The sequence below is a fragment of the Callospermophilus lateralis genome, chromosome 3, assembly GCF_048772815.1.
Source record: "Callospermophilus lateralis isolate mCalLat2 chromosome 3, mCalLat2.hap1, whole genome shotgun sequence".
Classification (NCBI taxonomy): Eukaryota; Metazoa; Chordata; class Mammalia; order Rodentia; family Sciuridae; genus Callospermophilus; species Callospermophilus lateralis.
Window position 1 is genome coordinate 162,230,304 of NC_135307.1, and position 144,179 is coordinate 162,374,482.

A 144,179-nucleotide genomic window follows, 5' to 3' on the forward strand; every position below is an offset into this window, starting at 1 on the left:
TAATTTTTTGAAGCTATTGTAAATGAGGTAGTTTTCCTCATTTCAATTTCTGAGGATTTATCATCAACATATAGAAATGCCTTTGATTTATGGGTGTTGATTTTTATATCCTGCTACTTTTGTGAATTCACTTGTTAGTTCTAGAAGTTTTCTGGTGGAACTTTTAGGGTCTTCTAGGTGTGGAATCACATCATCAGCAAATAGTGCCAATTTGACTTCTTCTCTTCCTATGTGTATCCCTTTAATTTCTTTTGTCTACCTAATTGCCCTGACCAGTGTTTAAAGAACTATGTTAAATAGAAGTAGTGAAAGAGGGCATCCCAACTTGTTCCAGTTTTTGAGGGAATGCCCTTATTTTTTCAGCATTTACAATGATGTTGGCCTGGGGCTTAGCATAGATAGTCTTTATAATGTTGAGTATGTTCCTGTTATCCCTAGTTTTTCTAGTGTTTTCAACATAAAGGGGTGCTGTATTTTGTCAAATGCTTTTCTACATTTATTGAGATAATCATATTAATTCTTATCTTCACGTCTATTGATATGATGAGTTACATTTATTGATTTCTGAATGTTGAACCAACCTTTCATCCCTGGGGCTAATCCCACTTGATTAGCCCGTGGTACATGATCTTTTTGATATGTTTCTGTATTTGATTTGCCAGAATTTTATTGAGAATTTTTTCATCTATGTTCATTAGAGATAATGGTCTGAAGTTTTCTTTTTTTTTTTTTTAATGTGTCTTTTCCTGGTTTTGGAATCAGGGTGATATTGGCCTCTCAGAATGAGTTTGGGAGTGCTCCCTCTTTTTCTATTTTCTCAAATAAATTGAAGAGTATTGGTATTAGTTCTTCTTTAAATGTCTTGTAGAACTCAGCTGTGCATCCATCCAGTCCTGGGCTTTTCTTGGCTGGTACACTTTTGATGGTGTCTTACTTCCAAAAACACTATACAGATTTAATGCAATTCCCATCAAAATACCAATGGCATTCCACATAGAAATATTAAAAGCAACATGAAATTCATCTGGAAAAATAAGAGACCCAGAATAACTAAAGTAATCCTTAGCAGGAGGAGTGAAGCAGGTGGCATCACTATATCAGACCTCAAACTGTACTACAGAGTAATAGTAACAAAAACAGCATGGTATTAGCACCAAAACAGACTGGTAGACTAATGGTACAGAATAAAGGACACAGAGACTAACCTACAAAATTACAATTATATTATATTAGACAAAGGTACCAAAAACATGCATTGGAGAAAAGATAGCCTCTTCAACAAATGGTGCTGGGAAAACTGGAAATCCATATGCAACAAAATGAAACTAACCCCCATCTCTCACGATTCACAAAACTCAACTCAAAATGGATAAAGTACTTAGGAATAAAACCAGAGACACTGCATCTAATAGAAGAAAAAGTAGATTCTAATCTCCCTCATGTGGGATTATGTCCCAACTTTCTTAATAAGACTCCTGTGGCACAAGAATTAAAATCAAGAATCAATGTATGAAATGGACTCAAACTAAAAAGTTTCTTGTCAGCAAAAGAAACGATCTGTGAGGTGAATAGAGAGCCTACATCTTGAGAGCAAATCTTTACCCCTCACAATCAGATAGAGCATTAATCTCTAGGGTATATAAAGAACTCAAAAAGCTAAGTACCAAAAAAAAAAAAAAAGAAAGAAAAACCATAATAACCCAGTCAATAAAGGGGGCCAAGGACCTAAACAGACACTTCTCAGAAGAGAATATACAATCAATCAACAAATATACGAAAAAGGTTCATTGTCACTAGCAATTACAGAAATGCAAATCAAAACCACTCCAGTCATCTCAATCCAGTCATAATGGCAGCTATTATGGAGACAAACAAAAATAAGTGTTTGTGAGGATGTGGGAAAAAGGTACACTCATGCATTGCTGGTGGGACTGCAAATTGGTGCAGCCAATATGGAAAGCAGTATGGAGATTTCTTGCAAAATTGGGAATGGAACCACCATTTGACCCAGCTATTCTCTTCGGTCTACACTCAAATGACTTAAAAACAGCATACTACAGGAACAGAGCCATTTCGATGTTTATAGCAGCACAATTCACAATAACTAAACTGTGGAGCCAACCTAAATGCCCTTCAATAGATGAATGAATTAAAAAATGTCGCATATATACACAATGGAATATTACTCAGCAATAAAAGAGAATAAAATCATGGCATTTGTAGGTAAATAGATAGAGTTAGAGAAGATAATGCTAAATGAAGTTAGCCAATTCCCCCAAAACAAATGCTGAATGTTTTCTCTGATATAAGGAGGCTGATTCATAGTGGGGTAGGGAGAGGGAACATGGGACGAATAGACAAATTCTAGATAGGACAGAGGGGTTGGAGGGGAAGGGAGGGGGTCTGGGGTTAGAAATAATAGTGGAATGTGATGATCATTATTATCCAAAGTACATGTATAAAGACACAAATTGGTGTGAGTATACTATGTATATAACCAGAGATATAAAAAAATTGTGCTCTATATGTGTAATAAGAATTGTAATGCATTCTGCTGTCATATATAAATTTAAAAAATTAATTAAAAAAAGAATGAAAAAGAAATTGCTCAAGATATACTATACTTACTATAAAGCTATTTCTCATTAGGTTGGCAGCTCAAATTTGTACTCTCTATGATGTTTTTAAAAAATCAAGCTGAGAATTTACTTTAAACTGATCCAAAGTGGCGGTGCTCCCTCGACAAATAAAATCCATATCTTGTGGATGAATATACTTCATGCCAGCCTTCAAACAAATATCACTGATAAAACTTCAAAGACTCTGATTCATAGTGAGACTATGACCACACTCAAAGAAATAAATCAGTATGCTTCAGTAACAGTTTAAAACACCACCTCCCACACCTCCCCACACACATACATGTACATTACTTTTCATATCTATGCAACCATCTATATGTAATTTATATATATCTATCTATTTATCTATTCAGAAAAATGATATTGTGGTTTAGATGTGAGGTATCCCCCAAAAGCTCAGGTGTAGGGCAATGCAAGAATGTTCAAAAGTGGAATGATTAACTTATGGGAGCAGTAACCTAATTGGTGGATTAATCCACTGACATGGTGACAACTACAGGCAGGCAGAGTGTGGGTGAAGGAAGCAGGTCACTGGGGGCATGTCTTCGGTATTTTTATTTTGTCCAAGGTGAGTAGAGCTTTCTCTCTCTGCTTCTTGGTTGCTGCATCCTGAGGTGCTTCCCTCTCCACTCCTTTTGGCCATGACCTTCTGCCTCACCTCAGGCCTAGAGCTATAGAGCTGGATGACTATGGACTGAGCCTTCAAAACTGTGAGCCAAAATGAACATTTTCCTCTAAGTTTTCTTTTCAGGTATTTTGGTCACAGTGATGCAAAGCTGACTAGAACAAATGGGTACACATACAAAAGGAAAAGGAGACTTATGTAAAATGGCCAAGTAGTTTGAAAAAAACAAACCAAATATATGAAGACAAAAAGCAAAACATAATAACTGAAAGCTAAAGCCTGAGAGCAGATTAAGCAAGAAGTTTCCAAAAGTTTTCACTTTCTGTTGCTTTTGGTGTCTCAGTAATGTTTTTCAAGATCTTCCTATGCCAAATCTTACTATGAGGTAATCAAAGATTACCTCAATTAAGAAGGGGGTTAGTTTCAAATACTTAATAAGTGTTTATCATAAGAGTTTAGCAGCCAGTGGAACCAACCTACATGCCCATCAACAGATGAATGGTTAAAGAAAATATATATATATATATATATATATATATATATATATATATATATATATATATAATATGTAAATATATCTATATAATACATAAATATATGTATGTGTATATATATACACACACAGTTGAATATTAATCAGCCATAAAAAAGAATGACTTCATGATATTTGCTGGTAAATGGATAGATCTGGAGACTATCATGCTTAAGTAAGCCAATGCCCCCAAAACAAATGTTCTCTCTGATATGTGGATGCTAACCCACAACTAAGGGTGAGGGAGAATAGAAGTTCTGAGGATTAGACAAAAGGGATTGAAGGGAAGGGAAGGGGGATAGGAGTAGGAAACACAGTGAAATGACATAACTTTTCTTTTTTTTTTAAAGAGAGAGAGAGAATTTTTAATATTTATTTTTTTATTTTTAGGTGCATACAACATCTTTATTTTATTTTACCATTAAAGTACTCCAAGGAATTTGCGTTTTTTAAGAACCCAGCACCCCGTGCATGCCAGGTGAGTGCACTACCGCTTGAGTCACATCCCCAGCCCAGGCATAACTTTTCTATGTACAAATACACCGCAGTGAATCTCAACATCACATACATTCACAGGATATTAATTAGAGTAAGATATATTCCATGCTTGTGTAAATATATTAAAATAGATTCTACCTTCATATATAACTAAAAAAGAGCAAAAGAGAAGTTTAATAGACAATTGAAAATTTAAAATACTGAATAAAAATATTATCATCTTACTAAATTACCATTGTAAACCAACTATATTTGTGCCCCTATTGGGTATTCTAAAACGTTTTAAATTGTGAATTAAGGTTGGATGCAATCAGCCCTTTCACCAGTTTCATATTGATTTTGTGTGATATTTGCTTTTGATAACAAAATCTGTGAAGACATAACTTCATCAAAAGGAATTTTGAAACCGAATGTGTAATCTAACTGTAGTCGGCCCTCTTTATCAGCAGATTCTGCATTCACAAATTCAATCAGTCCTGGATCCAAAACATAGTTTGAATTAATATAAGTATGAGTGTCATAAAATAGAAGAAGCACAGTGAATCTCCAGTAACTTGAGTATTTATAATAAATAAATGTCGTTACACAGGCCTGTAACATTAAAATTGCAGGACCCAAAAGGAAAAAAAAAAATGGGAATACAGATAAAAGAGAAGTTATAAAAAATATATTGGCACCTGATTGTACAATATTAACAGGGGGAGCCAGAGACAATGAATAATGCTATTTTAAAGATACTGAGAGAAAAATAAGCATCAATTGGATTTCTATAAACAGTCATATGATCTTGTGTAAATGAAAGCAAAAAGAACCTTTAGAAGAAACAAAAACCCAAGGTGTTACTACAAAACTTCTGTTAAGGAATCTTCTAAAAGATTACCTTTAGATAGAAGGAAAATGCAAGAAGAAATGATGAGTAAATATATCCTTCCAGTTGTGGACAAATGTAACTGAAATGTGTGTCAAAACACCAACTCAAGATCTTAAGCTGTGAGGACACAATAAAAATGGTCTGTATCCAGGATTTAATTCTAACAGTAGCATATAAATGCTAATGGGAGCTATTACCATTGAAGTACTCCAAGGAATTTGCATTTTTGAAGAAATGGGTAAAAATGTTGATTAATTTCAGCTATTATAAAGGTAAGCATATAAATAATAAAATATCTAGGGCGCCTACTAAAGGAATGTAAATAAATACTACACTTTTCACCTAATGGAGAAAATAAACATGAAATGGGCAGAACACTTCCATGCCTATGTGCAAACAGATGCACATAAAATCCTCCAAAAAATTTAAAGAAAAAGGAAGGGTAGAGAGAAGCAACTGATAATCATTTCAATAGACACAAGAAATATGTTCATTAGATTTTTAAACTTGTTCATCATAGAAATCCTTCATTTCTTAATTTCTACAAAAATCAAAACACAAAAATTGTATCACACTTATTAGTTAATACTGAAAATTTAAAGCATTTGGATTGAAAAGACTTGCTCAGAATCATGAGTATGATTTTTGTTATTTAATTTTATTCTTCTGTGCCTCTAGAGATTGAATCCAGGATCTAGCAATACTAGGTGAGTGCACTACCACTGAGCTACACCCATAGTGTCATAATTCTATATTGTTCTGGAGCTTGTGCACAAAGACAAGAAAAAGATGTAATAACTACTGTGGATTGGAAAAGAAGAAACAGAACAATCTTTATCCATGCTTGATATCATTGTGAACTTAGGAAATACAAACAGTACACATATAACTTATTAAAATAATAAGTCAGGTTAGCAAATTCTCTATCAATAAAATTATTATGCAGAAAAACAAAGAAATGTATTTTCACAAGCAGCAATTAAAATTCATAATATTTAAAAGATTCAACTTATAATTACTAGAAAACATAAAGCATCTGGAAATAAATTTAGCAAACTATGCTCTTTATGAAGACAAAACTATACATATTTATATAAAAATATTAAGTTGAACTAATAAATATGACTTATGTTACATTTCTGGAAGTAAAACATTAAAATTATAAAAATTAAATTATTCTCAGAAATGATTCATACCAGTAGTCAATAGCTTTATTAAAAAAACAGATAGCAAATATTTCAATCTTCTTTTGGCCGTAGGATTGCTGTCACATCTATTCAACTCTGCATTTGTGCTTTAAAAAACAGTCATTGACCATATATAAAGTAAGTTGCATTATTGTGTTCCAATAAAACTTTATTTGCAAACTGAATCTAAGCATCAGTGGGCCTGGGCTGGGGACATAGCTCAGTTGGTAGAGTGCTTCCCTTGCATGCACTAGGCCCTGGTTTTAATCCTCAGCACTACCTCCCTCAAAATAATCAGTGGGCCAGATTTATCCTATGGTTGGTTGTCTGACACCTCCTGACCTAATCTATATAACCTAGTTCTAGTGCAATTATAATCAAAATCTGGAGTAAAAGTTGTGTGTGTGTGTGTTCATGCATGTGTGCATAGACACATCTGTGCATGTTTCTGTAACTTAAAAAAAATTAAAAATCCTGTAACTACTGGGCTAATAATGACCAATATATTTCTAGGGAAGAACAAAGTCACTTCTCCTAGAAACAAAGATACTATGGAATAAGAGTTATTAAGACAATACGCCATTGGGAAATAATTGTCAAATAGATGAATGGAACAGGATATAAAGCACAGAACCAGCTGTACGACAGAGGTGACATTGTAGATCACAGCAGAATGGATTGGCCACTCAATATGAGGTGCTGACATAATAATTCATCAATATGGAAAGTGAATGAAATCGTATTTCTACCTTAATACATAGGCTAAATTTGACTCTGAATTATAGGCTTTAAAATTAAAAGTACATTTTTATACCTTTAGAAGAAAATATGAGGATATCTTTCTTATCCAAGAGTAGGGGGAAATTTTTAAGCCAAGTGAAAGTACGAACATTAAAGAAAAATCCTAAAATTATATTAGAATTAAACCACCTGTTCATCAAAAACATCCTGAAAAGAATTGAAAACAAAAACAAAAGCCTGCATGAAATCTTTACACATACAAAATCACAAGGTATTATTATTGGGGGAATATTAACAATTTCTAGTTACCATATAAAGTAAAAAATTTGAATTATTGAAAAATGTCCAAAAAACATGAATGGTTAATTCATAGAATAGATATCATAAATGGAGTATCAACATGGGCTAGATGATCATACCCAATAATTATCTGGGAAATGAAAATTAAATTCACAGGGCAATATTTTACAACTCGCATTTAATCGGGAGTAAAAAAGCACTGTACCAAGAATTGACAGAGATGTGATGCTGTCAAGAGTATAAATGGTTAGATTCACATTAGAATATAATTTGGAATTAACCACTAAAATTGAATGCATTCATCCGCTATGATTCAGAAATGTCATTAAGAAGTACACAGAAATGATTAGGCTTATTTTAGGCACACATTTAAAAATATAATTACTTTACTACTGGTTACAAAAGTAAAATGCTAAAAATTTCCCTCATATAGTATCCATTTCCCAGATGGATAAATTGAAATTTATTCATATAATGAAATAATTAAAAATAGGAATATTGACATGGATGAATGCTAAAACCATTTTATTGAAAAATGGAAGCAAGTCACAGATGAACCAGAAAAGGTACATTTGAGAACGTCTATTTTTAAATGGTCAATGTGCAAAATAAAACAATGGATTTTGAAAGATACGCCAATTTATTTTTAAACTATTTTCAAATAAGCAGTATATTTATGAGACTCAAGGTATTGATTAACTCTGGGTTGGAAGAAAGGAAAATGAGTAAAGACTATTGAAGAGAGTTTAAAAGGTCTTGATAATTTTGTTTCATAAATCGTATGGTAGGCATCTGTGTATTCATTGTTTTATTTTACATGTGCTATGCATGCTTATTTTCTGTATTCATAATAAGAATAAACTAAGATGTAACATGAACCATAGAGAATTAAAGTCCCAAACAAAATAATACCAATGTAAAAATTAAGCAGGAAAAAAAAGAGAAAAAAAATGCATTACTTGCAAGGCATTCATGTTCAACATACTTTAAAAAATTAACTATTTCCAATTTGAAAAGGCATAAGACTTGGAGCCTGTGTTGATAGTTCCTAAAATGTTCCTCTAAAATGCTTTGAAGATTAAGCAAATTACAACTTCATCTAAATATTAGATGACAAAAATCCTATTACCAGAATGTGAAAACATGGCTACTATATTTGGACTGATACAGCAACAATGAGGAAAAAAAATTAGTAGAGTCCCGTGTTTTGCATTATACAATTTAGCAGGCATCAAAGTAAGATGTTCCACACCTGGGGCACACACACTGCACCACTCGATCTGTGCACTGCTTTAAACATGAAATAAAAGAAAACAAAACAGTCCTAATGCTGGATGCCTAGCTCCACCTTAGACAAATAGGGACAGAATCTCTAAAGATGAGTCCCAACTTTTAAAAAAGTTTCTCAGTGACTCTAATGTACAACTAAGGATAAGGACAACTCACTGCCTAGGAGTTCCAGTTTTGGTCTCTTTTAAAGTGGAGAGAGAAGCTCACAACACTTGCAAAGGAAACATGAATGCAAAAGATAAATGTGTATGTATAGTTATAATTTTTAAAAAACTTTTATTAGTTGTCAATGAATCTTTATTAATATGCGGTGTTGAGAATTGAACTCTATGCCTCACACATGTTAGGCAAGCCCTCTACCACTGAGCCCAGCCCTAGATATAATTTTTCTTTTCCAATCTTTTACAGTTTTATCACACATCTCTAAATCAAATTCAACATTTTTTAACAACTTCCTTTTGAGTCTTTCTGAAGCAATCAACTTTGCTCTTGTAGGAAAATAACATTTTTCTTTAATTTGTGTTTCATTTGAAAAACACTTGAGTAACATATGTACCAACTATGACAATAATTTCAGCATCAAATGTGGCTGACAACACCAAGTTTGGGAACAAACACCATTGAGTCTTGGGAAGGATTGGAGAGAAGCTTTGGGCTTCCTCAAGAGTAAGCCACTAACCAGGAATGCTTGGTAGCCTGTGGTGTGGACCTCAGTGTTACTGCAGAAGAAATAGAGAATTTTTAATAAGAGATTATTTAAGAAAGAGTAAGCAACAAGACAAAATATCCAAGTCATTATAGTGTTTCTAATTCATCATTAAGCAGGGTGGAGAAAAAAAATCTGGAAATCCCTTCAATTCTGACTTGAGGAAAATATATCCCTTGTGCTATAGACCTCCATGGTTCACTACCTTGATGGTCTGAGGAACTTGGCAAAACAATCTGTTCTAGAACTGTGCATGGGTAGTTCTCAGCCCCAAGGGGAGAAGAAGCAGAGTTCAGGGCAATTCACACACAATTCTGCTCCTGGGAGGATAAATAAAGATAAATTAAAATTGCATGAATAATGAAAAATAAAACCTCCAGAAACATAGAGGTATAAAACTGCGTAAATAAAAGGGAATAAAAACCATAATAGTCTATGAAACTTAATGGAAAATCAAGAAACAAGAACATCTACCTAAACACTTTAAGGAAGAGGAAATCTCAAACATGCTCTTTTTTAACAAGTGTCCGTGTAGCTCACCCAGCAGTTTTATCTCCCCATGACATGAGGGAGTTGGGGTATTCATCTATCAAATCATCATCTTGACTGAGGGATGTTTCTGGGTCGTAAGTTCTTAAGGTCATACTTAGTTTCCCAGAATTTGTGTCTATTGTGCTCTTGCAGATAGGCAAGAGTCACAGGAGTTCATGCTTAATTGCTTTCGGTGTGTTACAGAGGACCAAGATGGTAAGGAGAGTCCTGATAGCGTTTTTACCATAATCAGCATCTTCTGTTCCATATTATGGTTTCTCACTTATAGAAAGAACTCTGAAGACATCTCTGCATACTTAGTCAGGTGGTGCTTTCATGATGGAGGACTGTGTAGATCTTGGATATGCTCAGGAGTGTTATGTGGCTAAGAAGATATTTGCAGGTGAGTGAATCATAAGATGTTAGGTGGCCCAAAGTTATAAATAGTTATCAAATACCCAAGATAAGCATTAAAACTCTTCTCCTTTTTTTTCATTATGCTTCTACTTGTTACTTATGGGATACTTAATATATTGGTGATAGAAAGATATGTGTGGCTGAACCAGGTTATTGAATGTGCCTTGATCCAATCAGGATTACTCATGTTTCCTATTTTATGATGACAATAGACATCACAATTTTAAAATATTCCCTAAGTGACTTCAAGACACAGGAAAAGATTAAAATTAAAAAGATAAAAAAAGATCAGGATTGAGGACAGAGTATTACCAAGTATTACCTTGGGTGGACAATGTCACCCAATATAAAACATTATAATTGAAACAGAGTAAAAATATAAAATACATAGTTTAAACAAGTCTTTCCTGGTACTATCACAGCTACTTGTCTAAAACATTAAAAAATATTGATATTTCAAGTAAAAATATCAACAAACATAATAAAAGTAAAAAAATTTGGAAAGAAATTGCTGATATCCTAAGAGAAATAATGGATCTCTAAATATTGGCAAGACGGAGAGTCCTTTTATAAAATGCTAAATGACTGAAATAGTGCAATTCGGTCTGCAGTTTTGTGGAGAAAAGTTTGTTATCTAATTCACAGCTACTCTTTATTTAATGCATGCAGGCTACAGAAAAAAAATGTTTTATTTATTGAAGGGTTCGTACACTAAAATGCATCTGTACCCTCTTCAATGAAAGCACAACTTGCCAGTGAGCTCCAAACAGATAAGGTACAAATCAGAATGATCGATTCAAGAATGGGGAAGGAATAGCACCTGTTTCTGTGTGATGCTCATTGAGACATGTTAAAATAAAATTGCTTATAAAATTTACAAGAAAGATGGTCACAAAATTGGATGCCATTGCAAGTTGTTCTTCTTAAATATATTGCTTTAATATGAAAATGTTTTAAAATTATGATTTTCTGGCTCTGAGAATACAGATCATGTAAATAAGTGCCCGAATGATGGGGAATAGGAAGCAAAACAATGTAAAAGCTCCAAACTGCTTCTCTTGAATGGAAAGGAAATCAGAGTTTATTGTTGTGCTCTTAACTTTGTTGCATAAAGAATTGTAAATTGAATAGTTTTGAAAATCTTAAATGTCACCACGGAGGATATCATATAGGAAATGTATATTTTTCAAAGGAAAAGATAAAATCGAATGAAACATAAACCACAGAGCAAATGAAACCACAATGAAGGATGTAAAAATAATAGGTGGAAAGAAAGCTGCCAAACATAATAAGCATATCAACTCTGACGATAAATGCAAATGAGTCAAGCTTCAATACTAAAATTTAGACATTTACAGATGGGTCATAAAGCAAAAGTCCAACTATTTGCTGCCTATAACTGAGAGTTAAAATATAATCACCCAAAAGTTTAAAAAGAAAGTGAAGTGCAAAGATAGCCTCACACAAGTAAAGGCAGACATGACAATATTAATATCAGACAAAGCAAAACTCAAGGTAGAAAGCATAAAATCTGCAAAAAAAATCATCCATAAGAGTTATGATGCTCAGGGGCCTGCATATGCTAAAAACAGAAAGTCAAAATAGATGCAGCTCTAACTGAGAAAACAAGAGGTAGAGATAGAAGCACAATAGATTTGGGAAGATTTATTAAGCTTCTCTATTTTTGACACATCACTAAAAAAAAGTAAGAAAATAGATGATTTGAGTAAAAATAAAATGAGGTTACTTTTCTCTCAAGTATCCATGGATTACTGATAAAAATAAAAATTCTTCACTACTTTGCAAAGGAAGTCAGTGCCAAACTATAGATGATTTAAGACTTCTATGAGCCACACCATCAGCATGTGGGTACTAAGGAAGACATCTTTTACCTGGGGACAACCCAAGAATATATTATTTCTTTCTCCAACTTGTGATTTTGCTCTTATGTGCGCCCTCCTCATAAATATTACTGCAATTCCTCAGGAGTTTCATCATGTGATCTCATCTTCGATCCTCTTAATTGTTGATGGGGAAGGAGTGCATTTCCCCTATGTCTATTGTTTTAAATCAGTAAAAATATCTAGCAGAGTAAATCTATTATTATATCGAGATAATATGATTGAATAACTAGGAAACCTATAAGAATCCACTAAAAAAAGCTACTATCAAAAAATCAAGAATTTAGCGATATATCAGAGTAGAAAATACATGCAAGAAATATAATCCCTTCATATATACAAACAATGTTTAAATATATAATAAAAGATTCCATGTACAATGGCAGCAAGGCAAATTTTAGAAGAAGACAAAGATAATATATCAGCCAAAATAGAGTTATCCATTTCTTTCATTTGAAGATTCCACATCATAGGGAAATGAATTTTATCCAAGTAAATTTATGAATTTAACACGATGGTGATAAAAATATGAACAGCGCCCCCCATGCAGTATTAATCATTCTGATTCTAAGTTTATATAGGAAAAAGAACTAGCAATAGTAGTCAGGAAATCTCTGAATATGAAGAGTAGTAAAAGAAACCATGTCCTACCCAAGGTAAAGATAAACCATAAATCCTCACTAATTAACATAGGACACTATTGGCATATGAATGGAACACAATAGGATATTCAGAAATTATTTTAAATACATGTGTTATTTAGAATATATTTAGGGGAGTATTTCAGTATAGTGGGTAAGGGATGGATTTGTTTTTAACTAATGATACTGGTATAGTTAGGTAGCTATTGGAAAAGGGGGAAGCACTGGTTCCATACTTTCTGTAGTTGAATAAAATTAACTTCAAATAGTGCAAATTTTTGAAAAAATTAAATGAAAATGTATTTATAAACTTGGAGTAGGATAGGACTCAAAACCACAGACTTAAGATTAGTAATACTAATAAATTAAAAAATAAAGTTTTATGTGAAAAAAAGTGGAACATCAAAATAAGATAGTTAAGACCTGCTTTTAAAACTTGTTAACTGGTATAAAAGACAAAAAAAAAAAAAAAAAAAACAAAAAACTTGTACCTGAACACACACAAAGATTCTAAAAATTGATTTTTAAAGACAGCAATCTAGTGATAAATGGGGCAAAGAAATGAGAAGATAAATGACAATACATAGGATAAAAGAAATAATATGGTCCTTAAATCATTTTACATGCTCTTTCTCATGAACAACAAAATGTACATTAAGATCACAGTGAATAAGATATCATTTTTATTCATCTTCTGACAATAATTCACAATTTGGTTAACACAAGGGTCCTCATACATTGCTGGTGAGAAAACAACATAGTATTTAGTAGAAATTTTCTCAAAATTACCAATCTATCTGATGTCTCAGCAAATTTCTCTCTAGGAATATGTGGAATACTATGCAACTATAACAAAGGAGTAGTGGGGCTCCTTTCTACTGTTAACAAAAGACATCTACGCAGTTTTTCTAAGTGAAAAGGAAAAAAATTGTAGGTGACATTTGGATTTTAGTGAAAAAAACAGGTGGTAAGATTTTATATATGTATGTACTTGTAATAACAAATGTGTCAAAGAATATACAAGAAATGATGAACATGATTACCCACAAGAAGGTGGACCATGGAATAGACAGGGGCAGATGTTGAAGTAAGACTTCTTAATTCATAGCATGAACATGCTGTTCCAATATTTAAAATAGATCATGTATTATCTATTCAAAACAAAATAACATAAAATATAAAGAGAAAAGAGACGAAACATGAACTAAAAAAATTGTTTACAGCAAGTGTCATTCTTTAAGGGATGATTTATAAATTCATTAATACAAAAAAAATGTTTGGTTAAATCCATCAGAAAATGCACTTCTTTTCAGAATAAAATGACTAAAGAAAATGAATAAGCATTTGACAAATACAGATACAAGAGGTTTTTAAACATGAAAAATATCTATACTCATGATTAAAGAAATGTTTATTAAGTTAAGATGTGACACTATTTTCTTCCTTTCAGACTATTCCTTTTCAAGTTTGATATCTCAGGAAAACTGGGACACAGAGAGTTCACAAGTCTTTGGCTAGTTGGTAGGTTACTAAATGAGTACAGTGTGAAGAGCAGACAGGGGAAATCTATCAAAAACTTAAATGCTATTTTCCTTAGAATCAGCAATTTTACTGTTAGGCTTTTTTTTTAAGAGAGAGAAAGAGAGAGAGAGAGAAGAGAGAGGAGAGAGAGAGAGAGAGAGAGAGAGAGAGAGAGAGAGAGAGAGAGAGAATTTTTAAATATTTATTGTTTAGTTTTCGGTGGACACAACATCTTTATTTTATTTTTATGTGATGCTGAGGATAGAAACTAGCGCCCTGCGCATGCCAGGTGAGCACACTACCACTTGAGCCACATCCCCAGCCCATAGGCTTTTATTTTTACAAATAGAGACAAACACATATGCAGAGATACTGTCATTGCAGCTTCATCTGGAATAGCCAAAGGAAATAGAGAGGCTGGATGTATCCTGATGACGGTCAACAGTACCAAATTTTTGCAAAAATAGGAAAAAACTATTATGCACGTATCTCTCAAAAGCAAAGGGCATGAAACATATACATAGTGATATAGCTTAAAGAGATTCGTATGTGAATAGTTCTGGAAGATTACACAAAAATAAATATGTATATAGAATCTATTAGTGTTGATTAAATCTAGGAATGAAATTATGTATCTATGATGAGGTCTTACTTTTAAATGTACTCATTTTTATCCTCTGTGAAAATTTTACCATGTTCCTATATTACCTTTCCTGAGAATAAACTAGATAAAAATGCATAATTAAACATAAAAGGAGATCAGGGCAAACAAATCCCATCTCTTAGAATTAATTTTGAGGATGTTAGTCTTACAACAGTTTCACCTGCATCCTGGAAAAACTCAAATGGTCTTGTAGGGACAAATTTTTTTTTGTTAACATTTCTGTTATTTGTTTGTTTGTTTGTTTGATTGTTTGTTTGTTTTTTAGTTGTAGTTGGACACAATTCCTTTATTTTATTTATTTATCTTTATGTGGTGTTGAGGATCAAATCCAGCACCTTGCACATACTAGGCAAGCACTCTATTGCTGAGCCACAACCCCAGCCCAGAACAAAATGTTTTTGATTTTTCTCCACTTTGTTTTGTTTTATAAGGAAGGTTGGTACTGGCAGCTGAGTGCAGTGTCTTTCATAGAATAGAATGGTGTTTCTCAGACCTTAACCTGAATAGGGGTCACCTGAGGATCTTATTAAAAACAGATTTTTGGTTCAGAATATCTTCAGGTGGCCAAAGACTTTGCATTTCAAACCAGCTGATACTCAGATTGCTTATCATTTACCACACTTTGAATAGCAAAATATTATCATCCAGGAAAGTGTAAATAAATTCTTTATTTTTCCAGTGTGCCATGCCTTCAATCTATTTTGCTCTTTCTTCATGGATAAAAATTGGTTGCAATCTCAGATGAGAACAGAACACACTGGATTAGACCTTTTCGAAATTGGGTTTTGGCCTCTATTTCTGTCACATGGCAAGATGGTTTGCAGCTGAATTCTTTATCTTATTCTCTTGATCAAAAGGGCTGGACGGTTATCATTCTCTCTATGTCTGGATAATGACATGCAGCAAACCATTAGTCATTTAAATTGCCAAAGACATGATTGAAGAATGGAGGTCTCTCTACATAGTGTATGAAAAAGAAACAAGAGGAAATGTTTGATTGGAACCTAGCCAGGATAGATTTGGGTTTTAGGGGTGGCTCTGCCCTGCTTTTTGATCAGCTCTGAAAGATGGGAGTGCATGGGGAGACAATGTAGAGATGTAGTCTCTAATTGTCCTGATGGATTGAGGCACAGTAAAAAAGAAGAGCACAATCTACACAGTGCAAATTTCCTGCTCCCAATGTGGGAGGTCTCCAGCAAATCCATTTTCTAGCTGGTTGTAGTAAATCAAAGTGGGATGAAGTTCAAGATTTCTCTATAAGCTTTTTCCAAGACCCATGAGAGTAAGATAAGAAGATTTCATCAGATTCTACTGGGATCCAGAAACAGTCTCAAGTGGATTCTACCCATCTGTACCTAGAGGAAAGTGAATGAATGAACACATTCTACGAATACTGAATTATTAAATTCTTACATCAGCAGAGTACCTATTTGCACCTTGTCAGTGACCTTGGTATATGAAACTTTATAAAATAACAGATCAAATCTGTTGAAAACTTGACAGCTACAAGTGTGTTTACTTCCTTCTTCAATGGTATCCATGGCTCCAGGTCAAAAAATGTACATAATGATTCTAAACAATGGAAGGTGAGATATAAAATTAGAAATAATGTTATAAGACACACAGCAATTTAGTTGTAGAGAAGGTCATTATGAAAATTTTTATTAGAATGAAAAACATGATAATAAAGTAAATGGCCAATAATGGGTCATTGACTAGAAAAATTACAGTACATCAGGAAATGGAGTACCAGGAAATCATTGAAAACCATGGTTCTAAAGGACATTTAGGGGGTTATTTAAAAGTAAAAAAAAACAAAAACAAAAAACTGTATGGCATTTTTTCTTTTCTTTTTTCTTTTTCTATAAGAAATGTGGCAATTTATTCCCAGAGGTCAGAAAATAAACATAAAAAGTGAAAAATAATACCACTAGAATTGGATGAGAAGATGATCACAGTAGGTTGCAGGTAGGTGACCTTGTTTGGACTAGACCCTGGGTTAGATCATCCCCTAAGGGCCCACCAGGGCGATGCTCCTACCTGTGTGCATCTAGGTGAAAATATGGAAATAATGTGACGCTGTGTCAACTCCTGCCATAAGCTATAAAAAAATAATGTATTCCACAAAGACAATAGCCATTACAAACTAATGGTGTACTAAATGCTACTTTTGGAAAGGGGATGATAATTTTGCCCTGGGAGTGAAGCCAATGAACTCAATCCAACTTTATTTATGTTTCTCTGTGTTTAGAATTGTTCCTTCTGCCCCCAGTGTTCCAGAGGCTCTTTGATATTTATGAGCTTTAAATCTCTCTCTCCAAGCTGTTTGGCTGTCGGGTTTGGCAGTCTCAGGCTCCCTTGTTCTTTCTGAAAGCTTTAGGAAGTTGCTGTTCCTGCAGTTTTCCCAGAATCAGAAAGTTCTTTTCTTTCTGGATTGAAAATGTAATAGCAACAAGTTGGTGAGTAGAAATGGACTGGAGTAGAGCCAGGAACACAGGCAGTGGGTAGGAGATATATTCCTAAATCAGTATAAATCTGCCACCGGTGGGACTGTATTGCTCCAAAAGATACGCTGAAGTTACAAATCCTCATCCTTGTCCATGAGACTTTATTTAGAACTGAGGCATTTGCAGATATATTTCAGAGAAGATGAGCTACTTAGCGTAGTTTCCTAATCCAATAGGATGAGCGTCTTTATGATGAAAGATAGCCATGGCAAGGCACAGACTCACAAAAAGAACCCTGTATGGAGACGGAGGCAGAGACCGTGGTGGTGATGCAACTAGGAGCCACCCAAGCAAGGCTAATGATTGACCAACCACCAGATGCTTGAAAGACGCAAGGAAAGATCCTCCCCTACAGATTTCAAAGAGAACATAGCCCTACCAACACCCTGAGAATGGAATTCTAGGCCTGAGTTGTGAATCAATAAATTCCTGTTATTTTAAGCCACCCAGTTTCGAGTAATTTATTATAGCTGCCTGGGGGAAACTAATTACAGAGTTCATGAAATCTGCAAGTACAATGATAAATGTGACCATTTCTTGCCAGGCAATAGAGTGGCATATGCTTATAATTCCAGCTACTCAGGTAGCTGAGGCAGAATTGTAATTTTGAGCCCATACTGGGGAATTTAGTCAGCCTTTGTTTGAAAAAATAAAAATAAGTAAATAAATAGAAAAGGACTGTAATGTTGTTCAGTAGTTGACTACATGCATGACTAACATACATAAGGTCTTGGGTTCAATTCTCCTTGGGTTCAATTCAACTGGTGGTTGGGGCAAGGGGAAAAGACCATATATCGAATGTCTACATATCTCGTATATGTAGTAAGTTCTTTCATATTCTTTTTTAATCTTTACAATGATCCCAAACAGTGGATCAGTGGATGTTATTACATCTATTTATGACTGAGGAAACTGCCGCTCAATTAAATTTAGAGTGTTCCAAGTGTCCCAGTGAATAGGCAGAAATATTTGAGCCAGTTTTGTTTGTTGGTTTGTTTGTTTTAATGGAGAAATGCAGCTTCATTCCGCCTCTCGAAAAGTCATAGGTTGCCACAAATTCTGAAGAAGAGAAAATGGAATCAAATCCATGATGCTTAAAGGAATTTCCATGGGGAAGCATAGGTTCCAGAAAAGGATGCAGTGCTAGAGAGGATTTGAACTGATGGAGACATGGGAGAAGACAGAAAAAGCAAATGAAGAGGAAAAGCAGGAAAGGTGTAGATATGCCTGATTCAGAGAGTTTGTAGAATAAGAGGTAAGTATGTGGCTTATCACCTTTTGCCATCATGTCTCCTCTCTGTTTTCCCCCACTTTATTCTTATCCTAAATTACATTTCTCCAAATTCCCTGCCAAATGAAATCTAGTTGCATGAAGATAATTGGAAGGAGCTTGGAGGGTGTGAGGAGAGGAGCAGTCAGGGCATTTCTCTGCCATTCCCTGATTCAGGCTGGGTTTCTGGGACCAGCTGAGACTTCCTTGTGTGTCTTAAGCTACTACCATAGAATACCACAGACTGGAAAATTTATAAATAATGGAAATGTCTCACCATTGTGGAAGCTAAGAAGTCCAAAATTAAGTACCAGGATCTAATGAGGACTGTTCCTTGTTTCCAAAATGTACCTTGAGCCCTGTGTCCTCCTGAGGGGAGAATTCTATATCCTCTCGTGGCAGAAGGTAGAAGGGAACAAATAGGATCAAATGCTCTCAGTTAAGTCCTTTTATTTTTTTTTAAAAAAAGCATTGCTGTTTTAAATGTGAAGTGTCCCCCAAAAGAGCTATCCTCAAGAATTTTTAAAGGTGAAATTATTTAATTATGAGATGTATAAACTAACCAGTGGATTAATCCACTAATATGGATTAACTGGGTGGTAACTGTGGGCAGGTAGGATGTGGCTACAGGAAGGAAGTCACTGGGGACAGGCCTTTGAGAGTCATATTTTGATCATGGTGAATGGAGCTTACTCCGCTTACCATTTAACACATCTGGAACTGCTTTCCTTCTCCACACCTTTCTGCCATAGTATACTGCCTCACCTTGAGTTATGGACCGAACCATGAACTGAACCTCTGAAACTCTGAGCCGAAATAAACTCTTCTTCCTTTACGTTGTTCTTGTTGGTTCCCTTGGTCACAATGACGAAAGAGCTGATTAAAATCAGCATTAATCCTTTATAACCTAAACATTGCCCCAAAGGCCCTATCTCCTAGTGCCATTGCATGGGGGCTTAAGTTCCCAAAACATGGATTTTGAGAGACACATTTCAACCAGAACCTGGTGGTTCCAGGCAGTCCCTCTTTCTCCCACTCCCCTTCTCACAGAGCAGCTCCCACCTTGGTTTCAGTTCACAACAGATGGACCCTCTTTTCAGATTCCATCACAACTGCTGTCCTTGGCCAGGACTGAAACGGCATCATTTTCTCCCTGTATTTCTAGCCTTTTGGAGAGTGGTAACTTCTGGCCTCCTTGCTTTATTCTTTGCAAGGCCCAGTGCAAAATAAAATGCAGGGCCCTTTGTTTAAGAAGCAGGAAAAAATTCTGTTAAACCTGATTTCATTCTTCTACTGTCTCTCTTTCTTCCTCTCCCTCTCTCTTAAATTTTTAAAAATTGCTATTAAGTGTTTTTCTAAGTAAAATTTTAAAAACTTTAATTTATTAGTATGAACTTTATTATTTATATCATGCAATGAATGTTTTAATTGAAAACACAGCAGGACTTAATTCATTTGGAACGTCACTGAAATACAAAATTTTTGTCTGCAATTCATGAATGCATACACATGCATTGCTGCATTCGTCCTGGACAAACAAATTGGACAACTCTTATTATTTCCTTTCTTGATACACAGAGATTCATTCCATTGGGGGCTCTCTCTCTCTCTCTCTCTCTCTCTCTCTCTCTCTCTCTCTCATTTATATGCAAAGAAAGACTGAATAAAAAAGGATGTATGTCTTTCCCTAACTTTCTCTTTTCTTCTGTTTTCATTTTCAGTGTAAGTAACTGGTTAAAACACAGAAGTTATACTAGTGAAAAAGGGTATGTTAGGGTTCCTAGGTTATTCTGTTTCTTACAAGGATACTGCCTTTTCCTGAGTTCAAAACAAATTCTGGTGATATCACAAAATGTGTGCTTTTTAGGTCATCTCATTTTTTTCTCCTACTCACTTAGCTCCCACTGAACAGCCCCACCTGGTGGGGCCACTAGAATTCTGTCCTCGTGGGACATTGTAAGTGCTACATACAAATGGGGGGGTGACAAGGAGCTCTGGTGACCATACATACCGTGTCTGTCTCCTTAACTCCACTCAGTGCAGTCAGGGCATTTCTCTGTTGCCCTGTGGCATGCTCTGTTGCCCCACTGGACTTCACTTACAAATTTACTAAAGTAAAATCATACAAAATCTCAAGACAATGATAGAAGAACATTAAACTAAGTTTTAAGAACATCAAACTGTGTACTGGGCTAACCACAGTACACAGGTCTCACACCTGTGACACCAACCCTCCCTCAGTCCCCTGGAGATCCCACATTAAATATTCTCTATTAATTACCTGCCATGGGTTCTGTCTTCATGCTTATGCCCTGAATAAGCAATTAGACCTCAAAATGCAGTTAGAGAAAATATTGTGGAGGGCCTTATGGAGAATTATCAGTGAAAGAAAGTTTGTTATTTCATCAAGATATCAGGGAAGGAGAAATGAAAGGAGGGAGCAAACCTGACATGCTGAGGATCACATTAGACATGTTAATATGGAGAAGGAGCCAAATGGTACAAATAAAAATGTTTCTTTAGTTATATGAGTTAATTCTCCATGTGAAATCAAACACTTATCTATAATAACCATTACAATCCTATAGAATATCTGTTTTCTCTGGGCAAGTCACAGTTTCTGCTGCGACTAATGGTAATTATACTGTAAATCTATCCTCATTCTTTTGATCTCAAAGTTGTCAAGTACCCTGACAGAATAAGACACTGAAATTCCCAAGTCACGTTCAAAACAAATCACTTGCAAAAAGATGAGTGGGCTGGGGATGTGGTTCAGTGGTAGAGGGTTTGCCTAGCATTCATGAGGCCCTGGGTTCAATCCCCAGGAGTGTAAAAAAAAAAAAGAAAAGAAAAGTAAAAAGGTCTTAAGAGCTTGAAAGAAAACAAAATTATAACTTCTAAATTTTTGCCAAATGCATACATTTTTGCCAAGTACATTCACCTACCTGATCACATGAAAGTCTAGATTAGGAGGGGTGATTTCTAGAAGTAAAACAATGACCTAACCCTTGTGTTCATATATCCACAAAATTGTTATGGTGGTTCTGTTGTGTGTCAGCTATGAACTACTGGGCTCTTGAGCAGTGCTTGCTCTATGATGTGGAAGAGAAGATGAGCAATAAACAAATAAGTATTTTTGAACTGTGAGTGACAATGTAAAGAGGAAAAGATGGATTTAGAGTAAGGGAAGGGGAGAACGCTGTCATTTCAAATAGGTAATAGGAAAAATCCTTTTTGATTCAGAATTTTTTAAAATTGTGCTACATCCCCAGTTCTTCTTCATTTTTATTTTGAGACAGGGTCTCACTAAATTGCTGAGGCTGGCCTCAAACTTGCAAGCCAGCTGCCTCAGCCTCTGGAAACACTGGGATTAAAAACATGCATCAACAGACTCTGCTCATTTTTTACTTCTTTTAAGTGTGCACTACTCTAATATACAATGCATTAAAAAGATCTTCTTGTAATGTATTCAAAAAAGTACACTTGAAGTCGCTGTTAAATTGTCCAGATTTACCCATGTGTAAATTTTCTCCTTTGTTAGTTGCGGAGCAGGCTGAATGAATGTTAACTGCAGGGTAGCCTGGACACTCTACCCTCACCTGTCTGGTTCCTTATCACTTGTTTGCCTCAAGTCTGGACACTCAACCCCACTCAAGGCTGAACACTCAACCACCATCCATCTGGTGCAAAGGAAACCCACATCTAACCCCTGCGTGGTCTGCCTGAAGGCAGAAGATGACACCCTTAGCAACTACCATATGATCCAATCACTGTATGCCAACAAGGCAGCTTGCAGACCCAGAGACCCCATTATATTTTGGCTATAAAAACTCTCTCCTGCTGGGTTCTCTCTCTCTCTCTCTCTCTCTCTCTCTCTCTCTCTCTCTCTCTCTCTCTCTCTTTCCCTGTTCTCTTTCTCTCTTTCCCTCTCTCTTCTTGTCTTCCTTCCCTGTTAATCAGACACAGCCACAATAAAGATCTCTTGCTAGCTCCAAGTGTCGTGGTCACTTTCCTTTCATCCTTAGTGAACTTAAATCTTGTTTTAAAAAATAACATTCCTTCTCTAGTATTACATAAAAATTTAGAGTTCACTTTTATGAACTCTAGATTATGATCCCCATGTTGAAAAGAAGTACAGTAACTCAGGACTATATGTTTTAGTCATATGAAGCTTGAAGCACATGCAAATACCACAGTTACTTTGGCTCACGGTTTTTGAGGTTCAGTCTATGGTTAGCTGATGCCAAAGCTCAAGATAAAGCAGCAAATCATGGCAGAAGAGTGTGGAGAAGGAAAGCAGCTCAAGACATGCTAACCAGTTTCTTAAATATAATCTGTTTCTTAAATATAATCAATAAATAATACATCCAGCACATTTGATGCAACAACATCAGAAATGATAGTTCAAATTCCAAATATATTGAATACAGAGGAAACCACTCTTTTTTTGGGGGGTGGGGGGGACTAGGGATTGACATAAGGAGCACTCAACCATTGAGCCACATCCCCAGCCCCATTTTGGATTTTATTTAGAGACAAGGTCTCACTGAGTTGTTTAGCGCCTTGCCATTGCTGAGGCTGACTTTAAACTAGTGATCCTTCTGCCTCAGCCTCCAAAATCGCTGAGGAAGCCACTCTTTATGCTTCATTTGTCTTCAGAGAGAGGAGAATGAGGACTGAGGGGTAAGTATCTCTTTCCAGTCCAAGACGGTGGTGTCGTAACTTTGACCAGGATGAATTTCCAAAATGTTTCCTCCTACTTGTCTATAGGAATCATGGAATGTCCCACTTTTACCATCACTTTTAGCCTAAAGCAGACTTTCCTGAAGTTTTAAAGTCTTATCTGATTTTAGCCTCAAATGATAACAAAAACAACACAGAAAGACAAAAACTCAAACAAATCTAAAAATCACCTTATTCAGGAAAAATCTGAACTAAGTATAGTTGATATTATCTTCAGTTCAAATACATCGGGACATTTAATAAGCTCCTGCTCACTGTGACTCTCTGAAAGACAAAGACAATTTGCAACACTGCCCAAAACTATGTGCCTCTCAGGAGAGAGAACCGTTCCTTAGAAGGCATTTCTGTAAATATTTGCCTACTGTTTTCTGAAAAGGCTTAGTAATGAGATTGTTTTCTGCCTGAGGTGAGGCTTAGAATTTCATATCCATTCTGCCTTACGTAACTTACATAACTGCTGTGTTCGGTCTGCCCACTGGTGGGCTTTAGCCAAGGTTCATCCTTTGACAATGGGACATAGCACAGGGAAGACTGGAGACTTAGAATTTAGTTGAGAAAAATAAGATGAAGATATTCAACGCACTGGGGAAGCTAGAGATATACAATTGAAGGTGAGCGGGGGCAATGACCGTGCTGTAAATTTGAAGGGAATACTTTGAATATCAGTGGAGATTGAGGAGAGCCCCAGAGTTTTTTTTAAAAAAAACTTTTTTTTAGCCAAAACCATGTACAAAGGTAACCATGGGATCCATCTTTCTTTTTTCCTTTTCCAATGTGTCTTTAGGATAGTTTGTACTTATGTGTCCCATCTATTCCGCAACATCCAATGCTTCATTTACCAGTCCACAGTATGATTGAACAGAAATTCAGTATTATCTGTTCATGCATTCCCATGAGCTGAGAAATTAACTGGATTTTAGGGGGAATTTTTTTAAATATATTTTTTAATTGTTGATGGACCTTCATTTTTTTTATTTATATGTGCTACTGAGAATTTAACCCAGTGCCTCACACATGCCAGACAAGTGAGCTACCCCTGAGCCACAGCCACAGCCCTTTTTCTTCTTTCTTAGCATTTTTTTCACCCTTTTTTTTTGGTAAAATTTGTTCTATGAAGAACAAATTCTCCCTAAGTCAGTCCATATTGCTTAAGTGCATTTATTGTTTAGATTTTTCCCTTTAAATAGCACTTGAGGGAAGGATTGGCAAAGTTTATTTAGGAGGCAATTCCAGGGCCATGGTTAAGGAGAGGGGATACAGAGATTCAAAAAGAGAAAAGATCTCCAAAAGGTCTATCATAGAGCTGGTTTCCACAGTGAGCAACAGGAACAGAATCCTACTGGGGTATTCTCAGAAACCTTATAGAATGCACTTACTAATTGTCCCTCTGAAAACTGGAAGGTGGGAATAGCTATCTACAAACTCTGCTTGCTGACAATTGTCTCATATGCATCAATCCCATGTGGTTATAGGCTGAAATAAAACTCAAGCTGTAAGAGGTCCCATGACTTTGACTATCTTCTATTTTATTAGAGTATAGGGTTTCAAAATAATTTCTAATTATCTTCTGGATTTCTGAATTGTCTGTTGTGATGTTGTCTTTTTCATCCTGTAAGCTAGTAATTTGGGTTCTCCTCTTCTTCTCTTTGTTAGCGTGGCTAGTGGTCTATCAATCTTATTTATTTTTTCATAGAACCAACTTTTAGTTTTGTCATTTTTTTCGATTGTTTCTTTTGTTTTGATTTCATTGATTTCAGCTCTAATTTTAATTATTTCTTGCCTTCTACTGTATTTGCTGCTGATTTGTTCTTCTTTTTCTAAGGCTTCGAGGTGTAGTGTGAGGTCATTTATTTGTTGGCTTTTCCTTTTTTTAAGGAATGAACTCCATGAAATGAATTTTCCTCTTAGTACTGCTTTCATAGTGTCCCAGAGATTTCGATATGTTGTATCTGAGATTTCATTTACCTCCAAGAATTTTTTAATTTCCTCTTTGATGTCTTCTGTAACCCTTTGTTCATTCAGTAGCATATTGCTTAATCTCCATGTGATGTAGGATTTTTCCTTTCTCATTTTATCATTGATTTCCAATTTCATTCCATTATGATCAGATAACATGCATGGTAGTATCTCTACTCCTTTGTAATTGCTAAGATTTGCCCTGTGACATAATATATGATCTATTTTTGAGAAGGATCCATGTGCTGCTGAGAAGAAAGTGTATCCGCTTGATGTTGGGTGGTATATTCTGTATATATCAATTAAGTCTAAATTATTAATTATATTATTGAGCTCTATGGTCTCTTTATTCACCTTTTTTTTTTTGGAAGATCTGTCCAGTGGTGAGAGAGGTGTGTTAAAATCTCCCATGATTATTGTGTTGTGGTCTATTTGACTCTTGAACTTGAGACGAGTTTGTTTGATGAACATAGCTGCACCATTGTTTGGGGCATATATATTAATGATCGTCAAATCTTTTTGGTGTATGGTTCCCTTGAGCAGTATGTAGTGTCCTTGTTTATCCCTTTTGATTAACTTTGGCTTGAATTCTATTTTATTTGATATAAGTATGGACACCCCTGCTTGCTTCCAGGGTCCGTATGAGTGATATGATTTTTCCCAACCTTTCACCTTCAGTCTGTGTATATCTTTTCCTATCAGATGAGTCTCCTGTAGGCAGCATATTGTTGGATCTTTTTTTTAATCCAATCTACTAGCCTATGTCTTTTGATTGGTGCATTTAAGCCATTAACATTTAGGGTTACTATTGAGATATGGTTTGTATTTCCAGCCATATTTGATTATGTATGTTACTTAACATGATTTGTTTTTCCTCTATGATTAGTTTTTCCTTTAGTGTACTACATCCTGCTCTTGGTTTTCATTGTTATTTTTCATTTCCTCTTCCTGTAATGTTTTGCCAAGGATGTTTCGAAGAGCTGGTTTTCTAGCTGCAAATTCTTTTAACTTTTGTTTATCGTGGAAGATTTTTATTTCATCTTCAATACTGAAGCTTAATTTCGCTGGATACATGATTCTTGGTTGGAACTCTTTTTCTTTCAGCATTTGAAATATGTTGTTCCAGGATCTTCTAGCTTTCAGAGTCTGTTTTGAAAGATCAGCAGTTATCCTGATTGGTTTACCCCTAAATGTAATCTGCTTCCCCTCTCTAGTGGCTTTTAAGATTCTCTCCTTATTCTGTATGTTGGGCATCTTCATTATTATGTGTCTTGGTGTGGATTTCTTATGATTTTGTACATTCGGTGTCATGTAGGCTTCTAGTATTTGGATTTCTTTTTTATTCTTTAATTCTGGGAAGTTTTCCAGTATTATTTCATTGAACAGATTGCTCATTCCCTTGTTTTGGACCTCTATACTCTCTTGTATCCCAATAACTCTTAGGTTTGGTTTCTTTATGTTATCCCATAATTCTTGGATGTTCTGCTCATGATTTTTTAACATTCTCACTGAGCTGTCTATGTTCTTTTCAAGTTGAAAAACTTTGTCTTCGTTGTCTGAAGTTCTATCTTCTAAGTGTTCTACTCTGCTGGTAAGACTCTCATTTGAGTTTTTAATTTTGTTTATTGTTTCCTGCATTTCCAGGACTTCTGTTTGTTTGTTTTTTATATCCTCTATCTCCCTATAGAGTTGATCCTTTGCTTCTTGGATTTGTTTATGTAATTCATTGTCAAAGTGATCTTTCATTGTCTGAATTTGCTGTATAATGTCTTCCTTGAGACTCCAGATCATCTGAAGCATGTATATCCTGAACTCTTTGTCTGACATTCCATCAGTTGCAGATATTACCTCATCTAATGTTGAATTGATCTGTATTGTTTGTGGTCCTTTCTTTCCTTGTCTTTTCATACTGCTCATGATTCTTTCTAGCTTTGTAAAACTGTTGTGTTAATGTTTTCCCCTTATATATTTGTATTGTTCTTGTATATCTCCAAAATCCCTCTTTTGCGGTAAAAGACAATGTTAACAGTTCCCAATATCAACAGTACATTATCTAAGCACAAGTTTTCATTATTAATACATTTATAGTTAGATTCTAAGTCTATAGATATTGGTTTTAATTATTACTTAAGAATATATTCATTAGTTTTATAAAAGGCATACCATATCTGGTGGCATATAGAAAACTTAATTTCAGACGAAGGATGTTATACTTAGAGGGAAAGGAGTGAGGGTATGAGGTTAAACTAACTTAGCACCTTTGGAGAACTCTAACCAACAGACTGGTGATTTATGGAAGAATGTATAGACTCAACCTCCTATCTGTATTTAGATAGTTACCCTACGTATAGATAGCAAAAGTTAGGAGATTGAAAGTGGGATAGAGAGAATACAAATGAAAAAAAAAAGAAAAAAAATAACAAGGAAGAAAAGAGAAATAAGAGAGAAGGAAAAGAAAAGTAAGATAGAAATAGAGGAAAAAATGGGGGAAAAGTGGGGTATATGCAATTCCTCTATATTATGTTACTTTGGTAATTCGGTGGTTCATGCACAGATCTTGGTTTCACATATGTTGAAGTTGTGGAAGAGAGAGAAGAAAAGAGAGGAGGAAAGAGAGAAAAAAAAAGTCTCTCATAAAACTGTTTTCCTTGCTTCCAGTAGGTGGTGTTGTCTATTCCTAGCTTGAGCCTCTGTATTCAGGGTGGTGGGTATAGCCAGTGTGAAAGGAAATGAGCTTCCACCTGTATCTTCCCTACTCTAGTCTCTGAGGTAGAAACCAGGTGCCTGTACAGTTGTTGTTTTGCGTTGATAGCTACAACCCCCAAAAGCTTGTGGGAAATATTTTGAGTTATCGCTGCTAAGGGTGGGGAAGTTGGAAACCGGGTACCTGGATCAGTCACAGAACCTGGCTTGGTGCCGGGCAGCTTCCTCCTCCAGTCTCTCCCATGACTTTGAAAGAACATTTGATGCAGAAAAAAAAAAATGTGGCTGATGTTCAAAGCACTTATTTCCAGGGGTGGGTCCAAATGAATTAACTTAAACATATTGGATATTACATTCCTAAAGACTGTCGTGAAAATTTTGATTGGTTCAAGATGACATATGATTCAATAATAGTCAATAATTGTGAGAGAAATTTTTTTTCAACAGTTAGGGGGAATAAAAAAATCTTTTTGTCCCCCTGGTCATGGAAACATGAAAATGTTAGGTTTGAAATACAGCAATTCATTTGTGGGCATGAGGGAAATACCAACACGAGGAAAATGAGTCTACAGAAAAGGAGAGGTAGAGAGAACCCTCAGGATATCACTTGAACTGATGGAAATCACAGTGCCGCAAGCCAGACTCTTACACACAAATACATCTCTGTGTTAGTATGTTTTGCACTGATGTGACCAAAATACCTGACAAGAACATCTTAGAGGAGGAAAGATTTATTTTGGTTTGCAGTTTCAGAGGGTTTAGTTCATGGTCTGCAGGCCCCGAGGCAGGAACATCATGGCAGAATTGCTCAGTGGAAGAAAACTCCTCAGCTCATGACAGCCAGAAAGCAGACAGAGAAATGGGAAGTATCCAGGAACCGCTTAAGTCCTCAAGGCCACATCCCCATGACCTACTTCTTTTAACCATGCCCCACCTGCCTACAGTTACCACCTCCCGGGAATACTTTCAAATTATCAATCCATCAAATGGATTAATCCACGGATGAAGACAGAGGCCTCATGATCCGATCATTTCACCTTTGAAAATTGCTGCATTACCAAACCATGAGTTTACCAGGGATATTCCAGATACAAACCATAAAATTTTCCTATTCATTAAGCCAGTTTGAGTTGGGTTTCCAGTTGAACATCTTTGACTTTGTGTTCATCAGAGTGTGGTTCCAGACCAGCAATATCAGCATCACCAGGATGTTTGACAGAAATGCAGAATCTCAGACCCTAGTCCAGAGCTACTAATGCAGATTTTATGAGGGTAAAGCTCAGGAATCTGTATTTAAGAAACCTCCAGGGGATGCTTTCCAATGCTAAACTTTAAGTACTTCTAATCTAATGACATATTAGGTTAACCCTTCAGAAATCAACATCATTAATGAAAAAGAATTAAAAAAAGCATAAATATCTAAGACAAAACAAAGCAAACTAATGCAATTTTAAGTATGCTTTGATATTTGGAACAAGTTGCTTTCATGATACACAAAACATGCTCAGAATCCAGAGCAATCACAATAACTTCAAGAATCCCAGGGTGACCTGGAAGGGTACTGCAGAAACAACTCCCATATATTTTTCATTTTATTCTTATTAAATTTTTAGATTTATCTGTACAGCTCTGCCTCATTAGAAGGATTGAAGGCTCAAAAATGAAGACAGGAGCTTTAGATTTATTTCTTTGGCTTTTACTTATTCTGACCCAAACCAGTCACCAGAACAATTACAGTGGATTTTTTTCCTCTCTCATGGCAAGAGTATCTTATGAAATTTCATTTATATCTGTTTAATTCATTGGATCTACTAATGCTACTAAATATGGTCATCTTGCAGACCTTAAATAGTACAAAATAACTACTTTATATTGTCGGTGTCCATGAAAATAATCACTCTGAGGAATTATTGGCAAAAAAGAAGCCCTAAATTTTATAATAAAGCAACATAAGAAAATAAAACTTGGTTTGCTAGCCAAGCTCATGGATATAGTCAAATTCATTAATTTTATAACATTTAGGGAAAGACCCATGTGAAGCACATAAAGGAAAATATGAACTTTTAAAAATAGAAAAATATTACTCCCATGTATAAGTAATAAGTTTTTAAACAAATTGTTCATAAGCAGAAGTCCAACAGAATCTTTTCTTTAAATTCCTAATTAAGAATTGCAGAATAGATGCAATGGAAAAACTGAGTATTCTCCAGTTGAATAAAATAGCTGGTTTTCTGAGATTGCTTAAACAATGTTTCTCTGAAATGCTGTACTATAATTTGCAGGCAAAATTCCTTCTTAGGTCTGGCATGGTGGTACATACCTATAATCTTATGGTAGTTCCAGAAAGGAGGATCACAAGTTCAAGGCCAGTTTTGGTTATTTAGCAAAACCCTGTCTGAAAATAATGGGGGTTGGGGGGTAGACTGGAACGCTAGTGGTAGAGTGCCCTGGGTTTAGTCCCCAGTAATGTAAGGAAAAAAAATATTCTTCTTCATATATCAAGGAAGTTCCTAATTCCCATAGAAGTTGTGTCATAAATATACCACAGTGAAGTTATATTATCAGGTGTTTTAAATTCAATTGTTTAGAGTCTTAGAAGATGTTTTTCAAACATACTATATTACAAAAGGTAATTAGTATCCTGGTTGCTATAGAATGCTGTAAACTAACAAAATTATTTTTCTCTTCCCTCTAAGCACATAGCTAAATTTCCCAAACTTCCTTTAGGTTGGATGAAGCCATTTGATCTGATCTATATAAGGAAGGTAAAGTGTTATGTGTATCCAGACCTGACACTTAATATTATCTTCTACAAAATCCTTATTCTCTACTCTCTTCCTCTATGTACTGAGTAGAGTTCGTGAAAGGTTCCAAGACTCTAGCCAGGAGTCTGCCTCCTACATCCGCTGGTCCCTTGTTTTTATAAATAAAGTTTTATAGCAACATGCTAATTTATGTAGGATTTATGGAGGCTTTTGCACTATAATGATTAGACTTTACAGTGCCAACTGTATAGTTCACAGATGTGAACATATTTAGTAATTGGCCTTTTAAAAATAAAGCTTACTGATCTCTGTCCCAGGAGACTGTGGAACCAATAGATAGAAGAAGCTTAGGTCCCCATATACTGATGAACTAGTCCCCCTTGCTCCTACACTGCATTGGCTTATACTAAAGCAAGAAATAGATTTCTGTTTTCCTTATCATCAAGTCTTGGGGGAATAAGGTCAGGTACAGATATGGGTCTTTGTTATTACAGTGTTTGGGTTGGCCTATTCACATGATATATCTGATTGGTGTCCTCCTTTCCAACATACATACAGATTTAGCTTTCGTGACAAGAGAAGAGTAAATTGACCACCGCATCCTCTCAAGCTCTCACCTCTGTGACTGATATGGAGCCCCTTAGTGATATGTCATAAGGGAATACAGTGAAGATGTTGGCACCCTGGCTGTTCCCACAGAAGCTGTCTCTATGGGATACAGTATCAATATCACAGAGAAAGTTGGAAGATGGGAACAGGTAGAGAAGAATATTGATTATTCTCATTTAGAAATTTTTAAAATTTTGTTTTGTAGTTGTAGATTGACACAATGCCTTTGTTTTATTTATTTATTTTTATATGGTGCTGAGGATTGAACCCAGTGCCTCATATGTGCTAGGCAAGCGCTCTACCACTGAGCCACAACCCCAGCCCTCATACAAAGATTTTTAACAAATTGTATTCATGTGTTGGCATCTGTCTACACTGAGTAAGAAATCTTTAAAGTAAAATCTGATTACAAATACCAAAACTGTGAGTCTTTACGAAATAACATTTTTGGACGTTTGGAAATGTCTCATCTACAGTTTTGGACCCAGAATAACTTACCCTTCATAAAACGGAGACACACATCATTTTCCTGTCCTCAGTAAAAAAGCCCATATTTTTTCCCAAACTCTTTATTTTTCAATTCCCATGGATTCAATTTGCCCCAAGAGCTCTGAAATGGTTAGATTTTATTTTATTATCTTTCCTGCAACACACATTTGCTGCATCTTTCTTGTATTTTGCTGGTATTATAACTCCTTTGGAATGGATCCTAGCATCTCCAATGTTACATTCTGAGACTTGGGAAGCAGGCTAGCCATTTTCTCTACATTAATAGGCAGAAAAGTTCTGTCCTCTGGGTAGCTTTCTGATTGCTGACTATAATAACCAGTGTCACTTACACAATAAAAAGTTTTATGTGAATTTTTTTATTGTCTCCTCCTGGAAAATTATAGTCGTTGCTCATCCAGCAGATGTGTGAGGCCGCAGGCTGAGTGCATCTGTTTCCCCTTCACATGGTCACTCTGGTCCCTACTCCAGCAGAGAGGCAAATTTCCCAAGTCATTGCAAAACAAATATAGAGAACCGGACAGTTTTTACAAATATATCCATAGCTCAGCTTCCTTTTGTTTACATCAACTTCTGTCCGTCATTTGTCATTTTTGGTTGCACGCTTTTCTGAGGTTCACCAGAGGCTGACCTAAACTAAGAATTTCAGTGCAAGTAGTTTTTTTGAGGGACAATCTTGGAAAACATTGGTAGGGTTGTAGGAAAGTGAGACATGGTAAAGAAAGCAACCAACAAAGGGTATGTTATCAACCTCTGTAGACAGATGGGGCTCACTCCCAATGGAGACTTCTAGAAGTCCAGTGTGGAGCATGCCTCAGAATTCTCCTACTCAAAATTCAGGGACCAATTGTCAGCAGTCACTGATCGAGAACTCTTATTGGTAGTGTCAGTGCCTGGAAAATTTCAGCCTGCTACAGAATTGCACAAAGTGGGCATCTTAGCACAGGAAAATGTCCTAAGGCAATGACACGCAGATACCTGGCTTTGAACACTGAGTTGTACAGTGACAGGTAAGGGCATGGAAGTGAGAAAACACTGATAGCATCTATTACACCTGAGCAGAGGAATCCATGTCACCACACGGTTTTTCCTCAGGTCTGAATTAATAAGCAGTACCTTAGATAACACTATCCCTTGGGCAAGGGGGTTTTGAGGACTTTCTTCCCCTTTCATTTCTCCCTCATTCAAGGTGGCTTTCTAGGGCATGTTGGCACCTACATAATGTAACTTAGGGGGACTTGCAAGGGCTCATACGTTCCAGAATCTTTCCCAAGGCCATGATGCCAAAATCCCATAGTGAAGGAGGCCTCTGATTAATCAGCGTTCTCTCCCCAGGGAAATTATAAATTTTCTGGGACTACAGAAAGTTAATGAAAAATATATACCTTGTTCACCTGCAAAATGAATAAGCCCATTGCAATACTCTCCTGAAGTGCTGGATGTCAGAGGGGTAGTGGATAATAGGTATGTGGTGTGAAGGCTCTATGATTTTAGGATGGTTTGTCCCCAAAGGTTCATATGCTAAAAACTTGGTCCCAAATGGAATAACATTTTGTTGTTGTTGTTGCTGTTGTTTGGTGCCAGAGATAGAACCCAGGTGCACTCAACCACTCACTAAGCCACCATCCCTAGCCCTTTTTCATTTTTATTTTAACATCTTGTTAAATTGCTTAGGGCCTTTCTAAATTGCTAAGGCTGGCCTCAAACTTGTGATCCTCCTGCCTCACCCTCCCAATTTGGAATTACAGGTGTACATCACTGTGCCTGGTCCCCATGTAATAGTATTGAGAGGTGGTTGAACCTTTAAGCAGTGGAGCTTAATGGGAGGTCATTGTGTTGCTGGGAACACTATCCTTAGAAGGGATTAATGCCCATTTCAGAAATGGGCTAGGGATCATGGGACTGGATTTGTTACTGTCAAAGTAGGTCATTATTAAGAGAGGTTACTCTGTTTGTCTTCTTCATGAACAGTTTGCTGCTCTCACATGCTCTCCTGCTATGTGACACCATCTGCCATCTTGTGAAAGTGTGAGGCCTTTGCCAGAGGCGGAACAGATAGGGCTGCCCGATCTTGAACTTGCAGCTTCCAAAATTAAATAAATAAATGCCTTGTCTTTACAATAGCACCTAGTCTCAGGTATTTTGTTATCATAACATGAAACAGACTAAAAAAGTATGTGGTATATATTTTGTGTTTATATGTGTGTGTGTGTGTGTGTGTGTGTTAAATGCGTTCACACAAGGACCACGTCCATACAAACTGGTGCATGTTTATGAGTGTTTCACAGAGGGAGGTTCCAAGGACAGCTGCAGCAGCTCTCCAAGGACTCTGCACTTTGCCTGAGGGCCCCTTGAACAGTCTTTCTTCATAGCGCTCCCTCTTCTCCTCCCTTCCATACTACATTGGAACTCCTGCTGGTATCATGTCACCTTCAACTGTAGCTGCAGCTGGCTGGTCTGTGAGGGAGGCTCTGAAGTGCTCTTATAAGCTCAGGTAACTCAGTCGTGGTTTGTTGTCATGGATATCCAGCAACCAGCAGGACAGGCTTAGGTTCTCCATCAGGAGGATGCCCAATCACCATGGATGCTGTCCAATTGAGGGGAAGGATGTGTGAAACATGTCTCTATAAGCAGGAAGGCCAATCTTTCCCAGGAACATAGAGAAAGTGAAAGGGGAGTTCTTTAAATACTCAGAGTAAGCCTGCAAATTACTTATTTCTTCCTCCTATTTTCTTACTTCTAGTAGGCAGGGCTTCCTGTCCCTATAACAGAATGCCTTGATCTTCCAAATTTAGAAACCACTGGTGCCATGAATTCATGGTGCTCAACCCTTATTCCTCATTGGAATCACCTCCAAGCTTTTAAAAACACCAGTGCTTTGATCCACCCAAGAGGTTTTTAAATCCGGTTTGGGAGCATCCTGATCAACTTTTAATCTCCCTAGGCAGTTCTACTGTACTGGCTGAGAGTCACTGCATTAAATTACCTTCTTCATTATCTACACCTTTACCACCTGTTTAAATTCAGAAAAGGGATTCCAGAAAGTATCTTGGCTATTGTTTTTAACATCCAATTATCATTTTTAAAGTTAATATCTCCAAAGCAACATTCATGGATTTCCCCAAAATGTTCAAATCTGCTCTTCATAGAGTCTTCCATTTCCTTAGGAGAGAAAATCTGAGAGACATCTAACTCATATCTCATATTTATGTGTCAGAAAATACTGGAAGCTCTTCATTCTCAATGCATCTGGAAAGTGATCCTTCTTCATCACCTACACCTTTATCACCTGGTTAAAATTTACATTGATTGTTCACCTGTACTATTGCACCGGCCTCCTAATTCACCTTATGCTTTTTTTCACTCAGTCACATCTCATGAAACAGGTGAACCTCATAAATCTTAACAAATCATACTGTTATGATTTGGATGTGAGGTATCCCCCAAAAGCTCAGGTATGAGACAATGCAAAAATGTTAGAGGCGAAATGATTGTGAGAGACTTAATACAATCAGTGAATTAATCCCCTGATATGGATTAACTGAGTGGTAACCAAAGGTGAATGAGGTGCGGCTGGTGGAGGTAGGTCCCTGAAGCGGGGGGATGCCTTTGGTGTATATACTTTGTAAGCTGAGTTTAACTCTCTTCCTCTGCTTTCTGGTGTGATGCCTTGAGCTGCTTCAGCCACGATGTTCTGCCTCACCTCGAGCTCAGAAGAATGGATTCAGCTATCTATGGACTGACACCTTTGAAACCATGAGACCCAAATAAACTTTTCCTCCTCTAAAATTGCTCTTGTCAGGTCTTTTGGTCACAGAAGTGAAAAGGCTGACTAAAGTAATGGCCTTCTATTCCAAACCCTCCTTCCACCAGTTTCTCATCCTACTGCGAGTAAAAGCCTAAGTCTTATAAGTTCCTATATGGTCTACCTTTGGCTACTATGGGTAGAGGGATTCCTTTGTGGAAGCATTTCCTTAGTTAATAAAATATGAAAACTGCAGGGCTAATCAAAATTAATAGGTATTGCAGGACACCTCAAAAACTAACATATGCTAAGAATCATCGTTACATTTCCAAGGAGATGTATGCAGCACCTTCTAAACTCAGAAAGAAAAAAAAAGTAAGATTAACATCATCTCCACTTTCCATTGACAATGATGTTAACCAGCTTTGTCTGCCTGTAGGAAAGGGGGTTGAATAGGACTGACATATCCCATCAATTCGGCAGAAGTGAGAAAGACATTGAAGAAAGTGTCCAGATTCTTCACTTTTTTGTCCCTATCAAGAATATGTGCTGAAAGGTTGAGTTTCTGTTTTCTAGGGAGAAAAAGAAAGAAAAAAGAAATGAAAGAGAACAGAATGAAATAAGATTCTGCATTCTGTTGAGTGTTGGTGAGTTTGGGGGGGGCGCTAAATAAGACAGAACAGTGCATGTGCTTTAATTAGTATGCAATTTTTTATGTAAACATATATGACTCTCAAGGTTAGGAAGCATAATTTGCTAATTGCATGGACTAAAGACATAGTATTTGAATATGCTAAGAGCTTTTAAAAATGAAGGTAGCACTTAAGTTAATTGATATCAATCAAGAGTGTCAACCATGCTGAGTTGACTGATCTCTTGTTTAATGAATGAAAATCAGCTGCTTTAAGAACTTTATTGGTATTGTGCATGTGTGAAACTGACACAATTCAAGGAATCACTGTTTTCCAGAACAAGTTTGAAGATAATATTTTCCATTCCTATAAATATATTTAGGACTTGCACCACTTTGACAGTAGTGACTCTTTGAAACCCAGAAATGGCATTAAAACCATGACATCCAAACTCAGGGAAAGCAGTGTGTTACAATACAGCATCAATGTGGCAACCTATTCTCATGCTTCTAACCCAGCAGCACATATCTCTCAGGCCCTTCCATTATTTTCAGACCTTGCTTTGAAGCCAAGGGAAGCTCAGAGTCTGAGACATAACTTGGCTTAGCTGTCTGCATCAGATAAGCAGATGTCCAAATGATGCTGCTGTTCTCCCCTTCAAAACTCAGCTTCTTTTTCTGTTCCCCAGCTAAGCCCAAAACAAGGCACGGATGATGTAGTTCTACAATCAAAATGTATTGGTTTGGTTGTAAAGACCTAAAGAGATCAATAAGTTAAGCCAAACTTTGCAAGGCCAGAGGCATTGCCATGAGAATGACACTACATTCTCTTGATAAAATACAATGATATTTGCCAAAGATAATAAAGAGAGAACTCACATTTCCCCATTTAACATTTTATAGCCAAAGAGGAAAGTGCAATACTGTGAGGAAAGAACACACTTCTTTGTTTCTTTGAAGCCAGTGGATTTCAGTTAAATGCCTATTAAGAAACATAGGGTTGCTTTATGTTCAATTGTAAATCAACAGAAACAATTGTATTCCTTATTCTCTGAGGTTACACTGCCATTTGGGAATCATTCTCAAATATCATTGGCTTATACTTACCACTGTCTTTGAATATTTCATTTCACACTTAGATATATGTGCTTGGCTTAAAAAATTAAATATTTCCACTTTTATTGCTTACTAATATCTTTATTTAGTAGATTTCCACCAATTCTTCATATTATATGAGTGTGTGATATAGAAATCCCCTTTGGGGAAATATATGAAGTGAGGTCAATGGGTATGTGTGGCAGATAGGTAATATGCATTTGAAAGAACTCAGGAAAATATATTCAGGAACCACTGAAGTACTAGGGGAAAAGTTTTGCTTCGTGAATGAAAACTGGGTCAAAGAAAAAAGTGGTATATTCTTTATATCACAAAATCCTGCTGAGTAGCAGTAGAACTCTACATCCTGGAGAAATAGCAACTAACAACAGCAAACAAATATATATTTTTTCTGTCCTCATGCAGTATGCCTTCAGTCAACACAAAAACAGAAAAAACAAATCATAAGTAGAATAGGCAATAGGAGATGGTAAATGCTATGGTGGAAATTTTTAGATAAAGAGGAAGAAGAATAGGAAGTAGAGAAATGAAAATGATAACGTGGCATTTGAGCACAGACCTGAAGCAGGTGAAGGAGTATCCCTTGTAAATAATACCTGAAGAAAGAGATTTGTGTGTAGGAAACAGCCCCCAAGAAGGGAGGCTGATGGTCATGTCCAAGGAGAAACAAGAAAGCCTGTGTGTGATTGTGGTGAATGCAGGGAAGAATGCAGGGAATAAATGCCGGGAAATAATGGGAGGACTCAGGCTGCTGAGTAGAACTGGTACAGCTGTGCAGTTTATGCACTGTCCAAAGACAACTACTGCAGGAGCCAGTTCAGGGAACTGGGATTTGATGACTGTTATTCTGCCAACTCTATTGCCAAGGTGTGAGATTTGGTGCTGGTTGCTACAAGAAATCGGAGCATATTCCTTCTCACAAAGGCACTAACCACCCTATCAGTGTCAAAAATTTGACCAAAGCCTTACTATAGGCTCCTAGGCCATTGTAGTGACCTGAGTTTTACCTCTGAAGGAGATGAGGACCCATTTCACAGTTTTGATCAGAGGAATGACACAATCTGACTTGTTTAATAATAGCACATGTTGGTTCTCCTGTGAACATACTGGGGAACAGGCACAATCAGAGGCTGGGGAACCATTTACCAAGGTAAGAAACTAAACCAGCTAAGAGATGTTGAAGACTTGGGCTAGCATGGTGGTAATGACTTTAGTGAAAGTGATCAGATTTGGGGTGTGCTGTGGAAATAGAGCCACCAGAATTTGCTGATGGCATAGATTTGAAGCGGGAGCCAAAGAAAATGGTCAAAGGTGTCAGCAAGTATTTGGACTAAGCATCTGGAAGGATGATGTTTCTATTGATGAATAAATGGTGGCACCTGGAGGCTCTTTGTATTCTATGATGGTGACAGACTCTGGAAGGAGCAGGAAGAAGAGGGACCTCAGTAAGTCACACTGAGATACGAATTGGCCCCCAGGTGGAGAGTCAGTCAAGTAGGCAGTTGAGTACATGAGTCTAGCATTCAGGGTGAATGCTGAGATTGCAGATATAAATTTGAGAATCACTGGAGTACAGACGTCTTTAGAGCAACAACTGAGTAAGGCCACACAGAGAATAAGTGTAGATAGATGGAAAAGATTCTTAACTCTTAGAATTCTCTAATATTGAGAGATTAGAGACCTAAAAGGACTTTTGCAAGAGACTGAGAAGGAGCTGTCAATTAGATACAAAGAAAATCTGTGGTGCTTTAAGTCCTAGAAGACAAATGAAGAAAGGGTTTCAAGGAGGAGTGAGTTATCAGCTGTGCAAATCACCAGCAAGCATTTGCCAAGGATGGACCACAGGGTTTAGCAATGTGAATCACTGGTGACATTGACAAAACTTGTTTGACCTTGGTGAAATAGTAAAGAAAGGGCTGTATCAGAGTGGGTTTAAGAAGGAATAAGCAGTGAGCAGTAGTGAAGGTAGAGAATTGGCCACTTTTGAAAAGAGTTTGGAGAAGAAAATAAATGAGGAAGTAGCTGGAGAGGGAAGGAGATCAAGAGTTTTGTTTTTCTGAGTAAAGGGAATAACAGCATTCTGGTGTATGGATAAGGAAGATCCAGTAGAGAGGAAAATGTTTAATGAAGTAGGAAATGGAAAGAAGGATTGCTATAATGATGCTTTTGAAAAGCACGGAGAAATGGGATAAGGTCCATGAGCACTGAGTTTAGTATTAGCTGAAAACCTGGTTGAGTGTCCACAGTAACAGGGGAGAGGATTGGATAAATGGGCAAAGATGCAGGTAAGTGGGAGTTTGTGCACTTTTCTTCTGAATGCTTTTATTTCCTTATTGAGACAAGGACATATATCTTCAGCTGAAAGTTAAAATTAGAAAAGATTACAGGCTTGGGGGCAGAAGACAAACTTTACACAAGTAAAGCACATGGAAACACATGCTATGAACACTGCTTATCCCTGCTAATGACCTTGATATCTGTCTGAGGTAGTTATTGTTATATTTCTCCACTGCACATTTACTATTTCCTTTCCCTTTTCACACTTCCCTTCTTTGGAAAGGAATCATTATTTGCAGCCATATTTGAGGATCAGGGAGTTATGCTTAGTGTAAAGAAGTGGCCTAAATTATTTGGAAGTCTTCTGCATGGGAGATTTGTCTATTTTTACCCATTTGTTTATTTACTCAATCAATGCATTTGTATTAGGATATCCTCATTGATTTTACACTTTGGGTTATGATCTGATACTATCTTTTTTATTGTGGTATTCAAATTGCTCCAGCTTTGGTACCACTTCCAGTTATCTCCTGGGACACACCCATCAACATGTAGGTTTGTTAGTTCATTTTTTAGCACTTGCTTTTTGGGATAAGGTACATGAGCACCATCAGGTACAATATGCTCTGATTCATGTTGTATATTTCTTGTCCCAGGGATAGAATCAGTGATTTCTTTCAGGATTCCTGGTTGTTTTCTTTTTAAATTGAAGAATAATATTAGAAACCAAGATCTGGGTGTTAGCTTTGCTATTGGTTAGTGAAACGTGTTGCTTATGGGTCCTCTCAGTAGAGCAAAAACCATATGTGCCTGATATACACATTATGCATATACTATACAGGTTATAATATACAAACATTGCATATAATACATATTAAATTATATAATTTTATGTAGAGACATTCTATATGTAACCATCTGTATACATGTTAAGCAAAACATGAATTCATTCTGATGTCACATGGATCATTCTAGCTCCCCTCCAATTCTTATCTATAATCTCGCACCATGAAGACATATCCCAGCTAATTTTCAAGAGAATGAAAAGCAAACAAACAACAGCAGCAACAACAGAATCCCAGGAGGCTCAGTGCAAAGTCACCACAGCCCTATGGCATTCCATACCAGCCAACAACCAGCTGACTCCCCGACACATGGGATTCAAGACCAGAGGAAACTAACCAGCTGAACTCAGCTGTGCCAGGAAGTATCCTGCATGGCTCCTATGGCAATTGTCCTTGCAAAACAAAGTCTTCTTGGATGTGATCAGGACCTACTTAGTTTTTCCTAAATAAAATATAGCAAATGTGATGTAATGTCACTTCCAAGATTAGGTTGCAAAACTGTGACTTCTGTTTTGTTTATTCTGTTTATCTATCTCCTGTGACCCTTGCTCGGGGGCAAGCAAGCTGCTGTCTTGTGAGTAGCCATATGGAGAGTCACACTAAGGATCTGATATTTCCAGTCCAATGCCAGCAAGTGTCTGTAGCCAGCCAATACCCACAGAATTGAACTAGGATATAGCTGCATCCCCAATTGGCTCTTGAGATGACTGCAGCCTCAGTCAATACCTTTGACTGCATTAAGAGCCAGAGGAACAGCTAAGCTACACCAGATTTTTGACTCAGAAACTATGAGATGGTCAATGTGTATTGTTTTTATCTGTCACCTTTTGGGATAATTTTTGTTTGGCAACAGTCAACATATATATTACCTTAAATTACTAACTTACATACATGAGAACAAAATTCCTGCTCATTATACTTTAATCCTCTGGTTTTGATAGTGGCCTGTTATGCAGCATTGTGTAGCAATAGACAATGGGCACTATATAAAATCAACACCTAGCTGTTCAGAGTGCAGGGAGGTAGGGTGCTCTGAACAGAGCAATGAGGCAAATGGCAGACACCTTCCTTCCTCACATCCAGGGATATGAGCAAAATGTTAAATATTTAGACCTGCTTGTATAAATACCTTTTGAAAATAAATTTCACTTGTTAATACTTCTATTTTGCATATAGAAGCAGTCTTTATGGATTATAAAGCTGTGATAACCAAACATGGAAGCTGTTAGTTATGACAGAGCAGAAAAGGATAAAATGTCCTTCTCACAGCTGAGATGCCATATTCACCTTTTTCAATATAGTGTGACAGAGGACCAAAATCATGTTGTGAACCTTGTTGTATAACTATACTACATTTAAAACAAATTTTTGCCTTGTAAAATATCATTTAGAGAGGTAACTACTGAGATGTGGAAGCAAATAGAAATAATCTGTACATTTAAGAAAAGTCAAAAATGAATCATTGATAGGTAGATAAATATAGAATATAATATGATGCAACAAATAGACAGACATCTTCTCCATTCACAGAACACATATATGAAAGCGTAAAGGTTATTCCACCCACAGCAGGTGCTGTTTGTTTGCTGCCCAAATCTCCTTTATCCAGCCAGTGTAGACAACCAACTCCCTGGTTGCCATGAATGTTAGTTGTTAAATTGTTCAAGGCTGCTGCTTTCTAGAGACTGCCCTCTTCCATAAAGGAGCTATCTCACTAAGTATGTTCTACATCACCACACTTGAAGTGGTTTACAAGGATAGAAAGTGTCTGGCCCCTTGCCTCACTGTAGGATGAGCCCTGTGGTTTAATCCATGCTCCAGAGTTTAAGCATAATCAGGCTTAAGTTAACCTCCATGGAAGACCACATACTTGCTCAGCTCCTTGCCCTGCCTCCTTCTGCTTCTCTTTCTTCTGAGAGCTCTCCTTCTATAAATCACAGGCTTTAGAAACCCATATTATTGTCTCATAATTCCCCTCCACTTCCAGGGAGCCTGATCCAAAGACTCAGACAATTTTCAGATCTTTTCACAAACTTAAGTTTTAATTGTATTTCCTGAATACTGGACTTTTTACTTGGGTATGTATGTACGTACATGTTAGCTCCAGGCAGGATAAAAATACCAGGACACCATGTTCCTGAGTCACATCCCCTGATGACACCTTTGTTCTGCACCAAGTCTCAGTCCTGAAAGGCATGCTCAGCTTGGTCTTGTCATGAACTGAAAGAGCTCAGTCAGCAGGAAAAAAATTCCCAATTCATCTTGCAACATGGCTATGTTAGACTTAAAGTTCCCCTGGAGCCCTGTGAAAGAGAAATGCCTGGGGTCTGAGATTGGTGCTCAGGGTACCAAGGGATTATTCACATATTATTTACCGTGACATTTACCTCTTCATCCTTCTGAGACAGTATGTTCTTAAGATCAAAATTATCAGCCTGAAAGGCAGCAGCAGGGAGATGTTTCTTAAAGGCACAAGGCTCCCTTTATGTCCGTTTGTTCTCTGTGCTGCACCTTTGATAATTAACTGGGTGAGAGGAGGAGATAATGGGGACTCAGGGCTGATTGGAGCCTCTAGTGAAATTGGAGTCACCTCCTGTGTAAAGCAACATGAATTCTAAGCAATGTCAGCAGTGAAGGACTTTCTGGAAGGTTTAAAATCTTCTGTTTCCACCACAAGAATGTTAAAAGAGTATAAGGAAGTTCTTACATTGAAAATGTGAGAGAAAGAAGTAAACATTTATATTTAATGTCATATTATGAATGTGGTTAGTCAAATGCATACGATCCACCTGGCAATATGATGAGCTAGCAAATTATGTTGTTAACTTAAGAATCCACAGCCATTTCAGAGAGTAAAACTGTGGCTATGGGGACAGAGTTCTTATCAAAGGAGTAGGCTGAGTTTGAGAAAGCTTAGATTAAGGTTGAGGTTGAAATAATCTATGAAGGGCATTAAAAATGCATTGCTGGTGACTCTCTGTCAGACATGCACCTACTCTTTCTAAGTAATCTCTAACTACTTAGAAAAGTAATGGTACCCATGACAGGAACCGGTGGGATCCCTACTTTACAAATGAATTTTAAAGTAATATTTCTAAGAAGTGACAAAGACTTTCTGATCCCCTAAGTTATCCTTACTCTTATTAAGTGAGGTTAGAACTTAACAAATATATAAGATAGCAAAAAACAATGGGCTGGGTACATGGGAGGAAGTCTTTCTATGAGTGGTGTGGATAAGGGGAGGAACACTTTACTACATTGTGTGGCTAAATGGAGACAAATGTTTTTCATAGCAGTCAAAAACTGAAAACGTAATGTGTAACTTCTATCCTACTTTGTTATATCATATTGTACAGATTAATGAACTCTCTGAGCCTTGACTTATCCATCTCTTGAGTAGAATGAATAATTCCTTAGCTTTTAAGATTATGGTAAGAATCAAAGATGTGCAGAGTCTGACACATAGTAAGTACCTCATAATAAGTGATAATTAATTAGTTGATTTGTTTTATTATTTACTGAACCTACTCCATAAACTATATATCCCTAGGCCAAGTAGATAAAAGCCAGATGGGTTGGAAGACTCAGTGCTCAAGGAAGCCAAAATGCAAACTCACTGAGGAGTCACATCTTGCAAAAGTGAAAAGGGAACTTGTTAAAGGAAATAACAGGTTACACTCTAAATCTCACTAGAATATAATTTTAAAAAGTACCATTCACAAGGTTATTTTATTCTTTATTCCTAAATGCACACTGTACTCCACCAATTAGGAAGAATGTAATCCTGCCTTGCAATCCCATTTTCCCCTTGGCTTCAATTCCCTAGTCCCCTGCCATGCCTCAGTTTGTCTAGAGATTTATTGCCCATACATCAGAACTCAGATTAGATTTAGCCCCTTGCTTAGTCTCTTAGATACCTTCCCTATCTTGTGCTACAGCAGTTTAGATGATTCCTGTCAGAGCACTTATCCTTATGGACTATAATTGTCCATTTGCTCATGTAACTGGAATATAACTGAGTATCCATGTGGCCCAGACTCTGCACAGTGCTACTTATTTAAAAAATTACATTAGAGAAACACATTTTTACAGATTTGTGACTAGTACCAGTGTACTATTATAAAGTGGGTGAATTCTTAAAGAAAAAATGTGTATATTTTCTTAAGATATCTCTCTTTTAGTGTCTTTCTCATACTTGAAAGATGCTTAAAATATAAGAACAACAAAAACGAAACCAAGTTAGTCTCTTTGTTGCTCTTTCCCTGTCTTCCCTAAAACTCCTTCCCTCACTAGCCCACATACCTTATTTTCTCCTTCCCCCATCTGTAACATGTGAGGATCAACTTAGCTTCTCTACATTACTGGGATTCTTTTTTTTTTTTTTTTTTGACTTTTATACTAAGAGACATGGAGATGATGAACAAAAAAGAAACTATCTTCAATTGGGGAGTTGAGGTGGAGGGGAGGAAAAGAAAAGATGCAAATATCCATACATTTTTGCTTTTGAGTCTCCCTTATCTGTCTATGTCCTCAATTATGCCCTGAGCATACTGAAGTCAAGGATTACATCTTGTTAAATACTATATTCTCAGTATTTATTATAGTGACTAGCACAGAATGGACATTGAAATAGATGAGCAAATGAATAGATAATCCTAAAATGGGGAAAAATAGGCTTCCTATAATTGTCACCAAGTAGTGTAATTTTAAAACCCAGGAACAGTTGATTCTCTGCTATCTTAAAAGCTGAGAGCTGTCCTGAACTCCATCTCACACTCAAGATAAAGTTAAAGAATAAGTATGTTTAGAATGGACACTTAGTAGTTCAAGGACTGAAATCATTATCAAGAAAGTAGGATAAACATGGGAAAAAGGTGTTTTTCCTACTCTCTCATGTCACTCAACAAAGAATACTTCACCTCTGGTTTTCAAAATGTGTATGGACTTCTCACCTTTAACTACCAATTGTCCAATGGACCCTGGCTGGGTGTCTTTTAATTCAATTTATTTCTGGAACTATTTCCCTGGAGTTAGAATGAGATCTTACAGGTGAATAGCTCAGTCCCACAACCCCCCTACCTAACTTCAGACACAATTCACAAACAGTAGACTGTCAATTGTACTTCTGACCATCCAACTACTAATGGAGGTTTCCATGATACCTTCTTGGGGTTCAATTTATTTGCTAGGATAATGCACAAGATTCAGGGAAACAATTTCTTAGGTTTTCTGGTTTATTACAAAGGATACTATAAAGGATACAAATCAACATCCAGTTTGAGATACATAAGGCAAGGTAGGTGAAAAGGGGCAAAGAGTCTCTAGGCATCTCCATGTATTTCTCAATCAGGAAGTTCTATGAATCATGTCCTTTATAATTTTAATGGATGTTTTATGACATAGGGTTGATTGGTTATATCATTGGTCATTCTTGATAAACTCAGACTTTAGCTCCTCTTTTCTCCCCAGAAGTTAGGAGGTGGGGCTCAAAATTTCAACTCTTTAATAACTGTTTGATTTCACTAACAACCAGCCACCATCTGGAGACTAACCAGGAGGTCACCAAGAGTCCCCTTGTTAGAACAAAAGCTGTTCCTATCGCTCAGAAAATTATAAAGGTCTTAGAAATCAGAGTCAAGCATCAAACATTAGAATAAAAGATTCTCCTAGCACCCATCTACAAGTATCATAGGGATTCTTTCTCAAAAACTCAGGAAAGAGATCAAATACATATTTCTTATTATATCACAATATCACATGTCACAAGCCATTCATGGGTTGCATGTGGGTCACATGCATAGAAACCTGTGGATAGAGACATTTGGTGTCTGGGAATAACCAGTGGACATTTTCTCTGGTCAATTGCCCAGGGACAATGTGAATCTCTTTCCAGCTCTGCCTTGGCCCACACAGCACCTGAGATGGGTATGACCTGCCAAGATGTCAATCAACCTGCTACCTGCAAGACATCAGGAAGCAAGACTTCACCCTTGAAATCTTATCCCTGCCTTTGAAGTACCCCCTTAAATAAACCAGTGGAGCCATTTTCCTTTTGTCTAGTTCCAGAACCCATGTGGACTAAATCTATCAAGGGCTTTGCATTATGTAAATATATTTCTGGGTATCTATGTTTTGTTACTTATTAATTACTGGAGATTTTAAGTTTTAGGGTGACTTGGATTCCCCTGGGCAAAAAGAAGAATCACTTATTGAGACACTGGACCTCTTCTTCCCCTTCAAAATCACAGATATTTTTTATGTTTGAAGCAAATCACTCTGGACATTCCTCAGCTCTATTTTACTTGGTAGTGAAGTACTTAAAGGAAAAATAATTGACTTAAAATCCAAGATTTTAAGTTTTATGTTTAAAAGTTAATTTGTAATCTGTAATTGTATTATTTCCATCTGTTTTACATGGTCTGGGATTCCCCTGGCAGTTTACTCCACTTTAGAGGATTTTCCATATATTCATGCTCATTTATTGCCCAAAGTCACTTTTACTTGACCTAGGTTGTTAAGAAAATAGAGTTTTTGTAAGGTTTGAGTAAAGCCTATGGAAACATATCAACTATTGCCCCAAAATAAAGATGGAGTATGCCCAGAGTTAACTTTAAAATTAATTTTTAATTGCTTCATTCATTTTAAATATTTTTTATAAAAATGATGATGATGTTGATAATGATATTAGTAGCTACTATATGAATGGGCAATACAAACAATGCTTTATAGTATTTGTGGACTGTACAAGATAACATTGAGAATGGCAAAGTGATACTGTCTCAATCCTGGGAGCTGCTATCAGACAAAGCTGCCACATTGTAGATACAGCACATCCCAATCTGAAGATAAATTTTAAGAATTTCCCCCAGGGGGCAGCTGATAGAAATTCATATAAGTTAAAGAGCTGGACCAGCTTGAGCATCCAGATTAAATATGGCGATTCTTCAGTACTTGTTGAGAAGAGAGAATAACTGTTTGCAACAGGAGTTGGAGGCTGACAGACTTGTTGGTGAGGGAGAGCGGAGAATGTGGAAAGAAATAAAGATCACACACTGTTTATTCAGAACTTCCTATAGCAAGAGGGTCATTTCTCATCACTTGCATTTGGCAGAGACTCAAAGACAGACAGGGGAGGATTCAGGAGTGTCCACTTGGGAGGTTGACTTGATGAGAAAGTTGTAATCAGGCTAACTAGAAGAGGTTATCTTTGGTGATTGGTTGAGAGAACTTATTTGTCTTGCTGTAGTTGCTCATGAGTTTAAAACAAGGAAGCTGGTAGTCATCTGACCATGACATGACCTTTCTGAGCCAAATGCTTTGGAGATTATGGTTTGGCTTTCATGGCTGGTTGCTTCAGAGCTTAGAGTTCAGGGTGCCATGGTTATACATAGTCTGTTCATTGTATATTCATTTTGGTATTCAACTCAGCTGTGTAATCAGAATAGAAGATTGTATCTTACATTTTCCCACTGAATTTCTCTCTCTCTCTCTCTCTCTCTCTCTCTCTCTCTCTCTCACACACACACACACACACACACACACACACACACACACATAAGAAGACTGTGGTTATAACATCACTGACCTGAAATATACACAGTGCTCTTGATTTGTTCAACCATTGATTTGTTAATACATCAACAGTGAGATTTAGAAAGGAATTGTATGTCCTGGAAATTTCTGAACTCTTGCATTCGTTTAACCTATACCTGTTTGCAAGTCATATTTCAGATTGGGTTTTTCATCTTTAAAATAAGAGCTCTCTAAATTAAACCTCCAAAGATCACATTCCCTGGTTCTAATCCTGGTGTGCATGCTCATAAAGTGTGACTATAGAATATGCAAAGAGGTAGAAGACACTATGCCTCATTTTTAAGTTGTTTTTATGGATTATTAGACATTATTTTTATGGCTCCCTCTGGATGAAGGTGAAAATATCTTTTTCAACTATGTGGTTAAGAGCTATAGTGAATAACAAATAATTATTATTCTAGGATGAGATTAGGAATGTCACTGTATGCCACAGGAATAATATACTTTGTAAAGAAATTTCTCACTTAACATGCTGATGTGCATTCAGTAAAATTTAACAAATGTTTATTCAGTAGTATTCTAGGTGTTCCATGGAACCATGAGGTGTCAGTTATTATCTTCTTTAGCTTTAAAGCTATTTTAGGTGTGTCTGAAGGTCAACGAGATAGAAAAGCAAAGTCTCAGAAGAATATGGAGGTAGAAGGTAGAACTGTGTGCCTTTACTACATAAGATTACCTTGACTTTTCTAATACATTCCATTTCTGAACTTTAAATAATAATCACTTAGATGAAAGGGGTTCATATAGGAAGGGACAACTGAATTTGAAACAATATGGAGGCAGAGGTCATTATCTTATTCAGATATGAGTATGAGCACTTTGTTTAATGCCTGTTATTTTGAAGTAAGTACTTTATACATATTTATTAAATGGGCTCTAACTCATTAATCCATGAGGTGGGGGATCCCAATCCAACAATATTAAATCTACCTCTATTAGGTTGAACCACATGGAATTGATCTATTCTTAAATATAACATACACATCATATTAATTTGTATAAATTCCATAGCATTATGATTCTTTTGAAGTTCTGAAGAACAATGTTTGATACTTCTGCATTAGCTTAACATTAGTAGACTTTGTGTAAGTGAAATATGACCATGTTTACAGGGGATTTCTTAGAGGATTTATGATTTTTATATCTTTGAAAAAAGTGAAATACATATCACACTAAATATGCCTTGGTTTCACATATACTCTTTTGAACCACCAAAGTGTAGACACTCTGCTGCTAGTAAGCAAGGCCTGACCCCAATATGTGGTTTAAATTTCTCACGTTTATGATGGTCCTGAATAAAGGCTACCATGTTTTCAAGAGAGAAGACATTTCTTATATTTTCTCTATGGTGTCCCTTTTAGAAAGAGAAATCACTTTAACCATTGTAATTAGATGTGTGCATTTTCTTCATGGTATTTAGTAATATTAGATGCTAATTACCACTGGGTGTTGTCTCCTTTTCTTAATGGCAAGTAAACCCTCCTGTCAAATGTGAAAACATCAAGGGAGACAGACCTGAGGTTGGTAGACAATGATGCATGGAAATGGGAGGATGATTGGTTTAATATTGAAGATTCCCTAAGATAAAAGCCTGATCCCCATCTTCCAGACAGGGGCTCTTTGGAAAGCCCTGAAAATACAAATCCAATCCAACACTCATTGTTACTGTCACCTCTACGACAAGTGCAATTTATCCTGTAGACGAAAGTGTCCAGATCATTAGATCATCCTATCCTGGAGCCATGAGAAGAGGATAAGGGATGTAGGATAAAAACCATGTGGGCAGTGGGGTGTGGTGGTTCATGCCTATAACCCCAGTGACTCAGGAGGCTGAGGCAGGAGAATCACAAGTTTTTATGTCTTTAAGAACACTTTTGAGAGAAAAGCCTTAAATTATTAAAGGAATAAGTATAACTTTGTATATTTAGCATTAGCACTCTGGCACAAATTTTGCACTTCCATTTTCTTAGAAAACCTACAGGGATTTTAGGTGTTAGAGGGGAAATGGTAATAATATTTAGGGTTAAGTTGGATTTATTGATAGTTGCCTCTTGAGTAGCAGCTGGCAGAGCAATATTGACTGAGGTATAGTTTGAACAACTATCTCTGATCTGGGGCTTTCCTTCCTTTAAGACAAGGAAAGAATATTCCATTGGGTTTTCTATCACAGGGATTTTATCCTTAGTGGGGAGTGCACAAAAATATTCCCATGGTATGAAAATCCACTGAAACTCTCCTGGAGGCCAGACCTGGAATGCAGCTGTGCTGTAGTGATCTGAGCAGAAAACTGTAGGTGACAGTCCCAGTGCAGGTATCTCATTACTGACAGCCCCCCAACAACCTTCACAAACCAAACTAAACCAAGACAACTCCTCAAGGGAACATGGAGCTTGTTCTTTTCTGCAAATTCATGGGAAATGGCAACATTGTCAAAGGCTGGGACCTCTCTCTAAACCAGAGTCTCTGGAACTAACTGACAGTTTGAAGCTCTTCCTCTGTGACCCCAGTGACTCTCATTCCTCCTCTTTTCTCATTGATTTTTTGTTTGTTTGTTTGTTTCCGATAGAGTAAACTAAATAGGTATCATTTGCAGAAAAAAAAAAAAATTTCTCATCTCCAAACAACTGTAGTAAACAAAGCTGTCACTTATTAAACAATCTCTTTTAACTATCTTCCTTTTGGAATGATACAACACAGAATTATCAAAAAAAAAATGAGAATTCAATTAAAAAATATAACTCTGAAATGGAACATAGGCACTATTCGGCAGTATATGATTGTGTAATTTCTGTGCATAAATACTGGAATGACTTTGCACCACGCACAGCCAGAGGAATGAGAAGTTGTGCTCCATTTGTGTACAAAATGTCAAAATGCACTCTACTGTAAAATAACTGAATAAATTATTTATAAAATAAATAAATAAATGATTTATAAAATAAATAATAATTTCTGTTTGTAAAACAAATGCTTGGGCTTTCAATACAGTATTAATGTAAAGCAATAGATACTAATGTTATGAAAAAAAGAAGAAGAAGAAGACAGAAGCAGTTCAGTTAGATATTGCCTGGGAAATTTTTAGTGTATTTTGTTTTTAACCAATTTCTAGACAAGTTGTCAAGTTTTAAAAATTCGCAAAGAAAATGAATATGTGGTGCTAACATTAAAGCAACACTTTAAAATATACAAATCACTTCCATACATAATTCTCAAAGCTCATTTCCCCTTTACAATAATCCAGTGATGAGTATATATTTTTTCATTCCCCGTTTTATTCATGAGGAAATGAGGATTCAGATTTAGAAATCCAAGGTCATGCACATCTAGAAGGGAATAACTTTAGATTCCAAATGCCATGCTCTTTTCTGATGCACCTTATTTATATCCTGTGCAGTGATTTGGTCTCCTGAGCTGTAAAAGAAGCCTGTTTAAATGTGGCTAAATAAAAAAGGATCAAAATTGCCTGAGTGATGCGGTTTAAGCCATCTGAAGACACTGTGCTCCAATCACTGTCTTTCATGTTTTGCTTCAACCCTGCCTGCCACCTGAATAAAAAATGATTAGAGCAGATTGCCACTGAAGAGAATGCTTCTTTCCATCCAGGCAGCAGGGCATGATAAAAGAGATCTTAAGGATTCTGGCAAATGAGAGCCGCAAGTCTGCATTTTTTTTTTAAATTTTTGTGAGCTGATACAAATCACAGGGACCTGTCAAAGAGCATTCAGAGGTACTGGTAATTCAACTTCAGAGATAAGTGAAGAGTAAAAGCAGCTCACTGCATATCATAATTAAAGAACTAGTTGTTTTCAACAGTTTCAGTTCTGGTGGGACTTTCAGCAGACTTTTAGTTTATTTTATTCATTTATTTTTTTTGGGGGGGGAAGCTTGGAATAACAGAAAATATGAAAGAATCCCAGTGTCTTCATAAAGTTTGTAATGGAACCATTTCTTTAAGTAGCGTGTGGGTTACTCACCTGGTGATTAAATGATTTGGGTTTAGACCTCATTCTTCCACTGTAGATATCTGGAAAGTCACAAAATCATTCTGACACCTTAATTTTCTCATGCAAAAGAGGAAATAAAGGAATAAACTGATCTCTGAATTCTAACACTGACATTCTGGGATTCTATGAGATGTCTCATATCTAAATGGTATACATGTATGGAAAGCTTTTAGCTTTTTAAGGATCATCTTTAGCCTATCTTTCTTAGAAGGGCAGTTCCTCCAAATGACCAGCAGATACCTGGGTAACAGTTCACATCAGTTCTGTAATGCTAGCCTGTGTCAAGGAAGGAAATGAATTCAAGGGATGACAGAGCAAGTCTGTCTTATCTCACGCCTACCACCTTTTCTGTGTTGGTTCAAGGTTGACATCCCCAATGTGTTCTTAGATGACTGCTTTTGGTATCCCTTTCTTTTGTGTAGGATAAAAGCAGATATCTCACTTGAACATATATAGTATCATCACTTATGAGCACAGTGATGCCTCACCTCAGTGGCCCCAGATTCAAAGCCACTGCCTTTCACAGGGAACATTCCAGCTCAAGTAACTGGATGCAGAGTTCATGAAGTGTGAAATCCTCTCTGGCTCCTTCAGATTATGACAGTCCCTTTGAGAGCCTTCAAACATATTGCTATCATTTCATATTAAAGATGACCTTGTATCTACAAAAACCATTCAGTGTCCACAAAACATCCTATTCTCATCAAAGCACTCTGTAAGTTCCTCTGGCCAGTGATAGGATTCCCCCCACAAAATATTATATTTTAAATTCACAATAAAACTAAAAATAATACAACCAACAACTGGGTACTTTCTATCCTAATCTAAAAGTTTTACTACGCTCATAGCAGAACTTTATCTATGTTTGTGAACAAATAAATCATTCAGATAATTAAAGCTATGCACCTACCTATACTATACCTTTCCATTTCAGAGGCTGTCACAAAATAGATAACGGTATATATTTCTCATCTGTGTTTTTATATTTTGCTGCATACATACATACATAACAAAACAATATTCTTGTATTTGCCACCTTTCCATTGCTGTGATCAAAACACCCAACAAGAACAATTTAGAGGAGGAAATGTTAATCCTGGATCCACAGTTTCAGAGGTTTAGTCCATGGTCATCATCTCCATTGCTCCAGGTCTAAGGTTGAGAAAGAATTTCATGGTGAAGAGGGGGCTGGGAAGAAAGATGCTCAGCTTATGGTGGCCAGGAAGGGGAGAGAAAAAGAGGAAAGGGACATAGAGAAGGTGCACCCTTTCAGCATGCTCCCAGGGACCCAGCTCCTGCAGCCATACTCCCTCCCCAATGGCCGCCTACAGTTACCACCCAGTTAGACAATTCAACTAGGATGGAACACTTAGTCACAGCTCTCATAATCTAATCATTTTACCTCTGACTATTCCTGCATAAAAACAAGAGCTTTGGGAGGACACCTCATTTGCCTTTAAAATTCACACATGTGCTGGCGCATTTCAGTTTTATTTGTTCTCTCCAAAGCATGTTTTTGAGGTTTTTTTGCATTACTCTATGTGAATCTACCTTATTTATTTCGACCATTGTACAGTGGTTCATTATGAAAATGCACTGTAATTTATCCGTATGTTTCTGTTTGTATTGTTAGATTTAAGCTTATTTCTATAGATTAGTTTCAAAGTTTTTTCTTTAAAGATTATGTCTCTTATTCCTATATGCTAGAAATTTTCAATGTCATATACTTAAAAATTAGAATGCTGGGTTTTAGACTTGTAATTCTAATTGTGCATATCTCTACTCTGTTCAGTGGCATTATAACCCATTGCTAGTTTGAAAATACCAAGGTGAGAGCAGTTGCACCATAGAGATCAGTAAATGAATTAAGTCTGAGGCATGTTTTCCTGAAGAGCCCATTTTTAAACATCCACTAGCATACAGTTGATCAGATCATCAGGATGTGAATTCCAATTTTTTTATATCCTCACTGACATGGATTGTCACATGCACATAAACACACACTTATATACTATTTTTTTTTCCAAATTTGTAAGTGTGAAGTGCTACCAATTTTCTATTTTAACTTCTCTTTTTCAAATCATTAGTAACATTATCTTTTCCTTTGATTTTTTTTTGATATTTTTGATATTTTTTTCCTTTGATATTTTCCTCTCATATTTTGAATTTTTTATTTATATCTTTGTTCTTCATTTGTGCCCTTTTTCTTACTCATTTGTAGTTGCTCTTTATTTATTATTAATAATAATATTTCCCCCATTGTGTTCACCACCTGTACATTCTCTTCTTATGTGGTACCTGATTTGCTTTTCTCTTATTTAAGGTGTTTTGTCTTAATGTAAACTTTAATGCCACCTAAATATAACTAATGTAATTTTGAATCACAGTGCAAATTTATAAATATTCCTTTTCAAGGTTTTGTAATTATCTATTATTTAAAAATCTTTTTCTCAGGATGATTAAATTATTTAAGTTTTATAATGAATGAGTACAAAATTTTTCTGGTTTGAATTCTTCTGGAACAGATTTTACATACTACTGAGTTTTTATTCCCTAAAGTATGGCATAACTTGAGTCTAATAATGATTGGCCCTGAAAAGACTGAATTGATCAAATAGACCTGTTCTTAATAAGGTAGTTGTAGTAATTTATGTATTTCTAGAATGCCTTTAAATACTCTTGCATAAAATACTTTATAATATTTTCTTCATTTAAAGGGTCTTTTAAAAACCTATTTTATCCATAATTGTATTCATTTGTATCTTCTTGGGTTTTTTTTTTTTCCTTCATAGATCTCACTAAGATTTTCCTAAGTTAGCATTTTTAAAGAATTAGCTTTTGGCTTTATAGACTTGGTTTATATTTTATCAACTTCTGTTCTCCACAATTTACTTTCCACTGTTTGGATGATGGTGAATAATGCTTAGCTCACTCATTGAAAATGCATTTTCAGTATGTGCATTTTCTTCTAAGTGTTTGCTTAACTTCATCTCATTAATGTTTTTATATCATATCTTCACTGTCACTCAGTTTTGCATGTTTTTTCAGCAGTTTCTTATTTTTTTTAAATAACTCATTTGCATAAAATGTTGTAAAATTGTGTCTTAACTTTGGTTGTTATAGAAAGTATTTGTTATGGACATATTTTATAACAAATAATTTAGAGAACATAGTACCAGCCCCTCATTTCAGCAATCATGAAGCCATCAACAATCTTGTTTCAACTACCTGTCCTTTCTTCCCCACTGGATTATCTTGTAACAAATAAGACTCATTATATTTCATGCAAATTTTTGCATCCCCCTGAGTCTGTTCTCTACTGATAGAACAGAATACCTGATGCTGGGTAGTTTATACTGATCAGAAATTTATTTTGTTCATGGTAAGGCAAGAACAGGGAAGTTCCTACAGGGAGAATGGGGAATGAACTTAACCTTTTATCTGGGATCCACTGCCACATTAACTAAAACTCCCATGATAGTCCTCATGACCTAATCACTTCTTAAACTTCCCATCTATCAGTACCACTAAATTGGTAATTATATTTCAACAGGAGTTTGGAGGAGAAAAATACTTAAAGCAGAACACTCTCTGAAAGTTTTGTCAAATTCTACAAAGAAAAAGGACTAATGTGATTTCAAATAACATTGCACTGGTGTTATAGATTTACTTATAATTAACTAAAATATATTTTATAATTAAAATGAATTATATTGATTCTTCCAATTTATAACAAGGTGCATTTTTCAATCTTTAAAATAATTTCATTGATCTATCACTTCAAGTTTTAAAAGTATACCCAAAGATCTTAAAATCAGCATACTATAGTGATGCAGCCACATAAATGTTTACTGAAGCTCAACTCATGATAGTTAAACCATAGAACCAAACTAGATACCCTTCAACAGAAGAATGAATTTAAAAAATCTGATATATTTACACAATGGGATATAATTCAGCAATAAAAAGAATGACATTTCCCAGTAAATGGATGGATTTGGAAATGACCATGGTATGTGAAATAAACCAATACTGAAAAAAACAAAGGTTGAATATTCTCTGTAATATGCGGATGCCAATATACAACTAGGGGGGTGGGGGTGAAGAATAGAAGTTCAGTGTTTAGACAAAGGGGAATAAAGGGAAAGGAGGGGAGGTGGAAATAAGAAAGACAGTAGAATAAATTGGACATAATTTTCTCTGTTCATATATGAATACACCATCAGTGAAATTTCACATCATGTACAATGGAGTCCTCATTAGATAAAGTTATACTCCATATATGTACCATATATCAAAATACACTTTACTGTCATACATATCTAAAAAGAATCAATTTTTTAAATAATTTAAAAGTATATTTTCTTAATATCATAAAATAGATAATCATGATTACAATTTTGTCTCACATCAATTTTAACATTCTGTTCATCTACATCTTAATTCAAATAATATATCTATATTGTGTGACCCATTTCTTAATTTTATTTAGTTTTTATTTATCTCATTTTCCTTGTCAATTTTTATTGAAGAAACTAGAATTTTGTATTTTAGAATTTCCCATAATCTAGATTTTTCTAACTAGAATCACTGAGGTATCTATTAATACATCAACTTCCTAGATTTCCTATAAAATAATAGCTAGATCTAGAGACTTGATAAATTTTAAATATTTGTAATAAAACTTCATAGTTTTTTTCCCCCAATTCTTCTGCACTTTATTAAGGTTAACCAACATGGCCATAGGTTTTAAAAGAACATTACAGGGACTGGGGTTCTAGCTCAGTGGTAGAGCACTTGCCTAGTATGAGTGAGGCACTGGGTTCGATTCTCAGCACCACATGTAAATAAATAAATAGATAAATAAATAAAAATAAAAATATTTTAAAGAACATTACAAATGTTACAAAAAACATATGTTAAAGAACATTACAAATACCACACATATAAATTCAAAAACTTAGATAAAATCATCAACAGGTTCCTCCAAAACATAAAGTCACCAAAGATCATCCAAGATGAGACAGATAATTTGAAAATCCTGTAGCTAAAAACACCCCAATAAAAAATACTTCCATTTTTATATATGCATTAATGCAAACATTTATGAAGAAAGATATCACACGGTAGTCTCTGAGGGGGAGGAAAACAAGGAAACAGCAACTCCCAGTTTATTCTATGAGGCTAGCATCATCCCACTTACTAAACTGGGCAAAGATAATAAAAGAAAAATAATACCCCTGATGATCATATATACAAAAATCCTCCAAAATGATTAGAAAATCTAATAATTTGCAAAAGAAAAAAAAATGTACCATGACCAAATGAGAATTATGGAAATGCAAATCTGGTTAAAATGCAGTAAACAACTTTAACAGACTAAAGAATGAAAACCACATGAACATGTTAATCAGAGTAGAAGATTGTTGTGGTTTGAATATGAAGTATTCCCAAAGATACATGTGTTGAGGGCTTGGTTACCAATGCTGTAGTATTCAGTGGTGCAGATCTTAAGACAGGATTGGATCCTGAGGGCCTTGGATTTATTTGTGGATTAACAATTGATGGATTAGTGTAATGTAATATCATTATTGGGAAGTGGTAAAACTGTAGCTGGCGTGGTCTAATTGGAGGAAGTATATCACTGGGGATGTGCTGAGAGAATATATCTTGACCCTGGGCCCTTCCTTTCTCCTTCTCTTCTCTTAGCTTTCCAGCTGCCATGAGCTGATAGCTGTTCTCCACAAGTCCTTTTGCTAGGATGGTCTACCTCACTTCAAGACCAAAGCAATACAACCAGCTGACCTTGAACTGAAACCTCTGAAATCCAGAGCCAAAATAAATCTTTCCTCCTTTTTAAGTTTTTTTTTTTTCAGGTACTTGTCACAGCAACAAAAAAAATAAAGCAAGAAAAAGAAATCAAGGACATACAGGGTAGAATGATGTCTTGTATCATTCTATACATTCTGATTGTGTATGTGGAAAAATTGCAAATAATCTACTAACAAAAGGGGAAAACACTTAGAACTAAAGAGTTTAGAAAGATCATGGTGTCAAGGTCCATATAGGATAATCAACATTTCTGTATTGTCATGGAAAATTGGAAATAAAATTCAAAAATACAATTTATTAAACTTATAGAAATTGAAATGTTTATAGATAAAGCATGCATATGATATTTAAAACTATAAATTATAAAATGTAGACCAAGAAACAAGCACAACTGAAATAAATGGATAGATACAGCATGTTCGTGGATTGGGAAAGTTAGCATAGTACAAATGTAAATTTCCCCCAAATCCATTTATAGATTTAACAGAACTCCAATAAAAATTCCACCAGGATATTATGTAGACCTAGACAAGGTGATTCTAAGATTTATATTCAAGAACAAAGAAACTGGAATAGTTGAAATAAAACTGTAGGAGTCCTACTACTTGATTTTAAAATTAATATAAACCTATAGTAAACAAGATTATGTAACATTGGAGAGCAATAGACAAATTCATAAATATGATAGCATAGAATCTAGAGGTATATATGTACAAATATAGCTTATTGGGTTTTTTAAAGATAAGTAGCAAATGGAATTGAATGGTGTTCTAATGATCAACAAATAGTTTTCAAAAATATTATAACTCTAGATACCAAAAGCAAAACAGTCTTGGGCTGGAGACAGTTCAGTTGGTAGAGTACTTGTCTAACATGTTCAAGGTCCTTACCACCAAAATAAATACATAGATATAGAAAGAAAAAAAATAGTCTATTGTGAATTGTGCTGCTATGAACATCGATGTAGCAGTGTCCCTGTAGCATGCTCTATTTAGGTCTTTAGGGAATAGACCGAGAAGGGGAATAGCTGGGTCAAATGGTGGTTCCATTCCCAGCTTTCCAAGAAATCTCCATACTGCTTTCCAGATTGGCTGCACCAATTTGCAGTCCCACCAACAATGAACAAGTGTACCCTTTTCCCCACATCCTCGCCAGCACTTGTTGTTGTTTGACTTCATAATGGTTGCCAATCTTACTGGAGTGAGATGGTATCTTAGGGTGGTTTTGATTTGCATTTCTCTGACTGCTAGGGATGGTGAGCATTTTTTCATGTACTTGTTGATTGATTGTATGTCCTCCTCTGAGAAGTGTCTGTTCATGTCTTTGGCCCATTTGTTGATTGGGTTATTTGTTATCTTGTTGTCTAATTTTTTGAGTTCTTTGTATACTCTGGATATTAGGGCTCTATCTGAAGTGTGAGGAATAAAGATTTGTTCCCAGGATGTAGGCTCCCTATTTACCTCTCTTATTGTTTCTTTTGCTGAGAAAAAACTTTTTAGTTTGAGTAAGTCCCATTTGTTGATTCTAGTTATTAACTGTTGTGCTATGGGTGTCCTATTGAGGAATTTGGAGCCCGACCCCACAGTATGTAGATCGTAGCCTACTTTTTCTTCTATCAGATGCCGTGTCTCTGATTTGATATCAAGCTCCTTGATCCATTTTGAGTTAACTTTTGTGCATGGCAAGAGAAAGGGATTCAGTTTCATTTTGTTGCATATGGATTTCCAGTTTTCCCAACACCATTTGTTGAAGATGCTATCCTTCCTCCATTGCATGCTTTTAGCCCCTTTATCAAATATAAGATAGTTGTAGTTTTGTGGATTGGTTTCTGTGTCCTCTATTCTGTACCATTGGTCCACCCGCCTGTTTTGGTACCAGTACCATGCTGTTTTTGTTACTATTGCTCTGTAGTATAGTTTGAAGTCTGGTATAGCTATACCGCCTGATTCACCCTTCCTGCTTAGCATTGTTTTTGCTATTCTGGGTCTTTTATTTTTTCCATATGAATTTCATGATTGCTTTCTCTATTTCTATAAGAAATGCCATTGGGATTTTGATTGGCATTGCATTAAACCTATAGAGAACTTTTGGTAATATCGTCATTTTGATGATGTTAGTTCTGCCTATCCATGAACAGGGTATATTTTTCCATCTTCTAAGATCTTCTTCTATTTCTCTCTTTAGGGTTCTGTAGTTTTCATTGTATAAGTCTTTCACCTCTTTTGTTAGGTTGATTCCTAAGTATTTTAGATGCCCTTCAATAGACGAATGGATAAAAAAAAATGTGGCATTTATACACAATGGAGTATTACTCTGCATTAAGAAATGACAAAATCATAGAATTTGGAGGGAAATGGATGGCATTAGAGCAGATTATGCTAAGTGAAGCCAGCCAATCCCTAAAAAACAAATGCCAAATGTCTTCTTTGATATAAGGAGAGTAACTAAGAACAGAGTAGGGACGAAGAGCATGAGAAGAAGATTAACATTAAACAGGGACGAGAGGTGGGAGGGAAAGGGAGGGAGAAGGGAAATTGCATGGAAATGGAAGGAGACCCTCAGGGTTATACAAAATTACATACAAGAGGTAGCGAGGGGAAAGGGAAAAATAATACAAGGGGGAGATATGAACTGCAGGAGAGGGGGTAGAGAGAGAAGAGGGGAGGGGAGGGGGATAGTAAAGGATAGGAAAGGCAGCAGAATACAACAGACCCTAGTATGGCAATATATAAATCAATGGAAGTGTAACTGATGTGATTCTGCAATTTGTATACGGGGTAAAAATGGGAGTTCATAACCCACTTGAATCAAAGTGTGAAATATGATATATCAAGAACTATGTAATGTTTTGAACAACCAACAATAAAAAAAGAAAGAAAAAAAATCAAAATTAAATTGTTTCTTTTTTACTATTGTGATCACTTGCACTTTAACTTAATGTTCTCAATAAAAATAGGTTGAGAGGAGAAAGATATAATAATGCAGATAGACTATTCTGGCAATAACAGTCCTTCAAATAAATTATAAATGTTTAAAATATTATCTACTAATAGCTTTAATAAATGTATTTGTATCCAGAAAAAAAAAATAGTCTAAACTCTCAACATCACAATCTCACAATTTATATAAAACTTACCTCAAGAATAGATTTAAAGGTAAAATATTTACATGATTTTGGGGGGAGGGAAATGATGGCCAGCGTCTCAATAGGGGTTCTTCTTTCTGCCCAGGGGAATCAAAGCCACCCTAAAACTTACAATCTCAGATAATTAGTAAGTAACAAACCACAGATACTCAGAAATATATTCACATAATGTGAACCCCCTGACAGATCTAGTCCACATGGGTTCTGGAACTAGACAAAAGGAAAATGACTCCCAATGGTTTATTCAAGGGTTTCAAGGGCAAAGTCTTGCTTCCTGATATCTTATGGTTAGCAGGTTGATTGACATCTTGGCAGGTCTCACCCATCTCAGGTGCTGTGTGAGCCATGGCAGAGCTGGAAAGAGATTCATATTGTCCCTGGGCAATTGACCATAGAAAATGTCCACTGGTTATTCCCAGACACCAGATGTCTCTGTCCACGAGGCTTTCATGTGCAGTGACCCACATGCAACCCATGAACAGCTTGTGGCAAATGAAAAAGTTTTTAGACTAAAATTTTTTAAAAAGTGATGTGGTGTGGGTATTTGGCAAAGAAGTTTTGGGTATAATACTAAATCCCTGGAGAAAAAAGATGCTGTATTGAACTTCAGTAGCATTTTTAAAAATTGGTATAAAAAAGAAAAAAAAACATTTATAAAAGAAAGGAAAGACAAATTGTAGAACTGGGTATGACTCTTTAAATCACATATTCAATGAAGGACTAATGCCAAAATAACACTCAACATACTGAATTTAAAAAAAGTTAAATGGACAAGAGTTAAACAGACACTTTAGCAAAGAGGGATATTTTTAAAAAAGGAAAGTATATGAAGGCATATTTATCATTATAATCCTTCAGGCAAACAAAATTTAAACCATTGAGAAATGCATCTGTTGGAATGACTAAAATAGTTACTAAAAATCCCCAAAAGTCCAGTAGCTCATGACAATGCAGAGCAATTAGAAATCTCATGTACTGTTAATGTGAATGCAAGAAATTATGCCATATAAAATATAAAAATAAAAACATAAAAATATAAAAATTAAAATGCTCAAATCCTAAACCAGCTTAAATTTTAAAAAAAAGGAAGGGCATGGAAGGGCAGGGAAACATTAGTCTCATGTACTGCTAATGTGAAAGCTAAGAAACTTAGCAGTTTCTTACAAATTAACATTCTCTTATATTTAACAATTTCACCTATAGATACTTGGTCCAGAGAAATGTATACCAATGTTTATGTAAACTTTATTCATAATCACCCAGAACTGAAAATAGCTTAATGCCTTCTAATGGATCAAAGGATAAACAGGTTGCGGCACATCCAAACAGTGAAAAATCACTCAACAAATAAAAGACGGAACCATTAATATACTCAAGCAGGATGAATCTGAAAGTCAAATGACTAATAAAAGCATAGTTCCTGAAGACTTTCCCAGGAGATTCATAGTTCCTGATTTGGGGGATAATTAGCATGTATGTGGGTAAAAATTTCACCCAAGTCTCAAAGCAGAGATGAGCTTTTTTGCTCTTGTATGAGCTACTGGGCTGAACAGAATACCTTCCAGGATCAGGATTTATAATTTATTGATCAGATTTCATCTTGGCAGAGCTACTGTCCTTCTGAAGCTCCAGCCCCAGTCCTAGGCATAAGGAACTAGATCAATGGCCAACAGCCCCAGAATCAACTTGTATACTTACAGAATTATGGGTTCCCATTTCTTTCTGGATATTAGTTTCATCTTTCCCATTTAAATTATTATTATTTTTAATTTAAGCTGGTTTAGGATTTGATCATTTTCATTTTTATATATTATATGGCATTATTTTATATTTATGGCCATATAGGGATCAAATTTATTCATTTTTTCAAGAAGATAGAACAATAACTTGTGTATGTGTATGTGCTGAAACAATGTTTTATACTTGTAGCTATTTCATAGATTTAAGGAGATTTATTTTTTGGACTTTATTTAATAGAATGTACAACAACCAACTCTTCCTTGGGGATGTGGTGTAAGCACAGCAAGTTTAAATGCATACACTGGCTGAGAATTGGTGTGCCCATGGAAGGGCAGGGAAACATCAGTAAGGAGACAATTATTATTAAGCATAATGGTCACAAAAGATCGTCAGCACATTATCCCATAAAGAGTTGACATTCAGATCACTTGCTGTTCATGTAAAAGTTCAATCAATTTGCAAATATACACTAAGGACCTACTATGGACAAGGAATTGTGCTATTCTCAAGAAATTTTCCAGTAGAAATATTCCACTTAATCCCAAACTTTTGTTTAAACTGTTTACTGAGCTCAAGAAAGTATGTGCAGTTGGACATCTGGCAAGAGACTTTTCTGATGGGTCTTGAATGAATCTTCCCCTTGAGAAAGATAAGATTATAAGATTCTTTAGCTATACATCTTATTTTGCAAGTTTCAAGAGTTTTTGAAATGCAGTGGTAAAACTAAAAGGGAACAGAGGTGACAGGCAGCATTTCACCTTCATATGGGATTTTGCTATTTTTCACAGTGCAATGGCATCCATTATTTTGTTCTATGCTCACCTCCACCCTCAAAAGGCAGACTGTTCACACTATCACCCATTTGGAAAATGAGAATATTCATACTTTAGTCATACAGATTAAATAATGTACCCATGTCACTCTATGACTAGTAAATGGAATAAAAACAAGACATATGCATATTTTCTTTCATAAGTAAAAGCTAGAGAGGAAAATGAAATAAAAAAGTACATGGGGAATCTCATGAAAATCGAAGTGAGATCTGTAGAGTAGATTAAGGGGACCAGAGAAAGGGAGGGAAGGAGGGACAAAGGAAATTATGAGGAATTATATTGGCCAAATTATATTGCTATATTGTATGTACATACAAATATGAAACAATGAATCCCACCACTATACTTAATTATAATGAACTAATACAAAATATGGGAAAAATATAAAAAGACTTCCAGACTTTTCATTGATGTACTCATTATCTTAAAAAATAACTAAGAGAAATATTATGAAAGTTTATCTGGTGTGCTTTATGCTATCGTCCTGTACATTTTGGCTTGAACTGTTTTCAGGAAAACCTATCTTTTGTGACCAATCTTTACATTTTTATCAAGTGTAATGAAGGTAGAGATCCAAAATATCAAAGATATTTTTATAATATGCACTCTCATAATTATTTTGAACAAAATAATTATGTATCGTGTATACAGAAATTCGGGCCATGAAAATAATGCTAATTAAATAATTTTCCTCTATTAAATGTGAAGCAAATTTGGTTTACTATCATACAATGACTTTTTTCAAGGCATCAGCATTTCATTTTATCTTTTTAAGAAAAAAATCCAATCTTGTCTTGATTTTTAAATGCATAATTTAGGGAAAACGATAATGAAAAAATCACTAGAAATTAAAAAGAAAATGGAATGGATGTTTTTCCCCTTTATTCAACATTTTGTATCCCAAAGGAATAGAGAAATATTATACTATTAAGGTATTCAAGTTTAACATTGTCAAAAGTCCAAAATATTCACCTCCCAACATGCTGCATTCACAATGTTCCCTTCAGTGCTATTTGAAATCTAATTCATTTTTTCATATTTTCCACTTCTCCTTTTATTAAACACAGATCCTGTGATTAATGCCCTGGAAAATGCCAGAAGATCTCTCTAAGAGATAGAGAAAAGTGCTGTTATTTCTTCACTGAAATAACATTATAGGGTAACAACCCTGAAAATGCCAGAATTTTAGCACTGAAGGCAAAATTACTGTAAATTGGCATGAACTCTGTGGCTGGGGATGATTTATCTATTTGTTATGGCATATTAAACACACTGTGAATAGAGTCTGTACCTGCACACAAAAAATCTCAATGAAAATAAAAGACTATTTTTATGTGAGTGATGATATCCCAAATCAAGGTGAGCAATTCTAAACAGTTATTTGACATGTACAAAAATAAAAAATAGTAATGACTCTATCTTCCCCCCAATCAGCTCCATAAATCAGCAACATTATTTTGTTCTTTGTGAGACAAGTTAGATAATACTCAAGTGGAACCTTGGTCATCAGCTCCTCTAGGAATTCCCACAGAGCTTATGTGCTATTTCTGTCCAGTGTTCCTGCATGTTCTTCATTACAAAAAACAAACAAACAAAAAACAGCATTTAACTCAAAAAGGATAACTCCTTAAGGGGGTGGGAGAGAAGAATAAGGGTAAGTTGTCCTGGTTTTTCTGCTCCCAAGCTGTGGGTGATGTTTTTGAAATCAATTGGTACCTCCATATGTGATGACCTAAATCATCAAGTGCAAGCGTGGTTTCTCATCCCTGTGGCCCAGAGTATACCATGCTTTTAAATGTCCCCATTTTACCCAATATATAACACACTCAGTTAATCTCTGAGAAATTCTGAGAACCAAAACAGATAAAAAGCACAGAAAGTAGAAAAAATGAAGAACAGTAATCAAAGCATTTCCACACAGAGAATCCAATTTGATCTTCCCAGTTTTCCTGCAAGCTACAAAGAACCTGAGGATCATCTATATAAGTGACTTGCCTTAGGTGAGATTTCACCTATTGAGAGATATAGATAGACAAACTGAACTTGAAACATCCCATTACCCTTCTTTATGCTCATCTTAACTTCAAAATTCAGTAATCAATAAACACAATTTTATATATATATATATAATCTTTATTTTATTTATATCATGTGGTTCTGAGGATCAAACCTAGTGCTTCACACATGCTAGGTAAGCAGTCTACCTCTGAGCTACAACTCCAGCCCTATGGCATTTATATTTTAAATTTATATATTCAAAATGTTTGGGAGAAGTGACAAAAAACACATACATGTAAAGATGTATGTTACAAAGAAAAATAATAGATCAATAACAAGGACTGATATGAGTAATTGCTTAGGAGTTAATATACACAGTATTAGAAAGTGTTTTGGGTAACTCTAGCACAGTGTAAAAAAGAAACATAAAATGTCATTTTAATAACTATGTATTGGAGAGAAGCATTGTGCTAACTAACCTTCACTTATCTTTTTTATAGCTCATGACATCACTCTTAAAAAAGGATTTTGTATAAACTATGTTATACAAATGAATCTCAAGTCTGTTCATCTATGAGATTTAAATGATCATGCTTTGCCTTCTGGAAATAAACAATTCCTCAAAATCCCCTAAGAATGAACTATCCAATGTGGACATCAGGGAAATTCTCTGGTTTGGTCCAGTCCACACTGAGCTCTATTCAGAGGGGTTGGTGATAGCAGTTTCAGGAAGTCTGAGGATTTGAGGCTAAAATTTAGATCAAGGATATCATCTCCAAAGAAGCAGGAGGAGTGATGCAGAATATTTGCCTTTCTTTGGCTAAACAATGCAAGGACAGAAGCCAGACAATCTGTAATGTAGTAAATTATATATGATTGATGAAATTATCAGTTTTCCTTTAATGAAATTTTGGAAAAACTTAACAACAGTGGGTTAGCAGAGGAGAAAAATGATACCATTTCAACATTTCAGAAAGGAAACCTCTGAACTACCATCCACCTCTTATTCTTTTTATAGGAAGAAAAAAAAAAAGTCTTATGTTTCTTTGTTCTCTTTCTCTCAATACCCTTCCCACACATACATTGAAATCCGTCCCTGTTTTATAGAACAATTTGGAACCACCTTGAATATCTCATCAAGGAGTCAAGGAGGATGGTTTTGAAATAAAGAATATATTCTCCAAATGGTATTTTCAGTGGCAAAGTTAAATTAGGTATATGAACTAAGCCTCTTTCATTCCAAAAGCAAAGAAATGGAAATTAGCCTTCTCAACATCTCCCTCAAGATAAATCTTTATGAAAAAAAAATGCTTTTCAACAAGCCTTATTAAATTGAAATTGTTATGTGTAGTAAGATGAAAGTCAAAGGACAAAGTCTACAAAATTAAAGGGATAAAAGTTTCCCTTTGTTTCTTAAAAAAAAAAAAAATGAGTTTAAAATAAAGCCTTTTTACTTTCCCAAATACCATCGTGGAAGATAGTAGATGTGAGTGTTATTTCTGTTACATTGTGTTACTCTTCCAGATTCAAAGAACATAATCTTGGCAAATCATAAATGTTCTGGATTCACTACCAAAAAGGAAAAAAAAAAAATGGAAAGGAAAAGAAAATCACACTCACAACCCCCCAAACATGAAAATCTCTTTGTTTCTCTTTTTTTCTTTCACTCATTTTCATTAGATTCTCCAGGGTTTGAAAACTTTAGTCCAAATTAAATAAGGGTTGCTAAGATCTGAGATGGACATAAAAAATGTCAAGAATGCTAAAGCCAAGAATTGACTCTGACTGAACATCAGATCCTCTGAGCTCCCTTTAATTATCATGTAGAATAGAGATGGACTGGCCTGGGTTTTGCTTGTTTGTTTCCAAAACTCTTTGAATTGCCTGATAGCAATGCCATTTCAGAGCCTTCCTGTGGAATAATTTGGGACAAAGATAAATGATGTATTTCATTCAAGGATGTATTTCCTTTGTTTACAAAAGCATAGGATACAAGCCAAATAAATTAATATATCTTAGTTGAAAATGTCGAGAGAACTTAATTTAAATAAAGCGCAAATGATTAATTAATTAAATCATTAAATACAGCTCATTTGATCTATTTTGCATGATAACATGCTTTGGAAATTGTTATTAGAAAATCATGTAAATGCTGTTTAACCCAGGGGGGAGTAAGGATGAGGGTAATTAATGGATAGAAATAATAAACCAGCATTTATTGAGTGCTTATTATAACCCAAGCCCTCACATATGTCCTCCACATATATTGACTTGCTTGATTCCACTACGAATTAAGTATGGTTATTATCAGTTCTTTGTTTAAGGAAAACAGAGCAAAGAGAAGGGAGAACTTGTTCAAGGTCCCATAGTTGATAATTATACCCTGGATTCACATCTAGGCAATCTGATTCTGGAGCCCACTCTATTAGCAAACACAGTAAACCAAGGAATATGGAGGGACTAAATCAATGTAGACTCATAGGTATTCCGTATGATTGTAATATTTAATAGTGTTCATACAGAAGTTTCCCTCTATTTCTCTGGTAGGAGTAATTTGGAGTTTTCTGGAACAAAATTTTGAGCATTGCCCATCAGCTAGCTGGCAAATAAGAGGGATTTACTCATCTGCTTAGTGAGCCTAAGGAAATACCCTCCTCTGTGGGTCTGCATGGGTGATCTATTCTCACCTGTTGAGCCTCATGCTACAGGTGAGATAGTACTTTTAAGATAATAAAAATGTAAAAATGGATTTTTTAAATGACCTGAACCATATACACGGCACTGGTCTTGATAGTTTAGATTATATTTATAAATAAGTGCTAGTTTTACTAGCATAGAAAATAGGTTCAAATATATTACAACATGAAATATTGGATTTAGTCATCATGTTTCAGTAAATTCTTATGTCAGGGCAAAGTCTTATCACAAGAAAAATATCTATTAAATGTCTTCAGGAATCATGTATAGTTTTGTAGTTATATTCAGCAGCACTGAGTAAGAAGAAAATATGTATTTAAGTGTTATTGACAGTCTAAGAATGACTAAGTACCTTAGGAATTGTGTTTCTTGGACTCTGTGGTTGAGAGGAAGATTGGAGCAGATAGAAGATTTGTTGATGCTAATTGACCTCCTTGCAACTCTCCCCAATCCATCAGTGCAGAAAGTAAGCAGAAAGAAAAAAAAATTAACATTTATTGAACTCTTACTTGAAATTTGAAGTTTTGTCTCCCTGGCCTCAGAAACTAAATAAGAGAAACCACTGCAAATATGTTGTATTCTTTCTATAACAAACCTATAAGAACCACCTTGTCCTCATGTGGAGGGATATATTGAGTGAGATTGAGATTGATTCCTAAGCTTTTTAAAAAATGTCAGTTGAAGGATATGGAAAAGCAATCCCCAGGGAGAAAAGGAGAACAGTTAGATCCAGGAAGCAAAGAAGGAAAACAACAGGCTCTGAACTGTCACAATTCCCTAGCAACAATGGGCTTTGTACTTTCACAACTGTTCCCCCTGACTGCCCAGCGGCACATTCTGCTATGAGTCAAGTCTAATTGAACTTTATAAAATTCAGACCCCTATTATAACCAGTTACCATTTTCCACCTGCAAATGTGCCTCCTCTCTGGTGCTGTATAAAGCATCACTGACCTGTGAAGATCTGTCCCCATTTAGTTTACTTTTACTTTCATCAACAGATAGAAACAGATAGAACTTAAACTTGATGCATTTTAAATGAACAGGACTTTCTTTCCAACTTGAAGTAAAGATGGTGTTTACATTTGAGGAGCTTTGTTCTTCTGTTTTGTGAAAACTACCTAAGTTGTCATTTTAACTATACAAATGTGAGCAAAGATTTCACCCTCTGCTGAGAGATGAACCTAGAAGTTCCACGAATCTGAAGGCAAATAATTGAAAACTGAGAGAAGGGGACTTCCGCAGAAAGACAGAATATAAATATCCAGCACTCCCATCCCTCAAGGAAAAGATCATTTAAAGCAACAATTTATGCAAGAAGATACCTTAACAATAGCTAAGAAACACAGGTAAGGGAATATTGCACAGAAAAAAGAAAAACATAATGAAAATGGCAAGAGGTATTACCAAAAGCTTAGTCCTTTTCCTGATGCTATTTTAATACAGAGAAAAAGGGAAAAAGAAGCTTTGTTGCTTTCTAGCAAAGGAGAAGCACAGTCCTGTCCCAGAGGCTGTGATTCTGCCCATCAGAGAAGACAGAGGGTTTTGAAAGAAGAGCTTCATTCCAGGTGTTCCCTGTGGGGGGGTTGTGCTTCACATGTTAATTTGGGGGATAGTCATTTCTTAGATCTTCTGGAGCCATTCCAGAAACCTGAATTATTTGGTTCCTGTGATGAGTGGGTGCTTAAACACAGATAATTCAGCCTAGGGTGGGAAAAAAGTAATCCAGTTGCCTGCCCCCAGTTAGGGAAGGGGAGAGGGAAAAGAGCGAAAGAAAAGCCCATTTTAAAACACACCCAGGTGGTGGAGTAGCAAATATTATGTTATATTCAAAGCATGAGGTGAAACACTACTAGATTTTCCCACTGTCAATTTTTACATTCCATCTCTATGGGAAAAAATGGTGTTTTGTTACTGTTGCTCTGTAGTATAGTTTAAGGTCTGGTATAGCAATGCCACCTGCTTCATTCTTCTTGCTAAAGATTGCTTTGGGTCTCTTATTTTTCCAGATGAATTTCATGACTGCTTCTTCTATTTCTATGAGGAATGTCATTGGAATTTTGATTGGAATTGCATTAAATCTGCACAGTGCTTTTGGTAGTATGGTCATTTTGACAATATTAATTCTGGTGATCCAAGATCAAGGGAGATCTTTCCATCTTCTAAGGTCATGTTTAATTTCTTTCTTTAGCATTCTGTAATTTTCATTGTAGAGGTCTTTCACCTGTTTCATTAAGTTACTTTTTTTTTTTTTTTTGAGGCAATTGTAAGTGGGGTACTTTTCCTATTTTCTCTTTCAGAGGATTTGTCACTGATGTACAGAAATGCCTTTGATTTGTGTGTATTGATTTTATATCCTGCTACTTCACTGAATTCAATTATTAGTTCTAATAGTTTTCTGGTGGGATTTTTTGGTCTTCTAGGTATACAATCATATAGTTGGCATATAATGATAATTTGAGTTCTTTTGCTATCTGCATCCCTTTAATTTCTTACATCTGTCTAATTGCTCTGGCTAGAGTTTTAAGAACTATGTTAAATAGGAGTGGTGAAAGAAGGCATCCCTGTCTTGTTCCAGTTTTTAGAGGGAATACTTTCAATTTGTCTCCATTTAGAATGATGTTGGCCTGGGGCTTAGCATAGATAGCTTTTTTATAATGTTGAGGTATGTTCCTGTTATCCCTAGTTTTTTTTTTTTTTTTTAACATAAAGGGGGTGCTGTGTTTTGTCAAATGCTTTTCTGCATCTATTATGATGATCATAATTCTTATATTTAAGTCTATTGAATGTGATGAATTACATTTATTGATTTCCATATATTGAACCAACCTTGCATCCCTGAGATGAACCCCAATTGATCAGGGTGCACTATCTTTTTGATATGTTTTTGTATTCAATTTGTCAGAATTTTATTGAGAATTTTTGCATCTGTGTTCATTAGAGATATTGGTCTGAAGTTTACTTTCTTTGATGTGTCTTTGCCTGGTTTTGGAATCAGGGTTATATTAGCCTCATAGAATGAGTTTGGAAGTGTCCCCTAATTTTCTATTTCATGAAATAATCTGAGGATTATTGGTATTAGTTCTTTAACGTTCTTGTAGAATCAGCTGTGAATCCATCTGGTCCTAGGCTTTAATTGGTTGGTAGGCTTCTGATGGTATCTTCTATTTCATTGCTTGAAACTGATTGTTTAAATTCTGTATATCATCCTGATTCATTTTGGGCAAATCGTATGACTCTAGAAGTTTGTCAGTGCCTTTGATATTTTCTATTTATTGGAGTACAAATTTTCAAAATAATTTCTAATTATTTTCTGTATTTCTATAGTGTCTGTAGTGCTATTTCCTTTTTCATCACGGCTGTTAGTAATTTGAGTTTTCTCTCTCCTTTTCTTCATTAGAGTGGCTTATTTATTATTTATTACTTTTTTGTTATCAATCTTATTTATTTTTTCAAAGAACCAACTTTTTGTTGTCAATTTTTTCAATTGTTTCTTTTGTTTCAAGTTCATTGATTTCAAATATTTCCTGTCTTCCATTGTTTCTGGTGTTGATTTGTCCTTCTTTTTCTGGGGCTTTGAGATGTAATGTTAGGTCATTTATTTGTTGACTTTTTCTTCTTTTAAAGAATGCACTCCATGCAATAAACTTAAACCCACATAATTACTGTTATCTTAGACAAAAGCACCAAAGACATGTATTGAAAAAAGATAGCCTCTTCAACGAATGGTACTGGGAAAACTGGAAATCCATATGCAATAAGATGAAACCTTTATCTCTCACCATGCACACAACTCAACTCAAAGTTGATCAAGGATCTAGGAATTAAACCAGAGGCCCTGTGACTAATAGAAGAAAAAGTAGGCCCAAATGTTCATCATGTTGGATTAGACCCCAACTTCCTTAATAAGACTCCTGTGATGCAAGAATTAAAATCAAGAATCAATAAATGGGATGTATTCAAACTAAAAAGCTTCTTCTCAGCAAAGGAAACAATCAGTACGGTGAATAGAGAGCCTACAGAATGGGAACAAATTTTTACCATATGCATGTCAGATAGAGCATTAATCTCTAGGACATATAAAGAACACAAAAATCTTAACACCAATAAAACCAAATAACCCAATCAACAAATGGGCCAAGGAACTGAACAGACACTTCACAGAAGAAGAAATATGATAGATCAACAAACATGGAAAAGTGTTCATCATGTCTAACAATTAGAGAAATGCAAATCAAAACTGCTGTACGATTTCATCTCACTTCAGTCAGAATGGCAGATATCAAGAATACTAACAACAATAGGTGTTAATGAGGATGTGGGGGGAAAAGGCACACTCATACATTGCTGGTAGGACTCTAAATTGGTGCAACCAATCTGGAAAGCAGTATGGAGATTCCTTGGAAAACTTGGAATGGAACCACCCTTTGACCCAACTATCCCACCCCTCAGTTTATACCCAAAGTCCTTGCTTCCTCGAATGCTGAGGTATAACACCAGAGAAGCACATGGAGGCAAGTGTAGAGTGGAAAGTGGAAGCCTTTATTAAAGGATAGCAGAAAAGACTTCCTCCCGGAGGAAGAAGGGGACCTGAAAGGTGGAATCTGTGGAAGAGGGAGGTCTTCCCTTTTTTATATCTTAGCTCTTCTTTTAGTCCTCCCACATTTCTGTGCTTTGTTTCCCTGTATCCTGCAGTGATAGGGTGGGAAGGCCAAAAGGTGGGAGATAGGCGGACTGGAGGAATAATCTGGGCAGAAATGGCCTGGTGTGGTTTGATTAGCATCTCCCTGTTTGCTTGGAGCTACTTCATTAACAGTTCCTTAGGATGGGTTCCAGGCCTTGGAGACATTAACATTTCAATTTCCCCAGGTGCTGTTCTGGTTTCTCCAATTTTCTTTTATCTTACTCATATTAGACGTGATTTACCTAACTACACTAACTACCTATCTTTAAATCTGGCTTCAAAAGGACTTAAAAATAGCATACTATAGTAACACAGCCACATCAATGTTTATAGCTGCACAATTCAAAACAGCTAAATTGTAGAATCAACCAAAATGTCCTTCAGTAGATGAATGGATAAAAAAAATGTGGTGTATATATATAATGGTATATTATTCAGTATTTGAAGAGAATAAAATTATGGCATTTGCAAGTAAATGCATGAAGTTGGAGAATATTGTGCTAAGTGAAGTTAGCCAATCCTTGAAAAAAAAAAAATGCCAAACATTCTCCTCTGATATGAGTATGCTGATCCATAATGGGGATGGGGGGGGCGGGGCATGAGAGGAATGAACAAACTTTAGATAAGGCAAAAGGGAGGGAGAGGAAAGGGAGGGGATATGGCGATAGGGAAGATGTTGGAATGAGATGGTCATCATTACCCTAAGTACATGTATGAAGACATGAATGGTGTGACTCTACTTTGTGTACAACCAGAGACATGAAAAATTGTGCTCCATATGTTGTAATATGAACTAAAATGTATATATAACAAATCAGAATAAATAAATTTTAAAAATGGGCAAGACATCTCTAAGCTGCATCCTGTGGAGAGAGGGCAAAGTTGGGGTGAAGTGACCTAAAGTTTTTGTTCTCCATCAGGTGGGGCATTTAGCATCAGCTAAGGGTGTTTAGCATTAGGGCAGTCCAGAGGTCCATGAGGGCAGTTGGTGGGTTAGACAAGGCATACATAGATCAAGGATCAATAAACAAGATAGCAAATCATTATTTCTTTTGTAAACAATTAGCACACGTGCATTTAGGAGTTTAACCAGTCTCTGAAGCTCAGGACAAACTCTGTGACTCCAGAGTCCTCTGAGATAGTTACTCTTAGACATTTCCACATAAGAATCCTTCCTTTATAGTATCCAGTTTTACTTACTTTTGGTAGGGCTGACACAACTGTACATTTCAAATTATACAAATCATACTGAAAGAGACATTTTCTCTCTTAAATGTGCATGTAGGACTAAGCTTTTATTGTACTCGTCTGCCAGGTGTTTAAGACCAAGTTGACCAAAATTTACCCTGTTCCTGTCTGCTACTTACTAAGAGTCAGCTGAGACTTTTCAGGGTCACTCTAGGGAACATGTGAGAAGCCTCTTGGCTCCTTTTGTCTTCTTGATTTTTGACAAAGATTCCAAAAACACACAATGGGGAAGAGACAGTTTCTTCAATAAAATGGTGTTGGGACAACTGGATAGCCACATATAAAAGAATGAAATTGGATCATTGTCTTATCCATATGCAGAAAATCAAGTCAAAGCTGATTAATAACTCAAGTGTAAGACCTAATACTAGAAAAATACTAGTTTTTTAAAAAAAAAATTTAAATGGTTTATTTAAATAACACAAATAGGAGACTTCAAAAAAAAAATATCAATGAAAGTGAAAGAAGGGCTGGCCCCTTCTTTGAAGCCAGTTCTGCCACTTAAAGAATAGTGTGTGAACAGGGTGGATTAAGAAAGAGTGAAGGAAGTTCTTATCCATTGTCAGAGGAGATGTCACTTTGTAGAGCCATTATAGAAAATGAATATGGATGTTCCTCAAACAGTTACCATATCATCCAGCAATCTCACTACTAGACATATATTCAAAAGAAATGAAATTAGTGTGTCAACAAGATATAGACACTCCTATGTCCGTTGCACTACTATTTACAATAGTCAAGAAATGGAATGAACCTTAATGTCCAACAGTGGGTGAATGGATAAAGAAAATTTGATATATATGCACAAGGGAAAAGAATTCAACTTTTAGAAATAATAAAATTCTGTTACTTGCAACATCACGGACAAATCTGGAGGTCATCATACCAAGTAAAGTAAGCCAGGCACAGAATAACAAATATTTAATTTTCTCACTTTTATGTGGAATCTAAGACGTTGATTTCAGAAGTGAGAAGTCAAATAGTAGTTACCAGGGCCTCATGTTTTGAGATGGAGACATTAGAAAATGTTGATGAAAAGATACAAAATTTCAGTTAGAAAGGAAGAATAAGTTCAAAAGATCTATCATACATTTAATGGAAATGTATTATATGCTTGAAAATTGCTAAGAAAGTAAATTTGAAGTGTAATAACCCTCAAAAACTTAAGTGTATAAAATGATCTATATGTTAATTCACTCAATTTGCCATTTCACAAGGTATACATATTTCAAATATTATATTGTGAATGATGTTTGAGAAAATAGTATTGCCACCTATGCTCCTTGGAAACTTCTTACATTTGTTTATTTGCGTAGTCTTTCTTGACTTCTAAAATCACTTCATGTTACGTTTTCCCCATTACAGTTTCTGTATACTTTTTTCTTTTTTGTAGTTCTGAGAACTGAACCCAGCAGCACTCTACCACTGAGCTACCTCCCTAGTCATTCTTTTTTTTTTTTTTTAAAGACAGAGTCTCCCTAAGTTGTTGAGGCTGGCCCTAATCTTGGAATCCTCCTTGCCACAGCCTCCTGAGTCTCTATGATTACAGATATGCACCACCATGCCTGGCTTTCTGTATACTTTTATTCATACTTATCTAAATATTTTGTGAACTGTATAAACACATCTATTCCTGATATTATTCATCTTTTTTTTATAGTTAGGCCCTTGACTTTGTTCTGCTTGCCTTTCCCAAGGCCATTAATCTTTCATGATTAAAGTTCAGTAGATGTTTGCTTATTAAGAGAATCTAAAATTGATATTCTGTACATATGATCACTAAACTGTATATTTTATAAAGAAGTAGAACTATGCTTGCCATATATCGGTTTCAGTAAACATTATTTGAGTGAGTCTGCCCTGACCATTCATAAATACTACCAAGAATTGAAGAAAACTGAGCATCTTCAGAAATCCTCAGGCTTCTCTACATGGAATGTTCTAGTGAACATGAATTTTAAGAGGTCACACTCAAGTTGGGCACAGTGGTGCAAGCCTGTAATCCTAGCGGCTCAGTAGTCTGAGACAGGAGGATTTTGTGAGTTCAAAGCCAGGCTCAGCAATGGCAAGGTGCTGAGCATCTCAGTGAGACCCTATCTCTAAATAAAATGCAAAATAGGGCTGGGGGTGCGGCTCAGTGTTTGGGTGCCCTGAGTTCAATCCATGGTACTCCAAAAAGGAAAAAAAAAAAAAAAAAAAGAGGTCACATGCAGAAGATGGAAGGTAGAGACAGCTACCTGGAACAGAAAGTGAAAAACATCATCAACTTATAAAAAATTTTGAGGGAATTCTACTCCCAAAGGAGCCAAACTACATGACAATGTGAAGAACAATCTGCCAGGTTCCGGTTCGTGCTTGCTAGTTTGTTGAATTGTCAAAAGAGAAATTGAAATGGAAACTTTGATTTAATTTGAGATGTCATTGAGAATTGTTGACTCCATTGTGCAAGTGGAAGTTTCAGTAATTAGAGTTTGAGTCCACAGGACACTTCTTCATAAAATGGTAACAGTCAAGTGTGTCACCCCATAATGAAACAAAATGTTTTGTTCAGTAATGATTGTCAAAAGACAAAAAAACAAACAAACAACAACAACAACAACAAAAAACAAAACAAGAGTTAGAAAAACTGAGGACATGGAAAAGGACTCATCCCAAGACCAAATTAGACTTATATTTTTAATAAAGTTCAGGGGCAAGTCCATTATGTTAATAAAATATATTTCTCCCTTCTCTTTTATGGATGATGGTTATTAAAAATGTAGGACTTTTTAAAGAATGAGGAAAATGGCCGTTAGCTCATTATGTCTAGTTGAGCTTTGTTAATAAATTTCTCTGCTTTTGTTGGGGTAGGAATGGTGCAAATCTAACTGTGCATATCTGTTGGTGGGCACTTTTGTGTCAACCATGGAATTGTGTGTTCTTCCAAGTCTTCACTGTAGGTGTTTTCAAAAAGATTGGGGATTAAACTAGGAAGGTTGCAGAATGACCTGCCCCTCATGCTACAAGGGCTGGAGACCAGGAAGCTTCATTGAGAGGCCACTGGCTAACAAAGCTTGGCTAAAAATGTTTGCTTGTCCACAGAAATAAGGAAAGGTCAGGGAGAGTGGCCCAAAACTTCATCAATAGCAAGCGGGCTCCCTCTTCTACCTTCACCTCATCTACCCTTTAATTTCACTTTCTCTTTGTCTTGCCGCCTCTTTCCTTTATTGCTGTCCAAATTCTTTCATCTTTAAGGTCTGGTCCCCACCCTAGAGTGTCTGTGAAGCTAACTACACCTGCCCATACAGCCACATCTTCTTTCTCCTGTTATTTTGTTGCACAATTAATACTTAACATTCTATTGTTCTCTAATCATTGAATAAGCGTAAGACCTATTTCTCCAACTAAATTGTAAATTCATGATCTCAAATATTTTATGGAAAGTTATAGAATACTGAAGGAACAAAGAGGGAGGGAAGGGGGAGGAAGGAAGGAAGGAAAGAAGGAAGGGAGGGAGGTAAAAAGGAAGAGAGGGAGGTTAGGAGGGAGGGAGGAAAGCAAAGGGAAAGGAAGGGAAGGAGGAGAAAAGATGAGAGGTAGGGAGGGAGGGAAGAAAGAAAGAAAGAAGGTTGCAGTTAGATTATAACAATCTTGAAGTCACAAAATATCAGAGCCCATAAAGCACAATGCTGGTGCTGAGCATATAAAGACACTTTGTAATTACTAGTGGCTAACTTTCTGGATCCTCTTTTAAACAACATTGTTTTTCTTCTATACATCTATACCCTTCCTTCTTGTATTTCTATGTTAGGTTGATAAAAACAGTTATTTTGACATATGCAGAGGAACTGAGAACAAACCTTCATTTTGCACAGGTTTGAAATATAATTAATGAAAGAAAAGCCAAAAGAAAAGCAGGTGAGCTAGAAACCAGTCAGCATCCAGGAAGGGTAAAATGGCTTTTAGTTAAAATATAGAGTGGATCCAAATACCAAGACATATAGATGCAAAAAGTGTTACATATATGTTTAAATTTTTTTCTGAGAAATAATAACCATCACTTTTGCTTGCTGATTAGCTACAAAGTGAATTTCAGACAGTAAGTTATTATTTCTTAACTTTTGATCTTTGTCAGGATCTCAGACTCCCCCCAACACCCTTGATGGGGAAAGAATGGGAACTCTTCCCTATTTGCAGAGAAAATTATGAAATCCTGGATGTGTGGGTCCTGTGCTAGTTGCCTGCCATTACCTTCCTCACACCAGCCCTGTCTCAGCAGCTATGGTCCAGGGCTTCCCTTCGCATTCTGGTGCTGATGCTGCATTTCCTAGCTTCCCAAGGCTGCTGCTTCTTTCTGGATTCAGCAGTGAGTGATTGCAAGGTATAAGTAAAGGAGAAGATGGGTCTTCTTTAATCTTTTGCTCCTACTGTTAAAATCCTTCATGACAAGTGTCCCCTGGGTCTTTGTAGCCTTGGGAGCTACAGACCTCCTACTCCCAGACTAACCCCCATTTTCTTGTTTGGTCCTCTAGTACACCTGTACAACCAATTCCTGACCCTGGAATAAAATATGTCTAATACTATTTTCATGGTTAAAGTTTGCCTTATCTGGTTTCACAAAATTAGATCCAATTGGACAGCTAAATATTTAAAAAAGTCTTTTGCTGGCAAATAAAAAAGAAAAAGAAAACAGAATATTAAATTACATATTTATTTATTTAAAACTATATTTTATATTTTCAGCAGTGCTTTTCCCCCTCACCTTTCAAAAATCCATTCCAACGTATGTATGTTTGATTATTTACATGTTAGAAACTCCCATTTTCAGGTGAACTGGGGTACATGCAGAGAACAATTTTCTGATAATTTGTGTTATAGTTCAATTTTTATTGTCTTCTTCCACACTCAGTCTATAACTGGAGTATGAATCCACAAGGGGCAGTGTTATGGTTTGGAGGTAAGGTGTTCCCCGCCAAAGCTCATAGGGAAGACCATGCAAGAAAGATTGGAGGAGAAATGATTTGGTTACAGCCTTAACCTAATCAGTTGATTAATCCCAGATGGGATTAAGCAGGTGATAACTGGAGGCAGGTGGGGTGTGGCTGGAGAATGTGGTTCATTGGGGGTGTGGCTATGGGGTATATATTTGAATCTGGTGAGTAGAGTCTCTCTGTGCTTCCTGATCATCATGTAAGCTGTTTCCCTCTTCCACACTCTTCTTCCACAATTCCCTGCCTCACCTAGAGCTCTGAGGGTTGGAGCCTGCTGTTTATGGATGGAAACCTTTGAAACTGTGAGCCCTCAAATAGACTTTACCCTGCCTAAAATTGTTCTAGGCAGATCTTTTAAACACAGCAGCAAAAGAGCTAATATGGGCAGAAACCATGCCTAAGTATAATTTTTAATATCAAGAAAGTAGAATAGCATCTTTCACATAATAAATTTTCACTATGCTGTTGTACAATAAAGAGCCTTGTGAAGAAAATTATCTGATTCTAAATGCACGGTTCTGGTTTTATCAGTTCTTTATGAATAATGGGCTATTTGCATAAGCATCTATCTGCATCTCTTCTGCTGGGCAGTATAAGCTTTCTTGGTGACATAAGTGTCACTTAAAGTGCATTGCTTGATAAGGCATGTGGTGTGCTCTAGAGGGATGGAAACTGCTGCTTTTCAGGCAGAAACTAAGCACAGATGAGAAACACAATGCCAGATCCCAGTTCAAACATTGGTTGCCTCGAGGGTTTTGATTTTGGTCTGATGTCCCTACTTCCAATAAATGAATCTAAGACTTTGGGTTATTTCAGTTTATTTTATGATCTTAATTTGAGTTATTCAGAAACAGACACCAAGATGATGATTCTAACGCAAATAACCATGAAGTTATTTGGGAAGTAATTCTATAAAGCACACTGCTAGGGGACTGAAGGCAGGCAAGTGGAGACATCTATCAGGGGGCTTGCAAATAAACAGAGTATCATTGTGGGGGACTAAGGCTCCATCCTGCTGGGGAACTCTGAACCAAGAAGCAAGGAGAGGAGGTATTTTTTTTCACCAGCTCTGGCCCATAACTGGTTGAGAATAGCTCCCAGGCCTTAACTCCATGCACAGGACAAACATGTACCTTGAGACAGAGAACCACAGGTGCTGGCAGTTAAGAAGCCATTGGTAATTTCAGTAAAGTGAGTGCAAAGAAGATATTGGTGGGGCATTAACAATATCTTCTACATAGAAAATTATAATATATGCTCAAGTCAGCATTCAATACAATGTATCCTATGTGTGTGAGTTTGCATGGAGGTGTGCTTATTTGTAGACACAGTGAATACACACACACACACACACACACACACACACACACACACACACACATATATATATATATATATATATATATATATATATATTATAAACACATATGTACAGATATGAAGATCTGTATTATAAAGGCAATGTAGGATGAGAAATGTCAATAATTCCTTCCTCCCCTGAATGTTTGAAACTTTTTTTTAACCTATTTTCTATTTTCTTTGAAAATATACTTCTCACTTGCTACCCCATATTACTTACTCTAGTAAGCACAACTACATGAGTTTCTCTATGCCACTGCATGCACACTACTTGAATAGTACATAACACAATGTCTTTAATACACTAAATGTTTAATATTTAATTGGTCATTAAAAGGTGTGGCAGATTACTTATGCTTTAGCAAATATTTACTTTCTCCCTTTATCTGCAAGGGAAGAATTACTTCTATACCCACTGATATTGGGCTTGGCCATGAGACTTCCTCAAGTCACAAGATAGGCAGGGTGTAGTCTCTACTACTTGAGAGGGCTTTCCATGTGACATGCTTTACTCTGTGTGATGCTAATACATGTAATACAAGCAGAGGCTTGAAATGTGATTTATGTTGGAATAAGTATCTTCTAGATTCTATGTTCTTACCTTAAAAACTCTGCCTCAGATAGCCACTGGTTTAAGAAAGATGAAAACACAGTGTTAGTTCTGTAACCACTGTGCATTTTTGAGCCAAGCCCACTTGAACCAATCTTTGATCACCTTAGTTGAAGATACAGGAACTAGGATAAGTGATGGCTTTAAGAACTGAGTTTTGGAGTGGTTTCTTAAAGAACACTATTGAGGCCTTAGCTGACTAACAGAGAAAGTAGGCCAGAGAATACTATAAGCATCAGAATAAAATAGCATTGACTATAGAATTCAGCTTGCTTTTGTCAAATGTTAGAAAAAATCAAATGAAGAAATTGTTTCAATATGCTCATGTTTTCCTGATAGTAGCAGTTGATTCAAAGCCTTTGTTAATATGCAGAGTACTAATGATAGAGGTAGATAAGCAGTGAAAAAATGCACAAATTGAACTCAATTCTGCAGTAGTAATAAGAACACATGCATTTGGCAAAGTACATGAAATATCTTCCCACCTAATCTTCCAAGTCTCATGACAGATTTTTATAATCTCCGAGGTCTTCTTTAATGCTCCTATCTAATGTTGCTCCCTCTCAACTCTTCCCATCAATATGTATTGCCCCACTTGTTTCTCTGTAGCATTTATTTATTACATTGCACCATTCTCTTGTTTATCTGTTTATTATCCATCACCTCCACTAGGATGAAAACTTATTAAGAGCAGGATGTTGTCTCTTTCCTCATTTTCCTGTCCTTACAAATAGCACCTAATATATGATAGGTATATAATAAACAACTGTTTAAAAAGTCAATGTCTAGTAGCTGCCAATAGAAGATGGTAATGCTCATTTTTTAGTTATTCCTAGGCATTTTTATTAAATTCTAGTTTTAAATTTCTACTCTTAATAAATTTAGTAAAATATAAGACTTCAAATAAGGCTTTACTGAAAGCTTAGTTGAATAGTTCAAGTCACCTTAGATTAGATTTCTGAACAGAGGGTCATTTTTATTTAGCTTGGATTCTAGTGAAATGTATGCAGTGGTCTCAGGTATCTGTCTTTCATCTGAGAGGAACTGCACCCAAATGAGGAGGAAATTACCCACAAGCACACTTAGCCTTTATTGGATTTTTCTGATCTTGTTATTCATATCCTCTGGCAGTTGGCTTCAAAACAAGCAAGGGAGCACTACTTTCTAAATTGCATTTTTTAAATGTGGATATTGTGCCTGTTACTTTATGTTTTATGCATTGTTTGCAAATAGGAAACACGGTCACCTCATATTTTATGGATTTGCTTTGGAAAATGATTTCAAAGAAAGTTCAATGTTGGGAGCATAGAACTTAGCTCTAACATTATTGAATGTTTGTTGTTTCTCTTTCCATGACATTTATTTTCTTAATGAAGAAGATGATTTAAAGTTGTTTTTCCTTGCCCTTTGGCCTCATTATTATAAAGTGGTGAGGACAAGCCTGATTATTGTATGTACTTAATAAACATGTACTTAGCCAAAAACTATAAAAGGCTCTGTATAGGACCTTGAATTGAAAAAGTACAACATATGATTTTTCCAAAACACATTAATGCCAATTACCCTAACCAAATAGCATGTAAAAGGAATGCTGGGAAATCTGATACATTTTTATGTAGTTGCGGATTTCAGGGCCAAGCTGACCAAAACTTCTTTCAGTGGCATCACTTAAACTAAAAGGAATTCTTTTGGCCATATTTATGCTTTATTTTGGAGTAGGGCTTTCTTTTTCTCCTATGCAACTAAAATTCTGTTAAGTTTTTTCAAGAAAAATCTTACCTTCCTAGGGCAGTTTTTGCTTACTCTTATAGGTCAAAGTGCATTCCTCCTTGACCACCACATCTTATGTAGTTTCCACTATATTTTTTTTACTAACATGTCCACCATTTATTTTCCTTTATTACATTTATTGGTATTAGGCATTTTTCTTGGCTACTTACTTGTTTACTCTTTTTTATCTGCACTTTCACTAGAACATGTGGTTGTCAAAATTTTGACAGGGGTTTGTCAATATTTTCATCCCAGCAGCCTCTAGAATGACAACTGACTCATACAAAACATCCAATAAAATGTGTGGAATTCTTAGAATTCTATACAGTAAAAAGACAAATAAACCTGATTAAAAGCAGGCAAAGTTTTTGAATAGACATTTTTTCCATAGAAGGTATACAGATGGCCAAAAAGTATATAAAAAGATACACAACATCATTCATTCTTAGTAAAACACAGATTAAAACCACGTGATACTACTGCACACTAGAATAGCTAATCAGAAGAGTAGATAAAATAAGAGAATGCAGAGAAACTAGAACTCTCTTAGATTGTTTGTTGAAATGTAAAATGGGGCTATAAAAAGGAATGATGAACTTATACATACAACATAGATAACATTTAAGTACCTAATGTTAAGTGAGAGAAGTCAGACACAAAACCCAAGTATTCTATTGTATAATACCATTTATATGAAATTTCTGAAATAAGAAAAGCTGAAGAAGTAGAATATTAAGTAATCATTTCTAGAAGCCAGGAGATAGGAAATGAGGAATGACTGCTGAAGACTATGGAAGCACTTTTGTAGGTGTCAAAAATATTCTAGAACTAGCTACAAACTGGCTACATGACCTTAGAAAAATACTAAAAACCACTGAATGATACACTTAAAAAAAAGATAAATTTTATGATACGTAATTTATTTCTCAATAGTTAAAAATGCCTGTAATAAAGCTGATGATAACGGCCATTAGTAAGGTGCTTGTGTTCTGTGTATTATGCTAAGGAGTTCACAAGCATTGTGAATTTTAAGCTATACATAAACTTTTAAGGAAGATACAATGATCATTTTTAATTTGCAGATGAGAAAATTGTTGGAAAGATTACACAACTTGTCCAAGACCACAAAACTAAGCAGAATGGGAATACTCAAAACAGATCTTAGGCAGTGAGTCTTGTTTCTGAACTTGAATGGTTAGATGTGCTGAGATTCTACACTTAGAAAGATGTTTTTGTTGTCTCTGTACTTACTGGAATATATACTTATATTTTACTTCAAATTTTCTTGAAAGAATGCTAAACATTTATTGACTGATTGACTACAGTCAAAAACTAACTACAAATACCATAGAGGATCTCAATATATTTGGACAATAATACTTGGTGAAGCAAACAGAAATCAATTTTGCAAACCTCAAGGTATTCATGGAAAGTAGTTTCTTTCTTTGTAGCATAAGGGTGATAACCTGATGATGTCATGGTTCTAGAACAGTTCTAACAGTATGATTGTGGGAATTATATACACTAGGGCAATAAGTGCACTCAACTTTCCTTTATATCCTCAGTTTCAAGAAAGGAGCCCTCTTTGTAATTCACTCTGCACATTCTCATGTTCTTCAGGGAGTACAGGGGTATTTCCCAATATGTCAGTTCCATTTCCTTTAAACTTTAAGAATCAGGGAAAGTGCCTACAAGAAGCTCAGGCTCACAAGACTGCCTTTTGGTTGCTGCTATGCCAATAGAAGTCAGTGTTCTGAGACTCCACAGATTAAGGAAATTCTGGGGTATCATTTTAGACTCTTATCCCTCAAACTTAACAGCAACTTCTCATTGGGTGGGAGATTTAATATTGGTTATATATGATAAAGACACAGGTGCAATGTAGAGGTTGAAGGTTATGAGCAAATTAGCATAGGGAACTCTGGGTTTCTGGGGGAGGGGATGAATCAAGAGTACATTGTCTTCTCCCCTCAAGTTCAAAATTTTCAGAATGTAATTCATTAGAAAAGTTTGGACAGTACTGACATCTACTGCCAACAAAAGCAAAGAGGTACTTGTGATAAAAAAAAACATTGTAAAAATACTCAAATATGAGATGAACCACTTTGTAAAATCAGGTGTGTTGCACATAGCTGATGTTCGTCCTTGTCACCCCACCCCCCCAGTCCCTCCTAATCTCTATATGTGCCTACTCCTCAGCCTCTGTGTACTGGAGCCTTAATTTGCATATCTGTAATCTGAATTGCAAGACTCTCCTAGGGCTGCTGAAATTTCTCTGCGCCTGTCACTAGCAGAGAACTGAAGTACCTGTGGGGTCTACATTCCCTGGAGTGTTGCTTGACCAATAAATATGAAAGTCCAGCTCCCTTCCCTTGAAGACATGTGGCTTACATTCCCTATAGGATTAGGCTAAGACTTGGGCTTTGCCAGAATCACACCCTTTCTTCTCTTCTTCCCTTATCATGCTCTATTCCCTAACAGTGTTTTCCTAGAAGTACTTTATGCATAAACCATTTGCATATGAATCATGTCCTCAGGGTCTGCTTCTGGAGAACATAACCTAAGACACAGGTGTTACTCAGAAATGAGGACTCTGTCTTCCTTAGATGGCAAAGAGAAAATTCTCCATCTCAGTTTATGGGACATTTTTAAATTCTGAAGAGGGCCAATCTAAACGAATTGAAAATTGTGATCCCAGGACAATTTTTTACAGGTGCATCCTCCACTGAAAATATTATCACTGGGATTAGTAAAAGACTAAGAAAACCCATTGTAACTTCAACAGAAGTTTGCACCATTATTAGTGAGGACAAAGAAAAGAACTTACATTATTCTGGAAATAAGAGGGGATTCCACAAAGCTGACAATAGCTACATCTGCAGAGACAAGATCATCTTTCTTGAACTGATCTCTTGACTATGTTTCATCTGACATTCCCAGGTCTCTAGGACTGCAGGTAGCAGCGTGGTATGATAGATCCTCCTAGGATAAATGACCCAGTTTCCTGGAATGCTACCATAGTCTTCAAACTTTAAGGAAAGACGCATAAGGACACTCATCCCCTAAAAATGCATGGACATATCAGTGAGTGGAGATTGTTCTGTTATGGTTTGGCAATAGTTTGAATGTGTTTCTCAAAGTTTCATGTTCTTGAAACTTGATATTCCATGGGCCATGTTGAAAGGTAGTAGAACTCTTAAGAGATGGGGACTAGTGGTAAGTAACAAGGTTATTGCAGGCATTACCCCAGGAAGAGATAAATAAACTTTTCCAAGGACCCTGGTTAGTTTCCACAAGAATGAATTATTATAAAAATGGCTTACTCCTGAATCTCTCTGGCTTCCTGACTTGATATGTGATAATTGTCACATACACTTCTACCATTATGACATTCTCTATGAGGACCACACAAGAGCCAAGAAGATGCTGGTGCCATGCTCTTGAAATCCAAAACTTTGATCTAAATAAATCTTTTTTTTCTGTATACATTACTCATTCATAGGTATTTTGTTATAGCAATAGAAAACTAACTAATATGGACATCTTGGCAAAAAGCATAAGGTTTCCCATGAATCCTAGGACTGAGATAATATATTGTCAGTCAAACTTTAAATAGCAAAGAAAGCAACACAACTATTAGTCAACTAATCAAAAATCCATGCCATTCCTTTCTCCTTGAACCCATGCACTTTTTTCCATTTCCCCATCTGTCTCTTTCCTAGATTGTCATTTCTTATATGGGTCAGTGTGACATCTTCAGATCTCTTTGCCTTTTGTCTTTGTTTCCCTCCAATTCATTCTCCCCATTATAAATAACAGATGTTTATAAGTATAAACATCTCCTTATAACACTTCTAATGGCTTAGTCCATATCTCCCCATTGTCTTCAGCATGATGTTGGAGCACATTAGTGTGGATGCAAAGCCCTTCCATAGTCCAGTCTCCATCAGCTTTCCAGGTCCACCTTATATCCTCTCCTCTCCATATTTTATGCTCCATCCATTCTCCATACACACCTCTCTATATTCTGTATCACCCTCTTTATAGGCTTGGTTTGAACATTTCCCTATATCTACCTTTGTTCCAGTCTTTGCTATATAAAATAATTTATAATTATTCATATTTACCTTCCCTCCTGTTTCATAGACAGGGACCTGGAACCTATCCACATTCAACAGCAGGCACCTTGAAGATTTTCGTTCATTTTTTGACTATACACTTTGTTTGGTGAGTACATCCATATTACAAGGCAGATGAGAGAGAACAAGTTGAGATGAGGATTTCTCCTAATTCAGATTGCTCAGAAAGCCATTGAAGATAAGGTCAACTACTTGGTACACATAGTTTTCTAGCTTTTGCAGTAAGTACCATACCCATTCAACAGTAAAACATTCTTATTGAAAGTGATAAAAAGATTATGCCTCTCTTATGCCACAAGTTCTTTCTATTGACCAGAGATACAGATGTTCTTCAACTTGTAATCAGGTTATGTCCTGATAACCCCATCATAAATGGAAAATACTGTAAGTTAGAAATGCACTGAATACACCTAATATTGCAAACATCACAGGTCAGCCTTGCCTATCTTAAGCTGTTCAGAACACTTATATTAGCCTACAGGTAGGCAAAATCATCTAATACAAAGCCTATTTTCTAATAAATTGTTTTAATATCTCATGTTATCTCCTGCATACACTGCTCTGTGGAGTATCAGGTGTTTCCCCTCATAATCACATGGCTGACTGGGAGCTGCAGCTTGCTGCCCCTGTCCAACAGAGAGGGTATCATACTGCATATTGGTAGCCTAAGAAAAAAATCAAGATTCAAAATTTGTGGAACAGTTTCTATTAAATCGCATATTGCTTTTGCACTCTCAAAATGTAGAAAGAAAAAGAAAATCATAATTCAAAGCATAAGTCAGGGATTGATTTGTATACTTATAGACCAGAAAGTCTGTACCATCATTAAGAATCAACACTGATGCTTGTATTTCCTGCCCTAGCTCTCCTTGTGAAAATTTCCTTATACAATTTCCATGACCTTTTGTGGTTGTTCCTGACAGTGATTATGAGGGTGATGATAGTGATTTGCCTGCAGCTAGTGAAGCTCACAGCAAAATCCATGCAGATTAATCTCCAGAAAATGTCTGCCTTTCTTCTGTCCTTTCCTCAGCCCTTCCTGCAGTATTGATCCCACCTTTATCCCTCTCACAAAGCCCTGCAGTCACCTGGTTCCCTTCTCTTCTGGCCCTAGCTTTGTGGTGGGATTTATTATGAACTCTGGTTTAGAGACTTTAAACAGTCTATAATCCCAGCCAGACTGGAGCCCAGCCAGTCCTGAAAGCCTGTTAAATGAAGCATGACAAACCACTCTCATTTAGTGGTGACTAGTGACAGCTGGGATGATGATGTATCTATCCCAGCAGCAGAAGCAGGACATTTGTTTAGTAATACCCTTCATCCTCTTTCTCCTTTCAGCCTTATAGTCAAACATCTGAATAATTATACTTCTCAGAGATAATTATTCAATCAACTGAACTTAAATCCTCTCATTTCCTGAATTACCTGTATAAGAGCATCTTCAGGCATGGGTATGAGAGCCAGGAATGTGAGTTGGTGGTATTTGTTTCCCTGCCTGAGAATAAAACTACATCATTGAGGCAGGACCTAGGGATCCCATTATCCTATCCTGAAATAGTGCTCAAAATTGAACATACTGAGCCTTTCAAGTTCATTATGGAAGAGAGAAAAAAAATAGCATCTTCAGAATTATCATTTTTTAAATTGACCTAACGAAATTATGTATGCCCTCTTCCCCTTTGGGTTGGATTATTAATATTCCTACTTACATTTGCCCTTGAAAATGAAAAAGACCTGCAATTGAAATACAGGAAAAAAAGCCTCCAAAAGTTAAATTGGAATACTCTGATTCCTCTTTCTCCAGCAATGTATATTGGTATCTCTTGGTGGTTTTAGTTTGCATTTCCCTGATGGCTAATGATATTGAGCATTACTCCATGTGCTTCTTGTTAATTTGCATATCTTCTTTTGTGAAGCTGCTATTCAAATGTTTGCCTGTATCTTATTAGGTTGTGTGTCTTACTGATTCGTAAGAGTTATTTTATATATTTATTTTATGTTATTTTATGTATTCTGATGTTCTTTGATATATATGTTTGCAAATATTTTCTCTCTGTGGTTTGCCCTTTGGTTTTCATAATAAAATCTTTGAAAGAGCTTTCTTCATTTTAAATGCAGTCCAATTTACTTCCTTTTTCTCTTATGGTTCATTCTTTTCATATTGTATGCAAGTAAGCAATCTTTACTTACCCAAAGTTCACAATGATTTTATTCCTGTTTTATTCCAGAAGATTTATAAATTCTTAAATTTCAGTAATAATCTCTTTGAGTATATTTTGTGTATAACATCAGGCAATGGCCAAGGTTAATTTTTTTTTCATTTTATATGAATATCAAGTTTGTAACAAATATACTCCATTTGCTACAAAGATTTTCCTTTGGCTGTTTAATGGCCTTCGCGTAGTTTTGTCATAAACCAACTGACTGTATATGAGTGTTTTCTATTCTGGTCCATTGATCTACAAGTCCGTGTTTTCACAAACACCAATCTGTCTTGATCACTGAAATTTGGAAGGTAGTCAGGCTGAATTTTGAAAAACTCTGTTTGACATCTTGTTCACTTCTCAAACTCTTTTATCTATATTAGTTCTAAAATGTACATCCTCTTCTCTGTCAAATCCTATACCAGCATATGATCTTAGGCAGGATCCATGATTAGCTCACTTCAAGTGGTAAAATTTATCTCTTTAATAAACCATCCTGAGAGTGCTGCTGTATAGAAGGGGTAGGTTTAACTGTGACAGTAGTTTGATAATGGTTTCCCCATTCAGTTGAGACATATTTTTTTTTATGTAGGACTTTTTATAGGGGCAGTATCTTAATACAAAATTTAGCTTCCATGGTGGAAACTTGAGACCCTATAATAAGTTCTCTATAATAAGGGCCTCATTTTGAGATTTGGTGAGCCAATTGACATCCCTTAAGCCACTGTTCTTCAAACAAAAGTACCAGTAAAGTAGTGTTGATAATTGTGAAAGGCTTTTGGAGCATATCTACATGTTGTATTTAAACATAAGTAGCTATGCAAGTTTTAGACTATGTATTAAGGATGCAAAATGTAGTTTGGCAGACACTATTAATTATCAAGAGTATAATTTAAGAAAAAAATAATGATTCAATTTAAGAAAAAATATTCATTAGGTAATGATATTCATTTCAAAGTGATATAAATGTAATTTTCAAATTGCTAAGTTTTGAGTGATACAGTCGGTTCTTATGCACAAGCCAGGTAAATGTCTGCCGTGAGTAAACAAGAAAAACAAATTAAAGCTTTGATGTTCAGTTTTCTGGAAGGAATGAAGATGCCCCTGATACCTTTCCTGTATTCCTTTAAAAAAAAAACTATTTATTTATGTATCTTTAGTTTTAGGTGGATACATTAGTTTGTTTTTATGTGGTGCCCAGAGGATGGAACCCCGTGCCTCATGCATGCTAGGTGAGCACTCTACCACTGAGCCACCACCCCAGCCCTTCCTGTATTCCTTTTAAGTGACCAGTGTCCCCATTCTCCAGCTGCCAGGAATGCAGGCTACAGACAGCTCACCACTTTCCTTTCTCCTGAGTATTTATAATAGAGAGAAAAAAAATATCCATGACTGCCGCAGTCCGGCGGGGCAAATAACCGGGAGGTGACAAGCAACTTGAAGGTTGAAGTGGGAACTACTTTATTGCAAGTGAACTCAGCGGGAACAGAGAGGGAACTCAAAGTAACAGGCTCCTAAGGTAGGGAACCGCCTCTCTGCGGGACAGCAGAGGTATATATACCTAACTAATTACTCACAGCTTGACTCAATTAACATCATCTAGATACAACAGTCAGCCAATAAGGAATCCTCATCATCTTAATGGCTCGCTGGCGTTGCTTCACAAACCACTCCTCCTGGCAAACTGCCAGGCACCATCTTGACTTGATTTGCATCTCCAATCCCCAACACATGACACTTGTAAATGAACAGTAAGACAGACTTTATTCAGGACCCTACTGGTAGGTGTAGAAGTCACTTCAATGGGACTTCACACTGAGGAAGAAAGATAGGGCTCAACACTGAATATAACAAGAGGAAAAAAGGAACTCATAGGCAAAGAAACAGGCTAAGTGTCAGTGGATAGAAAGTTATGAAGAGGAAAAATTATGGGTAAGGAAGGATCTAGCTAAAGCAACGAAACAGGATTCACATGGAAGTCAGGCCAGGAGAATTAGCTATCTCCTGGAAAATATGATGGAGGATGAGAAAACTGATCTGATATTCAGAATGACAAATACCAAGGAGGAGGTATTCTGGTTAAAATGACTTAAAGGGACTCTTGCTAAAATTGAACAACACACAGAGAAACAAAAACATTCCCCCAGATTCAGGGTCTAGTTAGAGGATATTTCCAAATGGCCTTATTAGGTTATGCTCAAAGAAAATTTTGTCTCCCATCCCTCTGCCAGGCTTGTGATTGCCTGATGTTAAGAACTTAAAATGTTCTCCTTTTTTGCTTCTAGTTAGGACAACTCTGGTTGATTCATGCTTCAGAATTCCCCATGGGATGAGGTTGGGGAAGGTCCTGACTATGGCTGGCCATCGCTATCCGTGACTTCTTACTTTACCCTATCCTGCTTCCAACATCCCCTCACTAACTTCACCTGAGAGCACAACCTCAGGAAATCAGATGCAGAGCATGCCCTGCTTCTAGGAAGTCTGGTCTAAGACATTGTTTTAAGTGTCGATGATTGCCCTGTGGGAACATGGAATGGGCCACATACCTTTCTGAGACTTTCCAAATAATCTGACCCACTTAATTTCTTTCTTTTTCTCTCTGGTCAGATGGATCTAAAAGCCAGTGGATCTTTTAAAGAACCACAATGCATAATAGTAAGTACTAGCTGCTCTTTCTGTGTCATACCTAAACTTTATTTCTTCACTTTCATTGTATCTTTTTCTAGTTCAGATCTCATAGGATGAATGCTACTGGATTTTTTATGGTATAAGTCAACCTGCTTACTCTTTGTTTCCTTCCTGAACCTGTATGTATTACACTAGTTGCCATTCATGAAAATCTTACTGGATCATTAAATTATATGGAAAGAAGGTTTCCCCATGCAGGGTGCTTTTACAGTTAAAGGAAAAGCTCCATTAAATACCCTGTTATCTTTGTAAGCTTGAGGCAGAAACAGTTCTTTTTTCACTCATTATAGCAATTATTTTCTCCCTGCCCTTAAATATATCTGGAGATTTCAAATCATGGAAGCAATTTAGCTATCAAAACTGCCATAATATAAAAATAATTTAAATTCAAACCAAATTGACTAAAAATGACAGATAAAATAGCTTAGAAAGTCTGTATTGTGCTGTAGTCCAGGCAATCTTTATTTCCTTGAAAAGACTTATCTTCTACATCATTAAATTTTTATTCCTATCACTCCTAGGTTGTTTGACCTAAGGGAATCTTTCAATGCCCCATATTATACTTTTACAATTTTCAAAGATTGTACTGAGGTGCAATGTGCATGCAGCAGGATGCACAAACATGATAAAATTTTACATATGCCCACCTTTTTCAGGCTTTACAGATGAAGATGTAGGATACCAACAGTGGCCTGATAGTTCTCCTCATATCCCCTCCCACTCAATACCCCCCCCCAATATACTTACCATCCTGACTGCCACTACCATGGATTCATTTGCTGCTGCTTTCGATTTGTGTAAATGGAATAATAAAACAGGTACGCTTTTATATTTGACTTATCTTCCTGTCTGTGAGTACTATTTAGACTCTTATCTGTACTAGATGTTTGTTCTTTTCCATTGTTGTTTAAAATTCCATAGATGAATATATTATTATATGATGTTTCATTCTACTGTGCCCTCTAAGCACATGAAAAGAAGGTCAGCATTGTTAGCCATCAGGGAAATTCAAACAAAACCACAATTTGATCCTGCTTCCTGCACACTAGGGTGGCTAGAATAAAAACACCAGACAATAAGATGTGTTGGCTTGGATATAGAGAAATCAGAACATACATACATCCATAGTGGGAATGCAAAATGGTCCAACTGCATTAGAAAACATTTTTGTGGTTTCTCCAATGTTACATATGGAAAAAATGTATGAGCCAGCATTCCCCATTCTAGATATATATCTAAGAGAAGTGTAAATTAACATCCACACTTAAAACATGCATAAATTGATTAAATGATTGATTCTTTAAAATTATACATGATAGTAGAAAGTATTTGGGCATATTATACATACATGGAGTATAACTTATTCTAATTAGGATCCTATTTTGTGGTGGTATGTGAGATGGAGTTACTCTGGTTGTGTATTCAAATACAAGGCTAGGAAAATTATGTCTGATTGATTCTACTACCCTTCCTCCTCCCCTTCCTCCTCCCTTCCCTTTTTATTTCCATTTATCTAATCCAATGGACTTCTATTCTTCCCTTTCCCACCCTCTCTTGTTGTGTGTTAGCATCTACACATCAGAGAGAACATTCAGCCTTTGGGTTTTTGCGATTGTCTTATTTCACTTAGCATGATATTCTCAGTTCCACTCATTTACCAGAAAATGCCATAACTTCCTTCTTCTTTATGGTTTGAATAGAATTCTATTGTGTATATATACCACATTTTCTTTATCCATTTATCTGTTGAAGGACACCTAGATTGGTTCCATAGTTTTGCTATTACGTGTCTATATAACCAATGTGATTCTGCAACCTGTACACTCAGAAAAATGAGAAATTATACCCAATTTGATTCAAATGTATGATATGTCAAGATCATTGTATTGTCATGTGCAACTAATAAAAAAAATTAAAAATTAAAAAAAATTGAGCTACTCTAAACATTGCTGAGGCTGTGTCACTGTATTATGCTGACTTTAAGTCCTTTGGGTAAATACCAAAAAGTGAGATAACTGGATCAAATGATGATTCCATGCCAAGTTTTCAGAGGAATCTCCATATTGCTTTCCAGAGTGGTTGCACCAATTTGCAGTCCAACCATCAATGTATGAGTGAGCTTTTTGCCACATCCTCAACAACATTTATTGTTACTTGTATTTTTTATAATTGCCATTCTGACTGGAGTGAGATGGAATTTCATTACAGTTTTAATTTGCATTTCTCTAATTGCTGAAGATGTTTGACATTTTTCATGTATTTGTTTATTCTTCAGAGTTCTTCTTCTGTGAAGTACGTGTTCAATTCCTTTGCCCATTTATTGTTTGGGTTATTTGTTCTTTGGTGTTAAGTTTTTTGAGTTCTTTGTATATACTGGAGATTAAAGCTCTATCTGAGGTGCAGGTGGCAACAATTTTCTCCCATTCTATAAGCTCTCTGTTCATTTTCTTGATTGTTTCTTTTGCTGTGAAAAAGCTTTTTAGTTTGATAGAATCTCATTTATAGATTCTCGATTTTACTTCTTGACTTTAGGAGTCTCATTGAGGAAGGCACATCCTGAGATGACATAATGATGATTTGGGCCTACTTTATCCTCTACAATTGCAGGGTCTCTAGTCTGTTATGTAATGCCAAGGTACTTGATCTATTTTGAGTTGAGTTTTTTGCAGGGTGAGAGATAGGTGTTTAATTTCATCCTACTCCATATGGATTTCCAGTTTTCCCAGCACCATTTGTTACAGAGGTTATCTTCTCTCCAATGTACATTTATGGCTCCTATGTCTAGTATGATTTTATATATGTGGGCTTGTCTCTGTGTCTTCTATTCTGTTCCACTGGTCTTCATGTCTGTTTTTGTGCCAATATCATGCCATTTGTGTTACTATAGCACTGTAGTATAATTTTAGGTCTGATTTTGTGATGCCTCTTGCATTGCTCTTCTCAGTAAGGATAGCTTTGGCTATTCTGGGCCTTTCATTTTTCCAAAATGAATTTTATGACTGATTTTTTCTATTTATATGAAGAACAACATTAGAAATTTACTAAGAATTGCCTTAAATCTATGTAATGTTTTTGGCAATATGGCCATTTTGACAATATTCATTCTGACTATCCAAGAACATGAAAGATCTTTCCATCTTCTAAGGTCTTGTTCAATTTCTTTCTTTAGTGTTCTGTAGTCTTATTGTAGATGTATTTCACCTCTTTTTCAGATTGATTCTCAAGTATTTTATTTTATTTTTCTTTGAGGCTGTTGTGAATGGGATAGTTTTCCCAATTTCTCTTTCAGCTCTTTCATCACTAATATACAGGAACATAATTGACTTATGGGTGTTAATTTTATATCCTGTTACTTTGCTGAATTCATTCATGAGTTCTAGAAATTTTCTGGTGGAGTTTTTTTGGGTATTCTAAATATAGAATCTTGTCATCCTCACATAGGGATAGTTTGTGCTTTTCTTTTCCTATTCATATCCCTCTACTTTCTTTTGCCTAATTGCTCTAGCTAGAGATCCAAGGAGTTGTTGAATAGAAATGGTAAAAGAGGGCACCCTGTCTTTTTTCAGTTTTTAGAAGGAAAGCTTTCCATTTTACTCTTTTTAAAATGTTGTTGGCCTTGTGTTTAACATATATAACTTTTACAATGTTGATGTATATTCCTACTATTCCTAGCTGTATTTTGTCAAATACTTTTCTAGCATCTATTGAGATAATCATATGATTCTTATATTTAATTCTATTGATGTGGTGAATTATTTTTACTGATTTCCTTATGCTGAACCAACCTTTTATCCCTGAAATGAATACCATTTGATCGCAGTGGGGTTTTAACGTTTTTGTGTGTGATTTGCTGATATATTATTAAGGATTTTTGCATCATCAGGGATACTGGTTTGAAGTTTTGTTTTTTTTTTTTTAATTTTTTTCCCTTGATGTGTCTGTCTGATTTTGATATCAGGGTGGAACTAGCTTCGTAGAATGAGTTTGGAAGGGTTCCCTCCTTTTCTATTTCATGGAATAATTTGAGAAGTATTGGTGTAAATTCTTCTTTGAAGGCCTGGTGGAACTCAGCTGAGTATCCATCTGTGGGCTTCTCTTTGTTACTAGGCTTTCAGTGGCAACATCAATTTCATTGCTTGGAGTCAATCTGTTTAAATTGTATATGTCCTCCGGATTCAATTTGGGAAGGTTATATGTCTCTAGAAAATTGTCAATGTTTTCATGATTTTTTATTTTACTGAAGTATAGATTTTTCACAATAGTTCCTGATTATTTCAGTAGTGTCTGTGGTGATATTTTCTTTTTTAGTATTAATTTTGATGCTTTGTGTGTTTTCTCCCTTTTTTTCCCCCTTAGTTTGGCTAAAGGTTTATCAATTTTATTTATTTTTTTTTCAAAGAACAAAGTTTTTGTTATTTTTTTGGATTGTTTTCTTTTTTGTTTGTTTCAATTTCATTGATTTCAGCTCTAATTTTAATTATTCCCTGTCTTCTACTGCTTTTGGTGTTTTTTCTTTTTCTAAAGCTTTGAAGTATAATTTTGTGTTGCTTATTTGGTGATTTTCTATTCTTTTAATGAATAAGTTCAATAAAATAAACTTTCCTTATTCTTTCAATGAATAAGTTCAATAAAATAAACTTTCCTCTTAGAACTGCCTTCATAGCATCCCAGAGATTTTGATATGCTGTATTGCTAGTCTCTTTTACCATTAAGTGTTTTAAAACTTTTATCCATATTTTCTTTAGCTGTTCATTAGTTATTCAAATAGCATATTATTTAATCTCCAGGTGTTAGGTTTGCTCCCTATTTTTAATTTTATCATTGACTTCTGATTTTATTCCATTATGATCTGATTGAATACAAGGTTATTATCTCTACTTTTTGTATCTGCTAAGTGTTGCTTTGTGCCTAAGATATGGTTTATTTTAGAGAAGAATCCATGTTTATGAGAATAAAGTAAATTTAGTTATTGATGGATGAAACATTCTCTATGTCTATTAAATCTAAATTATTAGCTGTATATTTTAGTTTTATATTTTCTTTATTTAGCTATTGTTTGGAAGAGCTCCCCATTGATGAGAGAGGTGTGTTAAATTCAACCAATATTATTGTGCTGTGGTCTATTTGATTCTTGAAATTGAGAAGGGTTTGTTTAATGTATGTAGATGCTTAAGTGTTTGGAGCATATATTTATGACTGTTATGCCTTACTGATGTAAAATTCCCTTAAGTAGTATTAAATGTCCTTCTTTGTCCCTTCTGACTAATTTTGGTTTGAAACCTAACTTTATTTGATATAAGGATAGAAACCCCTGTTTGTTTACACAATCCATGTGAATGATATGTTTTTTCCCCATTCTTTCACCTTCAGGCTTTGGATGTCTTTGCCTATGAGGTGAGTCTCTTGGAGACAGCATATTCTTTGGTCTTGTTTTCTAATCCAATCTGCCAGTACATGCCTTTTGAATAGATGAGTTTAGGTCATTTACATTCATAATTATTCTTAGATATGTTTTGTATTCATGGTCATTTTGGTTTATTTCTGGTTTTTAATTTGAATTAGTTTCTCCTTTGATTGACTATTCCTTTAATGTATTTCCTTCCTTCACTGGTTTTCATTTTTTTTTCATTTCATTTTATGGAATATTTTTTTGAGAATATTCTGTAGTGCAGGCTTTCTAGTTGTGAATTCTTTTAACTTTTGTTTATCATGAAAGGTTTTTATTTCATTGTTGATTATGAAGCTTAATTTGCAGGGAATAGTACTCTTGGATGGCATCCATTTTTCTTTCAGAGCTTGGTATATATTATTCCAGGACCTCCTAGCTTTGAGAGTCTGAGTTGAGAAATCAGTTGAAATCTTCAGTGGTTACCTGTCATTTTTCTCTGGGAGTCTTTAAAATTCTATCCTTATTCTGTATGTTGGGCCTTTTCATAATAATGTGCCTTGATGTGGGTCTATTGTAATTTTTTTTTTTTTACATTTGGGGTCCTGTATGTCTTCTGTCTTTTATTTTCCATTTCATTCTTATGGTTTGGGAAATTTTCAGATATTATTTCATTGAAAAAATTTGTGCCTTCCCTTCATTTGTTTCTCTGAGACTTTATCCATTCTGATAAATCTTAAGTTTGGTCTTTCCATATTATCTCATATTCCTTAGAAGTTCTGTTCATGGTCTCTTAACATCTTCTCTCCATCATCAACTCTATTTTCAATATTGTATAATTTTTTCTTCATTTTTTGGAACTCTGTCTTCCAAAGGTGTTCTAGTCTGCTGATGATCCTTTGCAATGCATTTTTAATTTGCTTTATTGATTCCTTCATTTTGAGGATTGTTGACAGATTCATCTTTAGGATCTTTTTCTCCTATTGGTGTGATCTTTCACTTCTTATATTTTCTCTCTGATTTCACTTCTTACTGCATATTTTACCTCTGAGATTAGTTTAACCTGAAATTTCTTCAATTTATCTTTGAAATTTCCTCCAGTGTAGTATCAATGGAGTCTGCTGTTTTGAATTTTTTCCCTTGTTTTTTCATATTGTTTGTATGTATACCCATTTATCTGCATGGATTTGAAGCTATGAATTTGCATTATGTGTTTATAGTGTCCCTTTATGTTACTGGTACCTCACTCATGGGGGTGAGGAGCCCAATGATAGCAAGAATCTATGCAGACAATATAAAGCAGTAGACTAAGAACTTAGTTCCTATTTTGATATCTACAGTGTTAATTGGTGCAACATGCAAAAAAAGAGTAGAATCAGAAATTTGTATCAGTAAAAGCAGTAAATAATTGTGAATTATATCTAGCATAATATCAAACAATAGGTGTTGTATATAACTTCTTCTATGTTAATAGATGTTATATACATCAATTAATATTAAGAGGTGTGAAGCATAGAGTTGAGTATGAGGAAAGAAGAAAAATGGGAAGGTAGAAAACTGTTTGCAATTTCAAAGGGTGAATGGGGCAGATGACGCGATAACTTAGGATATGTTGTTAATTAGAAAGGAGAAGAAAACATAGAAGTAAGAATATAAAGGAGGAAAGAGAAAATGGAATTTGGCTGTCAGCGATAGAAAAAAGAGGAGACAAGAAAGAATAATGGCAAAGATTACGTAAAACTAAATCAAAATATGTTCAGGGTAACTTTTTTTTTTTTTAAAGATCTGTTTAATAAGTTAAACCCTGTCTGGTTTGGCTAGGACAGACTGCTCCTCCAGTCTCAGGATTTTTCACTTCTACCCTCAGGGAGAAGCAGTATTCCCACTGCTTGAGTTGTGGGTAGCCAAACTAGGAGAAATGCTGCCTCATTCTAGTCTGCCATCTTGCCCATACCATCATGATTTATAATGATCCAAAGTGGAAACAACCTAAATGTTCATCAACTTAATGAATAAAACAAAGGTGGTATATTCATACAAAGAAATATTGTTTGGCAATAAAAATGAATGATGTATTGATGTATTTTGCATTATAGATGAAGCTGGAAAACATACTAAGCAAAAGTAAAGTCACAAAAGACTTCATTTTAAAAATGTTTTATTTATATGAAATCTCAACAATAGATAAATCTATAGATGCAGAAAATAGGTTTGTAGTTAAAAAGAGATGGAAGATTTGGGGGCACACAGGAATGGTTCCTAATGAGACCAGGTTTGTAGGGAGTGGTAAAACATTCTAAAATTTTGTTAGTTGTACAACTGTGTAACTATAATATAAGCCACTAATTGTATATTTTAAATTGGAAGATTGTATGGCATATGAAGTATACATTAATAAAACTATTTAAAAATATAAGTTGTGTTGTATTTCTATTAAACAAAATTATTTTAACTTGCTGGCTTACGTTTGTCATCTAGATCTATAATCGACCTGGAATTGATTGTTTTCTGTATGGCTTAGGTTAAGAATGAAAATTAGTTATCATGTATGTATGTGGTTCTTCAGTTGACACAGAGCTATTTGTCAAACAGAAACACACTTTTCACCACAATGCAATGGCACCTGCACTATGAATTTATATTTTGCATTTATATTTTGGGGTCTGTTTCAGAATTCCCTAACATAATACCATCTGTTTAAATAGTGTTCCATTTAAATAATAATGAAGAAAATATTGATTACATTGTAGAATTTAGACAAGAGAGACATAAAGAAGTTAATATTACATACAAACCCATTTTGAAATATCTGATATTGTCATTTTATTTATTTTTGCTTTTATTCTAATAGTCCTTTGCATATATAGATACAATTGAGATCTAAAAATTTTTCATATCACCTTTCCACTAAATACATATTTTAAGTATTTTCAAATTATTAATACTACACAAAACTATTTGAATGGATGAAATACATGCCAATCCATTTTCCTATTATACAAAATTAAAATATTTTGTCAAAAAGTAAATAAAATTGTGATTAAAATATGCTAAAATTTATGTGTAAATTCTCAAGTTCTTCAGTATACGTTTTATCAGGGGAATTACTAGATATGTTGGTATTTTTTTCTTTTTATATCTATAACTAAACTTTGAAAAGAATCAATACTACATACACTTGGTTACCAGTGTTTACATTTAATTTCAATGATGACTAATCAGAATGAACCCTCATTTAAAACACAATATCACTACACAATATTGAGGATCATTCATTTTTGAATCAAATTAAATCCAAGCTTCATCACATCTTAGTTGCTAATCTTGACTACATTTCCTAACTCTATGGTGGGCAATCTCTCAAGTATAAAATGTGAATAGTCCCTGCTGCCTTGTGTCATTATATGGAAAAATGAGATCACATACGCAAAACCCTTCACAAAATTGATATGAGAGTTCAGTAAATGGAAGTGATTATTTATTATAGACTCCAGTCTTTATTCCATTGTTGGTCTTTGAAATTATTTTGTTTTTTATATGTAGAAATAACAGTGTAATATGCATTCATTTTCATAAGTTATTTTTACACTTTAAAAAAATTACATTTTTACAGGCTCAAATCCCTGAATTTGTAATACATTGGCATATGTTGTAAAATTGCATTTCTGAAAAGTTGAGTCAATTTATGTTCCCACAACCAGGGTGTGAAAAGGCTTATCACAATAAACTTTTTATAAGTATCTTCATAAGAAAAAGTTAGCTGATTTGAATTTTAATTTCTCTTGTTTTAATACTACTTGTTTTTAATGTATCGGAAAATGACATTTTGGGGTTTTTTTTGTGAATTGTTTGTATTTATCCTTTGTTTCTCTTCTATTAAATATTACTTTCTACGTGTATAAAGTCCTTGGCCTGTTTGTATTTTTTGCATGATTTTGAGTTCATATTTATTATGTCAAATATTAATCATATTAATTTCCATAATTATTTAAAATAATGGTTTTATGTATAAAAACTCATAATATGCAAGCATTATATGAAAATGTCAAACAATAAAAAATGTACAAGGAAAATATTTTTCAAAGTCACATGCTATTTTAGAGCTGAAAAGTAATCATTGCCAACATTTATGGCATATGTGCATCTATATCAATACATCCATATAAAAGGATGAATCCTTAATACATAAACAATTTTAGAACAGTGACATTGCAGTATAATAATAATGCTTACGTAGATTTTAATTAAAATTTAATGTATTTATTCAAACAAGGAAGGAATAACTTTATAAAATTTAATTAGTCAAACAATGGGGACAAAAATTTAATTAAAATTAAGGCAACTTTAGATAAATGTTTTATTACAACCTGACCTTGACAAAAAAACAATCTAACATTAGTAGATTAGAGATAATTCAAGGTGTGGGCTGAGGAAAGAGGACTGCAAGTGCAAGGCCTGCCTGGGAAATTTAGCAAGGTCCTCAGCAACTGAGAAAGACCCTGCCTCAAAATAAAAAATGAAAAGCAGTGAAGATGTAGCTCAGTGAAAATGTATTCCTGGGTTTCATTTCCACTACCAAAATTAAATAAGTAAATGAATAATAAATGAACAAACAAATTTTGTTTCAAATTTAGACAACCTGTATTAACTGTAGGCTCTGAAATGTAGTATGTGGTCTTCTAACTCCCCCAATCATTGGTATTTGTGTAAACACATATTTACTCAAATATATACTTGACATACATCATGCTTATATTATCAAAAGGTTTTCTGACTAATATAATGGTAATTGTTTGATCTTGACTTCAAAATTTAATGTATTCGATTCTTAATCACATTTCCATTTTCATCATTTCCCACAATTCCTTAATGTTAAACTTGATTTTATTTCTAGTAGACTTTTATTATCTCTTATTATGATTGCTCTGATGTGCAATATTCCATGTTTGTACATATCAGCATGGTTTCTACTTGAATAAAGGAAAGCTGAGTTCAAGTGTTTGAGGCTGTAACTTCTGTTCTTTAGAACTGTCTCTTTGTTTTTGGATACTGAATACAACAAGTTCATCAACATGAGGCTATTCTGAAATTTCCTTTTTCCCACATTTTTGTGCTCTTGCTGGTTTCTGCTCTTGTTTTATAATAAATGTATATATAAAAATATACATATTAATATACATTTGTATATTATAATCGGGACAAAAATTTCATTGAAATTGGGGAAACTTTAGATAAATGTTTTATCACCATCTGACCTTGACAAAAAAACCAACCTAACATTAATAGATTAGAGATAATTTATGATGTTAAATCATTTTATATATATATATATATATATGTTGGTATTTAATCTATCCTTGAACTCCATGGTTAAAACCACACTCCAAAGAAAATTCTTTGTATTTCTTTAGTAGCATTAAATCACATCACTAAATAGATGGATATTTGTATTAGAGTATATAGAATAAAACAAAAAAACAACTATGCTTAATCACTATTTAAAACCACATGTGCAAGTTTATAATAGATCATAGATAAAGAATAAAAAATATTATAAATAAATAACCAAACTAAGAGAAACCTTCACAATTAGCAGACTATTTTAATTTTGATAATATCTAATCAAAATGAAAATGAAGATAAATCAGACTGGAAGAAAATATGTACAATATCTGTTAAAATTCATCTGAGCAAATTTCTACAAACAATATTAAAATAAAGTGAACCCATTTTAAAGGAGCAAAATACTTATATTTCAAAAAACATAGATAAAACATAAAAGTCAAAAAATATAAAATATGTCAATATAATTATTAAATAAGTGAAGAAAAACATCACAAGAAGCTAAGCTATACATATTAAAATATAAAAAATCATAAATTCTTAAAGTATTCAGTATTGACATGTGGCGCAACTGGAAATCTCAAGAAATACTAGTGGAGTATGAAGTGGTACTGTCACTATAAAAATTACTTTGACAATTCCTAACAAAATTAAAACTATATCCAAGTTGTGACTTAGCTGTTCAACTCTTACACAAATATCAGCAGAAAGAAATGTGCACACAAAATGACTTGTATGAGAATGTCCACAGCAGCTTAATTCACAATAGTATAAAATACAGAATATACCTTATATCCAATGAGAGGTCAACAGATGGACAGATAAATAGCAGTAGAACAATAATATGAAGTACTATTTCAAAACAAAAAATTACAAACAAAATGCCATTTTTGATAATTATATACAAACACACAAACACACACACACACACACACACACACACACACATATATATATATATATATATATATATATATATATATACACACACACACAAACATACACACACATATTTCTGGATCGCTAGATGTATTTTACTATTTTATTTTGGTGAAGAAGCCACACACACACAAACATACACACACATATTTCTGGATCGCTAGATGTATTTTACTATTTTATTTTGGTGAAGAAGCCAAAATTGGTTGAATCTTAAGTAATCGAGATCAGTGGACCCACACAAGAAGATGGCAGAATAGGGGGATTGCTTCCGGGGAGTTTTATGGTGTGAACCAAGACAAGCCCACAGGCAGCTTTTCAACAAGGTTGATAAATTATCAAGAATCAGGGGAGACTTTACTGAAAGTTAATACTGGACACTCAAAACAAATGAGGGACTCAGAAGATCTTGTATAATAAAATGAGGAGGAAAGATGCCCAGCCCCACAGCTGTGATGGTGTCTGGAGGCACAAGCCAAAACAGTTTCTATGTGAATATGGTAAAACAATAAAGCAAGTAAAGGAAGCCCCATTCTCAGGAAGACTGAGGTGTGTTGGGGCACAGAGAGCTTAGAAATCAGAGACACTGTTCAAAAAACAGTAAGCTGTTTTGCCCAGTATCCATGTAAGGAAGAAAAGCTCCCATCTCTCTTGGCAGCATGCAGGAAGGATAGTAGAAGGAACACTTTTGCAGCTGAAGTGCAGGGGTTGACTGCTAGGAAAGCAAATAACTGGCAGACCCATGTATGGGAGCCCCAAAATGAGGCAGGCAAACCCATGCTTCATGGCAAAGACTGTACCTAAGTGACCAGCGAGGGGTGGGGGGACATGGAGAGAGGTTTACACAAGGGAATACTGATTATGGAAACCTACCTGGCTTTCCCTTCTCCTCCAATCCAGCTGCTTACAGGACCAGCTGTCAGAAAAGTACCTGACCAGGAATTTGAAAGGGCAGGGGGAAAGATTGAATTTGGAGACTGAATCAGAGATCAGGAATCATGAAGTCTGCAGGTGAATTAGTGGGCTAAGAGCAGGCTCCTCTACCACATAAGTATAACTCAAAGGAGATTCCTAGGGTACAGTCTTCCAGTATAAACCTGGAATTTCTGGGCCTTGGAAGAGTGCTGACTTTAAATCTCCAGACCAAATGGCACCCATTGAAGAGACTGAAGCATACCTACGCTTACACACCACCTCCAGGAGTTCCACCTCCAGAACTAACCTCTCACCCTAGCAACCCCAGTCATCATGAGGGTAGAGCTAGCATCAAACCCCAGACAACCCCATGTAACTTCTGAGAAGCGAGGCTGAGAAACTTTTGAACGCTAATGGAATAATTATTCAATTTTTCATCAAGATTCTTTTTTTCTCTCTCACTCATTTCTACCACTATTGAAACCAAGTATTTTTTATACATCAGTTTTATTGAGAACTCAGATGTCTGAATAGTATATTACAGTTTTTATTGTGTATTCTTTTATTTTTTTATTTTTATTTTTTAAAATTATGTTTATATATTTTTCCTGTCACTGTTTCCTTGGATTCTCTTTCTCTCTTTTCTCCTGCTAATAGAAACCTCTATTGATACCTCTTTCATTCTTCCTGTAATTTTTACTTTATCTTCTCTCCTCCTTCCTCAAAAAATCACATCCTACACCATTTCTGTTCTGTTTGTCCACCATATGAAATTGTAACTACTTTTGCAAATGTACTGTTTATATTGTAGACAATAATTGAACATATCATTTATGTTTACTGAAACAAAACTGTAGACGTCTTATTGGGAATTACTTGATTTAAGGCTGTATATTGTTTTCAAGGGTTGTTATTATTTCTCTTTACCTTAAAGGTGAGGTATTGGAAACCTTCAGGGACACTATAAGTCTACAGGGTAGAAACTGTACTGCCTCAGATTCACATGCTAGATGGGCAGACACACAACCTGAAAAAACAAGGCCAAAAAGTACCCTAAACTAACCAAGATGCTCCAATAGTAGAATCCATTGACAACATAGTACAATAAATGTCAGAGAAGGATTTTAGAATGTACATAGTTAAACTGATCTGCGACATAAAGGAAAATGTAAGGAGTGAAGTCAGAGATAAAATTCAGGAGGTAAAGGACCACTTAAATAAAGTGAGATTCTGAAAAGAAATCAAGCAGAAATCCTAAAAATGAAGGAATCAATAAACCAAGTTTAACATTCAATGGAAAGCATCACCAACATACTAGACCACTTGGAAGACAAAACTTCAGGCAATGAAGATAAAATATATAACATTTTTTTGTTCTAATTAATTATACATGACAGTAGAATGCACTTGACACATCATACATAAATGAAGTATAACTTCTCATTCTTCTGGTTACACAAGATAGAATCACACTTATTGTCTAGCCATATACGCAAATAAGGTAATAACATTGAATTCATTTTACTACCCTTCCTACACCCATACCCCTCCTATCCTTTTTTTTTTACCTTCTGCCTAATCCAAAGTAACTCTATTCTTCCCTAACCCCACACCTATTTATTGTAAATTAGCATCCAGGTATCAGAGAAATCATCCAGCCTTTGGATTTGGGGGATTGGCTTATCGCTTAGCATGATGGTATCTAGCACCAACCATTTACTGGCAAAGTTCCCCCAGTCTCCAACTTTCCACAGGACCACCTGTCCAAACTGGCTCATGCAGACCCAGTCACTATCTGACGGATGCGGGCTTCAGATATCCCAGGCTCAGTCGTGTTGCTATCCCAAGATCTCAATGTCATTCCAGCTTGCAGAGACCAACAGGGATGCTCTCTCACAAAAGAGTGATCCTGCCAAGAAGAAGCAAGATGGTGGCCACTACCACTTCCAGCATGAGTACCTCAGGTGCAGCCAAAGCCTCAGCACCCCTGGAGGACATTGGACCACCATACCCTGGCAGATATCCCCAGAGTTGGCTGTACTTCAAGATGTCAGTGGTGGCAAACCACCAGGTGCCCTGGTCCTCCAGGCCCTGGTGTTCCAAGATGGAGGCAGCAATGTCAAACTAAATCTGCAGTCACCCTAAGAATGGACCTCCAGGTGGCAGTGGAGGTGGCACCAGTGGTTGTGGCACACTGAGAATAAACCTCCAGTGGAGTGTCATTGGCAGCCAATATACATAATCTTGAAAATAAAGTTTATGTCAGAGAGAAGATGATAAGAAACGATGGAAAAAACTTCCAATAACTATAGGACAACATGAAAAGACCAAATTTAAGACTTATTGGCTAGATGAAGGTGTGGAGATACACACTGCAAGAATGCCCCATCTTTTCAATGAAATAATATCTGAAAATTTCCTAAACCTAAAGAACAAAATGGAAAATCAAATGCAATAAGCTTATTGGATTGCAAATGTACAAAATTACAACAGACCTACACCTAGGCACATTATAATAAAAACATCTAACATACAGAATAAGGGTAGAATTTTAATGGCTGTGAGAGAAAATATCAGATTATATGTAGGGGAAAGCCAATTCATATCTCATCTGATTTCTCAACCCAGATTCTCAAAGGTCCAGAAATAATATATACAAATTTTGAAAGAAAATATATGCCACTCAAGAATTCTATATCCGTCAAAATTAAACTTCAGATTTCAAGATGAAAAAAAAAAACCTTCCATAATAAACAAAAGATAAAAGAATTCACAACTAGGAAGCCTGCACTACATTTTTGACAAAATATTCCTTGAAGATGAAATAAAAAATAAAATTGGAAATTAGCAAATGGAGGAACTACACTTGAAGAATAGTCAATCAAAAGAGAAACCAACTCAAATTAAAAATAAAAAATAAACCAAAAATGACCAGGAATACAAATCATAACTCAATAATAATCTCAAATGGCAATGAACTAAAATCATCAATCAAAAGACATAATTCATCACTTCAAATGACAAGAATCATATGATTATCTCAATAGATGCAGAAAAAGCATTTGACAAAATACAGCACCTCTTCATTTTCAAAAGATTAGAAAAACTAGGGATAGTAGGTACATACCTCAACATTGTAAAAGATATATGTGATAAACCCAATGAACATCATTCTAAAAGGAGAAAATTTGAAAGCATTTCCTTTAAGAATTAGAAAAAGACAAGGGTACCCTCTTTCAAGACTTCTATTCAACATTGTCCTGAAACTTTAGCCAGAGAAATTAGATAGAAGAAAGAAATTAAAGGGATGCAAATAGGAAAAGAAGATCTAAACTCTCACTGTATGCTGATGACAAGATTCAACATTTAGAAGACCCAAAACATTCCACCAGAAAACTTGTACAACGAATAAATTAATTCAGCAAAATTGCAGTTTCTAAAATTAACACCCATAAGTCAATGGCATTTCTATACATCAGTGATAAATCCACTGAAATAGAAATTTAAAAAATGATTCCATTCACAATAACACCCCCCAAAAATATTTGGAATCAAATTAACAAAAGAGGTGACAGACCTCTACAGAACACTAAAGAAAGAAATTGAAGAAAACCTTAGAAGATGGAAAGACCTCCCATGCTCCTGAAGAGGCAGAATTAATATTGTCAAAATGACCATACAACCAAAAGTGTCATACAGACTTAATGTGATTTCTATTAAAATCCCAATGACATTCTTCATATAAATAGAAAAAGCAATCATGAAATTAACTTGGAAAATAAGAGACTCAGAATTGCCAAAGCAATCCTTAGCAAGAAAAGTGAAACAGGAAGCATCACAATTCCAGACCTTAAAGTATACTACAGAGCTATACCAACAAAAATGTCACGGTATTGGCACAAAAAAAACAGACATGAAGAACAATGGAAAAGAATAGAATTCAGGAAAAAACCTTAATCTTCACCATGTTGGCTAAGGACCTGACTTCCTTAACAAGACCCCTTAAGCACAAGAAATAAAAGTAAGAATCAATAAATGGGATGGATTCAAACTAAAAACTTCCTCACAGCAACAATCTATAACTTGAAGAGAACCTATAGAATGGGAGAAAATCTTTGCCACATTCATCTCAGATATAGCATTAATCTCCAGAATATATAAAGAACTCAAAAAGCTTAACACCAAAAAAACAAAAACAAAAAGCAAATAACAAATACCTCAATCAATAAGTGGGATAATGATCTGCACAGACACTTCACAGGAGAAGAAATACAATCAATCAACATATATATGAAAAAATGTTCAACATCTCTAGCAATTAGAGCAATGTAAATCAAAACTATGCTGAGATTTCATCACTCCAGTCAGAATGGCAATTATCAAGAATATAAGCAAAAATAAATATTGGTAAGAATGTCGGGGAAAAGATACACTCATACATTGCTGGTGAGATTGAAAATTTATACAACCACTATGGAAAGCTGTGTGGAGATTCCTCAAAAAACTTTAAATGGAACCACCACTTGACCAGTTATCCCACTCATTGGTTTACAATCAACATACTATATTGATGGAGTCACATTAATGTTTATAGCATCTCAAGTTATAATAGCTAAACTATGGAACCAACCTTCAACAGATGAAAGGATATAGAATATGTGGTATATAAGCATGATGGAATATTACTTGGCCTTAAAAAAGATTGAAATGATGGCATTTTCTGGCAAATGGATGGAGCTACAGAATATCATGCTAAGTGAAATAAGCTAATCCCAAGAAACAAAAGGCCAAATGTTTTCTCTGAAATGTGGATGCCTATTCACAAAAAGGGGGTGGGGAATGCAGGGAAATATATATGTACTTAGTATTAAACACTGGGAATGAAGGGAGGAGAGGGGATTTCATGAGAGGAAGGACTGTAGAATGAACCAAACCTTATTACACTACCAGTGTAATTCTACACAATATATAACCAGAAGAATGAGAAGTTATACTTCATTTATGTATGATGTATCAAAATTCTTTCTACTGTCATATTTAATTAATTAAAACAAATACAAAAAAACACACAAAAAAGATCAGTACATTTTTCTAGGTGCATATTATATTTTTCAATAAAGTAGATGAAAAACAGTGGTAATGTTTGTTATACACAAATGGTTTATTTTCTTTATGATATAATACACTACATTTTTTGGAAGTCTTAATACAATATTGAAATAACCACTATGAATATGGACTGGTATTTCATGAAATAAAATATAAATAGTTTGTAAATTTATGGAAATTGAAACAGCCTTGCTTTACTTATTCATGTATTTATGTATCTATTTATTTACTGGTACTAGAGATTGAACCAAGGAGCACTCTTACCACTGAACTATATCCTCAATCCTTTTTTTAAAAAATTTGTTTTTTTTTTAAATTTTTAGGTGGGGTCTCACTAAATCATTTAGGACTTTACTAAGTTGCCGAGACTGGCCTACAAATTGTGATCCTCCTGCCTCAATGTCCAGAGGGTCAGAGGAATGTGCCAACCTGCCCAGGTACAACCTCATTTGTTTAAAAAAAAAAGATGAATTAACAAATCATGTAACCATATTCACCTCTCCCTCTCAAAATGGCAGTAGTTTCACAGTGGAAAATTTTTAAATATTTGACAATTCATACTATTTATATGCATGTAAATTAATTATATTCTCATGCATCATTTACAGGAGCCTGAAATTGGTAAACTTGATACACCTTTTTATAGTTCATCTTAATATGTTTCAAATTTTTAAAAAGTCATATTTTTTTAAAGAGAGAGTGGAGAGAGAGAGAGAGAGAGAGAGTGAGAATTTTTTAATATTTATTTTTTAGTTTTTCGGCAGGCACAACATCTTTGTTTGTATGTGGTCATATTTAAAAGCTCTACTTATAGAATTATGCTAGATATTCTCCCATCAATAAATCCAAAGAGGTATGTAATAATTTACTCCCCATCACTGTATATAGGGACAAGAATTTGGAAGCAATAAAGTAACCATCAACATAGCAATACATATGTTAACTATGTCATATCCCTAGATTTCAGAGGTACTACTGAACTATTTTTTTTAAAACAATGAAACTCACCTGCTTGTGCTACTACAAAAATCTCTTTATAATACAGTGCTAAGTAAAAAAACAAAGTGTAGGACAATATGCATAATATATTCCCATTCAGGGAAAATCGTGTTGAGAAATATATACAGATGTCTTTTGAAGTCGGTTACTCTAGGGAGTCTCATTAAATATCATGGTACATAAACTGAAGACTCAAGTGTCATTATATTACATTTTTTAGTGTAAAAAAATGCAATGTACTTAACATGGAAATTTACAGTAGAGTTGTAGATAGAGCTACTAAAATATTTTTTTCCAATACTTTAAGAGAAAAACATAAATTAGATAAAAAGCAAAATTATTTCGGAGGTCTGCTGATTATGATTAACTCATTTAACAGTGGTTATCTGGCTTCTACATTTTCTAGCTTATGTCATGAACACCTTATATATAAAAGAAAAACTAAATGTGAAGAAAAGGTTTATATTGCATATTACATGTAAGTTAAAAGTACATCATAAGATCTATGGTAAAAGAAAAAGTAATTGCAAATTATTCCTCTCCCATGTCCTTTTGTGATATGATTTTTAAACTCCATCCAAATATGATGTCTATTTTATCATTTGAATCTCAGTGGCCCAATAACTTGCTTTGCCTAGGTGAACAAGGTCAGAACAGCTGATTACATAATAAGAGACACATGAACCATTCTATTCTGTCATTCCAACTTTTTGACAACCATTCTGAGAGATAGAGCTGCCTGGAAACAACTGGTAGCTGGCCACAAGATAGAAGAATGAGCCACCAAGAATAGAACTACCCAGCTGCCTCCAACCCAAATTGCTAACTCACATAAGTGAACGTTTATTATATAAAACCACTAAATTTGGGTTTTTTTTCCTTTTTCTTTTTGTCCAATAAAAACCAACCTATTCAAGAACTAAGGAATCCATTTTATATCCAATATTGTTTCTTTTTGTTCACTTGTTACATTTTTGTTCAATTGGGCAACATCAAATGGGCACCTACCAATTGTCAGGTGTTGGGTGAGGCTTCATGATGCCATGCTTACTCTCAGACTGCTAGTCATTCAGTTTACACCTCCTACCTGAGAATATGGACTCTGGAGCCAGACTGCCTAAGCTCAAGTCTGCCTCTGCTGTGTAAGTTGAGCAGTTTTTTAGGCTCTTAATTCCTCATTTATTTTCATCAATAAAATGAAAATAACAATAGCCCTTATGTCCCTGTTTTGTTATGGGAAGTGAATATTACATTAGACTTGAAGTGGTGAAGGATATTTCTGAAAAACCCAGAGTGTGAAAATCATCTGCCAAAGGCAGAAGGTGCTGAAAGCTATAAAGAAAAAAGCATACAAAACCAGAACCACACAGGATACAATTTCTTAGGAACTTGAGGTCAGGAGAGTGCTTAGGTGGCGGGAAGACAAGAGGATTTCCACATTCTGAGGCAGGAGGAAAAAGTTTATATTAATCTAGACAGAGGTGATCTATGGCCAATAGCTGGTATTTCTCCAAAAATACTAATATGTTAAATGTCACTTAAGAAATAGTCTGGGCTTCAGCAGGTGGCATGAAACATTCACGTGACAGTCTCAATAGTTTCTTTAGGGATCAAAATGTGCTAAAGTCACCTAGTGGGCAAAATGGCTGTTATAGCCAAGAGAGCTGTACACCTGTCAAGCTGTATTCCTACAGGCCTTTAAATTTAAGAATGCTAATATGTAAACCTGGAAGAATTACTTTCTTTGCCTGGCTAACCAGACCCATATTTTCAATCTGTATGGAGCAATTACTGTTCAGAAAGGGTGGATGGATAGATAATTACTAGTAGGTATTATAAGATACCTTTTTACCTATGGCACACCCAACCCCAATCACTGTGAGTTGATTGCATTCATATCACTGCCTCCCTGCTTAGCCTGGGAATTTCCCTTGGTCCGTAGGAGGTGTCTCACTGAGGAGTATCTGAGAGGTTACATTCAATTTCTGGGGATAGTCTGAAGCTTACTGATAAGAGGGGAAGCCTAACCAGCCTCTTTGCCTCAAGGTGGGATTTCATCTCTGGCTCTCTCCATGCTCCAGAGCTCCTGCAGCATCAAGCTGAGTCTGAACCTCAGCAGAACCCACATCACTTCTTGACTTTTTTCCATGTCCTATTCCAATTTTCTTTTCCCCTTCTCCTAAGAGCACTCCCTCAATTAATCACATGCTTTCAAATCCACATCTGCTTCTTGGGAAACCAGCCTAAGATAAGAAATAATATTTTCTGACCTTGCCTAAGCAGCCTTTCAGGAAAGTTCAGAATGATTTAGTAAACCAAAATTAAACAAGGACAAGTTAATAATATAGTAATTATACAACTACCATCAGAGGAAATGTTCTTTGCAAGACCACTCAAGAGAGTAACAAAGTGCAATGCAAATGTAACCACACCTTCTCCTTTCTGAACATTAAGTTTTGTTTCCCTAAGTACCTGCCTTTTATTTTATTTTTATTTTATTTTTTTTAAAGAAAGAGTGAGAGAGAGGGAGAGAGAGAATTTTTTAATATTTATTTTTTAGTACTTGGCGGACACATCTTTGTACGTGGTGCTGAGGATCGAACCCGGGCCGCACGCATGCCAGGCAAGCGTGCTACCACTTGAACCACATCCCCAGCCCCAGTACCTGCCTTTTAATATCAACCCATTAGGGAAAGGTTGGGCCTGTGGCAATTCTCAGGAGACTCTTATTTTGGCTTAAATTGGCAGGCCACTTCTTGACAGGGAACTTTGTGTTGAGAGCCACAGCCAAGTCAGGATGGCGCCTGGCATTTTGCCAGAAGGAGTGGTTGGGAGGTGACGCCAGTGAGCCATTGGGATGATGGTGATTAAGTTAAGCTGTGTATAATTATTGGGATGGTGACTGATTGCTGTAACTGGATGATGCTGGATTGGGGCAAGCTGGGTATTCAGTTGTGTATGTGGACCTCTGCTGTCTGGCAGTGGGGCGGCTCCTGTTGCCTCTGGTGCCTGCTACTTTTGAGTTCTCGCGGAGTTCCCGTTGGTTCTCGTGGAGTTTTGGGGGAGTTCAAGAGAGTTCCTGTGTGACTTTACAAATGGTTGATAAGTGATAAAAGTGACTTACACCTGGAAAACTAATAAGACCAGGCATTCTGTTGCCACTGTTTTTAAAACTGGAAATACACTGCCCAGGAGACTGTGCTGGGCAAAGTTATCAATCATAGGATCAAAGTCACATATTCTGGGAGGTGGACAACATCCAAAGATCATTCTGTGTTTGATACGAGGAAAGCCACAAATTTATTCAAAGAAGAGGGGATGGTTCTATGAGGAATAACAGAGTGCGACAAGGAGACTCTTGGCAGTGCCTCCTCCTGCCATGTACATCTATGTTACCTCTAAAGCTTCTTAAAATTCATTTCTGAATACGACAGATTTCAATATTTAAATCTTCACCCACCCTAGGCTACAAAAGAGGTCTATATAGATACAATCCAGTTCACCCAACACATACAAAAATGGGTCAATAACACCATTGAGGTTTGAAAAAATTAAAATCAACTTTTTATTTTAATTAACTAATTTAATAAAAGAGTCTTTGGTAGTAGTTTTGGGATGGGGCCTGAAAATCTGCATTTCTAATAAGCTAAGCCCCAAGGTGATGACATAATTCAAGAAAGCAGTCTCAAATTTGAAAGTATGTTTTCAAGACTTAAGTTTCAAATTTCTCTTTGGTCCATTTTGCATGTTTTTTTTTTAATCTTAATTTTGCCAAAACTGTGGCTGATGACTAAAAAAAGTAAGAATGGAACAATTTTATTTTATGTCTTAACTACTTTGAAGCAAGCACTGCTCTGGGCACTGGTGATCTGTCCCTGTTCCTAGGGATATGACATCCTATTGAGTTCAGTGGGTTGTCAAAAGGTAAATAGGAAGGAAAACATGTGAGAATAAGGCACAGAATAAATTCAGAGTAACAGAACATGAGAACTACTTTGGATGAATTGGTCAGATAAGGATTCTCTTATGAGGTATCATTGGAGTAGAGGCTTACTTGAATTAACGAGTCATGTTCCTGTTAAAGTCATTTCAGAGAGCACAAGCAGTATATACAAAGACCCTGAGGCAGGAGCACATTAAAGAAATGCTTACTAGGAGACCAGCTGGACTGGACTGGAGTAGAAGATGGGAGAGAATAGTAAGAGCTGACCTCAGAAAGCTAACAGATCACTAGATTCATAGGATTATAAAAAGATTTTATTTCAAGTGAGTTATAAAGAAGGTTTGGGACAGAAGACAAGTTGATATGCCTTATATTTTCTTATTTCTTTTCTTTCAATGCTGGGGATTGTACACAGGGCCTCACACATACTAGGTAGTGCTCTACCACTGAGCTACATCCCCAGCCGATATGTCTTACAGTTTAAAGACTCATTCTGGCTTTTGTATATATACCATCAGGAAGAATTTCAGGTCTCTTCCTGAGGCTGTCGGGGCAGATATGGCTCATGGTACTGAAAAATAGAAATTGTGAATCCACATAAACCTTCCAGCTAAAGCAGCAGATGTTTCTGATGGATTGAATAAGAGGAATGAGAAAAAGTCAAGAATTTCTTTAGAAGCTGGATGTAAGCAACTGGAAATATTACCCCCCATTACTGAACATGAAGAAGAATGTGGAAAGTACAGATATGGGGGAAATCAAAAGTTTAATTGTAGCTGTTTGATTTTAGACATATTTTTTGCTCTCGAAAAAGTGAGACTTAATTGGAGATTCAGGAAGTTGGGACTGAGAAATATAATAACTAGAAATCATCAAAAGTCAAAGAGAGTTTATGAAATGGAATAGGAACATAAACAGAAAACCTCTCCTGGGAGCAAGAACAGAAACTCTTTTATCAGCGGTCCATGGGAGTGAGATGAAGTGATGGAGCAAAGCAGTACCCAGAGGGGTAGAATGGAACCTAAGTAAGAATGATGTCCACACAGAAAGTGATCAGAAGGATTTAGTGGGAAAGTATAGAACTAATTTAAAAAAAAATTAAGGGGACAGAAATATTAACTACTCTGATTTGATAATTACATACTTTATGCATGTCTCAAATAATCACACCCTACCCCACAAATTTGTACAATTAAAATAATAATAAAAATAGATAAAAAGGAAAAGGCATATCAAAGAGAGAGGATGTAACTGCCTTAGCTAAAACTCAGCAATTCAGAGTTCTCCACCAAAATTTGTTTACCTCCATTTTAGGAAACTGAATACTAAAAGTGACTTAATAAGAGAATAAAGATATATGAAGGATTTTAGGTAAAAAACAAATCAAAACTATGTGTCTGACTAGGCATATACTTGCAGCTTAAATCCTGTATTTCTTTTATTTATTGTCACAACTGGAATGAAAAGAATTGCTTCTGAGCCTCTTTGAGTACATAAATGTTCAAAGATTTAATTATTTGCCCAAAATAGAGCCATACATTTTAGAAAAGATGTTAAATAATGCTGATATCTTAAGAAGGATGCCAAAGTATCCTGATCACTGTAATGTGGTAAAATTAGGACAAGAATACATGAGTGAATAAAGACTAGATGTCTTTAAAATTCTTATCTCCCTATTTTCTCCATTTATTTTTCTAAAGTCAACATATTTCCTTATCGCTCCAAAATTAAATGAAGAAGGGAGGATTTTGAGGTCAGTAATTCATATTTCTACAGACAGATTTAAAAAAAATATTCTTCCATATAATTTCTCTATGTTTCCTGTCAAACAGTAGTATGAGCTAGAAATCAAAGAGCTACACATCAGAAATTCTTAGTCCTTAAGGATATTATCTGGATTTGGAACAAAATAGATATTAATAACTCCACATTATGTACAACCACAAGAATGGGAAGCTATATTCCGTGTATATATAATATGTCAAATACATTCTACTATCATGTATAACTGAAAAGAACAAATAAAAAAAATTATATTAAGTAAATGTAGTTCATCTATTGGGACAATGCTGCTCTTGATTGAATTCCCAATCACCCTTAGCATGCTGTGCTTCCTTATTTCTCCATTGGGAAAAATATTTTGCTCACCTGACTTTTCCAATGACCCATTGAGTGAGTCATGTCATTCAACTCATTATCTAGTGAGATGCTTGTTTCCAAAGCCTTCCTCACATGCTCACATACCCTCATGTCCTCTGCAAACTTCAACCTCTCCATTCACATAGGGTCTAGATTGATTTTTCTCCCAAGATGCAGGGTGTACCTCATGACCTTATCTTATATACACCTCTTATGTTTTCATAATGAATAAGGATGAAAATACCTATTCAATCCCTCATACCCAGGGAATTTTGAAGTTCTTATGTCTTGTCTTTAGGTGACCAAGTCTTCCCCTGCTCATTTTAGGATGACTTGCCACAAGTTGACAATCATCTTTGGGCTTTTTCAGATTTAAAAATTGTGTTGGGAGAAGGAAATGTATTTCAGAAAGAAACTGAAAGTGGAAAAGAAAAAGATTAATGGCAATAGGCCACTAGGTTGTGGTGCTTTGAGGTGGAATATTCAAAAAAGGGTGTTTGTGAGTGTGTTTTTGGCTTTAAATGTGAAGACAAACCAACTCTGCCATAAAGATCTTCAAGATAGGTTCCTCTGCCTGTCTTAAGATCTATCTTGTAACTAAGGATAGGAGAGACCAAAGATGAAGTGAGGCTCCTAAGGGACAATATGCTCATCTGTATTAATATTCTGAGTGAAACTACTGCATTTAAAGGTAAGTCTATGCCTTGAATACTAACACAAAGAAAATGAAAGAAAGGCAATTTCAGGTTACTATTTACATGCTTTATCTCATGCTCTGTCAGCACTTTCCCAGAACCCATCTGTCCTTAGTGTTTGTAGGAGGATAATTAGTTTCTTAAACATTTTGAAGAAATCAGGACTTAAGACAGGAGGAGTCCACATGGCAGGACACAGAATTGTTAAAAAAATAGAGGAGGTATTTCATTATGTTTGTTGGTGAGATATGTTCTTAAGCAGAAATAGATTGACATCTGACCAGTGCCTGGTATGTTTTTAATCACATCACTCATTCCTGACTTTGTTTTTCTTCTTTGTTTCATGCAAGGGCATATTTTGGCTAAGATGGGTCTAGCTTAAGATAAAGGGTTTAGGATAGACATGGTAGAGCAGGAAGATGGCAGGCTGCAACACCAGAGACTTGTCCACTCGCTCACCAAGTCAATGATGTAGGGAAACATCAAGCTTTGAAAATAGGGTCTCTGGGAAGAAGAAACTAATCCTCATTCTCAGAATCTCCCCATGATATGTGGTCACTTAGATATAACCCTCCATGGGACAGTCTTACTTCTTACAGTGTCTTTAACTTTAAGGAATATGTCCTCCTTCCCACTCTTGACATTTCTTCTCTTTTTTATTTTCCCATAACTCATTTAAATCCCTTCCTTTATCTGCAAAGTGAAAATAGCAATGCCAGTCTCTCATGGTTCTTGGGGAACTCAAATGAATAATTAATTGAAAATGTTTGTAAACTGTACAGTACATTACTTTGGTTGGTAGATTATGATTTCCTTATTATTAGATGGTAAAGAAGAATGGAAGCCGAAGTATGAGCCAAGTTCAGAAGTCATTTGGGAGGCCGAATTGGAACTGAGTTCAGAAAACTGCAGATAGTATTAGCAGTTCTCACATAAATAAGATGCATCAATGGACATTTTTATGATTTGCATGGTGCAAACTTTCTAAGAACTGGACAACCCTGTCTATTCTCCTAGAAACCCTCTTATGTTCTAACAATACCCCTCTTCTAACAGGCTCCCTCATTTACAGCTCAGATTTGTGTATATTTCTACAAAGCTAAGTGGAAATTTGGCTGTTGTTTGCTTACTCAGTGTCCCAGCCAAATTGAATGGATCCAAAAATAAAAATAGCAAGGGCTGAATTATCTGATTTGCTTTTCCATGCTGAACAGGTTAATTATTCAAATAGCAGAAAAACACACTGTGTTGGATATACAGGCTGGAACAGTTGGGATAGATGTTAGGATTATCTGGCTTTCTGATTATGTTTCAAACAGAGGTCTTGAAGATGGGTGACCTCATTGATTCAGCCTTGTCTAAAGGATTCAGCCCAACACCTCAGCCAAATGGGCAGACTTCTCACCACTCAGTCAGTGACCCTATGCTTTTATTTTAGTACCCTTATATAAGCTTTACTCATGTGCTAAAGAATGATAAGATTTCCCATATACCTTGTGTGCTGGCCACATATTTTTTGCTTCCATACTATCATGATGGTTGATTTATGAATTTATGAATTTAGATACCTATAAAACTATTTAAAGATGGATGAACTAAGGGTCATATATTTGGCTCAAGTTGAGTTCTCTGGAAAGTGGCAGAGCTCGTGTTCCAGTGTACATTTTTAGACTTCCGAACTGGTGTTCCTTCATTTTACTTGACAGTCATCATTAATGTAGTCACACTACAAGTGCCAATACTCTGTGAATGACCCATGTCTCTATCTGCTCCAGGCTCCAAGATGTTCATATATGTTCTACCTCAATTTTAATATGTTTATTATTTTATATTTTCCTCTTCTTCAATCTCCCTCTGCCCCCCATTCTGTCTCTTTACTTGCATATTTCATAAATATTAATTTTTAAACCTCTCCTGACTTAGTATGGGTACCACCAGATACTCTATGTGTAGATCTGTGTGCATTTGTCTCCTTAACTTAACTGACTATACAGTTCCTATAAGTAGAAAATGCCTTATGTGTATTTATCACCTATAGGATTTATCATATTATGTACATAATTTGCATTCTAAATCCCTTTTTATAGGCAAAGTGACTGAACTAATCAATAGAAGAAATAGGAGAAATTCTTTTAATCGGTGCCATTGTAGGGCCTATGGTACAGTTCAGCAGGGAATGTAGCACACATGGCCTTCTACTCTACAGTTTTCCTTAATTCTGGTGGGGAAAAAAAACAATGTCTTATTTTCCATTTCTCCCACTTTCCCTATATTTCCCATTAGCCACATTAGCCTTGTAGTGTAGCTGCTAAATTTCAATATCAACCTTTCCAAAATGAAGTATGTGTGATAATACACCTTGAGAAAATATGAATGTTATAACTATTTCCACATGGAGACATGAATGATTATTGTAATTATCCTTCAGGCCCTGGCAGAAATTGGGACTGTGTCTATAAAGCATCAGACAAAGTAGAAATTTTCACAATTTGTTCTGTATAGGCTTACTGGGATAACCTTCCTTGGGCTGAATTACCTGTGTTGTTTGCCATTCATTCACTTCCTCATTCAGTCTACAAATACTTATTGAGTTTTTACCACATGGTGGGCACTGTGTCAACAGTGAGGTCTGGTAGTAAACAGCAAGATATAGGCACAGTTTCATGGTGCGAAGATAGTGGGGATCTGAACTTCTTAGAAGACTAATGAGCCACCTTCCTCCTCATGTCTTGCTGTGAGAAGAACAACTTAGGAGTCAGTTCCGAAGGGGAGCTTTTCAGCAAAATTCTGTTTTCAAGGTGGCTGCTTATAGTCATAAAGATTATCACCCTAATAGCAAAGCTGTATGTCCACCAGACTTTTGTCTTTGAAGCACATCTCTGCATGTAAACCTTTAGCATCCAAAGAATTGCCTTGATAATTTTAAATAAAGCAAAGTATTTCTGAACTAAAGGCCACTTTAGAAAGTTCTCCTGGTATGTGTTTGGGGGAGGTTTAGTGACTTACTCAAGATCATTAGACTCGTTAAGAGGTTGAATTGGATCAGATCCAAGATGGCAGAATAGAGGAGGTCACATTTCTGGCTGATCCATGGCATAAAACCAAGAAAGCAGATAGGCAGCTTCTCCACAAGGTGGGTAAACAAGCAAACAAACAAAAAAAAAGTGTGTGTGTGGGGGGCGCTTTCCTGGAATTTCAACTGGACATTCAAAGCAGACCAGGGACACAGGAGGAGGAAAAAATCCCCAGTGGCACAGTAGCCAGGCCTGGAGCACCAGCCAGGGTGGTCCCTCCTTGAGCAACGTAGAGGGATAAGGGAATTAAAGGAACCCAGAGTTGTGGGAGGTCAGAGGCATGTTTCAGTATAGAGCACTTAGAGACCAAGGACATTGCCCAAAAAACCTGAAAGATGCTCTGCATGATATCTATGTGTGGGGAAGGGGGCAGGGGGTTGATCTGCCATCTCTCCAGGTAGTATGTGGAGGACAAAGGAAGGAACCATTTTGTAGCTGCTGCCTGGGGCCTGGCAGCCAAGGAAGCTGATTCCTGGCAGACCTGAGTTTGGCCTGAAATATAGGCCCAGTAAACACACACTGTATGACACAGAGTGTACTTAAGTGACCAGGAGAAAATCAAACATAGAGAGAGGTTTACACAGGAGACAACTGGTCATGGAAACCAAGCCAGCTCTAACACTCCCCCTCCAATCTGACTGCTTTGTAGGAGCTGCTAAGAGAGATGCATCTGGCCAGAAACTCAGAAGATCAGGGGTGGGAGATTGTTTGGAGGTTGAGCATAGGACCAGGAAATGTGGAGTCTACTGGTGACAAAGAAGACTAAGAATTGGCTGCCACACCACAGGAGTGGAACCCAAGGGGAGATAATGGGGTAAAGTATCCCAGCATGAACCAGCAAGTACTGGGCACTGGAGGTGCACTGATTTAAACTCTCCAGACCACTTGGCATTCAGTGAGGAGCCTTCCAGGAATTGCACCTAGGGAATTATCTCTCTAACTCCAGCAATCCAGAGTGTGGAACATCATGCTCCAGGTGACCATACATAGAACTTCTGAGAAGAGAAGCGCCGAGAATATTATGAACTCCAACATAAGGACATAAGGATTCTTTAACTTTTCCTCAAGATTTTCTTTTCTTTTTATTCTTTTTCTCTGTTTAATTGTGATCCTGATGGTACATGAAAATTTATAAATTTTTATATTTTTTTTCCTCATTTTAGTATTTTGAAGCCAGTTATTTTTCATGGATTAGTTTTTTTTTTAACAAGGTGCTTGATTAGTATATTATAGTTTAATTTTGTAATCTTTTATTTTTTTAATTTTTTAAAAATTGTTACTTTATATATATATTTTTTCTCCTACCTGTTTCCCTTGATTCTCATTTCTTTTGCTAACAGCCAATATCTGTTGTTCTCTCTTTTATTCTTCCTTTAATCTATTATTTCTGTTTTCTGTCCTCCTCCCTCCTAGTCATCAATCCTATATCACTTCTGTTCTCTATCTATCGCTATCTATCTTAGCTGGCAACCTAATGCTGGGTTCACAAAATATAACTATTCCCAGAAACTCAAGAAAACTACAAAGAAAGCACACAACCACACAGAATTACCTTTTTCATAATCTGGAGATGGCTCTAAAACTTTAAGGGTCCTTGGAAAGAGAGAGAGAGAGACATTGGAATTCTTTATTCTTGTATAGGGAACACACAAGAGGAAGTTCCTTGGAACATTCTATCCCAAAAAGGGCAAAGGGGTAGGATTACAAAGGAACAGGTGAGTGTAGCTCAACCCCCCTGGGTGATGCCTACACCTGGATCTATCTCAGCTGGGACAACACCCAAGTCACTATGAAATTTAGTAATTGGTCAGAGCCCTGGGGCATCAGGACTTGAAGGCGTCTGCATCCATGGCAGCTCCTGACACCTGTCCACCATTTGAAACTTTAAACCCTTTTGCAAACTTGCTTTTTTTTTATTATAGGCAATAACTGATCATCTCATTTCTGTTTATTGTGATAATTAATACTGTATATATCATAGTAGGAATCATTTGGTTTAATGCTATATATTACTTATATTGGTTGTTATTATTTGTCTGTCCTGAAATAGTGAGGAACTGGAAACCTTCAGGGACACTATAAAGTCCACAGGATAGAAACTACCCCCTCAGATCCATACTGTTAGATGGGTAGACGTACAAACAACATGAAAAATAAGAGAACTTAACACTTCAAGCAAACAAAAATACTCCCATAACAGAATCCATTGACACCAAAGTGGAAGAAATATCAGGAAGGAGTTAAGAAAGTGAATAGTTAAACTGATGTGTGAAGTAAAGGACAGTATAAGGAATAAAATCAGAGAAAATACAAAAAGTGAAATATCACTTCAATAAAAAGGTAGAGAATATAAAAAATAAATGAAGCAAAAATCCTCAAAATGAAGGAAACAATAAACCAAATTAAAAATTCAATAGAAAGTCTCACCCATAGACTAGACCACTTGGAAGATACAATCTCAGGCAATGAAGACAAAATATATAATTTTGAAAATAGAATTGACCACAAAGAGAAAATATTAGGAAACCATGAACAGAGCTTTCAATAACTATGGGATAACATGAAAAGACCAAATTTAAGATTTATCAGTAAAGATAAAGACATGTAAATACAAATCAAAGAAATGCACAATTTTTTAATGAAATAATATCAGGAAATTTCCCAAACCTAAAGAATGGAACAGAAAATCAAATACAAGAGGCTTACAGGGCCCCAAATGTACAAAATTACAACAGACCCACATCAAGGCACAGTATAATGGAAATGTGTAGCATACAGAATAAGGATAGAATTTTAAAGGCTGCAAGAGAAAATATCAGATTACATAAGGGCAAAATTAATTTGTATCTCAGCTGATTTCTCAAACAAAACTCCAAAGGTAGGAGGTCCTGGAATAATATATACCAAGCTCTGAAAGAAAATGGATGCCACCCAAGAGTACTATACCCTGCAAATTAAGCTTCAGAGTTGACAATGAAATAAAAACCTTCCATGATAAACAAAAGTTAAAAGAATTCACAACTAGAAAGCCTGCACTACAGAATATTCTCAACAAAATATTCTATGAAGATGAAATGAAAATTAAAAAGTGAAAACCAGTGAAGGCAGAAAATACACGAAAAGAATAATCAATCAAAAGAGAAACTAATTCAAATTAGAAACTAGAAATAACTCAAAATGACCAGGAATACAAATCGTATCTCAATAATAAACTCAAAAGTTAATGGCCTAAACTTGTCAATCAAAAGACATGGACTGGCAGGTTAAATTAAAAAACAAGACCGAAAAATATGCTGTCTGCAAGAGACTCACCTCAGAGGCGACATTCATAGACTGAAGGTGAAAGGATGGGGAAACAAAAACAAAAACATATCACTTACATGGATCATGTAAACGAGCAGGGGTGTTTTATCTTCATATCAGATAAAGTGGACTTCAAACCAAAGTCATTCAAAAGGGATAAAGAAGGACATTTCAGACTGCTTAAGGGAATTATACATCAACAAGACATAACAATCATAAATATTTATGTTCCATGCAATGGAACACTACATATATCAAACAAACCCTTCTCAATTTCAAGAATCAAATAGACCACAGCACAACAATGCTGGGTGACTTTAACACACCTCTTTCACCCTGGATAGATCTTGCAAATAAAAAATAAAGAGAAAAAATATAGAACTAAGTAATACAATCAACAACTTAGAGTTAACAGACATATATAAAATATTTCATCCATCAATGACTGAGCATATTTTCTTTTCATCAACACATGGACCCTTCTTTAAAATAGACTATATCTTATGCCACAAAGCAACTCTTAGCAAATACAAGAAAATAATATAATACCTGCATTCTATTAGATCATAATAGAATTAAACTAGAAATCAATGATAGAATAAATAGAAGATAAATTAACACCTAGAGACTAAATAATACACTATTGAATGATGAATGGATAGCAAAAGAAATCAGGGATGAAATTATAAAATGCTTAGAGGTAAATGAGAATAGTGATGCAACATATCAAAATCTATGCAACACTATGAAGTCAAGAGGAAAGTTCATTGTTAAGAGGAAAGTTCATTGCCTTGAGCTCATTCATTAAAAGAACAAAAAGTCCACAAATAAATGACCTAACATTATTATATCACAAAGACCTAGAAAAAGAACAAATAAATACCCAAAGCAGTAGAAGACAGGAAATAATTAAAATCAGAGATGAAAATTTTAAAAAGAAACAATTCAAAAATTTGAAAAAACAAAAGTTGGTTCTTGAAAAAAATATATAAAATTGACAAACCCTTAGCCATGCTAATGAAGAGAAAGAGGAGAAAATTCAAGTTACCAAAATTCATGATGAAAAAGGAAATATCATGAAGGACATTACTAATATACAGAATATAATCAGAAACTAATAAAACAGAAAATCCTGAAGACATTGACAAATTTCTACAGACATATGACTAAATCAGGAGGATATACACAATTTAAAAAGACCAATTTTAAGCAATGAAATAAGAAGATGCCATCAAAAGCTTACCAATCAAGATAAGTCCAAGACCAGATGGATTCTTAGCCCAGTTCTACAAGATTTTTAAAGAAGAAATGCTACAAATACTCCCCAAATTATTCCATGAAATAGAAAAGAAGGGAATCCTTCCAAACTCATTCTAGGAAGATAGTATCACCCTGATACCTAAACCAGACAAACACACATTGAGGAAAGAAAACTTCAGACTAATATCCCTGATGATGCAAAAATTATTAATAATATATTGGCAAATTGCATACAAAAACATATTAAAACCCCACCATGATCAAGTGGGATTTACCTCAGGGATGCAAGGTTGGTTCTACATAAGGAAATCAATAAATGTAATTTGTCACACCAATAGACTTAAAGACAAGAATCATATGATCATCTCAATAGATACTGAAAAAAGCATTAACCAAAATACAGCACCTCTTCGTGTTCAAAACAGTAGAAAAACTAGGGATAGAAATGCTAGGAACATAACTCAACATTATAAAAACCATCTATGCTAAACCCAAGGACAACATCATTCTAAATGGAGAAAAATTAAAAGCATTCCTTCTAAGAACTGGAACAAGACAAGGATGCCCTCTTTCACCACTTTTATTCAACATTGCCCTTGAAATTCTAGCCTAAGCAATTAGATAGGAGAAAGACATTAAAGGCATACAAACAAGAATAGATGAAATTAAGCTTCACTATTTGCTGATGACATGATTGTATATTTAGAAGACCCAAAATGTTCCACCAGAAAACGTCCACAGCTAATAAATATATCCAGCAAAGTAGCATGTTAGAGTCTGTAAACAAGTCAAGATGGCGCCTGGCATTTTGAAGAGGGAGTGGTTTGTGAACTAACGCCAGCGAGCCATTAAGTGTGGAGATTCCTTATTGGTTGACTGCTGTATCTAGTTTATGTTAATTAAGATAAGCTGTGTGGATTGTACATATACCCCTCCTGTCCTACAGTAAACGGCTCCCACTCCTGCTGTATCAATCTACACAAGTTCCTCATCATCCCCCGGCTAGTTTGCCCAGCCAGCTGGGCTGCAGCAGTAGCAGGATGTAAAATTAACACCCATAATGAGTCCACTGAAAGAGAAATTAGGAAAACTACTCCATTCCCAATTGCCTCAAAAAAGAAACATCTGGGAATCAATCTAATAAGACAATCACAAGACCTCTACAATGAAAACTACAGAAACTAAAGGAAAAAACTGAAGAAGATCTTAGAAAATGGAAAAACCTCCCATGCTCATGGATAGGCAGAATTAACATTTTCAAAATGACACAAAAACAGACATGAACACCAATGGTACAGAATATAAGACACAGAGACAAACCTACATAAATACAGTTATCTCAAACTAGAAAAAGGTGCCCAAATCAAACACTGGGAGAAAGATAACCTTTTTGACAAATGGTGCTGGGTAAATTGTAAATCCATATGTAACAAAACAAAATTAAACCCATCTCACCCTGCACAAAAATCAACTCAAAGTGGATCAAGGACTTAAGTACTAGAACAGAGACTCTGTGCCTAATAGAAGAAAATTAAGCCCAAATCTCCACCATGTGGATTAGGAACTGATTTCCTTAACAAGACTCCTAAAGCACAAGAACAAAATCAAGAACCAGTAAATGGGATGAAATCAAGCTGAAAAGCTCCTTCACAGCAAAGTAAACAATGAATAATGGGGAGAGAGCCTACACATGCACCTCAGATAGAGCATAATCTCCAGGAGATATATATATATATATATCTTCTCAACAACCCCCCAAACAAATAACCCAATCAATAAATAGACTAAAGAAATGCACAGCACTTCACAGTGGAAGAAATATAGCACTTCACAGTGGAAGAAATACAAACGATCAACAAATATATGAAAAATGTTCCACATCTCCAGTAATAAGAGAAATGGAAATGAAAACTACATTTAAATTCCATCTCACCCCAGTCAGAATGGTAATTATCAAGAATACAAGCAACAATAAATGTTGGCAAAAATGTGGGGGAAAAGATATACTCCTACATTCCTGGTGGTACTGCAAATTGGTACAACCACTATGAAAAGCACTATGGAGACTCCTCAGAAAATTTGGAATGGAACCACCCTTTAACCCAGTTACCTCACACCTTGGTCTATACCCAAAGAATTTAAAATCAGCATATTACAGTGAGACAGCCACATCAATGTTTATAGCAGCTCAATTCACTATGACTAAACTATGGAACCAACCTAGGTGCTCTTCAACAGATGGATGAATAAAACAAACTGTGGTAAATATGAACAATGGAATATTACTCAGCCTTAAAGAAGAGTGAAATTATGGTATTTTCTGGTACATGGATGGAACTGGAGAATATTATGCTAAGTGAAATAAGCCAATCCTAAAAAACCAAAAAGTTTGAATGTTTTCTCTGATATGAACAGGTTAATTCATAATAAGGGGGGTAATAGAGGTACTCTGGATTAGACAGAAGGGAGTAAAGGGAGAGGAGAAGATATTGGGGTCAGAATGATAATAGAATGAGACATTATTACTCTATGTGTATACATGGTTACACAACCTGTGTAACTCTAAATCATGTACATCCAGAAGAATGAGAAAATTATATTCCATATATACATATATGATATATCAAAATGCATTCTATAGTCATGTAGAACTAATTAGAACAAGTTAAAAAAATAGAAGGAAAAGAAGAGGTAGAACTGGAATTCAACCTCCCTTTAGAAATCCAATCTCCATTTCCATTCTCTTTCCATTTTCTGAACTATGCCAGACCTGTAGTTATTCAGTCATGTGTAATTTGCACCTTAATATGGAATTCTAGAAGGTACTGTGACCCATTGTCAAATACTAAAGACTTTATTTAATAATTTACCATGCATACCATGCCTGTTATCTTTAACATCCAAAGTGAATCTCTACTACTTTGAAATTCTTGGTCATTCTTTGGAATTCTCATTGATGTTTAAAAAGCAGAATAAATCAAATTTAAGTGTGTGCTAGCAGATCAACTACAGGACAATTTCTGAAAACCTAATACTTAATATACATTTTCTGTCTCTAGTCTTTAAGCTCTTCCCACTAAATAGGCAGGAAGCACTAATAAAAACAATAAAACCCATATTAATTTACCATTACGGCATTCTAGAGTTTATGCTAAGTTCTTGTACACCTGTCTATATGCAAGCTTCACAAAAAAATGCTGAGCTTCTCATTCACATTTTTATTGTAGATGACTTTCTTTTGTTCTCCAGAGTCAGAGATGATAAAGCATATACACAAAGCTCTGGCTCCCATATCCATCCTCCCTTACCCTGACCTATCCTTGTTCTACAAATGCTTAGTATATTCAGCAATCTGCTAGAGCCAGGCCCAGAATGAAGGTGTGACCATGGAAGGGTATGATTGAATTTCAAACCAGATCTGAAAAATTTCCAGATTGTGCATAGCTTCAATTTAAACTTCTCTTTTCCCTTCAACAATGTGCATGACTAATCTTGTAAGCCAGAATGAAATTGTAGGGGTGAGAGCAAAATTATAAATTTGATTCCTTCATGCCCTGTGCAAAGCACAAATAGCCACTTTCATGATTCAGTATTCTAGACATGCGTATTTCCTCTCTTACTCTCAAGGCTGTAGAAGGAACCTTTTCAGAGTTCCCAAGGCTACAGGCATCTCAGCTTTTGTTTGCTCGGGGCTCTAAGAATAACAGACACCAAAGGTCTGTCAGAAGGTCTTACAAGATCTGGAGTGCTTAGATGGTAGGTATGAAATAAAATCTGGTTAATCTCTCCTACCAAACAATAGAAACATTAGAGTATAACTGAAATTAGAATCTTCCAGAACAAAGTACATATGAAATTGTAGACTGCAATAGCATACAAAAAGAATGTTTTTCAAAGTACAGTTCAAAGTTCAACAACATTAATATTGCCCAGGTGTGGGGAGAGGTGCTTAAAATGTAGAATACTAGGCTGTATTCTAGACCTAACATGGTTTGATTTCTAGAAATAGGACCCAGGAATTTATCTGAATATGTTCATTGGATGATTCTGATGCATGGTTGCTGGGAGCCATCAGCCAAGTAGGTATGACAATTTCCTTGCCAGCGTACTCCCATGCTGTCTAGTGGAAGGACTCCTGAAAGGTGACCTTGCTCAAGGACCAGGGCGGATCCGTGTTTAGGGTGTTCCCGGTTTAGGATAATAGGAGATTAGGGTGTTCCCCGTTTAGAATAGGGCGTATCCTGCTGCCTGAGTTCCTCTTGAGTTCTTAGGGTCAGACAGTATATTTGGGGAGACAGAAGCCCAGTGAGTGTGGATTTGGGCAGAGAACGTGGATTCCCCCAGAACGTGTTTGTAGAAGGCCGGTGTGAGATCGGGAATAAAGAATTGCTGTTTGAATCTACAAGCTGTGTGGTGGCTCGTGATTTGTGCCCAGCCAGAGACTGCGGCACATGGTGAATTTGGAGAACACTGATCTAAAGTATCAATGACCAATGAAACTGTAACCATAATACTAATTTCTATGGCTGACACTAAAAAGGCACCATCCCTGCTACTATATAGTCCTCAGACTAGCAGGAGAGATAAGACCAACATCAATGAACATTCAAGTCAGTAACAAAAGTGTATACAAGCAAAGCTGAACCACAGGTTCAACTCTCCCCATGAATCAGTTTGCTAAAAACCTCCAGTTGCAAGGCTTAAATATTTCAATATACACTTCTCTTTTACAGTATCAAATTATGCAAGTCAAAAATGAAAACATATTTTTCATCCCCAAAATATAAATACACATAAAGGACACAAGCAGTTCTCAAAAGTCATATTTCAAAAGGTTGCCAGTAAGTCTGCTGCTTGCAAATCTGCACACTTTTTTTTTTAACTACAATACTCACAATATTCAGGGTTCTATCTTGGGTTCCCCTCAATCACATGCCAGGCCCAGGGATGTTCCAAGCTTGTCCAGTTATCAAGTCATAATGAGATCCACCACAGGTAAAGCTTTTCAACATGCTGCCTCACTGGGGGAGTTTGATTCTCAGTTAAGCTTTGCTTCTCTGTGAATTGCTGGCAACAGTCTCTGGCATAAAGTAATTCTTCATAATGTTCTAAAAATAGTAGTGGTGGTGTAGATAATTGTACTAGTATCATTAATGGTAGGAGGTGTTGTTTGTGGAGTAATTGAAACAAATGGCAATCTATAATGACTTTCAGTATTCACTTTACACGGCAGTAAAACCAAGAAGAAGTGATTAGTCCCTCTTCTTTCCTCTTGTTTCTCCCTGAAGACCCCCTGAGAAAATGGACTACCACAAAGGGATAAAGAGTACCCTGTTGGGAGTCGCCCCAGTCCAAAGTCTAACTTCCCCATCCCCCGAGAAGAGCTGTCCAATGGTGAGCCCTGCTGGCTCACATGATCCTTATCCACGAATCAGACTAGCCCTGCTGGCTCACATGATCCTTACCCACCAATCAGACTAGCCCTGCTGGCTCATGTGATCCTTACCCACTAATCAGAAAGCACCCCATGCCAACTGTCAAATCATTCAACCATTAAACTGTCATAACTGTCAGACCACCCCTGACTCTAAAAATATGCAGAGCTGGTCCTCAATAAATGGGCATTTTCTCCAACGACGAGCCCTGTTCATTCTTTCATAAGCCATAAGTAATCAGAGGATGGCAGCATACCTGAGCTGAAGCAGGAAATATGGCCTTGTTTCTTGAATCCAGTCCTGGAGTGGAAGGTGGCAGTGGCACCATAGAAGCAGAAAAGGGAAGAGAGTGGAGATTGATACTGTATAATCACCAAGTCAAACACTGAGTGCCTTAAGGTTTCCCAGTCTGTAACTCCTTCAGAGGTTAGGTTGAGAAAGGCATTGCCATTCGCAGATTCCTGTGAAGGAGAATGGAGACATCTGGTGATCAAGTCCATTACCTGCTACACAGATAGTATGTATGGAGCTACTTTGACGCAGGTCTGTGTGCCCAGAAGATCACAGGCTTTTCACCATAGCTGCCTCGTCTCCTCTCTCTCACTGCCCTCACTGGGGCAGCCATCTAAATTAATAATAGGACCATGTAAGGAACAGAAATTCCTGTCGCATGAATAGGACATGATAGGTAGAAATTGAATCTGTTAAAGCCAAGTAAAGGCAGAAAAGTGAAAGAAGGGGTGGACTGTAAGTGGAAAATGAAGTTTCTATGGTCATTCACCTGGGCCAATCTATACATCTTATCCATATCAGAGAAGAGGAAAATGTAATTAAACTGCTGCTCTAATGGCAAAGCATGAACTGACTACAAACAAAGAACCACGTAAACTACCATCACAAAAGGACCCTATTGCAAGGTCATATGAAAAGCCACCAACACTGTTCCAAGGATTTAAAGAATTGTGGCCATATGTGTGTGCTGCCTTATGGGGAAGAGCAACCTGTGGACCTGTGTCTGTCATTATAAATCAGTCTAAATAGAGGGATCGTGTCCTGAATTGTATCACAGAAGAACTTGTCCCTGACAAAATGTATTAGACAAAACCAATTTAACAACATTGGCTCTGAAAGAATCTGGTGCTTCTTGTTTACTAATAGCCCTGAAGACCTTGCCAAAAGATGAAATGAATTTTTGCAATCCCCCCTTGTTTCAACCTAGAAGTGAAAGAGAGATATTAAACTGCAGGAATGGAGGTCATTGTGTCTACTCATTTTGCACCAAGGACTCACATACTCACCTTTTTTCCCTCTGTGGGTATGAGCGTGGGTTCCCGGGACACGGGTCTTTTATAACACTCAGGAACAATATATTTCCAAGTGCCTTCAATTTGCAGAGTTGCAACAGATACAGAGGATTACTGTGCCCTTTATTTTGACCTTGACCTACACAAGACAATATAGAAATATGAGAAAATTGAAAGGAAAAAAAAATAGGTTGGATTCCTGCATCTGGGATAAGTGAACAAATGGCTTTTCCAATGCTACTGAAAACTGTTATTAAACTTTCTCAAAGGGTTTGAGATTTTCATTTTTTCTCAAGTTGCATGAGGAATCTAAATCCAAAACTATTTTCTTTCTTCCAGGTGCAGGAGAGCTGCAGAAACTTGGGATAAATGAGACAGATGTGCAATAGTCATTTCCCAATGTTTCCTTATCTGGCATTTATATATTTGAAGTCACCAGAACACCATTTTCTGATTTAAGTCGTAGTTACTATGTAAATTGAGTTGAAGATATAAATTATTTCTTCAACCTGAAGGTATAAATGTACCCATATGTTGTTATCTCACAAGAGCTAATTTTTCTAATGATTGGTACTGAGATTCAGTGTTTCTAAACAATACTCCAGTTAATTTATATTAATGTAAAATATCTGTAATATTGCACATTTTATTGAACCAGTTTAAATTCAATTTTCTCTGACATGTTGCTAAAGGCCCACTTCTTTTTTTAAATATTAATTAAATTAATTAATATTCAATATATTTTCAGTGGCATACAGATATTATTAAGAGAGATATTAAACTGCAGGAATGGAGGTCATTGTGTCTACTCATTTTGCACCAAGGACTCACATACTCACCTTTTTCCCTCTGTGGGTATGAGCGTGGGTTCCCGGGACACGGGAACCTATGAAGAATGACCTCTGGTTGTCAAAAATCATGATTCAGACAATCCTTCAGGGCTCAACTCCTTTTCTGTAAGAAATGTTTAATTAATCATCAATAAATGCTGTGAATGACACTACCAAATCCTGATCTCAGGTTTTTTCCTTTATACTTTCGTATAGCCACAAGCTATTCTTAAATATGAAAGGTTTCCTCCCAGTAAAGGAGAGATGGCTTGGGTGCTTTTGCAAATCATAAATGGTGTCACCTTTATGGTAATGTGACAATCATCAAACTCTGGGTGTTTGCTACAGGATACAAAAAGGATACAATATTCTTATACCCCAGAGGCAAAGAAACAATTTTAAGGTGATCAATACATTGATGATTCTTTTGTGACACTTGCCAAGTTGACAAATGCCAACTTGTCTACACTATGTTACACATGTAGGTTTGCTGGGGTGAGTGGAAGTAGAGAGAGTTGTAGCTAAAAATATGTCCAGTCTGTGTCCTCCCACCCCCAGTCAAACATTGCAATAGGCCATGTAGATGCATTGACTGGTTTGTCACACCTCCTTAAAATGACTCTGAAACTGAAAACACATGCCACTGGCTACTCAAGCAGCTGAGAGATTAAAATCTGCTGCAACAAACTACCCTAGTTGGTAACAATTAAGAAAAGATGCAGAATGTTAAAGTACACTTTTTACTTTGAGAAAAAAAAAGTAGCACAAATAGTAACAATTCACACCACTTCATCTGTTCTTGACAAGCCTTCATTGTAGATCAAAAAATATATATATACAGATTGTTTTCCTGTGAAATTAGAGGATGTAGGGTGGCAGTTGCGATGTGTAAGTAAATATGCTAATTCATTTTAAGCTGGCTGTTATATTCACATAGCACACACCACTCTAAAGAAAACATATAATTAAGCACAGGTCAAATAAAAGATCCTCTGCCCTTCAGCAGCCTTTGAAATACTTACTTTAAAAACTGTTGGATTGTTAACTCCACATCAATGATATAACTATAAAATAAAATGTCCACGTGACATTTATCTCAGTTAAACTTATTTCCATCCTGAATTAAGTGTGGCTAAAGGTAGATGGAAGAAATAGTACTATTATTACAAGTACTACTGATGACAGCCATAATATTATAACCCATATGTCAACACTGAAAAGAGAATAAGCATTGTTATTCCCATTTTAGAGATAAGAAAACTTGGGTTCCATTACTCAACTATTAGAAAGAAGAAAGAATCTTTGCTCAGCTCTTTTTAACCACATATTTTCTAATAATGCTTAGAGGCCCATGGGTACTTCAGACTTCCTTTCAAAAAAAAAATTCAGGAACTTCTTCAGCAGGTATTTTGCTATTCATTTTTATGTATAATTAAGAAATTATATGCTGCTGATAACCCTAGTAATGTAATGCCTAACCTCTCACATTCTTCCTTGATTGCCATGCAGAGGATTTGAAAGAGATGTTTTAGAATAATTACCCATCAGTAATCATCTCCACACAACACAAATCACATTTGATTCTCCATTAAGACAGACCAGGAGAATGAGAGGTTTTCAATCCAGAAATGCTTTCTGCTGCAATCAGGTTAATTCCATGTTTCCATCCCATTGGCCTTCTGAATTTAAACATGGAAAAAACAAAACAAATTCTACATAGGAGATAATAATATCACCAATCAGTGTCTGGATCAACTGATGAAAAGTGCTTACCTATTAGCTTTCCACATGGAGTACCATTACATTCAGAAATGTCACTTGCCAACAGGGATTCATTCAGCAAAGAAGGGTAGGTATTTTATTACCAGAGGGCAATCATTTACTCTGATTCATTCCAAAGCTCAGACCTTTACCAACACAGCCTGTCACATAAGATAATTCCTACAGAAGAACAAAGAAACAAATGTCAAACCACCATAGTTTATCAATGTCATTTTGTAATACCAATCAGCAGCCCACCAATCCTTGGGATTATATCATTTCTGGTTTATAAATGTAATAACCTTTTAAGGTGATCAATACATTGATGATTCTTTTGTGACACTTGCCCAAGTTTGACTCCTTATCTTTTTTTTTTCTAAGTAGCACTACAGCTTTCTTCAAACATTATAGTCTTAATCTGGTAAACCTGTTTCTTCACCTGTAACCAACAGATTTATCAATACCATCTCCATCCGATTTTTCCTGCCCACAAATCTGACTTTCATTTATAGTATTTCCACTATGAAGAGAGATAAGTTATGCTTCTGAGAGGATAGCATGTCTCTCTTATCTCTCACATGGACTTCATATCTGCCTGCCTCACTTTTCAGTCTTTCTAGTGACACTTTGCTCCATATTTGCAGTCCTCCTCCCTTTCTTGTCCCGACCAGAAGATATCTTGTGCCTGGACATTGGAATTTAAGTTAGATTCTCACTTCACCTGTGGCCATTTTAACTGACTATTTTTTCCCTTTTTCTTTTTAGCTTAGCAGTAACACTGGTGATTTTGTAGTTATACAGTGTAGGTTTATAATTTTTCTCAAATTGTACTCATACTTTTCTGTTGCATATAGTTTTATAAGCCTATGGTACGTTGCATAAAAATCAGAAATCATAGGAAAGTACTTGTGAAAATTTAAGGGATAATTAGTAAATGAGCACTTGTGTACGTACCACACAAACAAGAAGTAAAATGTTACCAGCACCCCTACAAACCCATGTGTCCCTTACTGGTGGAGCTCTCTCCCTCTGCTTAAAATAAACAGATTTCTTTAATGGTTTGATAATCATTTCCTAAGCCTTATCTTGCACAATTAATGAAATCCTTGGCCCATTTGAAATAATTTTAAGTACTCAAATAAAATAAGGGAAGTTTTGTAGAATCAGATTAATTTCACAGATATTTAGGATATGTAAATAATGTGCCAGACAATGACCTAGGAATTAGAGGAATAAAAGTTAATAAGACACAATCCCTATACATACAAATCTCATAGGATGTTGAGGCATTTTACTGGAGCTCATGAATGCATAAAAGTAATGTTTGGTCCACCACAACTACCACCCAGTTCATCCAAGGGGATTTGGAACTGGGACAAACAAAATATGGTGAGATTTTTCACTGCTTTGTTCTCAAACCAACAGATTGGCTGGCTACTACATAACTGAGAGAAAAGCATGGTCAGGTCTTTCCCTAAAAAACTAAGTGGTGGGCAGGAGAGGTACCATCATTTAAGAACTTAAGAAGTGAGTATGTTATCCCTCACTGGCACCATGATGAGGTATTTCTAGCTCATAGTTCTAAGACTAAAGGAAGGATATATTCATGATGTGGGGGAGGGGAGAAAACTTTGGAAGAAAACATTTTTTTAAATATTGAAGGTTTTAACAGGTGTTCCATATTTTATATTCCTTATTTGGAAAATAGAGATATTGAACCACCAAAAGAACGGGGGTAGTGTTTATGACAGATTTGGTACCCAGGAGTGTTCAGTAAGTGCTAGTTCAGCCTTTTAAAATGGTTGGTGGCATCCTCTTGGCCAATTTCCTTGTATAAGAAGAAACTAGGGCTAACATGCACAGTTGATAGGTTAACGTCAGGACATTACCCTCAGAGAGGTCAGTGTAGTGCTTCTATTACTTGCTATTTATTGAAAGAACAATTATAGTATCACTTAATTCATGACAATAAAATTTTATCTGCAAACTGAAGGGTGAAAAGGGATGAGAGACAAGTGATTTCATTTAAAGACAGTAAAAGTCTTTCCAAGACCACACTACCTCTTTCTCCAGAGTCTAAAGTGGACATTATCCCCATCCAATGACTGTCATTGCCATCCCACATATATGTCTCATTTATTAATGTTATTTCTTTTTTATGCTTCAATTTTTAAAAATTTTTTCCATTGACGTTAAAATTATAACATAGTTGATAAAGATGAAAATAGTGCTGGACACAGTTAAGCTCAAACTCTGAATTCATTGCTTACTAATTGTATGATTTGTGCAAATTCCTTACCTTTACCTGGAAAATTAAGAATACTAGACAATAGCTCGAAGGTCTTAGGTTCCTACTCTAAAACACATCAAATCATTCCACATTAATGATTTGACTTGTACAAGAGCCAAAATCCTGCCCTCAAACAACACTATCAGAGAAATCCTATGTGCTATAATTTGGGGTTTCCTACCACTAAATACAACATCTCCTACAAGGTAATAGTTTTCTTTGCTCTTTCTTAGGGATGCCATCACTAAAATCCAATCATCAAGCTCCCATGCCACAACTTCTTCTTTTACAAGAGCATGTAGTCTCAGACTTCACGTGGAGTAGATTGACAGATCACATTGACAGATCCCATCTATGAAAGGGGCATCATAATAATGGCCAATTTATAGCTATATGGAAGAATTCAGAGTTACAATTCACATAGTAAACTCATAATAAATGCTGGATTTTGCTATTTCCCGACAATTGGATTCTAGGCACCTTGCCTGCATTAAACTGTGCCATTCTTGTTCAGTCACCCTCAGAGCTGACCAAAGAGTGTTGATAGAGCCCACTCAATGGATGTTTGCTGATTAATTGCTCACACTCAATGTCAACAAGTATACCAACCCTGTCATTGACCCCAGTAGACTGATGCTTTGTTATCTGAAACTCCTTGACTTAGAGAGTCACTTAAAGTATGGCATAACAATACACAGATGGAGAAAGTGGGCAAGGGACCTAGAGACAGTGCTTATGTGTACCAGTGATTATAAAGCAAAACCATGCTATTCATTAAATATATGCATCTAGTTGATAAAACGACTGTCCCTGACTTTGACACAAATGATCGATGAAACTCATTTCCCATAGGAAAAATGCTCCAATGAAAAGCATAGCCTATCCAAATATTGTTTGACTGACTGAATTCTTAGTATCCATAAGGGTCTTGTAAATTAAAGGTGTTTCAGACAAAATATCTGTATTCCTTAGCAATGTGATTTGTCAATCTACTCCATGTGAAATCTGAGACTAAATGTTCTTATAAAAGAAGACATTGTGGCATGGGAACTTGATGATTGGATTTTAGTGATGGCAATCCTAAGGAAGAGCAAAGAAAACTATTACCTTGTAGGAGATGTTGTGTTTAGTGACAGGAAACTCTGAATCATAGTACATAGGATTTCTCTGATAGTGTCATTTAGGGGCAGGATTTTGCCTCTATACAAGTCAAATCATTAATGTGGAATGATTTGATGAGTTTTAGAGTAGGACCCTAAGACCTTAGAGCTATTGTCTAGTCATCATTGTTTTCTAGTAAATCTCATCTAACTAACGAGGCTTTAGTTAAAATTTGCTGCCATTTTGCTTGAATGGAATTTGCTCTTCTTACTGCATGGAAGTAATATACCTTGATATACTTAACAAGAAGATTGATATGCTTTGGTAAATTAATCTAAACTTACTGGTATCATATATTTTCTTGTTTCTAAGTTAATTTGGAAAGTTATGTAAATATTCCAATTTTGTTGTCATGGCCCATGAAACATTCAAAACCCCTAAGGAATCTGCAAGTGTTGTAACTGAAAGAATGTGATCTTTAACTTTTACATCATAGTGACATGAGGCTGAATTTGCCTCTGTCATTTCCTAGCCACATGGTCTATGAATATCACTGAATCACATCAACAATTATAGGTAAGAGACATGTGAAAGAATTTCCCAGAATGATGTTTGGAAACTACAATGATTGCAACATAGGTATTCGATAAATGTTAGTTTTCCCTTAGTCCAGAGTTGACTTTTGATTAAATTTACCAGCCCCATTAGAAATACCAATTTCATTTTATTCTGATGACAAACCTGCTTTTGATGTGGAGTGTAATCACCTGCCACTAGTTCCAACCTTCTTCAATAGATTCGTTCCTTGTGTTTTAGAGTAGGATCCCACTACCTTGATTTAATTTAATTAAATGGAATATATATTTATCTGAAGAAGTTCTAGGATTTAATTACATTAATTTAATTAATTTGATTTCAAAGGAAAATCAAATTCATTCCTAGTGGATAAATATTAATAATCCCTTAAGTTTCAAGTTTTCACCTCTGTAAATATCAATGAAGTAAGCATAAGTGTACTAAAATAGATTGGAAATCATAATGTAGAAATTGAATATCATTTATACATGTTTTCATATATCTGAAATATATATATATATTTTTTTTTTTCAGGTGTTGTAATCATCCACTTATTAATTTTCTCAAAAGAATAGAATTCTACAAATATTTATATCAAAGTGACATAAGTGGTGTATTAGTTGCTAAATTTAAGTTTTTTAGAGATATCTATATAGAAACATATGGATTAATAAAAATAAAAATATCTAATTTTTTAAAAATATGCTTAGCTTCAGTCACATAATAGATGCTCAATCACTGTTGAAAGACCAGACTTCTTTTGAGAATTCCACTCCGAAAGATAAATTTTTTAAAGATATTAAAGGTTGAAAGCTCACTAAAATATCTGTATAATTCTCCATGAATGGAATATACATTATCTGAAGGAGTTCTAAGATAAATATTTCTAGGTCATTTAAGCTTATAATTATAACATATATATTTATTTTAAAGGACTGAAATATTTAGAATGTATTTTGTGATAACAAGGTAATTATATTTTACATTAAAAAAAGAACAAAACAATAAATGACAGCTGGAACAATCTCAATCATAATGGTAACAATAAAATATTTTAAACAGAATAATAATGAAATTTTTAAATATATATAACAGTGGAATGCATTACAATTCTTATTACATATATAGAGCACAATTTTTCATATTTCTGGTTGTACATATAGTATATTCACACCAATTCGTGTCTTCACACCTGTACTTTGGATGATAATGATCATCACATTCAACCATCACTAATTACTTTGTGCCCCCTCCCTTCCCCTCTCACCCCCTGCCCTATCTAGAGTCTTTCTATTCCTCCCATGCTCCCTCTCCCTATTACACTATGAATCAGCCTCCTTATATCAAAGAAAACATTCGGCATTTGGGTTTTGGGATTGGCTAACTTCACTTGCGTTATCTTCTCTAACTCCATCCATTTACCTGCAAATGTCATGATTTTATTCTCTTTTATTGCTGAGTAGTATTCCATTGTGTATAAATGCCACATTCTTTTTATCCATTCATCCACTGAAGGGCATCTAGGTTGGTTCCACAATTTAGCTATTATTAATTGTGCTGCTTTAAACATGATGTGGCTGTGTCCCTGTAGTATGCTGTTTTTAAGTCCTTTGGGTATAGACGGAGGAGAAGGATAGCTGGGTCAAATAATGGTTCCATTCTAAATTTTCCAAGAAATCTCCATACTGCTTTCCATATCAGCTGCACCAATTTGCAGTTCCACCAGCAATGTATGAGTGGACCTTTTTTCCCACATCCTCGCCAATATTTATTGTTGTTTGTATTCATAATGGCTACCATTCTGACTGGAGTGAGTTGAAATCTTAGAGTGGTTTTAATTTGCATTTCTCTAATTGCTAGTGATGATGAACATTTTTTCATGTGTTTGTTGATTGATTGTACATCATCTTCTGAGAAGTGTCTCTTCAGGTCCTTGGCCCATTTATTGACTGGGTTATTTGTTTTTTTGATATCTAGCTTTTTGAGTTCTTTATATACCCTTGTGATTAGTACTCTATCTGATATGTGAGGGTTAAAGATTTACACCCAAGATGTAGGCTCTCTATTCACCTCACAGATTGTTTCTTTTGCTGAGAAGAAACTTTTTAGTTTGAGTCAATCCCATTTATTGATTCTTGATTTTAATTCTTGTGCCACAGAAGTCTTATTAAGAAAGTTGTGGCCTAATACCATCTGATGAAGATTAGGGTCTACTTTTTCTTCTATTAGACACAGGGTCTCTGGTTGTATTCCTAAGTCCTTGATCCATTTTGAGTTGAGTTTTGTGCACGGTGAGAGATAGGGGTTTAGTTTCGTTTTGTTGCATATGGATTTCCAGTTTTCCCAGCTCCATTTGTTGAAGAGGATATCTTTTCTCCAATGCATGTTCTTGGCACTTTTGTCTAATATAAGATAATTGTAGTTTTGTGGGTTAGTCTTTGTGTCCTCTATTCTGTACCATTGATCTACCAGTCTGTTTTGATGTCAATACCATGCTGTTTTTGTTACTATTGCTCTGTAGTATAGTTTGAGGTCTGGTATAGTGATGCCACCTGCTTCATTCTTCCTGCTAAGGATTGCTTTAACTCTTCTGGGTCTCTTATTTTTCCAGATTAATTTAATGATTTCTTTTTCTATTTCTACGAGGAATTTTGATCGGAATTGCATTAAATCTGTATAGTGCTTTTGGAAGTATGGTAATTTTGATAATATTAATTCTGCTGATCCAAGAGCAAGGTATATCTTTCCATCTTCTAAGATCTTCTTTGATTTCTTTCTTTAGGGTTCTGTAATTTTCATTATATAGATCTTTCACCTCGTTCGTTAAGTTGATTCCCAAGTATTTTTTTGAGGCTATTGACAAATCTGATATACAGATTTGATATACAGAAATGCCTTTAATTTATGGGTGTTAATTTTATATCCTGCTACTTTGCTGAATTCAGTTACTAGTTGAACTTTTAGGGACTTCCAGGTATAGAATCATATCATCAGCAAATAGTGCCAATTTGAGTTCTTCTTTTCATATATGTATCCCTTTAATTTCTTTCATCTGTCTAATTGCCCTGGCCAGTGTTTTAAGAATATGAATCACAACTTATTTATAAAATCTTTCCTATCATTCAAGACTGTCATCATTCCTCACTCAGAAGGAAATCTCTACAACAAAGTGAAAAGGAAATGCAAGTTTCAAAATTGCTATTGAGGAAAGTAGAGAACCTTCATAGTAAATGAAAATAGTAATATTCATGCATACAACAACTCACCTATTTATTTTGGTTCCCATACTAAAAATTAGTTGAGAAGGTATCTCTCTTTCCCCAGTTTACAGAAATGGAAATAGGCTCATGAGATACAGTCCCCAGATTATAAAGTAAGAGTGGTGAACCTAGATTGTCCTGCTCGAAATCCCCTATCATTGCCATTTGACAATCCACGCTCTTGTTTTTGTTTCATTAAGGACTGGTCCTGCCATTGGAATTGGAGATCCACAGTGTTTGTATGTTTTTCATTTTGTTGGTTTATTTTCTTTAATGGCACATTATATTTATATAAAATAAAATGTTTAAAATATGTAGAGCTACTTTAATGTAGAGACACAAGGGGAATCATTTTCATTTAAATTTTCAGGGGCCAAAAAGCCTTTTTCAGATTCTGTTTGCTCTGTTTTTCTGTTCAATACTATATAAAACCTGTGCCATAGGGGAGGTTTCCTAGAAGGAGATATTGAGATGAGGAATCTTCTGGTAATGTATTAAGTGGGGAAAAGTAGAATAGGACAAGGAAAGAAGGTGGGCAACAAAGTGGTTCCATTCAAGTCTAGGCTCCATTTGATCCCACAGGGAGCTCTGAAGTGGAATTAGGACCACGGTTTCCCTTCTTGAGTCACAGAGGGCATATTTCATACCACTAAATCGGTCAGTCATTGAGTATTCAGTGACTGTGGACCACCCTTAGGCAAAGTAACTCCTGACTCCTGGAGTCAGTGCCCTGGAGTAAAGGGTGGTTGAGAAACATTAATTCTAACATTCACAAGCAACCACACATGGAAATCCACCCATCTGGTAAAGGATATCTGGGTCCCAAACTAAAAGTGTCAACTACAACTTTTTTTGTAGGATATAAAATGTTAACATACTCATTGAAATGCACATCTTTGAATATAGTAAATCCACTTCTTACTAAAATATTAAAAATTTATACCAGGTCCTGGGAAGACCTGTGAATTCCATCCATTCCGGGAGAAATGACAGCTTCACAAAAGAGGCCACTGAAAATATCAAAAATCTTTTAATAAGTTCATATGTAGTACAGAAAAGTTGCATTATTTGAAAGAATTATGTAGAGAAAAGGTCATAAATTCAGAGCATGATTGAAAAGTGATGAACTTAAAAGTATTCATCCAGTGGAACTGGAGACTGTCATCCTAAGTGAAATAAGCCAATGTCCCCAAACCATAGACCTAATGTTCTCTCTGATATGCAGATACCAACACAGAATAAGAAGGGGCAAGAGGGAAGAACAGAAGTACTTTGGATTAGACAAAAGGGAATGAAGGGAAAGGAGGGAGGATAGGAATGGGAAAGACAGTAGAATGAATCGGACATAACTTTTCTATGTTCATGTATAAATACATGACCAATGTAACTCTACATCATGTACAACCACAAGTTATACTTCATGTATGTGTAATATGTCAGAATACATTTTACTGTCATGTATAACTAAAAATAACAAATAAAAAATAAAATAAAATTCATCCAGAAATTACCCATGGGAATATATGTTGCTCTCTTAGACACCTATGAAGAATCCAATGGAAAACATGTGGATAATTGGGATTTTTACTCAAATAATCTTCTGGAAGCCTCCAGAACTACGGATTATGTGTTTTGGGGTCCTGCACCTATTAGGGGTATCCTTGGAAAGACCTGCCTAAAGTCTTCAAGTACAAAGCATTGGTACTTAAGTTCAAGGATCTGGAAGTGTATCAGGCAGGGGTATTTCTCCCAGTTTGGAGATTTGAGTGTTCCCAGATTCTCCTTGAGGTCAGAGTCACTCAGAAAGTAAGGTTGAGATGTGGGGACATAAGGGCTTATTTACCTTGGCATTCTTGGAGGAAGCCACTTGCACGGTCAACAAGGTGGCTAGGAGAGCCCTTGGAGAATTTTTATGATGCCTTTGGGGATGTTTTGTTCATAGGAACTCCAGGGGAAGGTACTATGTCTTACTGATCTTGATTCCTGCTCAGGTTAGAGACTGAGTGTTTTAGAAACAGCTGTATAGACACTAAACCCAGTATCCTATCTTTCTGGACACTTAACTAGTCATTTCTCCCTTGCAGTAGAGAAGGTCATGCATATTAGTCATCTCTAGTTATGTAATGAGTTATCCAAACTTTAACAGATTAAATCACCACAGAGTTATCATGTCACAGTTCCTGAGGGTCAGAAATCCAAGGAAGGCTTAGCTTAACGGTTCTGGCTCAAGGTCTTTTTACCACTTTCAGTCAAGCTATTGGCT